Source organism: Harmonia axyridis, chromosome 2, assembly GCF_914767665.1.
Source record: "Harmonia axyridis chromosome 2, icHarAxyr1.1, whole genome shotgun sequence".
NCBI lineage: Eukaryota > Metazoa > Arthropoda > Insecta > Coleoptera > Coccinellidae > Harmonia > Harmonia axyridis.
The window spans coordinates 29831864-29961377 of NC_059502.1; the positions used below are offsets into that span (position 1 = coordinate 29831864).

Below are 129514 nucleotides of genomic sequence, written 5' to 3' on the forward strand. Positions count from 1 at the left end.
TATGATACTTGATCTAGCATTGGAAATCTTGGACTTAATTATTGAATCCCTATTAATGGATAGTTGCGCCGGATCTTTGTCCATGATTTCCTTGATGAATTGTATGTGAAAAAGCTAACCTTTGCAGTATCCAAAGATAATATTCGGGATATGAATCGAAGGTTTTTCATATAATAATAGATTTTAATTGATTCTTCAACGGAATAATTTATTACCACTAACGAACACCCCTTGCAATTAACGGTGTTTATCTGGAATCAAGAAGCCATGTAGTCCTTCGGGAGATCCAAAGATACCAAAAGGCATCGCCGATTCGTATGCGATAAGAGCCAGAGGATATCCGGCGATAGCGAAGTGTCGGCTGTCCCTCCTGCAGCCTGCAAGAACGGTGCTCAAGAGTCACGTGACCGCGAAGTCGCGGACGCCGCTTTCTTCATTCTTCACTCTCTTGCCAGCTTTCTCGAGGCGCGATCCAACGGGAAATAAGCGCGGTGAGTTGAATGCCTGGTGAACAACGTTCTCTCTGTACGGTCTGTCCGTCTGCGAAACGATTTTCTGTGACTTGGTGACTGTGACTCGAAATTTGTTGCAGTTTGTTTGAGTGGTTTCAGTTCAGTGCCTTGGATAATTTTGGATATTCACGTATTTTTGGGGCAGAAAGACAGGTAAGGCGGTTGTGAGCGTATATTGAAACCTTAGAATAGATGAATACTCAAGTGATGTCTTAAGGCGTACTACGGGACCGTTAAACTCGAGATGATGGTAACCCAGGACTTTAAAAGTCGTTTGATCTTGCGTTTGCCTGATGTAATAAGGTGTTCCTACTTGAATCGGTGCCGATTTGACTGAAGGCACTGAGGTTAACAGTAAAATATTGAAGACGGAAAGTCATTCTTGTATGCTTCAGCAGCAGGAAGAACTCAAAGTGGTAATAAATATTCAACTTTTTGACACAACCGTCTACGTAAAAGTTACCTTCGTCCATTGTTTAGATTTTATATGAAGAATTAATATGAAACTCAATATCTAAGGGCTAGAAAATATACATAGATATATGGATTGCAGATTCCTCATCTTCAGAACTAACAGTTATAATATTAGATAGGAAACGAATCGAATATTCAATTTGATTCGATTGTGATTCAATTCTTTCAAATTTCATCACAGTATCTAATATTCACAAAAATGCTACGTGAAAAAATGTAAATACAACATTCTCTATTTTGTTTCATAATCGAGATAAGGGGCAATAGGGTTAAAAACAATTGAATTTCGAAACTGTTGTTGCTACTTATTTATGAATGCAGGTGAATTTAAAAATTATTTTCATATAATATTTATTACACAGGGTGAGTTGGGAGGAACAGACCAAACTCCAGGAGCGTTTTGTTCACGTGAAAATAATTCAAAAAAACTCATATGTTCTTATAAGATTCTCATTTGTTTTCGAGATACAGTATGTTAAAGTTAGAATTTTTTTCAAGTTTTTCTCGTATAGTAGCTACACTTCACAAGATATTCAACTGAAATTTGGCATAAATATTACGATTGACAGTTTACACCATGTGACATGCCAATTTCAATAGCAAATCCAATGACATGCCAATTTTCATAGCAAATCCTCCAGCACTGGACAGTGTTCCAGAGAAAATATCACCCTGTGAGTTACTATCGAAATTGGCATGTCACATAGTGTGAACTATCAATGATAATATTTATGCCAAATTTCAGTTGAATTTTACGTGGAGTGTAGATACATTGAAGAAAAACTTGAAAAAAATTTTAACTTCAACACACGAATCTCGAAAACAGATGAGAATCGTATGAGAACATATGAGTTTTTTAAAATTATTTTCACGTGTACAATACGCTTCTGGAGTTTATCCCGTTCCTCCTGATTCACCCTGTATATTATTACTTACTAATATGTCCTTGAACAATTTGAATTATTTGCATTTTTCAGAAGACTCAATAAATTTGTTACAATAAAGTTTTCTCGTGAAAAAGTTCAAGGGATGCACCATTTATATCTTGGGTAAAACAAGGGAACATGAGGCGAAGGGAGAGACGACGCAATCCAATAAAAAAAAATTAAATGAAAATAATAATTCCATAACTGTGCATTTCAATGGCATCATATAGCAGATAAATCTGAAAATCTCAAATATCAAGGTGGGTTTGTTTTAAAAATCCTGTGTTCATAACAAAAGCAACTGACCATAAAACACATTATTTGTTTAAGTCATGAAAAACTCAACAAGTCATGAGAATAGAATTTCAACTTTCAGATACAACCGTCAACGTAGAAATTCGATCATTTCCCAATTTTTATATGACGAATTTATATGAAACTCAATAATGATTAGAAAATATACATAGATATATGGATCTCAATTTCCTCCTCTTCAGAACTAACAGTATTTGGTGAAAACTAAACGAATCTACAACACAAATCTTCAATTAAATTCGATTACACAACGTGATTCAATTTTTGTTAGACAAATTTCACCAAAGTATCAAGTTATTTGATAAAATATAAATACAACAGATTCCCTATTTTGTTTCATAACCGTCATCAAGTTGAAAATTCTGTTGTGAATTGTTCAGTTACCTACCAATCATTTAGTTTTTTGATTTGTTGATTAAAAAAAATCCTTATAATCATACGTCATTGAATGATCTGCATTTTTTACGAGATTTTTTAGAATACGCAATACAACCGATGCACCAATCTTGTGTACGAAAATAATTTCATAACTGTGCATTTCAATGGCATCATAAAGCAAATAAATCCTCGGATAAATCTTAAATAAAAGGTTAGTTTTGAAAAATCCTGTTTTCATGACAAAAGCAACTGACTATATAAAACATTATTTGTTGAATGTCTTGAGTATTGTTTGCAATAAATGCCACGAATGATCCAAAGGCAGCTAACTTTATTTGGTCTATGAACTCTTGTTCAATAAGAAGAAGTAGAAAATCCAAAGGAGGTAATAGTCAAAACTTTAAATAGTTATTATGATCAATTCACATCGACACTAAAATAATGCATCAAATTTTTCAATCTGATGTTTTTTAGTGTTAGAAGACCAACTTCTGAAGAGTTTGTATTTACTGATGATTCATTAATTTGTCGCGGTAAATTTGCAACGATGAAAAAATTAATGAATAAAATCATTCAGTCTTCCAAAGGTAACGTATTTCTTTATGGTTAGGTCGATCAATCGACAAATCTCTTTGATACCTATACATAATCAAATTAGGATTGTTTTATCAGTAATCAGAAAACATCACAATACAGTAAACGTTGAAAAAATTTTTCAGTAGTCAAACAATCAAATTTCTAATTTATTTGGTTTCTTTCCAAGACAGGATATCAATGATATAATACGAAAACGTAATGAGGATTTTTTCATTGACGAATTAATGCTCCTTAATATTCCCCTTCTAGTCATATACTTTTTTATCTTATTGATCGTTAAAACCACAACCGTATGATAATGGACGTTTCAATGATGGAATAAAATAAGCATGCAATTTAAAGTCAATGTGTTGGCTTTTTATTTTAATTTGACTTTTGATTTGAATATTTTAAGTAGCTTATCGATGGATAGCTTTTTTCGAAGGTAATAACTTTTTTAATTTGAGGAGTAGTTCATTGCCATAGAACAGAAGATGAAATTTATAATATAGCAGGTATCTTCATTTTAGATTTTGAAATGGCATTCGGTCTCAACGTTCTTAATGGTTAACTATAAAATGGTAGGATGAATTGAATAATTTTTAAAATATCTATAGGTATCGATTCCGTTTGAATTTCAAATTCGATATAATATTATATTCAATTTAATTTGTTACATCTACCATTTCTAAGCATCAAATTGAGATGAAATCATGAATATTTTCATTGTTTGCCTTTGTAATAATATCGCGGTTTTCAAAAGAGGTTTTTTCATCTACATCAAAAAAGTGTTCTAAATGTGTAACTTATATACTTATTATACTTTCTCCTAAATTATGGAAATAAAATAAAGGGAGAATTCATTTATTTTCAATAATAGAAATCTGAAAACATCTTAAATGTCAACTATTCAATTCCAATTGACCATTATATATGTTACTTCGTCTTTTTATCAAATAATGTCTTTAGTTGTGTTCAATGTTAACTTTTATTCTACAATTATTCTTCACAATTGAATTGACAAACTACTTAAAAAAAAACTTATTTCAAAAATTATTTTATGTCAAAAACACTGAAACGTCCCTCCTCTGATCTGACTATATGAAATAATACATATATAGGTATATATAGATATTTAATTTAAATAGTCACTTATAGACAAACATACCACTGACTAGATTTATATTTTGGAAAATGTTTTCTATAAGAAGTCTATAGTCAGGTGAGAAATCAAAGATCAGTTTTTAGAAATCTCTGCTAGATCAGAGTTCCTAGTCAATGCTCCCATAAGGTAAAGCACACAAGATCATCTACAGCCAGGAGTAATGTTTAACCTAATCCCATATTGCGTCAGGTTCATAAACAAGATCATCATCACACAATGTAGACAACCCTGCCCTAAACGGGTGAGTAATTGGATCACGATACATCCTTAATTCATATTCGGACAGAGTTTCGTTGATATTGACAGAGAAAAGAGTCATTGTGGACTTTTCACTTTTGTGACTCTCGGAGGGCATTGTCCCAGTATCAGTGGTTCTGGGTATTGCTGAGATGGGGGGATGAGGCGACTTCCTTGTGGATGCTCCTCTTCCATTAAACCGACGTGCTAGTATGTATCCTGTAGCGAATCCGGCTGTACACCCAATAAAAAGACGTACTAATTCTCTAATCATGTGATTATCCATCGTTTAATATGTTGAGGGGCGTAACGGAAGATAACAATAACTAGAATTTGTTTCTTTCTGTATCAGGACAGGTTATTTGTTTGTTTGGGCTCTACTGCTTCTATTGTTAACTTTTATTCGACAATTATTCTTGACAATTGAATTGACAAACTACTTCAAAAAAACTTATGTCAAAAACTATTTTATGTCGAAAACACTGAAACGTCCCTCCTCTGATCTAACTATATGAAATAATACATATAGTACAGAGTGAAGAGCAACAATATATGATATTTTGGCAATTATTAAACTCGAAAACCAAAGCAGAATTATTTCCTGAAGTAGGTACATCTATTTCTATGTATAGCAATGGAGATGGAAGGCATGTTCAATATAGTACTAGAACCAGTTATTGAAGACGTTAACCTCGACATTAAGTTATTTGCTACATTCATCCGATTTCGCATCAAATTTTCAATGTATCCTTCTGCCACTTCAGAAGATTTTCATCCCAGAACCCTTGGATCTGGGGACACATTACCCGAAAACAGAGTCAGAAACATATAGTTCGGGATTATCAAGAGTTATCGGCCATTGTACGTTTTCAAATTGTCAATAGTCTGTTCGGAAATAACGAAAGAACTTTGCTAGCAAAAAAGCAGCTAGCAAAAAGAAATTCAAGAGCTGATTTCTTTTGTTACAGATTCATAAGCTAATTTTGTATCTTAGTATGTCATTCAAAATATTAAATATTCAGGAGAATTTTCTTTCGTCCATATTATCATCAGTTCTAAATAAATGTACTGAAAAACTTAGACCGTAACATTGAAAGGACATTGTTATAAGGAATTTCATTTTTTCTCATGAATGATTAGTATTATTATAACATTCACCGTTTCGAACAGTTATCACATCATTAAAATTCGAATTGTATAGAACATGTTTATTAATAATTTCATTGGGTTGCTATTAGTTGTGCAACTGCTAATTTCATGACATGTTATTTATTCACCCATAATGATATCTCACTAATTATTTCATAATTCTGTGGAATATTTATGGTTATTTTACTAGGATTTTATCCTATGCGATATCCATAGAAGGTGAAAATTCGCGAGAATTATTTTATCGTTGAATGATTCCTAGTGCCCAAAATGCTGCTAACTTTTTCAGTTTTATTCCCATTCTTCCTTTGAATGAAAATTTAATCACTAAAAATTGTATTAAAAGAAAATTTAGCTTTTTAGCACCAATACAGAATGCTTTACCATTTAGTCATCTGACCAGCAAGAAACACGATAACTAAAATTTTCAGGGTAGGTTCAGATCTCTAATGCCGCGGTTGAGTTCCTTCCATCATAATCATTGAAGGCCGAATATCAAGAATAACCTAATATTTCCCAAAAAATCAACCGAGATAAAGATTTTCGTGTATATGAAAAGTAACAATTTCTTTCTATACAAGCAGAATTTGGTGTGGATCGCTTCATCAGAGCCTTGAAAAATTCGAGCAGAATATAGAAATATACCATACTGAATATTTCCGTAGGAACAGCTCAGACTAAGTTTTGTATATGTGAGATAATCACTATAGAATGTTCATGCCTAATTTTAGGAGGAAAGTACCTATCCTCCGAAGTTCTCATCTAGAAGAACTGACCTACAACAAGGACGTCGTCATATTACATCTCATGATGAGAGAGGTCTCACAAAAACCTAGGAGAGTCGGGATTGAAAATATAAAGGCTCCTGACGCAAATTTTGTGAGTGTCGAATTTTCACATTTAAGTTATACATATTGCGATTAACTATCAATTATTGTGGTATAATTTTATCAAATATTTGGAAAGGTCAAAAGATTTGATTAAATAATACCACAATGCAAAAATATCAACGGTAAGAACCCTTGATATTTTTGCAGCTAACTTTCTGGGACCGTATTCTCGACAAGTGATCTTTCAAAACGTATACGTACTTTCAGTGCTCTCAACACTGAATGAACGTATACGTTTTGAAAGATCACTCGTCGAGAATACGGTCCCTGGCCAGTATTAATCGGAGAATATCTTCAGACATAACTTGAAAATCTGATAATACCAGTATTACAAGTGAGACTTGAATTCTATTTATTATCGTCATTCTATGAATTTTAATTTAATGACTTCTTATTGCATGGAATTAACGCTTCCGGCTTCATCCTTCGAAATGTTAGGCATATGTACCTAAAGTAATATTGATATAAGTAGGAACGTTTTGGTAGAAGAGTCTATCTGTGTTTCTTGAAATTCGCAATGAAATATTATAACGATTTTTCGAATATCTAGATAGAAGAAGTAAAAGCATGATCTGAACGTTCTGATAATTCCTTGACATTTACAACCAGATCGACCGTTAATATATGACTTCTAAAGAATGCAGCTTGAGGTAGGTGTAAAGTGATCGATTGCAAGTTTAAGAGCATCAACAATGAATATAGGAATTCAGAATCATATAGAAGCTTGAATAATGAGACTGAGACATATCAGAATATCGATGAAAGTTTCCAGATAACATTTTTGAAATGGAAAACATTAAGAATATTATCCAATGATAGCATGATGCCATTTTTTATGATAATGCTATTTCAGAAGATTGGATATAATATCTTGAATGGAAGGCTAAGATGAGACAATAACCCTCACTCGTCACTCAAATAAATAAATAGGACACAGTAGGTACACAGTTACAAAGTCTGCACAGAAGACAACCAGTTCTCTCAACTCGTGCAAGCTCTTAGCTACTGAAAGCCTAGGAGAGTAGGAGATTGAGGACAGCAAACATTGAAAATTATTGAAAAAAATTTATTGAATAATTTATATTGAAAGTGCGATTTCGATAGGTGTGAATTCAAACAGTGTGATTGAGTTTCTTTACTTTCATCTCGAGATCGAGAGACTAAAAATGATAAAAGAAAATTATTCACATATAAATTGATTAATAGGAAATGGTCGGAGGAAAAAAAAATCTCTTCAACTCGTAGCCAACGTTTCGATGTTTTTGATATCATCAGGAAAAACCAACACAATCTTGATAATCAAATGAATTTAGCCAAAAAATTAACTTCCTGAAGTCAAGATGAATAATTATACTTTTTTCGAGAGATTTGAAACAGTATGAAAACAGTAGAAAAGTCATTTTCAATACTTCTCCATAATAATTTACAGAAACAATTAGTAATTTTATCATAATTCAAGTGAGTTGCAGAAAACTTATTATATTGTGAAGTTCATCTCATTATTTTCGAATAATAATCTTCAAAATGAATACTTTAGAGTTTTCGCCGTTTAACAAATTAGAATATAGGGTGTAAACCTCGGGTGTAATAGACTTGTCGTGAAATATTTAGGGAAATGCTTTTACAGGTCATATTCAACAAAAAATGTTATTAGAGCTTTTTTAATCTCATGGTTCCTAAGACATAATTTTTTTCTATTTTTGGGAATTTTCTGCTTTTTTCTCTGCTCTGAGAAATACTGCATATGTCCGATAGGATAGTGACAATGATATCCCTAAATATTTTACACCAAGTCTGTTACAAACTGCATATTGGTACTACGATGACGAAGCTTCTAGTTATTGCTTGACCTTGGAATTGTTTTCATATTCAATTTTGGCGTTTTGAATATTTGTCTTCTTCTTAATTTAAGCCTAGGGCTTGTAAATTCAACTTTAGTCCTCGGTGGATGTAGATATACAGGAGTCTTTCCAGCGCTTAGGGGGTCTGCTGATTGGTCTTCTGGTACCTGGGATTCCGTCTCGAGCTATCCTGAATATTTGTCCATAGACGGATAATCAGAAAAAGCCACCAGGATCCAATATTTTCCGGGAATAACTGGAAATCCACAATCAACTAAATTATGTGTCAGCACATTTTGGGAGAAATTAAGTTGCGATTCTTGTTTCTGTCGAATGTTTCAATAAAAAACAACTAAGTACTATAACTTGTATTTCATAATATATTCAATAACAGCTGCTTTGTAACTCGAATGCCTATTCATTCGTGACCATTGAATTGCACCCAACGTTACCAACTGTAATAATATCGAACCTACTTTCACCAAAATGTCCTTAATGGCACAATTTTTGCTCTTTTTGCATTCATTATCGAATGAACGTTTTTGCTTTTGACCATAAATTCTCATGAATCATTGAATTTGTCAACTGTCTGTTATGAAATACTGTACCGTATTTGAAAGTTGAGAGTATTGCACTACTAATTAAGGATAATTATATCAACAGTGTCGGTTTGAGATTCTGGCGGAATCTTGCTAGGTTGGATCATTCCCAAAAAGTTTTTGTTCGAAACTTTGACAGTGCGAGATCCAAGAAGTATCTGGATTTTAGCAAGAATATACTACACCTCATCACTGGATTCCTCACAGGGCACTGTCGCCTTAGGAAACACCTCATGGGCATATAGAAAATGACAAGCTCAGGGAGAAGGAAGGAGCTCCAGATCACTTGGTGACGGAATGCTTCGCCATCACTAGCAAACGCCGAATCTGCTTAGGACGAGAAACTTGTAGAAGTGAGGAATTAGCATCCTTGAATCTACCGCAGATACTGGAGTTCGTTAAAATTCTGGAACTGGAAGTCGAGCTGTAGCTTAAAAAGAAACAAGAAGGAAATTATAAGGTTTTTTCTCGATAACCTGCTTGAATTGTTCATGGTTCTGATGATTCGATAAACATGAATTTGCTTGAAATGAAATGGTTATTCGATTTCAATAGAACGTTTCGACTGAACCACATAAGAAATTCATAAAAGCACTGATTTGGTGTTAGGAGCTCCAGTGATCATTCAGTTATGCGACTATTGCACCTTTGGAGACAAATTCCGTAAGCAAAAATGAATATTTTTCAGAAAAGGTATTGAAAAATTAGAGGAGTGTTGGAGAACCTGTCACACTTTTGAAGGTTCCTATGTTGACGAATTAAGTCGAATTTTCAAGAAAGATTGTGTTTTCACTCGTTGAAAGTGAAGTGTTATGTGTTTATGTACTATCATTCTGAGATTTAGAAACATCAGAACAGAAAACATCTTACAGAACATCTCAATTTAAGAACCATCATTGCTAAATTTGATTATAATACTTAGAAATCATCGTCGGATATATCGGAATAGTTATAATACAAGTGCAGAAGGCATTGATATTCTTCCACGAGTTCAAAATTCAAAAACGAGCCACGAAGTGGCGAGTTTCTGAATGAACGAGTGGTAGAATATCAATGCCTTCTGTACGAGTATTATACATTATTTTCTCTAATTCATTGCATTCTTATTGAAATTAATGAAATATTTCCATAAATATCATTTAGTGATTTTTGGCTTGAAAAATGTTGGTTGGCAGAACTGATTTCTTTAAGGCAAATTGATGAATTGACAGATAAAGCCGTGGCGGAAAGTTCGGAGTACCAACATATAATAATAAAATATAACCATGAAAACTGTGCGTTTCTGATATATTCTCGCACGATTTTGTTCTACAAGATGTGGAAGAATGAACGGAATAACCACAGAATTAGAGAAATAAAATACTGTTGAATTGCAATATTCTTAAATTAAAAGTGGAGTACTTTATGGTGGGACATCCTCCTGGAGGTAACATTAAACTGGGCATTCCACTAAGCAATTCTCATAATTGAAAACCTATTTATGAGTTTCAAATTAATTCCTTAGGTAATCACATTATCTTCCCGCCAATTAATTAAAACTTCTCACTAATTGGTCCACGACTTATTGAGAGTTCATTGAAGTTGAAATGAACAAAAAAGGAATAAAGTGTTTTAGGATTCTCTGAAATTTATAATGTTTGGACTAAGTTCAATTTGAATTGGTTTGAATGAATCTCAACCCGATGGGATCTGTTGAAACAGAACTATTTGATATTTCTTTGGGTATTCCTTCTTGAATATTCTATAGTTCTGATTCCCTGTTCAGGAAACGACCAGGATTGATCTTACCATCTAGAAAATAAAATGTAGGTACCTAGTAATCATTTGAATAATTGGATACAATATAATGAAATATAAAACTGCGAGAAAACTATCAACCAAATTTTGTTGCATTACATAAATCCATTTAAATTTATTTGAAACAAAACAAAAATGTAAATTTTTCTACTTTTTATGACACTTTATGTGATTAATACCCATTTTCAGGAACGTTAATTAAAATTCAATACCATCATTAAAATTATATTTATCCAATACGAGGAGTCTATTGGCTACCTGCGCCGTTTAATGGAGGATTAAAACTTTGAGGTGGCATTAAATTTGAATGAAGTTTCCTGCAAGTGGGTGCATGAGATAGATTAATAGACAACCATTAATATTCATATACATTATATTAATATTCATATTCATTATATCATCCTAAGCCCTGATCGTCATTTTTCTTCAATTAAGTTTGAAAATTAGCCTGTCTGAATTTGGCTATTTATATCAAATATTTAGGAATTTATCTCGGATTCTTCTTACTGTGAACTCATGAGTATACCCAATAGTGAACTTTATATTCTGCATAACCTTGGTTCAGAATGGAAGGGACGTCAACTTTCTAATGCATAATGGCTGCAGGTGAAATCTCAGGTCGATTTTTATATAACTATTGGAATTATTATCGGTAACCTTAACCTACTTGTTACACATCATCCTTGTTCGCGAATGAATTAAGATTAAATTATCAGAAAAAATCGTTGGAAAACATCTAGCATCGTTACTTCAAATGATAAATGTTAGAAAACTTTCGGGCAGAAATGTTTGAATCCTAGGAAATATCAACAGTTCATATTTTGAATTATGTGGGATATGACAACTAAAAGAAAACTCTGCAAATTTCACAGGACTGTTCATTAATTTCTTTGATTCTGTGGCAAATCCGTTTATTCTGCTATATTCTTGCAGAACAAAATCGCGCGGGAATATTTCAGTTTCACACAGATTTCATGGTTATATTTCATTATTATATGTTGGTACTCGGAACTCTCCTGTCACGGATTTATCTATTATTATCTGTCAAATTTGTGATACAGGAGTTACTGTCAACCAACATTTTTCAAGATAAAAATCACTTAACAATATTTGTGAATATATGTATCAGTAATACTCGAAAGAAGGCTCGTCTATTCAAATTTCATTTCTGTTTGAACTCGTGAAAGAATATCAATGCCTTCTGCACTCGTATCATAATTCTTATATTCCTAGAATATCTCAAATCGAAAATATTGATAAAAGAATGTGATTCATAAAAAGAATTCTACCTTATAGGATCCCTAGTGAGTTGCCTATGAGCATTTTGATTTAATTTAAATTCGAGAGAAATTCCATCAGTATTTCTGGGTGTAGGTAAAGTGAAAGCCCAAGTTTTGGCATTTTATTATAAGGAGACTTTTCACGGTTGCAATTAGCAGAGAAGGAGCAAACAATATTTCAAATCGTTCATTAAAATAGTTATGAAAAACACCCAATATAAAAGAAAAACTAAGAAAATAAACATAAAGTATTGCTAAATAACCAGGAATAATAGATACTTGTGAGCAATTCCAATATCGTCAGAGGTTTATGATATCTACTATTCAGAAGAAGAAGAACTCACGAAAAAAACAAAGGAATATTTCAGAAAAAAGAAACATCGAACTAGTTCTTGAATTGCAAGGGCTTTTAAACAATGTTCAGTGAATCCTTCGAAAATTCCTGACCATCTTCAATGTTTTTCCTTGAATCCTAGATTCTTTATCGAAACAATCATTGTATTAGAGCTATTGCTTTTTATCCTTATGCCTTAAAAACGTTTTATAACTTCGGTAGCTTAGTCGGCTGCTGAAAGCAGTCAAATCAGTGCAAATGTGTTGAGAGGAAAAATGCTTTATTAAATGTTCTTTAATATTTCCTCAACTACTTGGAATATTTCTTTGAAATTTCACAGGATATGAGTTTTACGAAAAATATAAAAATGATGGCTTTCCTCACAGCTTAATCAGATGAACACAGCTGAGACAATCAATAATGCACATTTTGAAAGAAAAATGAGGAACGCCATTGTTTCTCTTGTTGTTTTCAAGAAATATTATAGTGGGTAGTAATAAATATTCTGATCCATAATTTTCGTTTACTAGAAGATTTATCACAAAAGCGATCAACTTTGAATTGCAATCCAAAAAATTTTATTGTAATGCTTCTAGAGATTTCGTATTCATATATCGGAAAAATAGTGTATATATTTGACATAATTATTGAAATTTTCTTAAACCGGATAAATCCACAGTCATTGTTTGGCTATCAAAAATATGTGCTTCATACAATGAATTCGAGGACTCGTGAGAACTCTTCACAATAATGAAAAAGTAAATCTGAAATTCTCTTTGGAGATAATTCTCTGATACTGATCAACTAACAAACTGTACTGAGAGTTGTTGAGAGGCAGCTTTGAAAGTTGACCAAATAAAACGGACCGTATTTCTCCAAGTTCAATAGACTTTCTCCAATCGTGATAGTTTTTGCCGTTTTCTTTCAGATCTAGTGATAGTTACGCACGTTGCTTCATCATGATCAGAATGTTCTTCTCAAGAACTGTTTTTTTTCAAATCAGTTGGGTAGGGAGAAAAGTAGACCTTCCTACTTCATTCGAAACTTCAAGTCTTCATACTTAAATGAAAACATTGATTTATCGGTAGGTATATAAAAATTAGTACCTCGTTCATAATTCTCACAAACCTTTATTGAATATTGTGAACACTGGCGGTTTTTAGGGTCCTGCAGATATTGATTAGATTTTTCCTTATACTACCTAGATAAGATGTCTATTCAATTTAAAAAATGCGGGAGGCCAAAGTTTGAACTCATCACTATAGAATCTATTTCAGTGGTTTCTTCTGGTGTTTTGTAATATGTTAAAAAACATCTTGTGTTGCTGTAATGTGTTAAAAACCATTTTTCGAACGACCAAAAAATAATATCATTCTATTGGGGATGATTTTTGCTTGTATTCGACATTCAAAACAATTCTCTTGTTTTTTTTTGTTGAGCTTTTTACTTCAGTGAACTGTTACGCTGGTAAGAGTTCTGATAGGTCTTCATTCTCTTTCCATACATATTACATATACATAATGTTTCTATGCGTCTTTGGTAAACTCACCAAAGGAATATGATTCCTACTTGTATAGGGAATTGTCATACAGAATGAAATGCAACCATTGCCAGGAATCATCATCAGCATCGTCAGTATCATGTCTTCAGGAAGACTATTCAGAAATAAGAATAACATTCAAATTCATTTCATATTTTTCCAATTCCCGTTCCCTACAGTTTGTATAATGGTGAAATATTTCTTGAGAATTTCACATTCAATTCTCCAATCTGCAAAAAGGCAGATTCCTCTAATTAATCAAATAACCCAATTTGATATTTTATATTCATTCCTTCATATTCTTACTTGTTTATATGTTTTGACTCCTTCAAGAAATGGAAGTAGTGGGTGCAGTATCATTTGGTATGAGAATTCCTACTCAAAAAAATAAACATCTACACGACATAACATTCCTCAACAGAAATTTGAAATTTTTCACGTGATTTTTCATTTACTTCAATGTTTTCGGATGGTACTGATGGTATTAGGTATTATTTTGGTGATATACTTTCACATCTTTCTACACACATTCTTTGCTGATGAAGGGAGCTACTAGAGAGTGTGATTGTAAGAAACAATGGATCCATTCCTGAGTGTAATTGCGTGAACCTTCTGGTGCTGAATTGGACATTGTATGAATATGAGAACTTGTTTCCCAATAGCCAACAGCCCAACAAAACCCTTGAAGTAGTCAGAAATAATCAATAATATTTTCACAGTTTAATTTTGGTATGCGAATAATCAGAAAATAGCTTAAACATGTATACAAACAAAATAATCATGTCTAGAAAACGATGCTGATACAGAAATAGAGTTGTGATACTCATTCGATGGTTCTTTTTTGGTATATTATTTATTATTAGATCTTTTTGAAAATGTATGTTTACAAATGTTGAAATAATCGGATAATAGGTGAATATTCACCAGGAATAAACAATTAATTGAGTATGGCAAAACTCATAATTACATCAAATCAATTTCAGTGCCTACCTACCTAAAGAATTAACAACTATCAGGTGTGTGAATAAGTCTTTCCCGTTTTTTGTAAGAGATGGCGCCACAAATACTGTGCGAATATTTAATGGTTACATATGTCATAATCAAAGCTTATTCATCTGTCAACAATTCCACACTAACACATTAGTTGAAATTTTTTCGCATCATAAATTTTTGAAATCGTGAAAATGTCGAAATTTGAGCCGAGTCGACGTCATTTGCGGGAAGTTTCACTTTATTGGTTCAATTTGAAGAAATCTGCTGCCGAGGCGCATCGGTTGCTTCAGGAAGCTTATGGAGAAGGTTGTGTCGATGATTCAAGTGTTCGCGGATGGTTTCGACGCTTCAAAAGTGGCGATTTCGACGTGGAAGACAAGGAGCGTTCCGGGCGGCCGCAAATCTTTGAAGATCAAGAATTGGCGACTTTGCTTGATGAAGATTCGTGTCAAACGCAAGAAGAACTTGCTGAAGCATTGGGAGTTGACCGAACAACCATTTCCAAGCGTTTGAAAGCCATGGGAATGATCCAAAAGCAAGGAAATTGGGTGCCGTACGAACTGAAGCTGAGAGACGTCGAACGGCGTTTTTTCACTTGCGAACAGCTGCTTCAGCGACATAAAAGAAAGGGTTTTCTGCATCGTATCGTGACTGGCGATGAAAAGTGGATCCGTTACGATAATCCGAAGCGAAGAAAATCATGGGGACTACCCGGCCATGCATCATCATCGACGGCCAAGCCAAATATTCATGGCTCCAAGCTCATGCTCTGTATATGGTGGGACCAGCTAGGTGTGGTTTACTATGAGCTTCTGAAACCGAATGAAAGGATCACAGGCGAGGTCTATCGACGACAATTGATGCGTTTGAGCCGCGCACTGCGAGAAAAACGGCCACAATACTCCGACAGGCACGACAAAGTTATTTTGCAACATGACAATGCTCGCCCACATGTTGCACAGCCGGTGAAAACATACTTAGAAACGCTCAAATGGGAAGTCCTACCCCACCCGCCGTATAGTCCAGACATTGCTCCGTCTGATTACCATCTCTTCAGATCGATGACGCATGGCCTGGCTGACCAGCACTTCCATTCCTACGAGGAAGCCAAAAAATGGGTGGATGACTGGATAGAGGCCAAACCGGTCGAATTTTTTCGCAACGGGATTCGTATGTTGCCAGAAAGATGGGGAAAAGTTGTAGCTAGCGATGGCCAATACTTTCAATAATTCATTTGTAACCATTTTTTCACAATTTGAAAAAAAACGGGAAAGACTTGATTTTTTCCTTCAAGTTTTAGATTCTGCCAATACCACCCAAAATATCGAAGAATATTTCTCTACGAACGATTGTGAAGGTTCCTCATTTGAAATGATAGATCTTGATTATGGTCACCTTAATACCGTCACTAAAATGTAAAAGATATTTGAGTTTTTCGTTTGGTTTTCAACTATCAACCTTTGACGCTGGCCTTCTACTTTCAATTCTCGAATTAGCAAAGCTCCACAATAGGCTTTTAGCACCTGCATAATAGCCATTGTCACTATAACAAATCAATACGATTTCGACAGAGATATTGCGAGGTGAATGTGTAGAACGGAAACGATTCACTTTAGATTCCCATTCGACTTTTAGAATTCGGCATCCGGCCTAAAGAACTCTAATGAGAATATTGGAAGGCTACCTACATATACGACACCTTCTAGGTCACTGGCTACGTGTACCTAATTCGTTTTTTGCTTCAACTCAAATTGGCGGTTTATCTTCATTCTCGGTTTTTCAGTTTCCTTGATGCAAGATTTATGTCTTCAATTTAATATTGATTTAATTCGTTCAATTTGGATTATAGAGCGCTCACGCGTATCATATTGTGTTTTTTTGATGTTTCCTTTCTGTATGCCAGAGGATTAATAACAACCCTATTTGATTTACACTTTCTTGGATTCCTCATTTATGACACGAATTGATGTTCACTAATAATCATTGATACTACATCATCTTGATGATGAAGAATCGAGTTTGATGTGAATTGGAATCACTTCTCCGTAACCTGGATCTTCTGTGTTATTATAAGAATTGATTGTGCAGGATTATATCTTAATTGGAAAAGACAGAGTGAGTCATACGATAGACCAATTATTATTTCATTTCAATAAATCTTTAAATCCTTTATTTCTTGGGAGTAATCTTATTTGCTTATAGCTAGAGAGCCGGCAAGAGTTTTTATAATAAACTTTAAACTTATAATTGCATAAAATTATTTGGTTGAATTATCATAAGAGATGAAGGTATATCGGATGATCCCGATTGAGGAAAATAATTGATAAATTTCGTATATGAAGGCATTCCATTGAATTGGAATATTCTTTCATTAGCTTCCTTGATATCCTACAAGTAACTAAGCATAATATACAATTGACTCGAAAATTTTCCTTCTTATGTAAATATTTTAGTATATTCTGGTACATTCGTTTTATCCAGTATGATCAAATTCTGACAAAACTTGAAAATACAACGTATTAGAGTTATTATTAGTTATATGAGTTATAATATAATAAAAACCAGTAGAATAAAGGAAAAAGAATGTTTGATGGGTTTAAATCCCCGAATATATTTTATAGTTTCAAACATAATATTAATTATACTGAGAAATATTAATAATCATAACAATTATAAATAATAATAATAGAGATTCAATCTCTATAATAACCACAGTGACTACTGACTGCAACCTAGCTGCAGGTAGTTACTTTCGAGCGTTCTTGGAACACATCTAGGCATTTCTGGTGAAGATTGCTTAAATTAGTGTCATGTACCGGGTTTTTCATCATAATTTGACCCCCCCCTTTAACTTTGTTACTAGAAGAGGTGCAAAAAATGTTTTCAACATAAGTTTTTCGAAATCGACTAGTGTTTTTTAAAATGATTTCACAAAACGAAATATATACAGAATGGGCAACATATTGATATTAACTTCATTTTTTCAAATGGAACACTGTATATTTCCCTATATTTGACTAGCTCTTTTTCACCTGGTTTCAAATATATAACATGTTTGGCCTATCTTTCTTATTCTGAGCACCACAGAGTTTCAAATTTTAAGAACCACCTGGCAAGCTGAGTAATCTGTTTTCAATTGGAAGGCTGCGATAATTCAGAATGCCCTTTTTTGAGTTATCTCGTTGTCAAGGATATATAACATACGTTTGTCATTGAATAAAACTATTCATCGAATATGCACTACACAGAAACGGAAAAATTTGAAATATTTTCGCTTTATGTTTAGAACAATAAAAATAAGAAAGCTACAAGGAGGGAATATATGGAGTTGCATCCAAATAACCCAATTCCAATTTATAGTGAAACACGTATGTCATATCGTTGCCAACGAGATATCTCAAAAAAGGGCATTTTGAGTTATCGCAGCCTTCCACTTGAAAACAGATTTCTTAGCTTGCCAGGTGGTTCTTAAAATTTGAAACTGTAGTACTCAGAATAAGAGAGCTAGGCCAAACATTATGTCATTTATTTGAAATCAGGGGAAAAAGAGCTAATCAAATATAGGAAAATATACAGAGTGTTCCATTTGAAAAAATGAAGTTGCTATCGAAATGTTGCCCACTCTATATATATTTCGTTTTGTGAAATCATTTTAAAGAACACTAGACGATTTCGTGAAACTTTTGTAGAAAACATTTTTTTGTATCTCTTTCATTAACAAAGTTAAAGGGGGGAATCAAATTAAAGTGAAAAACCCGGTACATTAAAAATACAATGAGGAGAAAAACACTTCTCTCTATGTATTTCATTCAATAACTACTGAGCGTAGATATATGTGTGCTTTTTTTCTCCTTAGCCAATCTTCACCAGCTTTTTGCGTCGTAGTATATTGTTCATTTCACCTAAATTACAAGTGAATCTCAAGAGATCTTCAACCATAGGCCATATTAGTTGTAGATAGATACTTATCCTTTAATTATTTGTAATAAAAATACGAGAATATACCTAAACAGGACACTTATGAGTAAAATTATGGCTAGAATCGTTTTACCCTTTCCATGGAGGGATTATTTGGCCTCAAATGCAGCATAACCTTTAAGATGAAAATATAATCTGGTTGTTTCAACGATAATATAAAACGGTCTATAACATTATTGAATGGCACAAGATACCGATACGAACTCCCCCATTACATAAAATTTAATAAGTTTTATGGCAGATGATATAGAACTTGAGCTAATTAATATCAGTTTGAACTCAGTGATTTTCATATTTTTGATGTGTAATTTTTTACAACGTAATGAACTCAAGTAGGAATCCCTTCATCATTAAAAGGTAAATCCGTTAAGACGAATCGAGTAACATATCATGTAATATAAAGAATAATTAAACATTTTTCTCTGAATCATCAGAAAAAAATGAACCAGTTATGAGTCCTCATCGTTATTTTCATGAATGCTGCTAAATTGGACAGATATCTTCAATAAGCTTTTATCTTTTATATCCTTTTTGAATACTTCGAAGATTATATTCCATTCAGGTTCCTATCAAGTAGGTAACCTTTTCACAGTCGATTGAAATTTCATTTATAATCTAGATAAAGAACCATCCAATATCATCGAAAATCCTTTTTCCATTCCCATCTATATTGAATTATTGTCTGAGCAACATAATGGACGGATATTTCGTGATCTCAGCTAACTGTAAATCACATTTGGATCGGAATGAAGATGACGTGATAATATTCTCCTCACGCTTGGTACGATTGTTGTGCAGATGTCTCAGTTGATGCGATTTAGCTGTTTTTATTGGTCGCCTGCTAATTTAATAGAGATTTATCAATCCAATAATCATGAAATGGAAATTGATTTTTTCGGTCACTTCGAATATATTGTCTGACGAAAATAAAAATGGAATTTCGTATTCGTTTCTCATTGAAATTCATACAGTATGGTTGTCTTCAGAGATGAATCCAGATTCATCCGACTCGATTTGTTGCCATGGCCAACTCGATTTCCGGACTTTCAACCACTGACCATGTGTGGGTAACCGACTCGATTCAATTCCATGCAATTTCTAAGAAAGAGTCGACAGCAAAATATATCGAATCTGGTATGAATGACCTCTATGAAATACCACATTTCCAATAATTTCGAGTTTCAAAATTGTGGGTTATGGTCCTTATACTGTGACTAAAGTAGTTCACGGCCAAAGACAAATTAGGGAAATAAAAGAACGGGGTCGTTGCGGCTCGGTCGCATTTCTTTTTTCGCCGGTCTCGTGAACAGATGTGAAAATCTTTACTCTTCTCGTTGTCGGTGCAAGTGTTGCATATCTGTTGTAGTTGTAGACTGGACTGAACTCAATTGAATTATTCGCCCTGAAATGCCGATTTTTATGGGCATTCAGGCCATTTTTCATTCGACCATTAGTAAAGCCTTTCTACAGATCCCTGAGGGGTGTGGCTTTGATCATTCAAAGTTTTTACAACCGTTTTTAACATTTTGGTTCGAAATTTAACTTAACTCGAATATTTTCGAGGGAATCAATAGATTCCCTACATATTCATCAGACAATGTTATTTTATTGTTTGTGAATGTAGATTTTCAGATTTATTGGAATAAGCCACCATCTTGAAGAGAATTCATAGAGCATAGTAAATTATATACCTAGCTCCTACAAATATTTGTTTCGAAACCGTTGTAACAAGATAGCGAGACAGTTCATTTTCTCGAAGAATATGTTCAAATATTACGAAAACTTGTTATACGATTCAGTCAACAATTTAATATTAGAGTATCTAGTGAAAATCTTGGAACCATAAAAAATTTTATTCTTTTCACAATCGAAATAACCAATAACTCCAATTTCTACAGTACTAAATGTGAAAAAAGTCTTTCCATCTATAGGTATCCGTAGTGAATTAAGAGGTTGTCCACGTAACCTTTTCGTGTTTAACGTCATTTCGAAAATAATGTTGTCTATGTCGTTATTAATCTCATATTCTTCTGTGCCCCAGTAAACCACAGAATATGGGATCATGAAAAAAGTGAATTGATGAGTAGGTATACTGTTCTTGATAACCGAATATGTATTTTAATTATTTGAAGTTCGCAGATTTTATAGATGAGCAATCGGTTGATTTGCCGTGTGGAACTGATTTTTCTGATGATTTCTATAGTTTGATGATGAATTTATAAATCATGTTAAATATTTTTGGAAAAGAAAGAAAAAACGATTTCCAATGTTACCTACATACATTTTTCAGACTTACAGACTAGTGAGTTCGACTAGACTTGAAAAATGTTTCCATTATAACTTCGAAAGTAATTGAAATTTGAAAAATTCTTACACTAATGGATTCTACTAAAAAAATGGAAATGGAAAGTGTTTATTTTATGTTTATAGCACCAGTAAGGAAGAAGTTATGGCAACTTCTCATTTCATGCCATTTTCCAATTTTCTCTTGAAACTTATGAGGTTGCGCTTTTCACCAATTTGAATATCTCAAAAATCGGGTCCGAAAATACCTATACCATTAATTTTTTTCTAGCTCAAAGAGATTCTGAGATCCCCTCATTGGATAACGAATTTGAGACACCCGATACATCATAGGATTTATATATCTATCACATAATACTCATTTGAGATATCTCCAAATTTTTTGAAATAAATGATTCCCTAGGAATTCTTTCAAGCGATCAGACAGATATCACAATCATCTTGTTGAACATTTTCTGATGTTGTCGCTTGCCACCTTTCTTAATATATTTTTTCTTCATATTTTAACCTACCTACATTGATTTATGAAAATATTTTGATATACATAATTAAAAATATAAACCCGAGTATAAAACTGATGAAGCTTCAGTAAGGAGAAAGCATTTGGGTGCTCGAATATTTCTTTTAGTATAATCATTTCTGTGAATGTAAAAGTGAGAAAAATATAAATGGTCAGTACAAACAAGCTTTCATGTTGTTCAGCCATCTCCTCATCCAAAGTAATAAACAGGCTTCTGAACCTTAATGATGATTCTTTTCTGAGTACTAATTCACACCAAGCGCTCGAACTTAAGTTATATAAGAGTGAGCTCTTCAACGAGTGAACAAGTAGGACAGGTCATTTTAGATTCACGCAAAGAAACTGCACTGCAATGAATATAAATATTACGCCAACAATTGTAAACTGCATAGAATAATCTCATCGAGATGAATGGACCGTTATACAAGTCGATGAGACAATGTTAAAGGTTACTGACTCATTACATCCAAAACTGCGTATTACCTGCGTCCAGATAAATGAAGAATGCGAAAACTGAACGATGGGAAATCATTATACTGTAAATTAGTACCTAATAACTAATTGGCTATTTCTTGTAGCTGTAATATCTATATAACTAACGAACACAATTGAAAAACCTCCATTTTGTATTTCCTGAACTTCGAATGGATTGAGTTCTATAGGGCGAAACACTTCGAAAGAAGCATTTATTTTTCATGCCATAAAATTTATTTATGATTTTTGCAACCGTATATTTTCAGACCATTTCCTCTATAAGTTCTACAATTTCGTTTAGAGCTTACTTCGTCCACTTATACCATTAAATATGATGTGGTCTCTGTTGGTATCTCAAGTAGGAACAAAAAGAACAAGTGTGGCACTATACTTCTTTGTTATTCGCATCTGAAACATATTTTTTTACATGACTCTTAGGGTTGAGCTAGTACTTGATCAAGATTCCAATAAAATCCAGCCATTGGAAACATTTTTAGAAGATTAATAAGGTGTTGGACATCTACTATGTTTTATACACTCAGAACCATGTCCTAAGGAGATGATAGATTTCCTCTTGACGTAACTCATCCCAGGCTAATTGTATCTTATATCTTTAGAGTCTGTGGAGGATCAATGAAGCAATATTATTCCCATAATATTCCGTGTGTTCAATGGGTAAAAAATCAGGATATCTAGTGGGCCAGGACAACTACTTGGTTTTCCTCAAAACGAGACAATGTATTTCTTGGCTATATGTATATGGGCGAGCATTACCTGTTGGAAAATTGGTTTAATGAGAGTCTGTATATATTATATTAAATACCACCAATACACCAGTCGGGTATCAAAGTTTTAATGAACTTACTACTTTTCCAGTTTTTAGATCCAGTATCTACTTTTCCGGTTTCAAGAACCATGCGCCAAGGTGTTGTTTAACCTTTTCCCAATTGCACAATTTCAGAGCAAATGCTCAGCTATCTTGGTGGGTTCTTCACAGAAGCGACAGGTGTCAACAGGAACCTTTTCTACGTTCCGTATGTTGTATAATCGACAGGACAATGTCCCCTGAGGGAATCCGTCAATTTTCGCAGTCTTAGTTTACTGAGATCTTTCTTAAAACCATTCTTATTTTCCAATTGGAGAGCTAAGGATTCCCACGAAATTCGGAAAACTTTTTCGAGAAAACGAGAAATTGTAGGCTATGTTTAAGAACCGAGTGGTTTACCTACATATGTATAGTAATGACCACATAAAGGTTGATGTAAGAGTTCGTGATAAACGTTCTTTTTTGAAAAAATCCAATGTCTGAAAAACCATTTGCTGGATTTTACTCACTTATGAACTTGAACGTTTACTTTTTCTTTTTCTTCATTTGAACATTTCCCGCTAATCAGAGATATGAAACGTTAAAACCATTGTTAAAATTTTCGAAAGACATTCCGTTCATAATATGTTTTTAGACGATAAATAATGAAGCACGAATATCTTTTTTTTACTTTATTGCGCCTTCGTCGTGCACGTTAACTTTCGTTTTCTATTTCGCTGATAGAAGCTGAACTCTTTGTGCATGCAGAATTTTGTGTCGTATACAGTTGAATAAATTCGAACTGTCGAATAGGAATATTTTTCCGAATCTGCATTCTCGTTATAAGAGCATATCATATACATTTCAAAACTGGGGTATCATACTCAAGTTTCAACCTTCAAGTCATAGGTTTACCTCCGTGGATTCCACATTCGAGTCGTGTTAAGCAGATTAATTGCTGATGTTGACCAATGTTTCAAGGTAAACGTGATGCCAATATGAAAAAAGTGATATGTGAAAGTCGAATCAACAAATTTTGTTAAGTTGGGGCTAGTGATTTAGTCGTTCCAAATATTTTCCAAATTCATGGCTTTTGCATGCTGGTTTCAGGAAACAATGTCCGTATTTTTCAATTTTGAACAAAGCATAGTCTAAATCTAAAACAATTAGGTTCGAATCACCGATGAAGAATTCGAGATCAAAATAAATTATGTTCGACTGTACGAAACGTGCTGAAGCCTTGAAATTTTAAAAGGGGTTTCCGAAGTTGTAATCATATAGAATTTTTCTCAATAACTGAATAAATACCAATGCAATCTAATTGAAATATAAAAACCAGTTGAAAAATAGTGGCAGAAACGAATACATAATGGAATAAAGTTCCTGACTTCACTTCAGAACTTTTCTTATTCTTGTATAAAACAGGATACTATATTTTTGACTAAATGACAAATGCAAATTTATTCGAGCAAAATGAAAATGGTCAGACTATCCAAAAAAAAGTGGTTCTCAAATCTAATTTTGGTTTTAGAACTATAATATTTGTTTTAACTGAATAATGTTCTATTTTCAATTAATCCAAAATCATTAAAAATTGAATACATTTGTTATCATATATGATACAAAAGAAAAACCTAAAAAAACTTTTTTTGGGTTTGAAGTTGAAACTATGGAGGTGTGAGGTTTTGGTTGAGTTTGTGAATGGATGGAAAAGTTTCGGAGTTATGTACTTATGAGGGTACATTCGTATTATTTCTCCATTTTCAACAATTGGAAATACACCTATGATGTGAATATTATTACTGGTGATTTCATGAAAACCATTTAAAATTCTATTAATTTGACGGATAGTCTACTATTTGTTGCAATCACCGTGTCACATGTTTCCCATTGAAAGCTATTATATTATTATGGGAAACATACTGTAGGGTGGCTCCCATAAAACAGTCCTTCGAATATTTCTGTATTTATGAGTTTTTTCGGAAAAGGAAACGCTGCGCTGTCATGTTACCTCGAATAAAGACCCATACCCCATACCATAACTAATACTGACCGGTGTACATGACACTCAACATCAAACTGAGGATTACGTCTTTCTCCCCGACGTAGTATAACCCTTCTTCGGCCATAATGTGCTCCCAAGGAGATTCGAGAGTCATCAGAAAAGACGACCTGATGCCATTCCAATGTTGACGTTCTCTGCTCCACTGTAATCGTTGCCGGCGATGCTCAACCGTCAGAGGTAACACAAGATGGGGTCGATAATGGTGCAGTCCAAAAGACCTTATCCGGCGGTAAATTGTTCGGAAAGGTACAGGATCCTTCTGAACACTCATCAGCCAAAGATTGAGTTGTCGCAAATCGGTCTCTAATGGCTATAAGTCTTAGACGTCGGTCTTCTTCGATTTTGGGCATTATCAAACCACGCTTGACAGCATTTCATAAAAGTAGTTGGATTTCTGTTCTTACGATTAGCGATTTCTCGAAATGACAATCCCGCCTCCCGTAGACCAATAATTCGACATCTCTCAATTTCACTTAGCTGGCGATAAATTCCATGTACACCTGTTCTAGGCCTTGTAACATTAACTAAAAATCGATTTCAGATCTCCTCAAACAGCTGTTTGGTTGTAAAATTTAAAGAACTTGCAATTCAAAATCTAAAAAGCTCCTTCTGGGTGTTGCAGTTTCTTTGTCAGTTAGTATATAATCTAACCTCAAAACACGAACAAATCGAATGAATTGCTCTTGCAACTGCATTTATTCGTTAATGCTTTGCAACTGCATTTATTCGTTAATGCTACTATACCATATACCTTATTTATAGAATTAATTATTTTCTAATCCTTACGACACATCTATTAGACTTTGATAGCTTTTGGAGCCGACTATCGACTACAAGTTCCAATAATTGAGATCATCACAAATGAATATGAGATGCGACTAATACTTGATTGATAGCAGAAAATACTTCTATGCTGATGTAATCACCAATAATAATTCAACTCACTCATTATTTCATTTTAGTAATTGATTGAGCTAACACAGGTAAGATTTGAAACATAACATCTATGTTCCGCAATACGAACTAAAGAAATTAAACTTTGAAGTGCATAAGAATGCGGAATTACCTATATTTATATGAGCATGAAAAGAAACTTAAGAACTGAATATAAGCTAATATATTCAATGGAAAAATGTGATAATAATGAGTACCAATACAAGGACAAGGCGATGGACAAGGTATATCGATTTGTTTTTATGAATTTACGTGTCCAAGTCTAAAAACAAAATTATATGGTGTGGTGAAGTTCAAAGATGTAATCCTTCCATTGTCAGCGAAATAAAAAAAATTAGAAAAAATTTTAGTGAGAAGAAGCCAGGTTAATTCAACATTGCAAAACAGGCCAATTGAAAAGTCCCCGGTCTACCATAGTAAAACAAATTTTTTTGGGAGAATTCGATTTTATTATTCAACATAGTTGCCTCCGAGGGCGATACAGCTATTAGAGCGATCTTCCAACTTTTCGATACTATTTTTGTAGTACGATTGGTTTTTCGCTTCAGAATAGGCCTCCGTTCCGGTGATTACTTCTTCATTGACACTGAATTCCTTTCCAGCGAGCATTCTTTTAAACTCTGAGAACAGGAAAAAGTCGTTGGGGGCCAGATCTGGCGAATACGGTGGATGCAGAAGCAATTTGAAGCCCAATTCATGCAACTTTGCCATTGTTTTCATTGATTTGTAACACGCCGCATTGTCTTGATGAAACAGCACTTTTTTTTTTCTTCAAAAGGGGGCGTTTTTCAACGATTTCATCCTTTAAACGATCCAATAACGCTATTGAATAATCGCTGTTGATGGTCTTGACCTTTTGGAGGTAATCAATGAGTATTATACTATTCGCATCCTAGCATACTGATGCCATAACCTTGCCAGATTTTTTCCATTGTCACATATCGACGCAAAAATTCAGATTTATTGCACTTAAACAGCATCAAACACAGCTCAGAATCATTAACACGTTGTTGCTTTTGATCGATTGTGAGCTCGCGCGGCACCCATTTTGCACACAGCTTTCTCATGTACAAATATTCGTGAATTATATGATGTACACTTTCAGATGATATCTTCACAATGTCTGCTATCTCGATCAACTTCACTTTACGGTCATTCAAAATTATTCTGTGAACTTTTTGATTTTTTCATCGGTGACAGTCTTTTTCGGGCGTCCACTGCGTTCACCGTCTTCGGTGCTCATTTCACCACGTTTAAATTTAGCATACCAATCAATGATGGTTGATTTTCCTGGTGCAGACCCCGGAAACTCTTTACCAAGCCAATATTTTGTTCAACTGTATTTTTTTCCCTTCAAAAAACAATATTTTATCAGCACACGAAATTATTTCTTCCCTCTTTTTTCAAATAACAAAAGAAGCTACACTCACAACGCAATATCTCAAAAACTAATTGTTGGACTGCTGTCAAATTTTGACACGTATCGTTTGAAGGTTGGTACTAACTAAAAATCATATGGATTTAATTCAAGCACCGCCATCGGTGCATCAGACCGGAGACAATCGGCCTAATATATTCAGTGGTAAAAATGATTCACTTTATTATTTGGAATTGTTGTATTTTCCAAGTAATATGTCGTTGAGATACCCTCAGGTTGTTTTAAAAATATTTTAATCGAGATTTCCTTTCATCGTTTATCTGCTTGTCGTAATACTTGAACCATTTATATTAACTCTTCCAGTTTCAATCCACTAAAAACATAATCTCAAAGTAGACATATATACGTTTTTGTGCCAATTTAGTTCTCAACGATATTTCTCCCTCAGTATCACTTCCATATGCAAATAACTGTTGAAGTAATATGAGGCTATAATGATCTTAATTCAAGCGAAACCTGAAGTTCAAAAAACCCCGCTGAATGCTAGTCTTGAAATATCCATGACGATTAATAATTAGCTCCAGATAAATACTAAGTCGTGAAACAGATATGTTACTGACATCACCTATGAATAGATCAAATATTGCGCAATAATATGCCTTCTAGGTGAGAAATATATGATTTGTCATTCACCTTATGAATCTGATGTTCATGTGACTATTTTTGAGCACTCGTTCCACGAAATTAGCGTTATAACATTTCGCAACGATGTGTCTATTTTTCAAATTTTGAGTCAGGAATGCTCACATACATGCTCAATTCTGCCCGTCTGACCGACCGTAAATATGAATAACCCTCAAACGGATTTTTTTCATTAGGTTCGGATTTCGAGTGACACATTTGAGTTCGAAATTTTCCTGATAACTTCAGAACCAATAATTCAATCGAGATTCAAAATTATAATTCCAGATTCACACACCCTAATTATTCTTCAATTTTCTACCTTTTTTTTGAAACAGCCCTCAAATATTATGTATACAAAATTTCAAGTCGGCCAAATCTGTCATATTTAAAATATCAAATTTTTGTTGTTCTTCTTGAATTTGCTACGGTTCTGGTTATGTTATCCAAATGAATTTTGTTTGACATGGAGCTTAAAAAAAAGTAGTTACACGATCAATATGAAATTTGTCACGTAGTTTGAAATTGAAATTCTACATCCAAATGCTGATTTTCATCTCGATCGAATTTATAATTTTCTAATCAATACAAAAAATTACGGAACGCCTTATCGTTTGAGGTCATTCCAGTATCAAAATTCGAAAATTAAAGATATTGTGACAACATAAAAGTGCGGAGATCGGTTCGGAGACGAGCGCTAAAAAATATGTAAACTGTGGATATTTCAAGAGGCACATTGAATTAAGTTTTCAGTAATGACTCATTCGTCTGGATTTTTATCTCTTATTGCACGATACGCTACTGTTTTGAATTATTCAAGATAATGACATCGAATTTCTTCCACCTTGCATGTCTGCTGGACTTTCTTCTGCATTTTACGATGTATTTTGGTATATTTTTCAATTATACATAATTTCTCGGAAACATGCCATACTGCAATTACTAAATTCAAAATGAGATTGACATTAAACTTTCGCGTGACTCAAAAATTCGTCGAAAATTATTTATGATGTTTAATATGTAACAGGCCAAATGAAAAGTCCTACTATAGCAAAAAACAATTTTTTTGTCAAAATTCGATTTTATTATTCTAAATAGTTGCCTTCGAGGGCGATACAGTGATTATAGAAATCTTCCAACTATTCGATACCATTCTTGTAGTACGATTTGTCGTTCACTTCAAAATAGGCTTCAGTTTCGGCGATTACTTCTTCATTGGCGCTTAATTTCTTTTCATCAAGAATTCTTTTGAGGTCTAAGAACAGGAAAAAGTCGCTGGGGGCCAGACCTGATGAAGACGGTGGATGCAGAAGCAATTCGAAGCACAATTCATGCAATTTTGCCATTGTTTTCATTGATTTGTGACACAGCGCATGGTCTTGACGAAAGAGCACCTTTTTTTTTCTTCAAATGGGGCCGTTTTTTGACGATTTCATCCTTCAAACGATCTAATAATGCTAAATATAATAATCGCTGTTGATGGTCTGGCACTTTTGGAGGTAATCAATGAATATTATACCTTGCGCATCCCAGAATACTGATGCCATAACCTTACCAGCTGACTGTTGTGTTCTTACTCGCTTTGGATTCGGTTCATCGTGTGCAATCCACTCAGCTGACTATCGATTGGACTCCGGAGTGAAATGATGGAGTCATGTTTCATCCATTATCACATGTTGACCCAATTTTATTGCACTTGAACAGCATCAAACACTGCCAAGAAACATTAACACGTTGTTCCTTTCGATCGATTATAACCCATTCTGCACCCAGCTTTCTCATGTACATACGAATATTCGTGAATGATATGATGTACACGTTCAGATGTCTTCACAATGTCTGCTATCTCGATCATCTTCCTTTTACGGTCATTCAAAATTATTTTGTGAACTTTTTTGATTTTTTCGTCGGTGGCAGTCTCTTTTGGGCGTCCACTGCGTTCGCCGTCTTCGGTGCTCATTTCGTCACGTTCAAATTTAGCATACCAATCAATGATGGTTGATTTTCCTGGTGCAGACCCCGGAAACTCTTCATCAAGCTTAGATTTTGCTTTCAAAAAGCAATATTTATTAGCACACGAAATTCTTTTTTTTCCATTTTTTTCAAATAACAAAAGTAGCTACACTCACAACGCAATATCTCACAAACTTATGGTCGGACTGCTATCAAATTTTGACACGGATTTAATTCTAACTCCGCCTGTGCACCAGACCGAGGACTTTTCAATTGGTCTAATATTAGACCCAAGATCAGAAAACCATAATTTTTCCATTTTCAAACGATCTGATTATTTATTGAACGTTCATTCTAATCCTTGTTTTTTTAATGATTTTTTATATACATGGTGTTTCAAACCTATATAGTCATGTAGATGACACCGGGAGAATCATTTTTGCCTTATGACGCTCAATAGAATATTGGTCAGAAATGACGTTGCACACCCTGTCTCCCGCTTATTCTTCGAAAACGAGGTAAATGTCATAAGGCAAAAATAATTCTCCCGGTGTCATCTACATGACTATATAGGTTTGTCCGGTATGAAATGAAACACTCTGTATACACTTAATAAATTTTTCATCTGAATATTCATCTGTATTTTTGAAAATGCAAGACTAATTTAACTGTGAAACAGGACATTTACCATTTCACCGTGATTTTTTCAATTTCCCCAAAAAGAGATTGAAAGCTGGCTTTTTAGAAAATCACTGATACCTACTAATTTTCCCTTTTGTATTTTGCTCGGTAGTTTGCATATTATCTTCATTACGATACTGAATAAAATCCACACTAGGAAATTCAGTAGGTATACCTATGCAATTGAAGTAACTACTTCTTCAAAACAATATGAATCTAGACAAATTACGGTTGAGAAATAATAATTATATCTAACGTTTGAATTTTTGACTTGGGTACAGTTACGTGAATGAGGATTTCAACATAATTGCGATATCTGTTACTAGCATAGTATTAAGTTTAGAGAAGAAATAGTTTATTGTAGGTTTCAACTGCATTAGATAACCAATACAAAGTTACTATTCATGTGAATGTACAATAGTGTCATAATTGTACATTCGAAGTAAAATCTGGCTAAACAATCGACATAGTTGTTTCTTGCTGAAGTAGGAAGGACTTCGGTATATAGAATTATAATATATAATGTGAAGGATCTGGCGAATGAGAAAAGCACAGACTTGAAGTCAGGAACTCCACTTGCACCCTTGGACTTGGACCCCATAGAACTGTATATATGTATATCCAAGGGTGCAATTGGCACTTGATGAATGAGTGCTCGTGCTCAGTGCTTTTTTATGGTTTCGACGATACTATCAACACGAAATTTTGCACAAAACTTGACTTTTTTTATTCGTATACACATTTGTCAGATCTCAACCTGGTTTTTATTCACATATTCTGCTTGAAATTTTTTATGATTATGCTGATCAGCTTGAAATGTGGTGCGAAGCTTAAAAATGTTATTTCATATTTATGCAACAAATCTCAGTTTCTTGTGGGAACGCGAATTTTTTTTTTTTAAATATTTTTCTTGAATTCTTCGTTTTGATTCTGGTGACGCGATCAACATGAAATTTCTATGGAGCTTAAAATTGTGTTTTCACATCTAAATGCAATATTTCTTTGTGATCGACTCTGTTGTTTTGAATTTATGAGAAAATTAACAACGTTAATCGCAGCATTCTTGATCAGAATCTACCTTGAAAATTCTATGTCTGTCTCTTGATTAACCGTGTTTATGGATGGACGCGGGACAAAATCGAGTTTGAGGAAGGATTCATAAATAAGGAGTCCAACCTGATAATCTGAGAATTAATACTTAAGACACCCAAGTTATATCGGGAGGTTAATAGTATACAGGGTGATCCACCGCAATTGCCTATTAGAGGTTTATGGAAAACTAATTATAATTTTCTGCTGAGAATTTGCATGTTGGGGTTTGAGACAATGACCTTTCTCCCTATAATATTTCAAATCTTTACAATTTCCGCAAAGGGACTACTACTTTCATGTTTCAAATGGCACACCCAGTACATTATTGATTCATCATATAGCTTCTTCTATGATAATTTTAACTTGGGTAAACTCAACGGTTCATGAGTTAATTGGATTGACATTTCATGAATGAATTTTCATTCGAATTAATATGAAAGTTTTTACTGGTCTATCGATTCTCAACAATTCCAACGAACAATTAATTACAATTCATGAAATGTCAAATTTAGTTATCGAAACATCGAATTTTAGTTAGAAACTTATTTCAAGTTTTTCCTCGATAACACTTGAAGTTTTCATTTAAGGAATAGGGTTTGCTCAAGTAACCCACCTATTTCTATTCGCAGTTTACAGAAATAACAAAAAATATAAGTTGTTATTTGTAAATCTTGAGTTTTGAGGAATTTGAGCTCTCCAAGTTCATGATCTTCTCATAACAACATGTACATTTTTGGTCCAAACCTCAAACTGCGTATTGGCATGATCGAAAATTAAAAAAAAAAACCAACGGAAATATTCAAAAAAATTATGGAATAGGTATATAATATTGCAGTAATATACTGAATGTACCATTTGAAATAAGAAAGTAGTAGTATGTTTTCGGTATAACCGAAAGATCTGAAAATATTCTAGAGAGAAAGATCATTGTCTCAAACCACAACATGCAAATTTTTTGCACAAAATTAGGTTGAGTTTTCCATAAACCTCTAAAAGGCCATGGAGGTGAACCACCCTATATTGTGTTAAGTTGAAAATTTAATTAAGGAGGTTCCGTTTCACTTCGACCGAATGGTCTATTGTGCCCTCCATCAGAGCTATTCTCTCCATAACATGATCTACAGCTCGGCTTCCAGTTCCAGAATTCGAATTAACTCCAGTATCTAGGATGGCTTCAAGGAGGCTAATTTATCACTTCTGCAAGTTCTTTATCCAAAGCAAATTTTGCGTTGATGGCGAGGCATTCAATGACCAGGTGATCCGGACTTTCTTCCTCTTCCACTCAGAATCTGCACTCGTCATTTTCTGCTTGACTCATTCTCATGAGGTGTTTCCTAAGGCAGCAATGCCCTGTGATTCTTACTGAGATCCAGATACTTCTTGAATCTCGAAGTGTCAAAATTTCAAAGAAACTTTTTGGAATGATCCAAACCAGAAAGATTGCGCCAGAGTGTTTCTCATTCGGTTTTTATCTCCTCCTGAAACTCTTTCTTGTAGGTACACTTTCCTAGACCACAAAAAGGTTCTGGTCCGATGAAAGGAGTTTGTGCTCCTTTTCTGGCAAGTGTGTTGGCTCTTTCATTCCCTCTAATTCCCTTATGACCAGGAAGACTAAAAAGATCTTGTTATTCTTGTCCATTCCATTGGGTTTTATTTGGCTCTCCAATACTCCATTTTATGTGAGCTCATTGCTTTGATTGCATCTTGACTATCAGAATGTATTGCTATATCACAATTATGATAGTTTCTTGTATAGTAAATAAAATTCCTTTCTTTTGCAAGTATTTCAGCCTGAAAGACAGGTAGACAGCGGCCTAACGATATTTAGCATTTCGAGTCCCAAATACGCCAGTCCCCGTCGTGGTTTTGGAACCATCTGTGTACCAATTGATGGTATTCTCTTTAAGAACTGGGATTGTGGATTCTTTTTCGCAATCTTCTTTTCTACTTAGTATTGTAATGAAGGATTTGCGATGCCAATTTTCCTTATCATCTTGTCACTGTTTTGTGTTACAAGGGATTTAATATTTGCCTACAATATAACTTTTATTGTAATTCTTCAAAAACGATAGCTTACAGCTATTGGTGAGGAAATAATTCACAAGATAGAAGCACTACCTATATTCAGTTGGAAACCCTTTTATTATTCAGGCCTATCATGAAAAATACAAATGTTTTCATTCTCTCCTTTTCGGTTGCTTTTAAACTTATCAAAATTTAATTCATTAAATTTTAATAGTATACAGGTTATCCATGAATCGTAACTGGTTACAATGGACAATTACCCCGATAGTCTAATCTCCAACGACTCACGGCCCCAAGTAATAATAAATCCGACTTCTAACCTAATCGTCTTCAACCGATTCGGATATTTCATACTTTGTCAAGCATTGCAAGCATCTGACTAACTGTGACTTTTAACCGAAACGTTGACAATCATTAACGTAGCAGTTTTAGTCCCGGTAATATGCAGAAATAGTCACGGGAATCATTGAAACGTTTCACCAGCAATTCCGTTGATTTGAGACGACAGTTATCGTCATTAAGTTTTTTACTTTGTTTATGTGAGTATTCAACCTACTAACATTAAAATAGTAGTAAAATAGTTAATGAGATAATGATAATCGTACTAGGAGAATATCATTATTGCACAAGAATAATACTATTGAAAATGGATGTAGGCTATTGTTCGAAAAAAATCGCATATTCTTCTTGGTGATGTTGCTGTTAAGTTTGTCTGATATTCATTAAGATGAACTACTTATTTGCTATACCTACCAGAAAATGTACACTGACCCAATTTCATTCTTTTCTGAACTTTTAGATTTTGGATTGTTAGAAATGCTCAATATTAAGCATGAGGAATGGTTCCAGAATGAATACATTGAAACCTCGTAACTTAATTTTTGACATTTCACTCTAAAAATCTTTGTAGAAATACTCAATGCTGTGTGACTCAATTGTTGAAATCCTAGACCAAATTTTTTCTAATTCCCTCTGTTCCTATGAGGGGTTGAAATTTCCAACCTCTTGCAGTATTTGCTTTGAAACCTTTTTATTAGATGAAGATATTGAAACAATGTAAGGACCAGTGCAAAGCTCATTTCGTTTTTCATATTTTTATTTTCCTTTCATAGTTTTCAAGTTTATCAGAGCTGAAAAAAGCTAACTGTAAATTTTTTGAAACGAACGATTTGAGAATGTCCTAGCTCATTTATCTGCAACTTTGTTTTTTTTTAACTTGTTAAATGGGGTCCTAGAAAGGAAAAAAAAGTTTTCCTTTGTTTTATAACTTCTCAGCTAGCAGGTAATGATATAATCATTGATTAATTAAATAAGGTTATACTTCAACTTATACCTGGCCCTAGTTGACTAAAAATTCATGCAATTTTCCAATTAAGTTAGTTCCTCCCAGCTATGATTTTCCAAAAAACAATAATTTTTGGGATGAACATGAAGTGAAGATATAAAATGAAATGACTCGTAAACTGGTGTTAACATTGTTCCATATCTCTTTCCATGTTCTGAGGCAAATACTGCAGGGATTTAATGTGGGTTGAAAAATTTTGTGTTTCAACAAGGTTGCCATTGCCATGTCAAATCATGTCCCGATGCTATTATCAGTTTATAGAAAAAAAATAGTCCATCTCAACAAGGGATGATATTTTGGGAAGAATGGAAGAATTCTTTTGACAAACAATCCTTATTTTTGGCTAGGCACTCCATTCAGAAAGTAAAGACTTTGTTATTTCTATCATTTTCATTTTCATATTTTTATATACATGGTAAACTCGAACTCGTAAGGGGTGAAACAGTGAATGACTGTTTCAGGTGACTCTATTTGAGGGGCGACAATTCGACCCAGTTTGCTGGCCGCCTTTGCGTATTTCATCTTTGATTCTTGAAAACAATAGGTTGTTCAGCTCCGCTGCATTTGTCAACAAATAACAACTCCAACCGCCGTTACTTAGCAGCCCAGTATAATAAATAACACATGTCAGCCCAACCAATATAAATACAATTTCCTAGACATAAACCTCCGCTTTTGAATCATTTGGAGGCCGATGTTCACTCATTCAACATATGGAAAGTTTTCACGATTTTGCATATTATAAATAAGCTGATTTTTTGGGTTGCTTTGTTTTATTAAGATCACTTCTACACATTATATAGAAGTTGAATTTTTTATGTTTACGATGTATTAGGTATTTTTCGATATTTTTGACTAATGTATATGTATTTGTTCTGATTTGTTGTTTTATTTCATTCAAAAAACTTTTTTTTTTTTTAAATTTTGAAACATTTCAATATTTATTCATCATCCGCTGGAATTGAATTTTTTTTGCACAATTGCAAGATTCTTCATCGGAAGAAGAAAATTTCATATTACCATCGGAGCAGGTGATGTTTTTTTTTGGGGGGGGGAGAGTTATGAGGGAGGACGGAGGATATGTTGTTATTGATGCTTTTTCGGCAGGGGCGCAAAAAACTGTTTTGCTTCAGGCGCCAAAATTACTCGCGCCGGTCCTGCAACATGTGGTAAGTTCCTATTCGATTTTGCATTCGAAACTAGTTAATGTTGAATGACAAATGTTTTCAGCAAAACTGATTTTTGTAATACTAATAAGGTTTCGAATCAATACTGAAACTTTAATGCCCTACCGCCCTTTGTATCTTGTGGTGTGATAGGTGATTAATCTTCGATCGTACGCAGTGTCATGTGGATTTAAAAATCAGGTATAGTACCTACGCATTCGGGAATAAATTGAGATACCTAAAGCGACAAAAACAGACACATAGACATACATTTTTTTCTATTTGATTTGAGTTTTTTAGCAGGCACGTAAAGTATTATTATTATTATGAATTGAATTAATATTCAGGATGATCGGATCAGCGGAACTTATCATCAAGATAAACTAACCGGCAACAATTACATCATATCATAATAAATCATGTTTTTGTATATACCTCTAGGCCTATGCACTTCTGTGGTCTCGTAATTCGTAATGAACGCATGAACTAACGTTCAATACTCCCGATGTCAGTGCTTTTCACGACTTTTTCTAAGAGAATTGTGATTCACTGAACACGAACTTCTATTTCATATTCTTATCGTGATGCATAGCGAAAAATATACATATAACTCTTGTGTCTACTCCACTGTATTGACATGATATATCTAATATATTCGATTCAGCAATTTCGTATCAATTCTTGCGAATGGTTCTACTTCAAACTGTCCCATCCGAGTTAGATAACGTAGGTGATAGATTGTAATAAGCTCTATAACTCTGTATGGCCGTATGGGTCATTAGTGGTCAACGTACCCGCTGGTTTTTTCAATATACTACAAGAGACAAGAGGCTCAAGGTGTGTCTAATGAACAAGATTGGGATATACGATATTAATCCTGGGACAATAAACTCTTATTCATTTGGTGAATATTCAGCCCGTCAACTATTTATATGTAGGTATATTCGATAGATTTTGCTGAAATTTATTGACATGATAATTTTTTCAATCTTATGGGCTTGGTGTTTTACCTCTTAATGAAGAAATTCAATTTATTGTTATATTTAGAGGGGTTTATACCACGTGGCTTTCTCATGATCTGCCAAAGTTTAACTTCTTCTCCCTCCTCAGCATTCAAACGTTCTTCTGATTTACAATCCTTTTCTACCACTTGCATGAATTCAAAATACGGTTTTACTTCTTTATTTTCAATTTTAGAAAAAACATTTTTTCAGCCTCTGGTACACTTGCTGTATAATATCCCTATGTGGAAATTCATTAAAAAATAAATGTTTGTCCGGAAAGTTATATCAGGCATATATTTATTTTCCAATAAAAAATTCATATATGTAATTCTTTTTTGTACCATTCATAAAATTTAATGAAAAAGTCTTTCCGCAATGCCGTACTTTTAAAAGAGAATAATAATGAAAAAATCCATCACTGAAACGTTATAGATCTCTCTCAATAGATCTACAATTAATTAATATATCTAACAAAACAATTTGATAAATTATTTTCAGAGCCAGCTAATGCATTCAAATATTCTTTTCTATTAATTTTGGGTTCAATATTATTGGTACACTGTTTGTGGAAAAAACCACGAAAATCAGTAATTTTTATTTTTATTGGGCTCACAAGTAGACTTACGATATTTACATCAATGTAGGTACAGCGACTTACCTATGTTGAAATAAAAGATGCAACTTTAAATTTATTTTCCTGGGTAGATCTAATCAGTTTTCCCAATGAGATGCTAACCTGACCAAATTTTGCGTTGGGAGCTAAAAAAAATTTTTTAAATTTGAACGAGATTTTCCAACTGGTCTTTAGTTTTTGAGATTATTTGAAAATTATTTGTTGAAACTGAAGGTTACAAGACCATATTTACTTTAATAGCATTAGGAGTAGTATAATATACCGAGTCAATAAAGTGAACTCAAAGCATTTATGAGGCATATTTTTCTTGAATTGAAAAATTGGTTGTATTGAATTTGTTTTCTGCAATGATTTCAATTCAAAATATTAAACTGAATTCTATTGAAACGTTTTAGAAAACGCATGAAATGCAGTGAGAAGACAATTGCAATGAAAAAACAGGAAATCAACTCCATTGTATCCTTGGGTTTTTCAAAAAAAGGTTGTATGATTTCGTGTTGCTTGTGATAAAGAACCTCCATGATATAATGTAGTATTATTTCTTATTCATAACCGCAGTTAAAAATTGAATTATAGTTATAAATTCCCATTTTGCATGATCCCAAGAAGTGTTTATAAACTTACTTTTTAATCTATCTGAAGTCCGAAATATGATTTTCGGTTCCCATTAAATTAGTCCACTGGGGGAGTTAATTTCATATATCTACAAACAACAATGATACTTATGAACATGTATTCATGCTACCAGTTAGTATCAAAAGCTAAGAATAATTATCATGCTTATAATAATAATAATAAAGTTTATTTCCTTTCAAACATTATCATTATGGTATTTAATTTGTAGATAGTACAATTTTTTAGGGTAGGTAGCAGAGATATTCAGCAAAATTACAACTCTTATGAAACTTACCTCAAATTTTTGCCGCTTTTGGTGAAGATGAGTCGATAATTGTTCCCTCTTCCTATTATTTGACGATGCTGAAAGTACCATTTTTCACTATATCCATGTGTTGGTATCTTCATCTATATTATTCGCGAACAGATAAGCTAGAATGGATATCGAATTATCGTATTTTTATGCACTGGAAAGAAAAACCTTCTTTTAATTTCTAAAACATCAAAAAATTAAGTAAACTTTCAAAGTAGCAGATTCGAGTTTCTTGTGTAGATCTACAAAATGTCAAATATGTGGCTCTTCTGCATAGGTGGAATTATGAAAGCATAGTCCATGTTATTTGATGTAATGTTAGGATTTGTGAGATTGGCTGTTTCAGCTCTGTTGAAAATTCTAGGAAGCTTAGTATCTGAGTAATAACCCTAATCAAATATCCCAGAATATTTGCAATATACAATTATATATAATCAAGTGAGCACACATCGCTATGGTTGGTAGACAGTGTGAAGTCAGGAAGATATTTCTAGGTCATAATCAATTAAAGGGCTTCTTTAATTTCAATAATATATTGTGGGTTACATAACTGTGAGGGTATTTATTGAACCGACCATGTCGAAAGTTGTTGAAATAAGTCTTCCACTCTTCCATGCTTTTCCAATCTAATATATGTTATTTTTTCAGATTAACTGGCAGCTAGAGTTCTTGAAGGTGAGTTTCTATACTCTACAAACGGGCTAACAATATTATTATTTATACATTTGAAGAGGTTTATCGATCCTCTCATCTGACATAATCTGAACAGTATCTATTTAAAAATTTAAGACTTCGATTATCAAAAATTTTGAGAACGGATATGTGAGCGAGCGATTCAAGTTCGCATTTGGATGACGATTCTCATTTTTGTGTCCCAATACGTTTTTTGATTGATCGTCAATTACTTAAAAGCTAACATTCTCGATATTTAGTAGGATGCCACATAGGTTTCAACTGATAATGGTATTTTCTTAATTATCAAGACGATTATTTGTTATGGGCAGAAATAAAACACAAAATGCTTTATTCTTTGTTTTGAAACATTAGGGGAGACTAGGGAGGGTCAATACAAGGAGAGGTTTGATACAAGTTCAAATTTCCCGCCTCGGTTCTTCAAAGAACGCGTAATCACGTGAAGTGCCTCTATGAGTGTGGAAACAGTGTCAGTTGAAATCTAGCAACGATAGCGTCACGAACAAGAGTTTTTAAGCTTGAAGTGTATTTTCTACATATTCGATGTGAGAATTTGCATAACAAATGTAAGGCTTCATCTCTTCATCAACAAAAACTTACGTTTCGTAAGTTTTTGTTCATTACTTCATTCTTGAGGCGCATTTCATTTAGAACATAGACGCCAGTAGTACATATCTTCAATCGAATATCATAATATGTTCTCATCCTATATTTTCTAAAGTAGTCTTCTAGCGAGGTTTGATTCAGTAAATCTCACCTCAAAAGAAAAGTTTCAAACACAAATGTAAAACAAACAAAGTAGGTTTGATGACTTGGATCCTGAGGACGAAAACAAAAAAGATCAATTTTCCGATGAACGCCGAAAATAATGAATTGCAGTAGATGCAAGCTGGATCGTCATCTTCATCAGAAAATGGAGTGCCATTCAGCCTCTGCAAGTGTCAGTAGTAAAATGAAAATGTTTACATGCTAATTATATAGGAATTAGGTAGTGTTATGATAATGAAAGATTGATTTCTTATTATTGCTTGTACCTTATTTCTTATTGTATCAAACCTCCCTTTTAGTGTATCAAGCCTCCCATGTATAGGGAGGTTTGAGACACTTTGCACCGACAATTTCAAGAACTCATAATCAAGGTTGAAATTTCCATTTTCAGTTATTAAATATCGCTAAACGCTTGAGCGAAGTCCTTAAATTTCATTCTGACATAAATGGATAGGTATATTTTGAATACAAATTTTTCTTAACAATTTTGTAAAATATGTATCAACCCTCCCCAGTTTCCCCTACTATATTTTGTGGGATCTCCATTTTTTATTATAATATACTTAATAAATATATCTAACCGTCTTTCGATTTTTAAACGAATCAATCTTTTCTTTGAAAATATAGCTTCCGAAAATGAACAGTGAGTCGATAGAATTATATAAACAGTCAAAATACGAGCAATAACGGAAAATGATAGAAATGTTTATAGATTTGATCGGACATTTAAAATTATCATAATGAGCAGCTTCCACTGAATTCGATTAGTAGATATATATTCAGTCTATGACGTCTGAATTTTTCCAGTTATGCTGATTGAATTATTCAGAATGGTTTATCGTTTTCTTCTTCATTCATATTTTCCCAGAGAAAGTGAAATTTGATTTTATGATAAACATCTAAGTAAGAATATGTTAATCGTCACTATTAATCGCTGTTTGTGCTTATGTGAAAATTTCGGAGAAACTACTACAAACAATGGATTTTGCAGTAAATACTTTCCGAAATTGTAGTGAGTTGATGCATTAGATGGGGATTAATCGATTGTTAGAGAAATCCTTTTAATATGCACATGGAAAAGGTGTGAAAGTTCTAGAATAATTGTGAGAATTCAATGAATGAGGAAATCCTTCTTGCAAATATCTTTGACATGACTGTTAATTATCTCATTACGTTATATGATTTAATGATTTATATCTATATCGAATATCTCAAAATGGTAGGATTGAAGTTTATAAAATTTGGAATAAACTTCCATGCTATCTGAAAATTCAATAAAAACAGGGTGTTTCATAAGAAAAAAAAAACGACCCGTGTATTTCCAAACAATCTGAAAACGTAGCTCCTATGAAGTTCAATGATACTGCGTGTCAAAAAAAATTCGAAAATTTCAGCGCCTCATTGGTGGAATTCCCTGTACAGGGTGTCCGGGACAATGTGGGAAACCTCTCGGATTCAGATAAAACATAAAAAACAAGATGACAAGTTCCCATCATTTTTTTCCCTAGCGGTCCTACCTACGGAGATACGGCGAAATTCATTTTACTAGGATAAATTTCAAACTACTTGATATAATTTAAAGAATATTTGATATGAACAGTAGTAAGAACCTCTTAAAATACTGCCCTTAAATTTAAATTAGCTCTTCTAGTTTACCAGGGGCGGACTAGGTTGTTAACGTGCCATTTCTGTGCAAAAACTGCATAGTTAAGAATCGTTGTAATTTTGTCGGATTCAATAGCATGAACTAGAACTTTTCTGTTCCTTGAATAATTTTAGTATCACATTTTGTTGACGACAAAAAAATTAGAATTCATGGTTCTTTTTGATAGAAATAAGGAAATAAAAAAATTAATTCTTCAGTTATTTTGTTTTTCGAAAACGGTTCATTTTATCGACGATAAACAAGAGTACCTTTTTTTAGATTAATGTTCAAGCTATCCAAATTTGTTTTTCTCTACTCCTTATCATACAGGGTGTTGAAATGTAAGCATTATAATGTACAACCTCGTCCGCCCCTGGCAAACTAAAAGAGCTAATTTGAATTTAAGGGCAGTATTTTAAGAGGTCCTTACCACTGTTCATCATATCAAATTTTCTTCAAATTATATCAAGTAGTTTGAAATTTATTGACGTCATTTAGGAGGCCGTATCTCCGTAGGAAGGGCCGCTAGAAACAAAAATGATGGGAACTTGTCATCTTATTTTTTTATGTTTTATCTGAATCCGAGAGATTTCCCACATTTTCCCGGACACTCTGTATAAGTGGTACACCTGGTGATTTTTCAGATCAAAACAGTCAAAAACCTCGATAAGGAAATAAGTAGAATTTTCAGCGTAAAAGGTTAATGTATTGAGGAAGAAGTCTTTTTATTCCAGAACCTCTTCCATTCAATTCCCCCCTGTGGGAGTACGGGGGTCAAGTTTGAAATTTCAAATGGGAACCCCTGTTTTTTATTGTATATTCGTATTCTAATGCAAAAAATACAAAAGTTTTGTATGAACAATATTTCATGACTCATGACGACGCATAAAGATAAACGGCTTGACGGAGATTTCTGATAGATTCCGAATAAACTTCTTTCAATTGATATATCCTTATTAATTAATGAGAAGCGATCGAAGTGGGTATCTTAAACCAAAGATTTTTTCGTTTTCAAATGATTAATGACATTAAAGGTGGCAAGATTGGACTTCATCACCAAAAACTTCTATTTGAAACATTTTTTTGTGCAATGTTTTCTTTCCGAGATTTTTGAATGATTAAACCCAGTAGTATTCTTATATTTATTTTTACACTGATTTTTGACGGATGTTTGGCGGTATTATACAGCAGCAAATCTCATTTATTAATATATAATAATATAATATATAAATAATAACTAAGTTATTCTGAAAGTTTTGTTTATGTGAAATAACAAAAAAACTGTTATGAACACTGTCCATGATGATTTGAGTTTGTAGGTAATATCAAACAGATAAAACATGTATTGGTTGACCTATATTTAAACATTTCAAGGGAAAAAGTTGGGTCGAGATGAAATTTTGCATCAGTGAAAGATGAAGTTCATGAAATTTCATATACTGAAAAATATTAATATCTAGATCTTTTCAGGTGAAATCAACTACATCTTATTCTTCAATATGCTATGAAGCACAAAAATTTTTAGAAACGTTATTCAAATCAGTTTGAAGAATATAGATTTCCCCATTTTTTTTTTAAAACTCACTCAATTTTCGGGAGTAGTTCAAAAATTCTTCAATCAATATGTATGTTAAATTCAAAGGACACATGAAACATTACTTCAGTCGATTATATAATTAATGTATATAATAAATAATGAAATGAGTTGGTCCTAAAATAAATTGAAATTGAAAAAAAACTTCATGGTGTGTAGGTATAGAATTACAAACAAGAACCAGTGTATTATTTGGCAACTTAATGAAATCCGTTGAGCTACGTAATATTGACCCGTATAAGTTCGTAGTCAGAGTAAAAAATTCCTCAATGCAGTTGAAAAATATACGTAATAATTAACAAAGTGTTCCATCAGTAACAGTAGCCGGGTACAAGTTGAAAAAAGTGGCCTACATTCGTTAATGATTGATCAAACAATTTTAGAGCAGTGGCAATAGTATTTATTGTAATTATATGACTGACTAATTACCGTTATCCTATTTGTAAAACAGTCCATGCATTATAGTCTTTAGATATCATGGTGAGGAGAGATACACTTTGTCATGAGAAATGGGTTTAGATGAAGCACTGTTAATTTATGAAAAAACAAATAATTTCACCGGCAATGTGTCAATGTTTTTGCATATCAGATAAGATAAAAATAAGATATTATTCAAACATTGGCGTATTAGTCATTGCATGTTTATGCTCTGTTCATGGATATTCGAGAATTAATATAAGATTTTCTGTATTGATACAATATACGAGCCTAAAAATAACATTTGTGGAATCATGAAAAAAGCATTACATATAACTGCTATATATAGAGTCCATTCTAATATGAGTTATGTAATTTCAAATATTTAAAAAATTGTGTTATCCTAACTGCATTTTTATATTGCAGTTGTAATGTTCAGTTGAATTTCATATTTGACTCGGTAGTCAAAAAATAATCCATTTCTGTGGCAGCAATTAGTAGGTAAGAATATGTTTCCAATTTTACCATGGAACGTTCGTTGTCATTCTTTTGAAATTTGATTCCTGATTTTTAACCTTCACATCCAAAGATGGGTTTCGGTTGCGAGTATTAATATAACAAACTTTTGACGTTTCTCATATTCATATAGACAATATTTGACTCCAAAACATTCTAAACTATTATGTATGTACAAGGATATGACTCTAAGCGAGTATAGTATTTATTGATCTGATTCTTGAAGGCATGTCGGTAATAACAATATGAAATGAATATTTTCCGTAGGATAGATCAGTACGTTTTTGCAGATAGTTTTGGAAATTGTTAATCAATAACTAGCAACTGTTCCAACCATTGCGATCTAGATCAACAAACCTTATGTTCTTTCTACCTACGGAGAGATTCCTTTCAAAATTGTTGACAAACTGTGGACAAGAGTTGAAAGAGGCGGAGGTACAAGGTTTTTCATCTTTCACTATAAATGAATTGATTAATTCGAAGAGAAATGTTGAGAAAATGGTTGCTGCACGTAGGAGAAGCTGGTTGACATTTCGAACACCTCTCATGAAGAAATATTTTGTTCTTATTCGTCTGTTTATTATTACTATCGATGTTTCATTTGGTATAAGTAAATTGAACTTGTTTGACATTTTGTTTCTGTTATGTGAATATGGCTGCCATTGTGAGTAATTTCAACTGGTTTCGTAGGTCAAAAGTGAATATTCGTAGTTTGTTTATCACCGCATCTTTGTTGATTGTGTTTATATTACTGAAATTAGGGGATGATTGAAAACGATCAATGACTAATTTTTTGATGTAGATTCCTCCTGATATAACAAAAATGGGGTCTCATTTGAAAACGAAAGTTCCTGTGAAACCGGAAGTCGAACGAATCTGAGGTTTTTTTCTCAGAATTCATCTCTCCTAACAAAGCTTAACTATAAATTCACAAGTGTTTAATCTCAAGTCTGTCATTGTGATATTGTAACCAACGGTCTTCGCGAATCACCTTGTATACTTATATTGAGTTCATATGTTCAAAATTTTCAGCTCTCTCTGAAAAATAGCCAAACTGATAAGAAATGATCATTCAAATATAGTATATACTATATATATTCTTTTGAATTAGAATTATAGAAATTATCAACTTCAAAGAACAAAGCATGTGTAGATGTATTCTCAGAATTAGCATCAAAGGAAATTGAAACGGGGCATCATACATTTCAAGGTATGATGCAAGAGCACGGATAAAAACTTCAGCAAAAACTCTGTCTCCCCGTATAGGTGCAGTGACTGATTTGTGTATTTTGTGTAAAAAATAAGCTGACATATTTATATTGAAGGGTTCTTCTTCATTCAAACAAAATATTCTTTATCCTTTATCTTCACCAACGGGTGATGACTTTATAATTAAATCTCAAAACAAAAAAGAAAAGAACCGAAAAGGAGTAATAAATGTTAGTTTCCATTATAGTGATTTGAATTTAGCGAACTATTCTAAGAAAAAACTGAAACTTGGAAACCACCATGAAAGTTATAAATTGCACAAGTATTCACCACGTGATCAATAGTTTCTTCTACCCCAAACACACATAGAGGGCGTTCAATAAAATGCTATTGGAAGAGCATAATATTGTAAACAAGAGTCAACGATTAGACTTTTGTTGAAGACATCAAAAATATATCAATTTTGTACATATTATTTTAATCAATTAAAATAGATTGAGTTCAGTATATTTTTCGTAATTCGTAATAGACAAATATATCTTCTCGAAATACAACATATTTACTACTACTTTAACTACTTGTTGACAGTAATTCCGGAATATTCCTGAAAATGCTTGACCTTGGTTTGATTAAGAAACTCCATAAAGTCAAAAGCCTCACCTTTTCCAGTTCGATGACTGAATATTTTCAATTATAAGCTGCAATTGTGCAACTGACAAGGGATTATTGCGTTATTAATGGCAGCGTTCATTGATTCAGGATATACGCTATAAGTTCGCAAGGATTCCCAATGCATATAGATTATAATGATCTTCTGTATCGAGCATTTAATTCCGCTGTGAACTCTAGTCCATTATTGCGAAGAAGTCGGGATTCTACTGGATCTTCATAGGCGTAATTGTTGCCATTACGTTGAATTATACAAATCTGGAGATCTATTATTGTCTGATCGATATAAATTCCTTCATTATTGCAGATAAGAGTGAAAACATAATGTAACGTAATAGGTACTTTGAATTATTTAATAGTACGCTAATAATAAAATCACTTTTCGTTTATATATTATCGGGTAATAAGGGGAAAATAGGGTGCACTCAAGATTAGCCATCTCGAGAAGAACTGAAGGTTATGCGGTGAAGAATCTGAAGAAGCTAAACAGTAATCCAAGTAATAATTTTGAAGGAATCTGATTATGTCAGGGTTGAGCAAGGAGGGTAATTTTCCTGACGTCTGGAAATAGTTATTTATAATAATAATAATAATAACGTTTATTCACTTGTAAAATTAAAATTTAAAAAAAAAATAAAAATTAATACAAGTGCAGAAGGCATTAGTATTCTTCCACGAGTTCAAAATTCAAAAACGAGCCACGAAGTGGCGAGTTTTGGAATGAACGAGTGGTAGAATGAGCCTTCTGTACGAGTATTATACATTATTTTCTCTAATTCATTGCATTTTCATTGAAATTAATGAAATATTTCCATAAATATAATTTAGTGATTTTTGCATTGAAAAATGTTGGTTGGCAGAACTGATTTCTTTAAGGCAAATTGATGAATTGACAGATAAAGCCGTGGCGGAAAGTTCGGAGTACCAACATGGAATAATAAAATATAACCATGAAAACTGTGCGTTTCTGATATATTCTCGCACGATTTTGTTCTACAAGATGTGGAAGAATGAACGGAATAACCACAGAATTGGAGAAAATATATTTGACAACTAAATTATGAATGAGCTTCATTTCTGATAATGTTGCAAGAGAGAATATCCCAATCCATAGTAGTTTAAAATTTGTCAGTCACCATATATATATTTACCATACATTCCTACTTCACAGTTCTTATGCACTCTACCAAATTTCAATCGGCCCATAATTTAATCTTGTAAATACCATGGCCAATTGCCATATTCAGAATTCCTACTTGTATACTTGTATATCTGGAGAATAATTTGAAGGCCGATCAAACTATCGGCGGATAATTCAGTCTATATCAATATCCCCTTCCTTAGTTTTTCATTGTATGGAAGAGCTCAGAATAGGACCATGTAGATCAATATGCTTATTTATAAGAAAAAATTTCAAGTTATGTTGAAGCAATAAATGAGGAAAAATTTGTGATTTTAGGATGAAAATAATTGTTAGTCTACAAATTTAAGATTTTTACTCGCATCATGCACTTCAAACCAATTTAAAAAACTCTATATCGTGTCTGTCGGTTTGTCTGTCCCCAAATCCTTGTAACAATTCTAATCCGATTCTGAAAATATTTTTCATCTCTCTTCGTCTCCGACTCGGATTTTTGTTGCCATCACCACTCATGCTTCTTGTTAAAATATTACTTAGGATCGTGTTTTTCGATTTTTTTCGGAAAAATTAGATGCCATGCCCTTATGATATTTCTTACGAATAACACTGTGCAGTTAACACAATTTTTATTACTTAGGAATATAATAACGATTATATAACTTATGTTTAAATGAACCAATCAAATCTGTGAATTTCCCATCGTTACGGCTTATTGATAAGTGAAGATACCCTTGACGACGTGGTATAATCGTTGTGGTGTTTCGGCTCCTGCCCTATTATGATTGTTCCCATAGTAACGTTCTTGGGCGTTCTCAAAAAATAAGGGTCAAGCTTAGTTAAATGTCATTCAATTTTCCAAATTGCAGCGCTTTAGTTATAGTTATAGAAATCAAAAATATTATTCGTTATATAATCGTAACGAGTACCAACTCGAGCATAGACAATCTATTTCGATCATACAAATCTTTTCACTCGACGTATTTCGCGAAACACAACTCGAGCTGTGCCCTCGTGATGTTTCGCGAACTACGTCTCGTGACTCGGCGTATAATCGAATATTGTCTATGCTCTTGCCGTAATATAACTGATTATTATTTCAAAGGGTAGAACATGTGGTTTTTGCTTACTCCGAATCCCGAATTGAATTACTAAATTATTTGAGGTTAGACGTTCACATTTAGGAATGATCTATTTCATATTATCGTACCAACAAAAGGTTTCAAATTCAAATTCATAATCATAATATTGTTTTGAGTGGTTAACAGAAGGAAATCAATAGAAAAGTGTGTAAGAAGCTTCTGACATCACGTTAGCAAGGCAGTTGCTGAAAACAAATTTCGGAGGGTCCGTTGAGCTCTTAAAATATTGCGCTGTTTGCGATAATTGTATAATAATATAATTTATATATCAGAAACATTCAACCAGGAAAGATCACATGATTGACCATGTAAATATAAACAACAGACCTATCATTTCGAATAACCGATATGAAGTGTATGAACCTCGTTCCAATTATATGGATTAATTCATAGGATAATATTGATCAATACTTGAGGAATAACTAGATTTGTAGATGGCAAGAAGTAACAAAATAAAATAAAGATATACATGAAAATATATCAAAGCCTATAGTTTCACAAAATGATATTGAGTCTTTTAGATCTCTCCAGAGTGCATGTTGCAACAGTTAGAGTTGCCAATATTTTCAGAAATTTCTGAATATTTGGAAATAATTCCTGCACAGGTCCGGACCCACCGAACCCCCTCCCCCTGGCTATGGCCTTGCACGCCAGTGATTTCTTTGGAGTTCTCTCCAACAAAAATGAATTGAAAATTCATGGGGTACAATGAAAAAGAATGATAAGAAATCTGTCCGTTCTTTTTTTAAGAACTATAAAGGCTAATTTCAATTTAATGAATAAAAGAACCTGTTGCTATATCATTTATCCGAAATCGACAATTCATTGAGATATTGTGTGAGATATAATGAAATTATTAGATCATTGCGTGAACTTTTCAACATTTTTCAAGAATATATTAATATATAAAATTTTATTTTATAAAAATAAGCCAAGTTCAAATCCCAGTAATTTAAATGTAGATGATGTCTCGAACGGTTATAATTATGTTATGAAGTGAAATTAGTAAAAACAGGGAGCGACCAAAAACTTGTGGATCTACTAGACCGAATCCACTTCTTCTTTCTTTGAACATTCCACCAGTTTCGGCTTGATATATGGACGATTAAACTATAAAAGTGAAAATAATTGTAAAATGTTGAAACTTTCCGCTACATGGTTCAACTGGCAGGTTGTTGCATCTCGTTCTGTGCTACTGGATTCAAAAGCCAATTATTTGTCGGCATGGTTTTTTGTAAAAACAAACAATGCGATTATTTCGTTTCTATTCGAGGAAATAGTTGATGTTTTTCAATTATCTGCCATCGCCTGCAGAAAAGATCTTTGCAGAATAATTGTTTATGTTTCCGAGAATGGGAAATCGATTTTTCAATTCCTAAAAGGATAGGGCATTGTGCCGGATACACAATAGAAAACGTTGCAGAATGCACAGATAGATGCAGAGATATTTCCTGCATTTATCTTTCGTTCTCCGTGAATATCTTAAAACGTTGCAAATTTCACATCCTTATTTATTATTTCCTTTTTTTTTTGAGGGGATATCAGATTTTCATTTTCACTAGTTCACGTCGAGAACTAAAAGTGGAAGGCTTAGCTCTCACTTATCAATTGAAACGATTATCAAACAGCTCACGACATATTCCATCCTGAATCATGCTCATTCATCGGGTGCTTGTTTGAGTCATTTTGTATTTTGTCGTCTTTTTCTGCTTCGACATATTTGATTTTTATCATGTGACAGTTGTATGCTCTGATGTATTTTAATGCTTTTTATATTTCTATATTTTGTAAGTTTATATGTTCGTATTTAGTATTGAGTTTTGTGTTTGCTTTTGAAATTTTTGTTCATGTATAACTTCTTCTTTTTATTTTTGATCTCACTATATGCCAAGTTGAATATATTCTTACACACAAGCAGACGTACTCTGCTTCGTAAGTATGCTCATTTATTCACCATCCACCATCCAATGTAGTTAATTGTAGATGTAAGTTTTAATTGAAAGAATGTTATTATTATTATAATTTTTTTTTTGTTTGATATCGACCATGGAACGAATTCTGAAACTCGTGTTGTTTCGTGCCGAGCAGTTTTGAAGAAATTAAACCGTCTTTTTAAGTTAGGGTGGATAGTTCTGTTACAAATTTCAAGTGTTCCTGAAATATTCAGAATCTATGTTTTGCAATACATGTAATTCAAAATCTAATTAGGTTAATAAACGCTTCAATTCCAAATACTCTCGTATTATTTCTCGTTTTCCCACAAAATTAAACAAAACTCCTAAAGAATTACTTTCATGATTGTTTCCATAATAATAATAATACAGGGTTATTCACCGCGATGGCCTATCAAGAGTTTATGAAAAACTAATCACAATTTTATGCTGAAAATTTGCATGTTGAGGTTTTAGACAATGATCCGTCTCCCTGAAATATCAGATCTTTACAACTTCCGGTTACTGGACTACAACTTCCTTATTTTAAATGGCACACCCAGTATATTATTGCATCATTAGATTGATTTTTTGATTACAATTTCAGCTATATGCCATACTTCGGGTGAAAACTCAACGGTTCATGAATTAATTGGATTCTTATGAAAAAATGGTGGCGATGGGGACTCACATTTTTTTGAATATTTCTAAAGAAAAAGTTTTTTTCGAAAAAAACCTTTATTATTTTCGATTCTGCAAATACATACGTAGTATTATAAACCTGTTCACGGTTTGGACGAAAAAGTAACAGGGTATTTATCAGAAGATCATGATCTTGGATAACTCAAATTCATCAAAACTCAAGATTTTCAAATAAGAACCTATATTTTTTTGTTTCAGTCGCTTCTACATATAAAAAGAGAGAGGCTGACTCTTACTTAAGCAAACCCTATACCTAAAATGAATACTTCAAGAGTTATCAAGGAAAAACTTTAAAGAGGGAAAAAGGCCGATTTCTAAATGTTGGGGGTAGTCCGTGACTTATGGAAAACAGAAAGAAATCATAATTCGATATTTTGATAACTAAATTTGACATTCCAAGAATTGTAATGAATTATTCGTAACTGAAAAATTGCATGGGTTTACAAATTCCTCAACAACCCCAACAAAAAAAATTAGTGATAATTCATGAAATGTAAAAGTTAGTTATTTGAATATCGAATTTCAGTTTCTTTCTGTGTTTTCCGGGAGTCACAGACTACTTCACACAGTTAGGAATTGCGGTTTTTCCTCATTTAAAGTTCTTCCTTCGATAACTCTCGTATTCATTTTAGGTATAGGGTTCGCTTAAGTACACCGCACTATTTTTATACGTAAAATCTATTTTTATACGTAAAATCGACTAAAATAATAAAAAATATAGATTCTAATTTGAAAATTTTGAGTTTTGATGAATTTGGGTTGTCCACGTTGATGACCTTCTGATAAACATAATACTACGTATTAGCAGAATGCAAGTCAATAAGATTTTTTCGAAAAAAACTCGTCGCCACCATTTTTTCATAAGAATTCAATTAACTCATGAACCGTTGAGTTTTTACCCAAGGTATGGCATATAACTGAAATTGTCATCAAAAATTCTATCTAATGATACAATATATACTGGCTGTGCCATTTGAAATAAGGAAGTAGTAGTCAGTTTCCGGTATAACCGGAAGTAGTTCAAATCTGAAAATACTTTAGGGAGAATGATCATAGTTTCATTCCCCAACATGCAAATTTAGTTCATACATAAATAATCAAGATGGTATCCCAAACCGGAAAAAGTAATGATGTACCTACAGACCGTTCTTTTAGAAATATTGAAGTTGTTAGGTATTACTTTTTGATACAAATGGTTAATGAATAATTATGTGTGTTTAAATTTGTATCTCAAAAATCTAATAACATACAGAAAATTAGCACTAACCCTTATAATTTCACAGTTATAAATTATCGAAAGAAAAATTCCATCACTAAGATAAACGGTGATACGAATGCATGTATCAATTTCAGGGGTATTAAGATACGTTTTTCTCAAACGATTACAAAAATTCTTCATTGAAAATGATGAGATATTGTTTATATTCCCAGTTCGGCATTTTCTTCTGGATTATAAGCTCAGTTCGAAGAGTATTTGAGATTGAATTTGTAGGGAAGCAAACTATTTTTTTCACAAAGTGCAGATATCATTGAACATCATAGATTACTGACAGCTTTGATGTTCAAAAGTAGGGCAGAGAAAATGGTATTAATTTATCTATTAGATAAATGACCAGCTGTGTGTATTTGACGACAAATCAGAATACTTTCTGTCAGAGAGGTCAAAGCTTTCTATTTCATCTCTCTCGCCAATTATTAGTATGTGAATATTCCATCTCGCTATTGAAATTTTCAATTGGTTATATTAATTGAAAATGCAAATGAAATACAAGTGATCCTCCATAACTTTGGATATGATTGCATAAAAATATCAATAGGATTTTCTTCCAACTATCAATGAATAATTGAAATATTTGAAATTCTATTGTTTTATGTGTTTTAACACGGCTTCTTAACTGTGAAATATTTTCTTTTTATCATTGGTTTATAATTTTCAATGATGAACCTTTACAATGATTCAAAGAAAGAACTCTCTATCCCCACTGAATGTTCACAGGTTAGGTTAGGTGTAGAATCCAAAAATCGAATTAAAAAAATTCGTTCTTCTATTTGTATTCTGTTGTAAGTTTTCTTTTGGCATAATTTCTGAACTCAAAGGTTTTTACCGAACGGCTAATGACCCTGGCAGTCGATGCCGAAATATATCTAAAAAAAAAAGAAATTCGTCTATTTGTCACCCAGAATCCAGAGGTTTTCACAGAAAATATAAAAGCTATTTGCAAAAAAAATTGATACAGAAATGAACTGTTATGTTGCATTGATTTTCCTAGCTCGAAATTCCGATTTATGAATATTTATAGCAATAAAATCAAAAAATGAAAATTGAAAAATTCATATTCACAGAAATTAAATTATTACATTGAATACAATATTTTTTATCGAAGAGAGTTATTCTGATTGAATTACCCAATAGCGCTAAATGTCCAGTTGACAGAGCTGTGTTTCAGCAAGCGGAAGGCGAGGTTCGAATCTGAGAGACAGAAATTTTTTTTTCATTTTTTTTGATAATAAGTTTCTCATACGTCTGCCTTAAAAATAACTTCAAGACATGTATTCGAATGAAACATGAGCTGAACTAGATAAGATAGAACCGAGGATAGTACTATTTGACAAATATAATGTCCTATGTTTGATTTATTGGTTCCAGCAGAATATGGTTATAAGAAAAGCAATCATTTCAGTGACAACATCTGACCAAGTTGAGAAGTTGCGTGTAGATGTATTACAATTCCAAACTTCGTGCAAAATTGCATAATAATACATAAAAAACTGTGGAAAGCACTGTCGTGAAGTCAGAAGTTTTTGGACCTTTGAGGCCTATTTATACCTTAGTATATAAAGTTATGTGGTGAATGAAGGAGCTCTCAAACGCTCTTGATTTCAAGTCAGTACCTGATTTCTTTTACTAACAACTTTGAACTCTAGAGACATCATTGCTACTAAGCTAGATGAGGGTAATTTTATCCAACATTAATAAACCATCTAAGTAATGCTCCTCTAATATAAGATTCAATACAAACTTTTTATTGGTCAATACATTTTTCTTCTGAATACCATAGACAAACGGTAGATTTCGAGTAAGTGTGCGCGCTCTTATATGTACGAGTATAATATCACAATCTATTTAGAAGCACAATCGAACTATCGACAAATAGTTTGATCGCTCCTAACCTAAATATGAATACGAGTTTAAAAACCTTTTTGTAAATAGCCATGAGAAAATAATTCTATATTTCTTAAAATGCTATTCAGCGTTCCATTTATTCTATTTCTAATGCTCATTGATTGGTTCTAATAGCATTCTCAGACTTGTGAAAATATGATATTTGTTCAAAGCGAAAATAGCGGTAAATACTGGCAGAATTTAATGAAATGATATTTGGGTGACCTTAAACATGTGAGTCATTTGTATAACAAAAAACGACATGACAATTAAAATTGCTAAGTCTTATTTGACTTTGTCTGGGTCAAAGACATTTAAAAAGATGAGCAACTGCCTTAAAAAGTGGAATTATTAAATTTTTTAAATGAAACAGTTATTGTACTCTTTAGAAGGTACATTTTCATGACATCAATTACAAATAAAGAATAAGTTTTGACTGAAGTCAAAGAAAGTGAATTGAAAGCAAAAATGACATTGAAAATCATTGATAGCTCTGATATTTGTTACTAGTTTGGGACGCAACTTAGTCCGTGTGAAAGACCATTTTTGAATGACTTCAGAATTTTTCCTTCCATCCATATTCAATAATTCTTTTGAAATGGGCTTAATTCACCTGTGAAAACTAATAACATTCGTTCAGTATTACCTGAAATTAGAGAATGACAAAAAAAAATAAATTCTAATTTAATATAACCTTAAATAGACAGCTTTTTGTTGATCTGTTACCCATTTTTTTTATCGCCCTCCCTAATTTTTCCATGAATCTATGAAATGAACTGACATATCTGTTTCGACTGCTTCATTATTTGTATATATTTTGTATTTCTTCTTCTTTGAAAACATTTTTGTTCATGAAGGGCATTCCTTAGTAATCATATTGTGAAATTTACATCCCCAAATGAAATTATATCTCATTCCTCACGCATTCAAGTTGAATTAATGTCGAAAATACGAGTTACAGGGAGGGAGTTACACGAAAAAAACACAGGGTCTCTAGATAATGATAATCTCATCCTGCATGAGTGAACCGAAAGGACAGGTGGAGAACCTATTGAGAGATCGTTTATATTTGCAGTTGGTTTATTTTATGCACATCTGCCTTCAACACCTGAAATACCTCACATATGACGATAGGTTCACATGCAATTCTCCATAAATTCGTTCTTCATGAATGCGCTCCACATATTCCAACAAAAAGTGCAAATTTTAGGTTTACTGAATGTTTTATATCTTTCGACCGTTGTGGGGAAAAGTACAATTAATATGATATCCCACAATCTGCAATGCAGCGTGATGATATATAAGGTGTAGTAAAAAGAAATCCATTATTTTTCCAATAGAAAAGACTTCAGTCATCTGTATCTCGCGTTGTATGAGTCCGATCGGGTTTCACGAGATTACGTTAGAAAGATGAGATTCTGTACCACAAAAACTTTCGTGACAGTTTTGTGATTAATTTACTCAGTTCAGAATGAGAGCGCGTCATTGATGTACTCTAGCAAGAGGGAAAATACGTTATATTTTGAAGTTTTTCTTCGATAAAGGCGGAAATGCAAGCCAGGGGGCTGCAAATGTAAATAATGTTTATGGTCCTAATACTCGAACTATGATAGTCAATCATGTGCAATTCTGGTTTCGTCGATTCCGTTCCGTTAATATCGATGTCAAAGATGCTGGAAAAACTGGAATGCCAATTTTCAAAAATGTCGATAAAATCATGGATTGATTGATTGATTGCCAGAGCCATTTTTTGCACAAAAAATCCTTCGGAACCATTTTCATGAGGTTGGTCTTAAGAAGAAGCTCGATGCATGAGTATCACACGAGTTGAAGCAAAAAAACCTCATCGACCGAATTACCATCTGAAAATCGGTGCATTTTTGAAACGGTTGGTACTGTTGATGAAACGTGGATCACTTACGACAATGTCAAGCGAAAACGGTGATGGTGGAAGCGTGGTGAGCCGGCGGAAATGGTGACCAAGCTAGGATTGACGGCCAGGAAGATTTTACTGTGGTTTAGGTGAGATTGACAGGGAATATCCTACTATGAGCTGCCTTTATACGGCACAACTGTTAACTCGGATCTATACTGTCATAATTAGACCGTATAAAGGGAGTAATCGTCTAAAAGCGGTAGCTTTGGTCAAAAGTAAACGAATTGTGTGTTTCATCAGAACAACGCCAGGGCACGCACATCGATAGTAACTCGCTAGAAGCTCCTGGTGCTTGGTTCGGAGATTCTCATGAATTCACCTTATAGTACAGACCTGGCACCAAGTGATTACCATCTTTTCCCGTCCATGGAGAAATTCGCTTCAACAGAGATAATGTTTTTTTTAGTTAGCCATGAAATTTTGAGTCTGTAAAAGAATTGTAATCAAACTGAGAAGGAAGATTAATGAATTCTGACTTTAACAGGTCAACATTTACTATTCGAATTATCAAAATGAAGTGAAAGTTGAAAGTGAAAGAAAAAACAATTTTTTTTAATTTTATTTTCTAGCATATAGGTAGACTCCATCATGACTCAACTAGTACCATTCTAAACGAAATTTCGACCATAGACTGTGTTGGTCCTAATGCCGAAAGTGAGGCCGAAAGGCATGAATTTTCTCCAAAATATGAAGAGAACCAGAAAATTTCGACTTCACATTCATGAAACTCATTATATACGGTATTGTAATGTGTTTTTACGAATCATATGCAAACAAACCAGTAAACAAAATTCGTAATAACATAGGTACCTTCCAACTGAGACATCAAAAATGGCAATGTAAATTAGATCGAAACTGAAGCCGTTGTTGAGAGTTTTTTCAATTAATTTTCATTTAATTTCTCACTTTCTGGCAAGCGAGGAAAATAATTAGAGTATACCAAATAATTATGAATCCAATTCATTGAAAACTAAGTAATTTGAAATCGTGTTGATTTATGTTGCACGTAGAGTCAAATTCATCAAATCTGTTTCATAAGAATAATCTACAACCATACAATTAATTTGAAAGTGCAGTAGATGATGTAGAGAAATAATTCTCAGTGTTTGGATCTATTTCGAAACGTTGATTAATTGATGAAACTTCTTGAATTGAAAAAATTTTCAACTTTTATTATTTGAACAGGATATGCACTTAGCGAATTACTGAACTCCGCCTTTTTTCACATATAATTTCCAATTTGAAGTGAATATTCTGTAAAAAATGAATGATTGTAAAAATAAAGTCATTATTATTATTCGAAAGGATCCTGGTTACGAGTTTTACAAATTGACTGGTATGTTTTGTGTGAAAAAAAAAGTTATTTAGTTTGAATACACTTGATTTTTGAGAAAAAGAGAGCGCGAAAGATCTAAGATAATTTTCGCCAAATGAAAAAGCAATAAAACTTGAGTTCATCTTCATATTCTTTAGTAGAATGCATTGTTAATGACTGACAATGTTGCTGCAAGTTAATTACCCAGACATTTTCTATTTGTATAGAGTTATTAAACGGATGTTTCAATTGTCTTCTGCCAGTTTTTTGACTAGATAGTAATAGCCAGTGACACGAAGGTGAAAACACAAAGTCCCGAGATGTGATCACGCTTCAAACTTTCACTCCTTGGACAATAATGAATAAGAGAACGCGCTGTCGAAAACAATATCAATTCTGACCCGAATGAACGAAAACTCCCACAGTCTCACTTTTATTTTAAATACTCGTCTCTCTTATGAGAGGATGAATTCGAATTTGTTGAGAAATTTGTATCTTCAACGTAATGCCTAACAACGATTCCTGAGTTATATCATTTGTATTAATTAGTATTCTTATTTTCTTCTCAACAACAAAATCGAAATTTCTTCACCTGAAGAAGCAATCGACATTTCTAAATATTGTGTTGATTTTCTTTACTTTCTCAATCCAAGTTGCATAGATTTTTATAATTCGATTTTGCTATTAATTCGCCTGAATATTTGTTAAAACTCTCAATGAATATTCTGAAAAAATGCCAAGGCATTAAAGCATTATTATTTTTCATTTTTTATTTCATCTGTTAGGCGCGCTTTGTCTTGCTCTCATAAACTTCAGAATACATTCTCTCAATTGAGGTTTATTCTGCAATAGATTGTGGAACCCTATTCTAAGTAACAAAGTCATGTGGAATTTCACTTTTTGAATAGATCGAAATAAAATATACAGGGTGGGCTACGGTCGATGGTACCCTAGACTTTTACATTTTTTATCATTATTATTTGTTTATTAAGATCTCAATGTTCAATTCTTTAGATTGCAAGAAAAGTGAAAGTTAAATGATAATAGTCCTTGTCATCTACAATGGGAATATTCCATTCAGTTAATGCAAATGGTTGTTCTTTTATAACTTTTATGTGTATGATGTGAACCAGCGAACCACATGGCGGACTAAACTCATTTTGAAATAAGTAGTTTAAACCTACTAAGTTGAACATTCAGACATTTAGAGGCCATTTAATAATGAGTTACAACACTTGTATGATTGCCTTTTGCTTACCTCTGTCGACTGAAAGTGGGAAGTTATTATATTTTTGAACGGCAAAATGATGTTGGCATTATCATATTACCTCAGTTCCATAAAGTGAGAATGTTTTCGATAAAATCTAGACATATTGATTCATTTTGAAGCTATGTGGTGCTGCTTACTCCAAATTTCTTATGACGTTAAACAAATTCAATAAGTTTTATAGTGTGGTAATATGTTACATGGTCTGAATCGTCTCGCATCAGAGAATATAACTGCTTCCATATTTCATTCAAAAACTCACACCTAACATTGATTAACATAAATAAAATTTTTCTATTAACCATTTAATTTTATCGATTGTAACACACATTATACATGAAATTGATCAATTATCCTCAATGATAAAACTTTCGAAATAATTTAGCCGAAGAAATTCCAGTTGAATATGCAATAGACCTGTCTTTTCATTTTCAAGGAATTCATAAGAAAAAAAAATTTAACTTTTATGTTACATGACTAAGGTTTCCCTCTTGTATTATTTTAAGAGGCCTTAATTTAAAGCTTTAAACTGAAACTGATTTTGTAAAATCTAATAAAATTAAATGAAGGAATTGAAATTTGTGAGTATTCAGACGAGACTACTGTCGCGACAGTGTGATAGTAACTATCAAGTAGTTTATATGGTGATAGATCCTACGATAGCGATTAGCACCATAGTACAAGGAACAAGTCTACTATAAAGTTCCACGGAAATTTTGTACTTCAATATTTTGTATAAAAAATAGCAAAAATATATTTACATACATTTAACTTTTAGATACTCAAAATACTGAAAATGTGGAACCCAGACACTGGCGCCATTTTAGAAAGTTTTTTTGCCATTCATTAATATGGGTTTTCACAAAATGTATTGAAGGTGAAATTTTTGCTGATCTTGTAATTATTTGAGCCTTAGTATGTCAAATTCTAGGAAGGGCGGCAAAATTTAAGAGGTGCCCGGTCTATTTGGGGGGGGGGAACGTTCCCCCAGTTCCCTCCCCCTGGATCCGCGCCTGCACCATCCTGAGCCTGAAAATAGTTATTCGTATTCAAGTCACAATATATCTGAGTGTCATCAGCAAAGGCTTGAGATTTACAATATTCAATTGATGTTAGGATATCACTCGAATATATAATAAAAATCAGAGGTCCCAGAACGGATCCCTGGGGTACACCAGAGGTAACATTACGCGAAAACAAAATATTGTTAATTTGTACCTTTTGAGAACGGTTATTTAGATAAGCGAATGTACTATCAGATAAGAGTAGGTACTTTCATCATGAAAATGAACCTTTATATTGAAGATAAATCATTAAGGCATTGCAAAATGCTGATCTAGCATTCGGAGGAATTCTAGACATTTCCTCTTTACCTAAGTTCACCTTATTCAAGAAAATAATTAGTATTTTATGTTTAAAATTGTCGCGTTTGGCATTAGATCGTGCATAAAAAATGATGTCGTGTGAGAAACAGGATATTTTATAATATCAATCGTTAGATAAGAATTATCCCAATTCATAATCTTAAATAGCAGTAACGACTGCATGTGAGAAATCAGCTTCAAAGACGAATTGTTGTTATCGCCAACTATACCTCTAAAAATGTTCCCACTGAAGAAGATGCAGAGATTTTGAAACCAAGAACATATCAGTAAGACAATAATATTTCTGCCTTATTCTCACGATTCATATATTCCCACATAATCTCTACAACAATCCAAGATTTCTCTCTAACACAGGTAAAGTACAATTGGTCGTGACAATGAATTTAATTTTGAGGAATGCTTAACTGATGCGCTTTATACCCTGATGTTCAGTTGTTGCAGCGACTTTGTTGGTAAGGAACGCAACTCACGTTTACTAGTTGGATCACTGGGTCTGATAATGAATGAGTTTTATACGTTGAATTACAATAAAGTTTCATTCATGCTATTATGAAATTGTATCGGATATAACAATTGTAGAAATGTATTGGCTGTGGTTTCGATTACATGCTCTGAGATATGCATTGATAAATGGATTTTAAGATTCTCATTGAACTTTTTGTAGAAGATCACGTGAGACGATGTCCTGATTTTGTCCATCGTATTCTATTCGATAATTCTACTTTTGTTAACGAGTTCCTAAGCAAAGATTATAGGCGCTTGTTTTACGCTTTTCAAATAGTTTTCTATTGAAAGTTTATTACAAAATTGGTTTGAGAGAAAATTGATTCAGAACAAACATTTGGAATGTATATTTCTGTGTGTGTTATGACTTCTTGTGAATACTCTAAAGGTCGTAAATGTGAAGATGTCGAACTCAATTTTATTTTGGTGCAAATATGTGGGTCTACTGTTCCCATCTACCGTGCCATTTGATATTAAAATCTGTCTTTTTCGATATTTTTGAGAGATTGTTTACTGCAGGGATGGCCTCAAACGACTTATTGATGACGAATACTTTCTGAAAGTCGAATATATTCGTTCGGCTAAAAATTTCGAAAGGAAAACCTAGAAATTATTGGAGTCCATACAAAGACGCGCCACTAGGATACCATATGGAAGGGTGCGACCGACATACGAGCAGCGCTTGGCTCTTTTTAATCTTCCCCTATTCAGGGTAGAAGGGATCGTGGTGACCTGATCGTTGCCTTTCGAGCTTTGACTCAGAGATTTGGGGTCGACATGGGTGATAAGTTTGACCTTGCGACTACCAGCCAACTTAGAGGACACAGATTCAAGTTGTGACGGAAAAGATTGAAATGTACCACTCGACAATCTTTTCTCACCAATAGGATATTCCATAATTGGAACAGTCTTCATGATGAGGTGCATCTAGTGTCAACTCCTTCAAGAAAAAGTTGGACTCTTGGATGGGAACCGGTGTGTGTTGAGTGTTGACGGTCAGGTTTTTTTTGGTAATTTCTCTAGTTTCTTTTGTTTTTATCCTGTATTATCTTTAGTTTCACAATCTGTAGTTTTTCTTTTAAAAACTTGTATATGAGTTGAGAAAACTCTTTTCTATTATATAATAAAATAATAATAATTCAAAATTTACGGGTTTTATTCGGATATTGACACATTTGAGATGGTTTATGGACAAAATCCAATCAGCAGTTAAGATTTAAGATCTGGAAGGTCAAGTTCGTTAATGAAAAAAACTGACTAGGGGTTTCGTAATTATGACCGTTTTGAATCTTATTTTTTGGGGGATTTCAAAACTACAGATGCGATCGGAAAGATATTTTACATTTATACGAGAGATGACTAATTTCATGACTTATTTCAAGCTTCATGCAAAATCTTATGTTTATCGCGTCAGAAGCTCCAAAAAAAAAGAATTTTTCATTAGAATTATTGAAAATTTGAGAAGAATAGGGTTGATCGGGTTGAAATTTTCCATAAACTATGTAAATGCAGAATTACTAAGTCAAGCTCTTAGAATAACCACGTGTTGCGTCATGAAAACCAAACCATAAAAAATTCAAACAAAATAGCGGAAAATATGTTTTTCAGCGACAAAATCAAAATTAGTTTGTATACGGAGAACAACAATTTTAAGCCTCTTGCAAAATTTATTTCTTATTAGATCATCAAAATCATGAAAAATCAAGAAGAAATGGAGAGAGCATTGAAGTTTAGTCAGGAACTTTTGATGACTTGTTGTGATCTCTAAGGACACAATAAACTAATGAATGAATGAGCGCTGAAATGCTCTCTTATTGTTTCATTATTCCTTGACTGATTTTTTTATGTCACCATATTGGAGAAAATTGGCAATTATCCTTTTTATTTTAGTAATGATTTTGTAGTCATTGTTAACATTTTTTTTTATAAGTCAAACAAATGATGGAAACGATATCCTAATTGTAAGTTTCACAAAACTTTTATTATGGTTTACACTCAAAGTATATCTGTTGTCATATGTCATCGATTAGATTAGTTAGTCTACTAAAATTTTATGATTCAAATAAATGAGTGGAAGAGATTCTCTAGTTTTCTACTTCATCACTTAATATTCTCGTTTGATATAATGTTCGAAAAAAATTTCATTACTGATTGAATTCATTTCAATACGTTGTTGAAATCACGATTCCTATAGCCATCACTTTACGCACTGATCTACGTAAATGATCAATTGAGAGTGGATGGCACTTGCATGCATGACTCCACATCTAAAGCAAATGAAAGCTAATCAAGCGTGTTGTATGGGCTATTTCCCCAGGTGTCTGTTTACTGTTGCATAAATTATCGCCAACAAAGCATGGTGGATCAAGCAATCAGAGCAATGGTTATTATAACAGTTATAGGATATGTCGATATTTTTTTTTTTTTGTTCTCTTGACGAGTCTCTAATGTGGGACATTCGCCAGGAAGTGACACCTTTTCCAGTTGATGAAGTATTTGTTTCTATCCTAAACATGTATAATAATAATTCAATTACAGAGCCGGAACCTTCATTCGTTTCGACAGTAATATCGAAACTAAAGATGAAACATTAATTTCACAAGATGACAACATTCTTTCCGAAACGAAACGGCGTTAAATATGAATTAAGGTTCTTTGGACAATGAAATGTGGTTATTTCAACCTTGAGTATCACTTTGAACTCGAAATATTTTAGTAGTAGAAATATTATGTTTGAAGGAATAAACTAAAGAGTGTTATAAAATATGTTTTAGATAGTAAAGACAAACCCCTATGAATTTCTTGTGCTTATTAAGCTGAACGTTCTCGCATTTCTTCGCACATGTTTTTTTTGCAACGGGATAATTTCAATATTTATCATGCCATCCATGTTTCGTAGATGAACTTGAATTTATTAGTTACCCCATCAGGACCTGCAACTTTTTCGTATTTCATTGTCTTATGACAGCTCGGACTTCTTCGATGGTAATTGAAGGTCCTGAATCATCTCTCAACGGTGGGTAGTCTTCTTTTTTCGAAAATCTATCTTTTCGTGTTTTTCTACAACAACAATATTCGATGAGTTTCTGATCTGGTGTATAGGTCTTTGCCGAGTAGGTTAACTCGTTGTTTCCTTAAATTCTTCGTGAAGATTCAAATTATAGTGTATTACTCTTTCAGCACCTCAATTTCTTTGCAGTCTCGCTTTAACTTGTAGTTTTCAGCTTCTTTATCTCTTTATGTAGTTGTTTATACTTATAGAGTGATAGTATTCAGTTGCATTTTGGTTCTTCAAAATTCTTCTTTTGTCATTCAAGATTCTTGATATTCGCAACCAATTTTACATACTTCTATAAATCTATCTATAAATCTTTGTGACTGACTCTCTACCCTTTTAGGTGTGCCAAAGACTGATGGGCCCAAACTGTGACTATTTTCAGCCATGATAATTGTACTAGGATTAAAATGCACGGTACCGTTGCTTTACACGGTGGTAGCATCTGCAGCAATTTTTATATTCTGCAGTCAGTTTTGAAACAACCAGCTGATATTGTCCAATTGCTGGTATTTTATTTCCTCGATATCAACCATATCTGGAAGGCGTTCCCCTATCCGCCACCTAGGTAGGCTCCTTATGGAGAACTAGCAACACCACAGGGATTAAGTAGAACGGTTGGAATTATATTCTCTCGAACAAGCAAAGAATCACCATAATCTTCATCAACCTCTCGATTCATCTTATGCAAATAGAAATTGCTTATAAAATTATGGTGAGAAAATGAAAAATAAATGATAAAATTAATTGAGAATTCCGATGAAATGGACCTGCTAATTAGGATTTTCAAGGATAGCCAATGTTACCTCAATTTTTTTTACTACATGTGTATTTTATTATCATATTTGGCTTTTGTTCCGCTGAATGAATAATGAATATTTTGCTGTTTCTGAATGCACACATATGTTCACTATAGGGAATATTGTAATTTTCCCAAAGGTTTGAAAAATGTATTTATATTGTAAAGCAAAAGAAATTCGGGCAGGTAAAACCTAATTTGGTCGAAAAATACCGAGAACAATCAAGGTATATGAGATTCCTGATTTTTTCAGAATCTTTTTCACTGATAAGTCTAGGTTCACAAAGAATACAATTGTTGATTTTCACAATGTTAATGTGTTTAACGTAAATCCTAGAATATCATTTAATTTTTTCTTAGGTTGAAGAACGTAGTCTGGTTAATTTACCGAAAAACAGTCCAGTCGTTTTATCCATACTAAATTCTATAATTTCTTGAATTTTTTAGTGCAAAACAGCCATTGTATCCATTGTCAAATGATTTAAAACTGTTTTACATGCTCAAGTCAATTGAGGAAAATGGCTTGCAATCCGAGTTGATTGTGTAAATAGGTACTATTTTAATTTGCACAAGCCAGTTAGCGCAAATGGCTTGAGCTTATAAAACAGAATTTAGAACGGAAACAAAAAATGTTGTCAGTTCATCTTCGAACGGAGAATATGTCTTAAGTGCATCATTTCCTGCAGCAATGATTTTCCACATTTTAAGTGAAAGCTTAAATTCAATCGTTTGAGATTTCGAAATCAGAAGAAACCAATTAAGCTATCTAATGACATTGAATCAAACGATTGATCTTGAGGATACCAATACATTGATCGGAGAGAATAAAACGGAACATTTTAACTGACGATGTTGGGTCCTCTCATTAACAAGATTTTTCATTTCAGATCTGATGATCCCAATCAAACAAATCACCGCCATTCATTGGTAAGTAACTTTGATCAGTGGCGTAGTTAGTTATAAGTGGGCTCTGGAGCTAATTAATAAAATGCGCTACTATCTAAACCATTTGACGCTCTAGGAAGCTTAATTTAAAAAAAAAAAAAATCTGGGTAGTAAATTGAACAGAGGAACAGAATAGATCTTCAATTATTTGAAGTTTCCGCAGTTTGGAATTGTGTTGAGGAATTCAAAAATAAAACAAAAAAATCGTGCGACCACAGTCCGAAAAATATAAGAACTCTTCAGTTACAAAAATTGTTTTCTACACTGCATTCATCTTTCTAGTTCGATAGCCAAATCCATGAATTATGAAAGCCTGTAATATAAGAAAATAGAATTCAATTAATTCAACTTATAAGGACATTGAAAATGTACGTATATTGCTGCGATGATATTAATCAAAATATTAATTTCTACTTCAGAGCTCTAATTATTCCTAAGGCCCAGCGGAAATGAGTAGCAAAATAATCGGGATGCCTCGATAGTTTCCGATCGGAAAGGCAGAAATACGTTGGCGAGTACCAAATAGCTATCGGCATCCTATGTGCATTGCACCATCACCGCCAACGTATCTCTAGCTAACCTGATTGAAAACGGCGTCCTGATTACTTTGAATCTCATGTGAACTGGACCTAATAGTTTCGGAGTTATTGAATTTTTGATGATTTCCATCCCAATAAAATCAATGTACCTACTATTTATCGATAGAACAGACATCTTGCGAATATCTATTTCATTGATAAACACTCGAACAAAATCAATTTTACTCCTGGAAGGTTCTCAAATCATATGGTTTCTATACTGATGACGAATCCATCCTCAAATTCAATTATGTTTGTCTGTCCGGCCATTTGTCCAAATACACAATTATATTATTATTCTCGAACGGGAAGACCTGGAAATTTTCAGATTAGTTTTGGATTACATTCTGCAGTACGTATTTGGGAAAAATTCGACTAAGAAATTCTTTAAATATCAACCTTCTAAATTTTGTGTTTCTGGATGTTGATTTGAAAAAACCATTTCACAGAGTAACAATGTTAACACCGATCCAAGAAGAATGTAGGAAGAAAAACACAGTATTTTCGTTATTACACAATTAGAAACAAAATCCTGATGTTTCCGTGACAACAAGATCCGATCAAGTTTACTTTTCGCGCCAAAATTCTTGGACCACTTTATGTTTTTCGAAATGAGACACTATCAATAAAAGTAAAGAAGTGTATTACGGAGTACATTTAATTAGTTTATGTAACCAATGCGATGGCTGGATTTAATACAATGATTACCAGAAAATGAAATAATGAAGAAAAATCAAAAATGCATTGATATTCGGTCTGTCCTCCTCTGTTCTGTAGTAAGGTTTCAACGCGCCTGTGCATGGATACAATTGGGATGTTATTCCATTCTATTTGGGCCGTGAGTGAGTTACTGGAGGGTGCTAGGAGTATTAATTCTGTTGGAGATTGCTCGTTCAACAAAATCTCATATATGCTCAATGAGATTTATGTCTGGCGAATTTGCTGGCCACGGTAATCTTTGAATATTCGCAATGTGTAATGCATTTTGTACTCTCCTCATGCTATGGGGTCCAGTATATTCATCCATAAAATTGAAATTGGTACCAATTTTATGTCGGAGAGGATAAATAATGTGTTAAATAATGTTTCTAACGTTTCTATCCCCTGTCATATTGCATAGAATGGGAATAAGCTGCGTACGGCGACCATGAAATATACCTCCCCAAAATATTACTGATCCTCCAAAGGGAAGTATTTCGTATTGCCCTGAGCCTCATCAAACTATGTGTCTCCGACGATCATTTACTAAACCAATTTTGGTTTTGTCGGAAAAAAAAAATTCCGCCCATGACCTAACAGCCAGTCTCTGTGTTTCTGGGCCTACTGTTTACCATTTTGATCTTCTAGTCTGATTTTGCCCAAATACAAACTTAACCACGAAGTTTCTAGATTGAATTAAATTTGAAGACATATTCGTCATCACTCATCAGAAGAGATTCACGGCTTGACTTGATATTACAGCTACTTGACTTGGCTGGAATTGAAGTCAAATAGTAGTAAAGTCAAGTATTAATTTATCAAGAACTTGAAAAATCAAGTAAATTATATTAAGCTACTTGATTTCAAGCACTCTTATTGTGTAGTGTGCACATCAATAAAATAAAGATTAAATGAGAAGGAACCTTGCAGAAAAATGCACTATTTGATTACATCATTTTTCATCTATGATCTAGACACACGAGGCACTTATGAATTTGTCGCCTAATCTATTGCGGTTTTTGTAGCAGTCAGAGCAGCTCTGGAAAATTGTCTTTCGATAGGAGCTGAAGATGCTTATGTTCGGCTATTTTAACTAAGCTTAGAAAAACGTTTTCGTGCCTCTGTCAGCACGAAGTTCAGTCAGGAATTTGTCTTTTTCATAACGCCAAGCTACTTTGTTTGCTCAATTTACAAGAGATTTCTTGAATAAATTTAAGAGATCGATGTCAAACTTACCTATCCTTTGAAGATGATTATTTTTATCTAAGCGGGCACAAGCTTGCAATGAAGTCAAGCAAAAAATTTCTCAAATCAAGCTAAGTCTAGTTCAAGTATATAATTTGGCACAAGCTGGAGCAATGAGTTCTAAGAGCGAGCGCCTGAAAACTCACATTTGTATCGTGTTCTTCAATACATTTTTTCTTCTCTCTGATTTTATTCTTCCAATTGAAAGTCCTATATGCGTATAAGATGATGATAGACCGGAAAAAGGATATAAGAAAATAATCAAAGAATTATTAGTCTGCAATTTGCTCTGTTTCATAAAACTGAAATAGTCAAGATTCGGCACCTTCTGATGTTCTTTGATAGCCACGCCACTGAGTGTGACGGTCGCAATTTATAAATTATCTTCGCCTTATTATGAATGCCATTCTTCTCCACCAATCTAACGGGGATACATTTCGATGATTGTTTCTCAAGCAGACCGAACTCACATCGAAGATCAAAAGCAAAAAGTTACATAATACTGCGGTGGTGGTATTCGATTCACGCGAACGGTATCGAAATTACTAGATATGAAATATCAGATCTCGAAATCATAGAAACTTCTCGCTTACGGTGTAAAACACACCGGTGGCCTTGATGGCTTCCCTTCGTTGGGAATGGAAGAATTCGTTGGAAATTGTGTCGGAAATATCAGTAGTTACCTCGGTCGAAATGATATATTCCATTCTCGAAACCGTTAAAATAGTCCAGTTCGGTAAGCCTGCTCTTAGTTAACAGCTGTATTGCACGACTGGCGTGATCGTTTGAGGCTAGGAAATTTCTGTTCAACGGCATCCGTATTTAAATGGATTTTTTCGATTTGTTCCCATCGTCATTGAAAACATTGCCGTATACAAGCTGTTATAGGGCGTTTACTTTCAAAAAACAAAATTCGTGATATGACTGAATTTCTATTTTCTGGAAATTTCCAAGAAACAATAATAATAAAAATACTTCTAATCTAATCTAATTTTCAACAATACTTTCAAGTTTCAATAAGTATAACAATTCTTGGATTTTAAGTCATCAATAACTTCGAGGCGAATTTTTTGTAGACTTTTTGAAATCAATGATGGGTAAGTTTCCACATCACTCAATAAGACCTGGACCTGGCGAAGAGATGTCTACCACCTTCTTTTCGTTAGTACAAAGCTTCAAATGCGTGTCAAAATTGCAGACTTGAGTTTGGATAGATATATTGAAGATGTATTGTTTTTTGGCAAATGGATAAAATAGGTTTTCGTGCATTAATAAAACAATGTTTTATGATGGGAAAAATATCTACAGTGCAAGCAAAGTAATGGCTCTGCCCCATCGATAACATCGACTAAAGGTGGCAATAATAATAATGAATTGTTAGAAAAGGGTGCTCCTCTTGCTCACCGCTGATCAAAAGCAAAAATGCATCGTCGATTCCGAACGCTGTTGTTTGGGGGCATAATATATTGACAAACTTGAAACTATCAACCGTGAATATTACAAACGTTATTGGAATTATTGAGTGCGGAAATTAGAAAAGATACTTCAAACACAAAAAAAAAAAATTCTTTATAATCAAGACAATGCTCTTTGGCACGAATCGACGAAAACAATGGTCATAATGAACGACTTGCGCTTCCATCTACTTCACCACCTAGCTTTTTCTCCAGATCTAGCCCCTAGTTATTACTGGCTTTTCGCTTCCATCAAAATAATGCTCCAGGGAAAGAAATTTGGCTCTAACGCAGAAGTGATTGCCAAAGTATTTCAAAAGCAAAGACGAATCTTTCTACAGAAAAGGTATTGAAAAATTAGAAGATCGTTGGCGTGTATTAGGTTAACTTGAAGGTGTTAACGATTGATGTCGAATTTTCAAAAGAAAATTTATTTTTATTGGTAAGGCCTGTGACTCATTTAGTGAAATAAGTGTTTTTTTTCCAAACTTTCCAATTGGTTTGTATAAGAATCGAAGGATTTCTAGTTCTTTCATTAATATTGAATGATTAACTGAAGACCTGTTTGTTCATAGTAGGCTTATTAGAATTATCGCAGTTACTTTCATGAATGACGGATCTATTCTTTTTTTTTGTTTTGTTCACCACATAATGAATTTTGCTCAATTTCCACAAAATTAAACATCTTTATGAAGCAATATGAATGTGAGCTAAATTCTCTTCAATTCTAGATACAACTGTAATAAAACAGGCTTACCTATATAAAATTACTGCATTATAGTAATGATTTTTTTCAGGCTTACGATATAAAAAATTGTCATAATTCAGTAAATTATGATGAAATATGAATATTTAACACATAATATCCATAAGAAAACTTAAAAGAGGGAAAAAATTAATTAGGAATTAAGGAATTAGGAATTAAGTTAGGAAATCAATAACCTAGATGTTAATCATGGTAAAGTCATCCTTAATTTTCAAAATACTGTAAACTACCTGTACTTGTAACTACTCATCTTAATTCTGAATCACTCATCGGAAAAAGACTCAAGAGGGGTCTATACATTTCAGCGATCAGTTCAAAAATTAGTGAGCTTTATTTTACTCTAGAGACCATCGATTTATATGAAGTTTTCACTATTATTCATTTTGAAGAGTACGTCATTGCGGAGAGTCCTTTTATTAATATTTTTTTCTGGAAAAAAGAAGAATTAGATAAATTTTTCATAAAATAATAAATATATGCATGATATTACTTTCCGAAGAAACATTAATTTTTTTTATGAATTTTCACATAAAAATATTATTCAGAAAGTCTTCTGAAAGGCTGAAATAACAGTTTTTTTAAAATTAAAAATGAAGACGTAATAACGTATTTTGAATTCCTGCTTATGGTAGAAAAGGATTGTAATTAAGAGCGAAGTTTCAATTTGTTTCACTCATCCTGAAAAATGGTGGAATCTCAAAAAAGCTTAGGCAGGAGGAGTAGTTAAACTTTGGTAGATCACCAAGAAGTCACGTGGTATAAGCCCCTTTTAACGTCAACACTCTGGTACCTACTTCAATTTGGACAAACGTGTTTTATTGTTTCTTTATTCAAATTTAAATTCCACTAATTTTAGTTTAAGCAAAAAATGTAAACAAAAAATATGTAGTAAAGTATTATATCTTCAAACGTAATGGTAATAAATAATAAATTATTTTAACAACTGAAAAAAGTGTAGCACAATGAATTTGGGACACCCGATATATCACTGAAACTATTTATTCAACCAACGAATAATGACAGATAATATAGTGATAACTCCGCTACATCAAATTTTATGTTCATTTCGTCACCTCGTTCACCATTCAGTGAAAGCACCATACCTAGTTAGCAAGTGTTAAGTATCAGATTTATTCAATTAACTTTTGGAAAGCTTCGAGAAATGAAGGGATAAATGTTACTTTCATATTTCACACCACTAAAATCTACATATTTTTGAAATGGTAGAAAAGTAATCAAGTACTCGAATAATTTCATTGTTCCGAAATTTTCTATTTTTCAACCAGGACTTGGTATCCATTAAAGTTCACTTGCGTTATTATTTATAGACAAGGCCGCTTCTGGCCTTGATGCCCCTGATTAAATATTGTGATTTCGCTCCTTCTTGTTTTTCCTTATGGTGACTCAAATTCGAAATTAAGTAATAATAAATGTAAAATTGCCTCTACATCATTATTGTACAGAGACTCTAACATTCTTATTTCACTGGTAGTTCTTTTATGAAAAACTTATGAAAATCTTATATTTTTATGTTCAATCGCGTTATAACTGACATAGTCAAAAGTATACCTATTGCTATGTAAATGTTGGGAAATGTTAATAACTTATAATAATTTTAGTGATCTAATAGGGGAAAACGCAACATTATCATCGCAGAATTGTAACTCTTTTAGTAGATCTTTAGTAGGTCTTCTTTTAGTAGATCTTCATATTAAATCCATCTTTCTGAGATTTATACGAGAAGGTCTTAATATTCCATAAGGAATTGAAATATATCAAATGGTTTGAAAGCAATTCAAATCTTTTAGTAAAAAAAACCGAATTCAGTATTCGGTTTTATACCTACTAAAATAAAGTATGCCGAAAAAACAGTTCATTTTGAATTTCAATTCAGAATTTTGGACTCTTTAATCGTGTTCATAGGTGAATTGTTCTTTAATTTTTCTCGCTCTCGAACCCTCTAGATTGTCAGAACTGTTTCTTCAGCATAAACAAGCAAATCCTAAAAGCCTTCATCGGCTCTGCACTGAAAATATTCACTCGAATTTTCCAACGCTTTACATGCTTCAGTTTTATTGAAATCTTCACTTCGTAAAAGTCCTCTTTGAATTTTAAATAACTCCATTTTATTTCAAACTAGGGCTCCTTAATATATTAAGGAGCGCAAAATGAATTAATTTCAAATGATTATCTTTTAGTACGGAAAAGACAATAATTCTCCTCGATGCGAGATGATTCCGAATCAAAAATATTAAAACTTTCAGAAATAAGTTTTAACAGAAAAGTTTTTTCACCACTACATAATTGAGGGTTTACGGAACAGATTGCTTTATCATTTCTCAATGACAGCAAGAGTACCTATTGTATTGACCTGGCTTATTCTTGCTTACTGCGGTTTTGGATAGCGTTTTGGCATTTGGTTATTTTCAAGATACATATTTATACATCAAGAATTTATTGATCATTTTATGAAATTTGTCTTGCTCATCTTGCTCCTGAGCCTATATTATGAGGCTTCGAAACAATGTATTTCTAGAATTGAAAATTTGTCGTTACATATCTCTGCTCAAGACGCCAATTCATTCGTGATGTCCCTTTGAACTTGATTTGTGCCCATCAGGTTTTCTTTCAAGACCAAACAAGTTCGCAAAAGAGAACTGAAACTCGATGTCTATATGTATCAATCATCTCATGTCATTAGGAAATAACTGGATGTGATTAACATTTCATCCGAACTAATGACATTTATGAATAAAAAGATTAGCGTTGATTAACAAGGTGTAAATGGAATTCCTCGATTTGCATTTAATCAAAGTCCTACTCAAGTTAACGAATATTGAATATTCAAATAACTCTCACTTACTGTTATAAACTGTACTAGATGTTAAATGACTTACATTTTCCCGAGTATTAGCAATATGCATAGAAAAAAGTCGTTATCAATCAAACAGCTTCTTAAAACTACTTTATGCGGGAAAACATTTCGTAATATTTCTGAATATTCATTGCAATTCCTCATGGAGGCACTCATCAAAATGAAGGAATGTTGCATCAATTGCAGTTACGTTCGACCCCTTCATTTATTCATTCGTGTATCAGATATGATACCAATAGACTAGGTGCATAATGGACATTGACAACTCAACATTACAATTGTATCAACATATGAAATACCTTTAGTATTATGAGAGTAATTCGATAAATTAACATAAAATACGGTATGGTAGATAGAACCAGCATAATTATTCTTGATTACTATTGTTGTTTTTTTTTATATAATTCAATTCCATAATGCTTGAATTTATTTTGGGTGTTATGCTGTTTATTTGTGGGTATTTGTGGAGTCTGATTTTCAATTTCTTTTTTTAACAACATCTGAAAATCTTTTGAGTTCCTATCCGTTCACCAAACAGGCCGTCCATCCTTCTGTGTGTACGATAACTTTCGAAAGGAAAGAACCATAAACTTCTGTAATATAGCGTGTTTTTTTTTCGAGGTATATAACTTTAAGTGGCATTACTGTTCAAGATGGCGACCGATTTAACAGCTGTCAAGTGATTTATTCTCAGTTTGGTTTGGCAATTCATCATGAATAGACTCACGCCTGAACAACGCTTGCCAATAGTGCAATTTTATTTCGAAAATAATGGTTGTTTCCTGATACTTATTGCGCACTACGTCCATTTTATCGTCGACAAAATCGTCCATCAGAGCAGTTGAATGGCTACGTTAACAAACAAAACTGCCACATTGGAGTGAAGCTAATCCTCAAGTGTATGTCGAAACACCGTTACATCCAGAAAAACTGACTGTTTGGTGCGCTTTATGGGCTGGTGGAATCATTGGTCCGTACTTCTTCAAAAACGATGATGGCCTTCTGGCCATCATCGTTACATCGTTACATCGTTAACATCGTTACAGTCAATGGTGATCGGTATAGAGCCATGATTACTAACTTTTTCATTCCTGAATTGAACAACCATGATGTCCAGGGGCTGTGGTTCCAACAAGACGGCGCAACATGTCACACAGCTCGTGCCACAATCGGTTTATTGAAATACACGTTTGGTGTTTGCCCAATTTCACGTTTTGGACCTGTGAATTGGCCTCCAAGATCTTGTGATTTAACACCGCTAGACTACTTTCTGTGGGGCTATGAAAAATCATTGGTCTATGCGGATGAGCCACAAACCCTTGACCATTTGGAAGACAACATTCGCCGTGTTATTGCCGATATACGGCCACAAATGTTGGAAAAAGTCATCGAAAATTGGACGTCCAGATTGGACTACATCCGAGCCAGCCGTGGCGGTCATATGCCAGAAATCATATTTGAAATGTAATGCCACAAGATTATCTTGCGGATAAATAAAATTCATGTTAATCGAATAATCCATCGTTGTTTTATTGCAATTTAAAGTTCTATAGCTCTAAAAAAACACCCTTTATGTACGTTCGAAATGTTGCTTTTTTTAGTTTCGAAACTGCAGATACGATAGAAATAAATTATATTTAGATGTAGAATGACAATTCAATGGATAATCACTGATTATTATTGATTGAGTAATTTATTATTATATATCAATTAATTTCATTGATTGATTAGAATTTGAAATTTTTCTAGTATTATTCAACTTTATCTCATATTGTCCCTAAGGAATGGGTTTTAAATAATTCAATAAATTACCTAAGTCCTATATGAATTTGCACCTTTTGTTTTGAATCCAACCAAACAAAGGAAGTATCAATTCTAAAACAGGGTATATGCTAGCACCTGTCTCGTTTCCGGACCAACAGTCACTTCTAACATTTCACTAAGGTTTCAATAACGTTCCTTAGGTAGTGAGTTGTAATTTTTATGAATTACTGATCCTCAACCAATATGTGAAAATTTACGGGAATTGTCGATTCCTTCCCTAGTGAATTGCGAACTTGAAAATTCGAAATAATTCTACCGATAAGTTCAAGATTTATTGAAATGAAATTTCACTCATAAGGGAATTTTTATTGATCACTCTGTATGATGGTGGCAAGCACAGATTTTATTGTGAATCAATTCTTTGTGGTTACGAAAACAAGAAAAGAAAATCATAATGTTTATGTACAGAGTGGGCAAATTTCGATGTTTTAGCACTACAACTTTTAAACCAGAGGAGATAGACAAAATCTGATACCCTATTGTTGGTCTCTTTTTCAGAGAAACTAACAAGGGTAATATTCATTTTTGGCCGCCTTCTTTTGTTTTCGAGTTATAAGCGAAAATTGGAAAAATGGCGATATCGAAAAACTTTTATATCTCCACTAATACTGATGCTAGAGCTCTGAAATTAAAACATTATAGAGGCACTTTTTCACGTAGAATCCAGTGGCGTGCTCGTATTTTCGAAAGAGTTTTTAATTACGAAGCTACGACCCAAAGTTATGTTTTCCAAATGGAAACACTAGATTTCTGTGCCATTTTTTGAAAGCTTAATTTTTCCTGATTTCAAAAATATATAACATCGTATGGTTTGTACCGAGAATAGGGTATCAGATTTTGTCTATCACCTCAGGTTTAAAAGTTGTTGTGCTTGAACATCGAAATTTGCCCACCCTGTACAGGGGGATCCAATATTCACGAAAATAAAAAAGTCTTAAATTTTCCTAGTCCGGATCTGATTTATTCGTTTTCATAAATATTGAAGGAGCCGATAGTAAATTATGACAAAACTTCACTCGTAAGATGAACGTCTCCCTGTATATCCCAAACGAAGGAACCTATTGATACGAGTCCTCCATGATGACCTCCATTCATGGTATGCGTTTGTCGCATTCTTCCCGGGACACCCTGTAGGGTTAATTATTAAATGAGTTGTACCTTACCAACTTGACCTTGTCGCTGAATGATATACTGATAAAGCAGATTCCAATTGATCCTGGAGGAAAATTTTCGCCAATCGTCTCTAGTATAAAAGGAGAATAAGTGGTATGAACCATCTAGAACTTATAAAAGATAACATGAAACAAAAGATGACTATAATGAAAACGCTTGAAAGGCTATTATAGAGATGACATTCAATCTAAAAAAAAGTATTTAACTGTAAGTATTCAAAAAATGAATACAAATAAATTTTACATATTCCTTGGAATAAAAAGAACAAAGTTAACTACCCATAAATGAAATAATAGTTGGGAGAATCAGAAAAAACTCTCAAACTACCACCACTAATAAATAGAGGAAAGCCTTTAATACATATGCATTTTTTGGCTTTGTGTTTAGATATAGTTTTGTAAAAATAGAAATAGCGTCAACCAATCCAAAATGGAAACTTTCCTAACATATGTTAATAATCATTATCGAGAAGTATATAGGTATTGGGATAGGAAAAAAACTACCAAGTTATGAAGAGAAAGAGTCCAGATTGATATCAATGAGCTGACTTATGGACAAAAGCAAATTGTCCAAACATACTTTAGATATTGAGTTAACAGATCAGAAATTAACCGAAAAGTGTGTTAGTTCAATACATTGAAGATTATGTTTTTTGTGTTTGTCCAGGAAACTGCATTTCACTGGTAAAATTCACAACTTACAAACTTAAATTATAAAAAAACAAGGATAAAGTTCCTGCTTTGAATGGAACATATTCCAAATGTTATTTTAACCAGAGGAATAAATAGTACTTGAATTCATCGCGATTAACATCAGGAATCAAGTACTACTCAAAGAATATAATGCAGAAGGCAGTTATTCTTGGAGCAATTGGGCCTAAGGACGGAGAACACAACATCAATTATTAGATTTTTCAGATATTGGAAAAAAGTGAATATACTACCGTATGTTAAATGATTCATCAACTGTTCACCTATATGTGTAGAACACAATAGACCATACAAAACAGTCACGGTGCAATCATACCCCTCTTAAATCTTACCAATATGTATTATCATATGTATCACACATATCACAGGTTCATATTTGTTCCATAATGCAACACCAAAACTGGAATATCTCCAGGATCAAAAATTGAATATCTACTCGAATGTCTTCTCTTTAATCGGTAGTGAGTATTAACACTATGTCACCACAGCTATGAGTATTCTCCTTGAGAGGCTCAAAATATTGAACACAGCAGAAATGTATGTAATGGAATGCGCCAATTAAGATTGTAAGAATTTGGAGACTTTTTCATTTGTTGGGGTTTGATGATGGTTTGAGACCGGCAATAAGCTATTGAGTTGAACTACTTTACCGCAAAAAAAATCAAGAATATTATGGAACAGTTCTATTCACTGAAATGACACAAAAAAACAAACAAATTTTTAATTATTTATCTTGTGTAATAACGACTTTGTCAAAGTAGGCAAGTTTTGCTGATTCTTCGAACAAAACATATAGGTAAATTTTTTTTTAAAAAGAAAATTTTCTTTATTTCTACTTGTATATAAATTTGATGTGTGTCGGTCATTATTTTTAGCGAAGGGCAAACGATTTCCTTATCCACCTGCACAGCTTTCACCCATTCAATTCGAGCACATGTGCGGGTGATTTTTACGTTCTTTGATCGATTGATATATCATCTAGAGAGATCAAAACTACTTTTACTGCCAACCATCTATACATAGTTCGAAAGTAGTCGTTACACATTGGCTCGAAAAAGACTTATTCAATTAATGTGTCCTTGCTCTAGAGTTGGTCGTCGGCGGACAGCCCGTCACCATCAGGAGTTGGATAACCTCGAATCGCTAAAGATGGCATTTCAGTAGGTGTGTCAATTACGTACGTTATTCAGAACAATCTAATTCCTCAAGATTGATATGCAACTGTTCCGAAGGCTGTAGTCTTAATGCTATGTTCCACAAAGAGGATGATTCAGATTTTTTGTTTCATTAAGAATTCACTATTCTCAATGCGGACATAGAAGGGGGATTAACGAAAACATTTCGATCAAGGTGAAGGAATAATCTTATTCTCTTCTGGCCTTCAGATAGTAATAAAGACAAATTGTTCCGAAATGACGAAATGTGCAATTTAAATAATGTGTTTATAGGGATCGCTACATATCTGAATGACAAGTGGAAACTATTTGATGAATTATGAACACATGAGAAAACTATCGATCTTAAGTTTGGCAGACTTAGCAAATTTTCTGGTCCATACTTACTGAAATGCATCGATCAACTTTTCCAATGATACAGAAAGATTTTTTCCCATATCAATTTTATCATTCCAGTATCTCACATTATTGGAGATAAATATTTTCTATTTGAAATATCAACTATTTTCCATTCATTGTATATATAAATTTCAGACCATCTTGTCAAAACGTAGAATTTATGTATTTGGTATGTTTTCTATGTTCAACCAATTTTTGTTTTCTGATTCTTATTGAACACCTTTGGAATTGTCTAAGGAAAACAAAATGCAGCCGGCCTGAAATTTTTGCACTTAACTTTTTGTGTAGAATATAAATATTGAATGAAAAAATCCGTCTAGAGATTTTCTTGGAAATTGTATAAGCTATTTTCATGAAATTTGGTTCTAAATTCGAATGCAATTTCAAAAAGCAAACATTAAAGGAACGAAATTGATTAAAATCATTTTCTGGAAACTTAACACAATCCCATCATGAAATCAAAAATTTGTTGCTCGGATTATTTCAAATATATTTTCTTTCGCAAAGCCTAGCTATCATTGTTTTGGAGTTAGGAACTGTTTTTCAGATTTTATTAAGAATTATGTCCCTCTATTGGATATTCGTTAACTAATTTTTCCTACAACTGCTATGAAAAGTAGCGTATTCTCCACAGCTTACTCAATTCCAGAACTATGTATTGCTCATACTGTGGGAAAAATTATTCCCCACGGCACTTTGCCAACACCTCGCTTGGTAGACCAATGAAATTGGGCATTTGAGTCGTTTCTATAGAAACGCAATAAATTAGCACATATTGTCAACGAAGGCCATTTTGATTTGAATCAAGTCCTTCACTTGAATGATTGAAATTTGTGCAGTTGTAGGAAAAGTATAGTGTGCAACATGTGGAGAAAGTCCTTTTCTCGCTCGTGTGTTTGCGGCACTCGCCTTTCAGGCTCGTGCCACAAACTTCCACACTCGCGAGAAAAGTTGGACTTTCCCCACTTGTTGCACAATATACTATTTCGTTGATATTTTCATTTTTTTTCCTCACATGTCGAGATATTTTGCGTTGTAAGTGGAAATAATAAACCTTTGTGAAAAATTCTAGGTGTTGATATAAAATAATACTTTTCCTACAACTGCTATGGAAAGTAGCGTATTCTTCATAGCATACTCAACTTCAAAACTATGATTGCACATACTGTGGGAAATATTATTCCCTACGGCACTTTGCCCACACCTCGCTTGGTAGGCCAATAGAATCGGGCTTTTGAGTCGTTTCTATGGAAACGAAATGAATTAGCTTAGCACATACTGTAAACGAAGGTCATTTTGATTTGAATCAAGTCCATTACTTGAATTATTGAAATTTGTACAGTTGTAGGAAAAGTATAGTATGCAACATGTGGAGAAAGTCCTTTTCTCGCTCGTGTGTTTGCGGCACTCGCCTTTCAGGCTCGTGCCACAAACTTCCACACTCGCGAGAAAAGTTGGACTTTCCTCACTTGTTGCACACTATACTACGAGTATTTGAGCTCTGTGTTAAATTTCGAGAGCTTATTTTTGGGTACGGTGGATAGTTTGCACACCCCTTGAATACTTACTGACAGCACTCGATGCTCGAGTGTTTTTATATAGATTATATGATTATTGCATAGGACATAGAAGTTAGAAAGCTGAATGAGAACGGTATTCAATATCATTTAATTCCAGAATTCACCCTCAGAATATATGAGCTTCGAGTATTGAAGGAGAAGTATCTTGACAGTTTTCGAGTCCAGGAATCTATAGAACGTGAATGCCCCTTGATCGTCAATACCTATCGTACAATTCAGTGTAGAGGTTTACCCCGGAATCAATGATTATTGGAAGAGAAGTATTTCGAGAGGTTTCGAGTCCACGAATTTTGTCATCTTTCGATAATTCAGGTATTTCACTATTCACGAAAAAGAACTATAGTTTTCCCCTGCTACATTTATTGTTATTATGCAGAGCTCGTTCAATTCCTCTCTTCATTATATACTCGTTGGTTATTCAGATAATTATGATTTCTGGGAGGGAGAGAGAATTTTGAGTTATTGTGATTCACCCTTGTATCCCCTCCTTCTCCACCCTTGTGGTATTTCAGGTTCCGGTTCACCAGCGAACGTATTCACAGGTCTTTTCAAATGATCGGTGGCGCCCTTTAGATCTCTCCCGAGCTAGCTAGCGGCCTCTGTGGGGTCTTTGAAAAAGGACGGTGAAAATCTGTTTACAAAGTTAGAATCATTGAAAATTCAAACACAATATTGAAAAGAAATACTCAATATTTCTGTTATTGAAAATCCGATCGGGTTTAGATATTTCCTCGACAACTGATCCAAGCGCGTGTAGTTAGGAATAATAATTTCAAGCAGAATATAGGAAAAAAACCTTATATTTCAGTGACAACTGATTTGATCGAGTGATGTAGTAGTCATGGAAATATTTGATATTTCTTTTCCATTATTCTTTCTTACATTTTTTTCTATTATTCTGATGATGTTATTAGCTTGAAATTTTGTACAGAGCTTTAAATTGTTAGTTTATATTAACACCCATAATCTCAACGCCTTATTGAATCTGGTGAGTAGCAAAATCTTAGAAAATAAGAGTCTTCAGTCGTTACTCCATTGTAATTATAATTTTTCAGCTTATAATCATAAGTAATTTCAGTTGTACCTTCTAATAATTTTCTTAACCTGATTATTCTACCTAATGCTCGAGGTATACCTCTTTTTTTCAGTTAATATTCACTAATTCTCACGTAATATCCAGTAATTCTCAACTAATTCGCAACTCACCCCTTCAATTCCCAACTAATATCTGTAATATCTGACTAATTCGTGCTAGTACCTCTAATATCCGACTAATTTCTATTTAATACCTCTGATTCTCGACTAATTTTCAACTGAGACCTCTTATACTCGACTAATTTGCAACTAATAACAATAACCAAGATCTCTTACACCAAAATTTACTTGCTGTTTTCTCATTGCGATTATCCATTACCAACAGCTTCATTTTGATTATCTATACATTACAATAAGGTTGTAACATACTTAAGATAAACCAGAGGCTTCTGGTTATTATTCCAAGCAATTTATTTAACTTTATGCATGTATTCGACATTTAAGATTGTCATTTATCAAGGAATTTATGGATATGTATGACTTGTTCGCGAAATCCTTTCGAACAGAAGACTCCAAATTGTCATTTGATTTAGATTTTATAATACTTGAATCGTTTGAATATTCAAATCACAAAATGGATTTTAGGGTCAAACTTGATTGGGCTTAATTTATATCTACAAATCAAACTGGAACTTTCGTCTGGCGAAATTGATCTAAAATGGAAGATGTATGTCAAAGTTCGGAATACATGGATTTGTATCAATGTTTTTTAATGGATAAAATTAAATCGAACTATAGGTTAGGTATGAGATGTAGAATGTTACCATTTGACAGCTTCATTAAGAGTTTATTTCACATGACAACGCTATGAGTGCAAAATTTTAGTATCGATAAAGGGACGAATTTTAATATCTATCGAGCGGCAAGAAATTGACATAGCACTGCCTTAAATTTTCCTTATTACTTACCATGTCAGCAACACCTTCTTTCTAACATATTCTGATAGTTTAATTAGTTAACATGGTAATTTGGTCGTTGTCGAAATACTGAATTGAAAATCATTTCCATATCATAAGAGAAACATTTGTAAGTATGACAATTTTTGCTAATTGCATAAATTCCAACAATGGTTAGTCCATCTTTCGTAACCTTATATCAATGGTATAATTTTAGCACCATATCGTCATCATGAAATTTTTGGGAAACATTTCTGTATTATTTAATGAAAATGATAATTTTCAATTGGGATTGTGGTTTCTTGCTTGACCCTAATACAAAAAGGTAAAAAGAGCATTTCTAATTTATTTGAACCTCGAACCATTTCTCAAGAAGGTATTTGGATTGTTTAATTCTGTCCGTGGTTCAAATAAACGACTGATTTCTCAATCAACATCAGCATCTTATGAATATAATTCGAAGAGAACCTGGTTTCTTTGTTTTTCGAGTCATCAAGGCTGACTGGTTGCATGATATTTGAACAACTGACAACCTTTGACCTTTTTTTTGCCGAATAACTTCGCGATCATTAAAGCTGTCGTCATTTTATGACCCAAGTGACCCAGCTAATTAATTACAATGGCTTAAGTATATACATGGTGATTCATAAATAGATGCCTTTACTTAGAGGGCAGATTCCTCAGTCAGAAATAAGGATAGTTTCTCATTTAAATTTCTCTTGAATTCTCACTGTCTCTCACGATCGAGCAACTGCAAGATAGACGATTTTTTTTTCATTAACTGATAATAGCATCGGAACAAAATTTGACAAAAATGATAAGATATGATGGAATGATGGATAGATATATCGAAATAATGTTAGTGCACAACTCATTTCATTTTGAATTTTTAACTGTTTCTTATTTTAGTCCCAAAATCGCTATTTTTCGAGATAATCAAAACAATCATCTTAAGGCAAAATATGTTTTGAGGCCTACAAATTTTGCATTGCACTTTTACTGTAGCATATGTTGGTATTTTTTTCTTTGGAAATATTTCTTTTTTATTCATGAACTTATTATTTCATTTGATATGTATAACACTGAGTTTGTTCAGTAAAAAAATTTCATTACTGCATTCATGTTCAAGATATGGGTTAGGTACATGAATTTAGTCGAATTCATTTTAATTCTCTTCTTTTGATTTTTTGTTATAATAACTTCTGCATTAGGATAATGTTATTCTTTGTGGTTTCCATTAAAAAAGTAGTAGTTTAATTTATATCAGTATTTACCAGTTAATACTTCAGCATGATAAAATCACCAATTTGGTTGAACCTACTGTTCAAGTTCACATAAAATTCGAACTAAAAAATTCAACAGCAAAATTCTTCTAGTGGAGAAGATCCTCTAGTAAGCGTACGTAAGGTTCGTAATCAGGTTCATTTCTTCAAGACATAATAACACACAATGATCCTTCAAAGAATGGAACTGAATGCTGAATAGAATAGAATGATATTCAGCGAACAATCCATATATTAACTTGACTATTGATCAAAGGAAGATTTAAACCTGTTACATTCCACATGTTTTAGTATCAGAGTTTAAGCCATAATTAGAACGAATCAATTTTTATGCTTCTATGATATTCACGACCATTTTTTCGCTGTATCACTGCCTTAAAGCTTATGATTGTATCGCCAACATTACCAATCGCTATAATCAATTAGGTATGAGAGAGGAATGAGGTCACAGTTACGGAAAGTAAAATTCTGTCTTGAATATGAAGACCATGTTGAGAAAATTGCAAATTTACTCATGGAAAATTTTAGATATTCTAAGTTTACATCCTCCATGTTTTGTATGGCCTTAGTGATTTATTGAAGATTAGAGGATTTTGATACATAATTAACAGAAATTGTTTATAACCGCCATTTCTAGATAAATCTCTTGATGTCTAATGAAGTTTGCAATCCAAGTGACTGCTAAACGGAACTTCTCCATCATTTGTGTCACATAATCAACCTTGAAAGTCGTCGGTGTTCAGTTGCAAAAAAAAAACTAGAACTATCCGATAACTTCTCCCAGTATGATATGTTATTCAAGTAACAATCAATAAAACAACTGTTGAATGTATCATTATACTCGCCTTGATCTCAAATGCAAAAACTCATGACTAACACTGAGCTTCAAGCCATAAATAAGACTACACCCTCCCTCATGTCACACTCAAACTGGTAGATCTGGTCTGGTATCGAAACAAAAGCCGAGACAACAAGGAGGCTCAAATCCACCTTTACTTGGAAAAGAGAAATGATAAGATTCAATATACAATTTTTATAACAGCTTCAAATAAGTCTAGCCGTATGTATGAATCATATCAAAATTCATCAAATTGGTTCAGCAGTGATTCTATGTTTCATTAATTGCTTGGCAAAAAGCGCCCACGACACTTTGAGAATCAGAGAGAAGCTTTTCTCTATTTCAGTATCATAATGTGTTCATTAGTTCTAAAAACAGTGCTGTAATGAACTCATTACAGCATCGTTTTCAGTTATATTTTTCGTTCTGTAGTTGTCTATATCTACTGACTTCCAAACCTATCAATATTTCAATAATGGTCGATATAATATTTGTTGGATATTGTGAAATGATTTGCAACATAATTCGCAATTTCTCTCAATTCTGGTGGTGTTAAATCGATTTCGTCAGACATAATTCACGAATTTAATGCGTAATTGTAAGTTATTTCAAAATTCGAAACGTACGATTCATATTCAAATTCCTTAATCTTCCAACACCAACTGCCAAGAAACAATACAAAAGTCACTAGATATATAATCTGAATTGTTCATTGAATTTCGACAATATTTCACAAAACTTGAATGAAATAAAGAAAATATCGTGTAATACTCGTTGCAGAAGGCAATTCCAACACTCATGCGTTCGAATTGCGTTCGCATTCGTGTTGGAATAGAAACCCATTCTGCAACTTAGTTATAGGTATAGATTGTTTTCTCAGAAGATCTCAATCTTGTTTCAGCCTTAACAGTGGAATGAAGTCAACAACCAGGAGCCCTAAACCACGTTCAAAAGGCATCTCCATCAAAAGAATTGTTATTGGGCGAACTAGAACTAGCTTGGGTTCACATGTTTTTATTATTGTTATCGGCAATCGGCATACCTACATATTGTTTTAGATTATTTGTTTCATTTGATTTCTGATTAACTAAATGTTATTTTTTATCTTCACTATCACAGCTTTGAAGGCGGTAGTAGGCTGATGATTAAGTATAATTAATATACTACCTATCGAATAGAATAACCTTATGCTTGATATCAATTGCTTGCTTCGCACTGAAAAGAAGTAATGAAGTATCTTATTTTATACAACATATAAATTATATTTTCTTGAATGTTACAATATCCATGAAAATCAGATAAACTTACCATTTAACCAACTTGAAAATATTTCTCGTTTCTGGAGTAGTTGGCATTCGTCAAGGTCAGGTTATGTTGAGAGACACTTATTAGAGTTATGACATCGGCCATATATTGTCCCGACAAGGTGGTCTTCTTATGAATCTAGATCCTAAAGGATAAAATGATACCACACTCGGCAGCTTTCCTTCTCGCAGAATGTACAAAACCATTCAGGCAAAAGCAAGCATCAAATTTGAGTCTGGTCCAGGGATCTCTTACGTCTTACGGATTTCCATTTCCAATTTGAACACCCTGAATCTTAAAAACTAGCCATAGGATTGAATTGGAACTCAGATCTTCTTTTTGTTTAAGGTCCGGAATTTATATTCCCTACGCCTCTAATTTGATTTCTCCTATTTTCTACTGTTGTCTGATCGGGAGACTTTCCTCCTTGCTTCATGTCACTTTTTTCTTGTATTTAGTTCTTTGAAAGAGGTATTTCCTCTCACCTGTCATTCTTATTTTGATTTGTAGTATCTTTCTTAATTCCTTATTCTCGTGCTCTTTCAGCGTCTTTATCTTCTTTCTTTGTTTGTTGACTATTTCCTCAATAGTTTCAATTTTCAGTTCTTCTCTGCTTTGTTGGTTGGTTATATACCATGGGGCGCCAACCGCTGTTCTGATTACTGAATTCAGCGTACTTTGCAACTGATCCTTATTATTGTCTTTCGTATTGTACCAAGTAACTCCTGCATACGTGATGCTTGGTATTAGCACTATTTTTATTATCTTCAGCTTGTTTTCTGAAGAAAGTTTACTTTTAGGGTTGAGCAGCGGGTACAGTCTCCCGTGCAATTGTCTTCCTTTTTTTTTATGTTTTTCTGTTTGTTAAAATTCATTCTTTCATCCAGTATTACTCCCAGATATTTTGCTTCCCTTTTCCATTCTATCGTCTGGTTTTCTATTTTGACGTTTCCCGCTTTATCTTTTTTTACTGTTGTTCCTCCGAAGTAGATTGCAACTGTTTTCGATGTATTGACTTTTAATCTCCATTTCTCGAAGTATTCTATCAGTTTATCTAGGTCTACCTGTAACTGCCTAGTGATTGTTTTCCGCATTCTACTGTGATAGTATATGGTAAAACAGGGAGAGATGACGCACCTTTTGTAAAATTCACTGAAAATCTACTGTTTTGAACTAATCGTGGTCCTAAAAACATAAATAATTCTTTGCTTATTAATCTTTTATATTATAACATCAACATGAAAAAAAAAACACATTTTTCTGAAATAAAATGAAATACAAAATTTTGATTTTGGCAATCTCTCCCACATCCCATGGTTGAGACGACGCATTGGGTTTGGGAGAGATTGCTCAAGGGGCTCAACATAACATGCTCAATTTTTGGCAATTGTTTTATTCCCACAGGGCATACAGTAGTTCTTAAAGAATTTGCACGTGTCATAAAGCCACCTGCGTCACTCCACGTACTGAATCCATTCCACTGTAGATTTGGTATTTTCGTAGCGCTCCAAGCAACCTAAGCATTCATTTTCATCAAAAGTTTCGTCGTCTATGGGATCGTTTTTCATCGCACCATTTTCTTCAGAGGAAGAACTTACCAAACGTCGTTTTACACGTTTTATTCTAGCAAGGTTGTTTGTCATCAACTTCTTGGGTATGTTTCTTCTGATGTGTTTTGTGATGTTTTTCTAATTATTTTTTCTGAGATTTTATTCTTTTTACGGTTTCCTACTTTTTCCCTCTTCAATTTTTTTTTATCTACAATCAGTCAAGTTTTGTGCAGACAAAAGCTCAAAATATTTATGCGCCCTTCTTTGTTCATACCTTCAGCTCGGTACATGGATAAATCCTTTGCCTTTCGAATCTCTCCCTGTTTTACCCTATGGCAGTGTCATCTGCAAACAGGGCTTATGCATTTATTCATTTTCGGTATGTCTGTCATGTATAAGTTGAACAGCAGTGGTCCTATCACCGATCCTTGGGGAACTATTTCCTTCTATTTCTCTGCTTCTATTTCTCTGATCGTTGACCTGGTACTATCGATATTCACCCTAAATTTTCTATTTGCCAGGTACGATTGAATCAATCTCGAAGGTTTGACTGGAAATTTCATCAACTACATTTTTTATATCAAACTCCTATGCCACATTTAATCAAATGCCTTTTCTATATCCAACAAAATTGCACCGGTATCTGTAGGAAGGTTCATCTGCTCCTTAATATTTTCCGTTAGCCGTACCAGTTGATGAATCGTTGAATGCTCTTTGCGAAACCCAAACTGGTGATCTGGAATTATTTTGTTTTCTTCTACGGAATATGTCAGTCTTCTATTGATTAATATCTACCACTTTACTAATTGCCGATAATAGGCTTATGGGTCGATAATTCGTTGGGTCTTTTTTGTATTTTCCTTTCTTCCAAATTATTGAATTGGACCCATAGAATTTCTTATTCAGGAGGTCATAGTCTACTAAATACGAACAATGCAGAAAATTTTCCTGTGGACTTGGTATACAATCCCCAAGATGCTACGGTCTATAGCAATTTTCTCAGTTGTTCTTAAGTCTAGAACACAGTTTCGATTAATCATGTCACTGAAGTGTTTTAGCAACTCAAATTTTTCAGCATTTGCTGGCCGAGGAGGTGCTACATGATGACCCAAAAGTGCTTTAGTTTAGCAAACTGTGACCTCAAAATTTCCACAATTTTTAGTGAATTTTAACAATTTCAATGTGTTGTTGAAGCATGTATCCTTTGAGCTTCAAAAGTCACAGCTGCTCAGATGGCGGTCTATTGAAAATGAAACCTCTTATTGGCAAACCCTATATTTCTTCCAGTCTTCTACACCACTGACAGGCGCAATCTTTCATTCGTGATACTCTGATTGGATCAAGGAAATATCACTGATTATTAAATTTGGTAAAGGTCAGACTCATTAAACTGAACGTGCGTCTATTAGGGAAAAAAATGATGTCGGACAACTACAAAACAAAGTTGTACCGTCTGTTAAATGCCAGACAAGCGTCGGCGGTGGCCGCACCTTTATGGACATTTACATATCGGTCGACTTGCCCCACTGACATTACATAACTGTACTCTCGATACTCTTGGAACGATTGACTTATGAACATCATTGGTGGCACGAACATGCGGATATTTTCTTAATCATTCTTTATTTCTGCTACTGAAAGAATCACGTTGGTGATGAGGATGGCCACCTGCAAGGTTAAACGGTGAGTAATAGAGAAGCAGCAAGTTCTACAGAAAGGTTCATTCATGTCTCGACCTGTATCAACTCGTCAAAAATCGTGTTTATTTTATGAGAATATTTTGACATTTTCACTGATACGTCAACCCATTGAATAACGTCTAACATTTCATTTTGCAAGGTGTTTCTTGAGTACATGAACATTTCAGGGGGCGAATAACAAGACCTTCCTTTCCATAGAGGTGTGGTCTGAATCCACCTACAGTCTTGATGTTTCCGCATTTTTGAGGGCTTGTTCTCCTAACTTATCACTATCATTTCGACACAATGTCTGTATTTTTTCAAATTTCGAGCAGATAATTATCTCAAACGATAAGGTTCGAATCACTGCTAATTTCAAAACTGCAAATTTGATCCAGGTGAAAGTTTAGTCATTTGTTTTTCTTTTACTTTGCAACTGTGAACTAAATCGAAATAAAATTTTGTTTTCAAATGTAGACAACCAGCTCGTATATTTCGTTTCTGAATGACGATTTATTTCGACGTTTCAAATACAATCGCATGCGTCTTTTTCAATAATAAAACGTGTGTTCTTTAGCTGCATGAGAAGTTTCGACTGTTGTTGAGTTGAGAATGTCAATTTGTCTGTTCAGTGAGGTTTGGAAATTCATCAAGAATTGTTTAACGATAGAACAACGCCAAATTGTGAAAATTGACTTTGGAAAACTGGCCTAAGATTAGCATTTATAGAAAAGAATTGTGTGATGAAGCTCATTTCTGGTTAAATGGATTCGTCACCAAGCACAATTGTTGTATTCGAATCAAAGACAATCCTCAAACGATAAACGAATCACCAGTACATGCATTAAAATTGACTGTTTGGTGCGATTTGCACGCGGACGGCATCATTGGTCCTTATTTTTTTTTCGAAATATGGAAGGAGCTGCAGTTACGGCAAATGACGAGCGCTATCGAGCCATGCTGACCAATTTTCTTCCAGAAATTAATCAGCTAAATATCGATGAAATGTGGTTTCAATGAGACGGTGGAAGTTGCCCTACAACGCGGCGCTTAATCATCAAATTATTTCAAAATATATTTGGCGACAACTTCCTTTCCAGAAGTGTTCCTGTAAACTAGTTCCCTTGTTCGTGCGAGTTATCGCCTTTCGAATAATTTTTATATGGCTATGTTAAGTCATTGACTTATGCCGACAAAGCAGCAACTATTGAAACCAATATTTTTGCCACCATTGACGCCAATTGTCCAGATTTATTGGAAAGAGTAGTGAAAAATTGGACTGATCGAATGGTTTATGTAACTCATAGCCGCGGCTGACATATGCAGAAAAATATTCAAAAATAAATGCTGTGGCGGCTCATAAAGCTCCACATAACAACAATAAACACAGCACTCGGTGGCCTAGAGGGTAAGAGTGTAGACTCTCCCTCACCGAGATGCGACAAGGTGCCGGGTTCGAGTCCCGGCGGCTCCCGATATAAGCCGCTACAATCCAATGAAATTATCTACCAGATTATAATAATGATGCTGATGTTTCCATCAGATGACTCTTTGGATTTGGCGTGGTCACCTGAAAATCTATATGAAGGCTTATTAATTAACACCGTCCAGCACGCAGACAATGTTAATGCGTCATCTCTTTTGTTCATACTGTTTTTTTTTCTATCGCCTCTTTCACCTGGCGTTTTTGATAATTCTCTATATTGTTGTTGTTTTGAACATTTAGAGTCGATGAAATGACATGTTAGACGAGCAAGGATAATATTGATGTGTCCTTCTATCCTAACAGGCGGATTGAAAAGTCCCCGTTCCACCATAGTAAGACACATTTTTTTTGGCAAAATTCGATTTTATTATTCAACATTGTTGCCTTCGAGGGCGATACAGCGATTATAACGATCTTCCAACTTTTTGTTGTACGACTTGTCTTTCGCTTCAAAATAGGCCTCAGTTTCGGCGATTACTTCTTCATTGGCGCTAAATTTTTTTCCAGCGAGCATTCTTCTGAGGTCTTAGAACAGAAAAAAGTCGTTGGGGGCCAGATCTGGCGAATACGGTAGATACAGAAGCAATTCGAAGCATGCAATTTTGCCTTTTTTTCATTGATTTGTGACACGGCGTATTGTCTTGGAGAAATAGCATTTTCTTTCCTTCAAATGGAGCCGTTTTTTAACGATTTCATCCTTTAAACGACCCAAAAACGCTATGGAAAAATCGCTGTTGATGGTCTGGCCCTTTTGTAGGTAGGTAATCAATGAATATTATACCTTGCTCATGCCCGAATACTGCTGCCTCAACCTTGCACAGAACTTGCCCATAAACAAATATTTGTGAATGATATGATGTTCACGTTCAGATGATATCTTCACAATGTCTACAACCTCGATTAACTTCACTTTACAGTTATTCAACATTATTTTGTGAACTTTTTTGATTTTTTCGTCGGTGACAGCCTCTTTTTGGCGTTCACTGCGTTCACCGTCTTCGGTGCTCATTTCACCACGTTCAAAATTAGCATACCAATCAATGAAGATTGATTTTCCTGGTGCAGACACCGAAGACTCTTCATCAAGTCAAGATTTTGCTTCAACTGTATTTTTTCCCTTCAAAAAGCAAAAGCACAAGAAATTATTTTTCCCATCTTTTTTTAAATAACAAAAGTAGCTACACTCACAACGCAGTATCTCACAAACCAATGGTCGGACTGCTGTCAAATCATATGGATTAAATACTAGCACCGCCATCTGTGTATTAGACCGGAGAATTTTTAATTGGCCCAATATTCGTCCAACTTGGGCAAAATCTAAAATAATCGGCACACGGGAGAGCATAGACTATTAAGTTTGTTAAAGAAATTTTGTCATTCGGATTCTTAAAGACCTCAATGTTTGAAAAGGCTTAAAAATTTTTTTTTATCATCTGTTTATCATGAGTCTTGGGGATTAATTAGGAGGAGTGGTTGTACGAATTTACATGTAAATAGCGGTGTATTCGGTTCCGATGTACCGTATGTCCAATTTTCATGTTCGAATTTTTATATATTAATAATAATATACAATAAAACTGCTAAAATATATACCTACACCAGAAGATTGTTAAATTATCAATCTAAACGTATGGACATTTTCTCGACTATTCGGCATCGAGTAACAGCTGATCAGGAAAACCAGATCACTAGACATAAATAGGTGAAATTTCAACATGTCAGCTGTACGTGTAGATTGAAAATTGCGTGACATGAAATATTGTAGCTGAGTTGATGGCGTCCATGATCGTGAACTCTATTGTAAACAATCTTGTCATTCTCGATACGGCATTGATGTCACCGACCTACGTGTGGAGAATTTAAGTGTCCTTATACGTAGAGGAGGTGGGCATCATGACAGTGACATCAACGGTGCGGATGGTCTGAGACTATATGAGGAAGTGACAGAAGAAGAATTCGCTGAGAGCACTCTGTTATTTATTATTTTGAATGAAATATTCTATTGAAATTAGTTGAAGTCGAAAATACTGGAAACTGTGCGGAAAGTCCATAAGCTGCTAATGAAAAATTGAATTCTCAAAAAGGTTGGTAAAACAAAAATATCGATAAAATATTTTCACACTTTGTAGAGAGTCTTTAAGTGAGTCATCTTATAAAATCAGACTAATGTTTCAGATCCAGTATGTTATCATAAACTGAATGTCAAGAGTTCATGATAAGAATCGCAAAATTTAGTGTCCAACATGTGGATACAGTATTTTTTCTCACTCGTGTTTTTGCACTCGCCTTCCGGCTCATGCCACAAACTTACACCCTTGTGAGAAAAGTTGAACTTTCCCCACTTGTTGCACAATATACTATTTGGTATACTGAACACTTGTTCAAATCTCATACTAAGGGTTTTCCTATGAGAAGTTTCACTTTCAGTAGCCCGCTATCTTGGCAGCTTTTATTTTTAAAGCTGTCATCATTCAATATTTGGAAATAAAAACTACGCCACTACTAAAATTATAATGAAACACACTTAAATAACGCACTGAAATTGTTAAAATTCACTAGAGAAATTGTGAAAATTTTTCAGTTACAGTTCGGAAAACTAAAGCACTTTTGGGTCGTCGTGAAACACCTCCTCGACCGGCATAAGTGACTCTGGTAGGAATATTTGAGCTGTTGGGACAAGCTATTAATGTGGAGAATCGAAACCACTTACGAACAACTAGTAATATTGTTGCTGTAGCCAGTAGTGTAGACAAAAACCTAGGTTTCTCGATTCCTTGTCGATATTGCAAATTAATTAATCTCCAAAAGATATTGCACCTTATTTTGCATAAGAAATTAGGTCTTAAGGGTTTAAGTTCAGTTAACACAATAACTCAAGCCGGTCGATGAGCAGCATGCTGATTGAGTCCTTGAAATGCATTAAAATGATCCTGATTTTCATCAATAAAAATATTCAGTGATAAGGCTTGTTGCGCTTGGCGCTCGTAAAATTCAAGAATGATTTTTGAAAAGCCTCACCATGCTCTAAGTATCACTGTTTGATGCGGATTTTGGGCTGGTGGTGTAACTATATTTATTCGAAAATGATCGTTATAATAATAATAATAATAATAATAACATTCATTGATCCTTTAAGACAAACAAGTATAGGACAGGTCATAATAAAGCAAAAGAAAGAAAATTCAAAAAGATTAAACTAAACAATATTTGCAATTGACTGTTACTCGTATGGTTTTAAGTCATTATCCTCTAAATATTCTCTTACTGAGTAGTAACATTTATTCAGTAACAGATTCTTAACTAATTTTTTGAAGTAGTACATATTTCTACGTCTTATAGAGACTGGTAAATGATTGAACAGAACAATCCCCTGATAGTTGGGAGATTGTTCGTATTTTGATGTTCTGTGCCCAGGAATTACTAGGATATCACCGCTCCTTGTTGGGTATGATAAATGAATTGCGCTATCGAGCTTTGAAATATGTTTTTTCAAGGCCGGAATTGGAAGATATTGATGTGGACGACGTTTATTTTTCAATAAGATAGAGCTACGAGCCACACAAGCAACGAAACAATCGCAATTTTACAAAAAAGTTTTTGGGGCGTGTATTGGTGATCACAATTTCCACTAAGATCTTGTGATTTTTTCGAAGGCTTTTTTTCGTTAGTCTAAAGCCTTAGCGAGACTTTTCTTTTCCCGAGTTCATGCATTTTAGAAATATTGGTTTTGTTATTGTTTTCGCCACCTGTGTCAAAATACTATATACATATTCGGATGTGAAGAGCAAAATCAGTCTTGTTTTTGTTGATAATTTTCAAAGCAGAGAAAAAAGAAAACTTGAAGAGCTTTAAGGGAAAAGTCTTACTTTCATCACTACAAATTTTTTTTTAAACCAGAAAACCTTGAAATATCTTCGAAGTGATTTCTGATAATTTTTATTAATGGTTTCCTTGTTAGCTATTCCCAGTAGATATTTTTTTATGAATTCTTTCTGATCGTTTAGGTATCGTTTTCCATCCTTAGGCAGAATCAGATAATATCGAAATTAAATCAATTACTTTTCCATCAACCTTGGCCTCAGCTTGAATATCACATATATGTCAGTGTTCTGTCGACCACCAGGATTCCAGAAATACATTAGTAGGATTTATAGAATTACTAAATGAGTTTACACGAATGTTGCAATTTCGTTTAATTACTGTTGAATGTCCTGTCAGAGGACGCCGAATAATTTAATTGGTCATATTATGCTCACATCGATTTGAACAATTGCATCCTGATAAATGGACATAGCTGGTGGTCTCTCAGGACATTACCGTTAATCATTGTTATTGTTCTATTCATTGCAGATCTAATACCTACAGCAGTATTCAAGAATTCGAAAATATGTAGCCCTAAGATGGATATAGAAGAAAGTACAGGAAGTTAGAAAAAGCCTCGACTATTGTCTATTCATAAATTCTTGAACATAATATGAAAAATATGCTAAACTTACCTTACTTATTAAGTATATGAAATTGGGTGTTTGTTCACAGACAAACTTTTTGAGATTTTCGTTTATATTTAAAATTCTGAAGAAAAAACTAATTTAAAATATTCTGAATTAATTTGACCATAATCAAAATGCTTTCAACTTAGCAGACATAAGAGATAAGTATATACAATCGTTACATTTTCAGATCGGAGGCTGAATTTTTTTCTTGTCCATGAAACTTCTGTAAATTCAAGTTGACATTTTCAGCAGCATTTACATATCTCATCATCACTCTCTATTCGAAATGTTTTTGGAAGCTGATTAGATATCGAACCAAAATAAGTTACAACTTTTGTCACACCGATAAACGATTTAATGGCCAATGTGATTGTAATCGAAAATTGTTATTTATTTTAAAAAATCTTTATTTTATAATGTTATGATATTAATGACGCGGCTGAAAGTTTCAGCCAACAAATTACATTGTCGTATCGTTTTTACTACTAGAAAATCAATGTACTAATGTAATGTAGTGTAATCTATTTCAGTCTGTTGGGCGGAATCTGTCTTGTTCTACATATGATTTTCAATGAAACACTTGTTTCTGAGCTGTTGTAATGAAAATATATTACTAACCCAATATTCAAGATTGCATTGGATCGTTTCATTTCGATCAAACTAAAAATAATTTCTATCTGAGTTCCTGTGCAGAAAAATGCATTCTGACTCTCTAGTCAATAAAACCTATAACCATTGGCATTGTAGACAATACATATATCTACGCACAAGAAGCAATGGAAGACATCAAGTAATATGGGAACCAGGAATAAACACAGTCTATTGTTTCCTGCATACTGACTCATGTATTTGAATTGAAGACTTTACGAGATGTGCGATGAATTATTCATAAAATTTGTTGTACCGTACTACAGAATTTGTTCCTTTTTCGGTCATCGAGATGAATTGTCGTAAGATATTCTAGTTATTCGTGTTTTATTACAGAGGGTATGAAGTTCAAGGACCTTTATGCTTGAACTCTGGATATGCAAAGTTAAGAAATTTAAGATTCTTAGCCATAAATCATAGAGAAAAATCGGATCTATGAAAAAAGCTGCAATAACCTGAGCTGACCTTGAATAATACGTAATACGTTCGATGAAGTATTATATACCTACCATCTCTCACGACATCAAACACTTGGACCACTCAACTTCATCAAAACTCAAGATTTTCAAATTAGAGCATAATATATTTCTTATTATTTCAGTCAATTTTACGTCTAAAAAGAAGGAGGGTTACTTGCGCAAACCCATTACCTAGAATGAATACTTCAAAAGTTATTAAGGAAGCAATTCAAATGAGGAAAAACCGCAATGAAAAAACTGAGTGGAGTCTGTGAAGACGCAGAAAGAAACTAAAATTCGATGTTTCGATTACTGAATTGAACTTTCATGAATTGTAATCAATTATTCGTAATTGAAAATTGCATTGATTTATGGATTTTTCAACAATCTCAACAAAAAATTTATTATAATTCATGAAATGTCAAATTAAGTTATCGAAACATGGAATTTTAGTTTCTTTCTGTTTTTCGGAAGTCGCAGACTACTCCACAAAGAAATTGCGATTTTTCCCCATTCAAAGTTCTTCCTCGATAACTCTCGAAGTATTCATTTTAGGTATAGCGTTCGCTTTAGTGACCCCCCTTCTTTTTATAAGTAGAATTGACTGAATTAGTATGCTACGTATTTGCAGAATCGAAAATGAACAAGGTTTTTTAAAAAAAAAACCTTTTTCTGCAGAAATATTCGAAAATATATGAGAATCCCATTAGCTCATGAATAGTCGAGTTTTTATCCCAGTTATGGCATATCACTGAAATTGCCATAAAAAAGCTATCTAATCATGCAATAATATACTGGGTGAGCTATTTGAAATAAGAAAGTAGTAGTCTGTTTCCGGCATAACGGGAAGTTGTAGAGATCTGGAAATATTTTAGGGAGAAAGATCATTGTCTCGAACCCCAACATGCCAAATTTTAGCACAAAATCATGATTAGTTTTCCATAAACCTCTTACGAGCCATCGCGGTGAATCACCCTGTATAATCAACGGTAGTAATGTTATGGCTCGTATTCACTTTTTTTTATTGTTTCGGTGAAAGCTTTTTATATTCTTTCAACATTCCTTGTTTATTGCTGGCCTTCATTTGAAAACGTTATAATTTTTCAGATTTCCTCTTGTACTTATTCTTATCAAGAACAGTTGAATTTATGGCCTAGAAGAAAAGATAATGTTTGCATATTTCGAACTATAAATTCAACACTAATCACCCTTGCCTAGTCAAAATAGTAAATAATGTAGTATATCAATTAAACCGTACCTTATCTAGTTTGTTATAATATCTATCTCCTCGAAGTAATACGAATTGATTTTTCATAGTTTCTTGAGTACCCCACAGCGATCAAAATTATCTACGGAGAGGACCCCCTAACGGTGGAATTTGATTTATAACAATTTCTGATTATTCAGTTATTACCAGGCAGTTCGAACGACTGATATAAATTCAGTCATGACTCCCATTTCATGTAGGTTGTGAGTAATGCGAATATGGACCCTGTAATAGATATTTTCCTCTGGGATCCTGGAGAGTGTTTATTTGTATATGCGGGTATATTTCAGCTCTCCATATAGCGTAATGAAGAAATAATAAACCAGCTGTTTAATGATTATGGAATACTTGTCCTAGCGGATTCAGGTGTGAATAATCGCAAATGATGAAAGTGGAAGAGGTATAATTAATAACAATTTATTCTGGGATGATTATTCATCAATGTAATGGATTCATCCAGCTATCGACACTTTTGAGTTACGGCAGAAATAATGCCATTGGTGGTTGATTATAAGAGATCTTTTTCAGGTATGCACTTCTTTTTTATAAGCCTTTATTTAACTTGCAATGTTTGAATATATGTTTGTAAGTTCAGGTCCAATCTTGCAAATGAATATTGAAGCATTTATTCTGAAACGATCTCAATAAAATTTTGCATACATGGAAGGTTTGAATGACAATGTATGGAGGTGAAGTCATCCAAAATCCATGATGGCGGACAGTGCAAGATGACGGCCTATTTTTTTTTCGTGAACCACTGTGTCATGAGTATCAAAAGAAAGGTTGTGCTGAGAAGAATATGAACAATGAATTAATATCATTTCCAATCCAATATGACTGGAAATATAGTTCTGGTACTGCTGACAAAATAATGTGGCCAATTATTATATGCTGACCTTGCACTGTACACACAATGCAGGGCAGCACCGTCGACCATGCAGTTGTAGATTTGGGACCAAAGCTCTCCGCTACAGGCCAAGCATACGTAGCCTTGAGTAGAGTCAAATCACTTGACCCCCTTGTTAAAGACCTATGCAATATTGAAGCATTGAAGGAAATGAATAGTCTGAGAAACGATAAATCAAAAACATCAAATAAATAAATGGTAAATAATAATAGTTGAAAATGAGCTTTTATTTCGATACCTATTCTAAATAGGAAAAAAATGTATTCGAAAATAATTCATAAATGCATTCGCATTAGGAAAATTACATGATATAAAAGCTTGTCGCAAGATTCCAATTATGCGATATTTGAACCTACAAGACTCGAAAGGCAGTGAAGAACCTACTGGTTCATCAATTTCATAATGCATTGATGGATTTTTTTCGGCCCAACACGTTGAAGTATAAGATATAGTGGGAAGGACAATGGCTTTTTATAAGGTAAATTTGTTCTGAATGGACAATTTGGCAAGCACCCTTTTATCCTTTTGGACGGCATAGTCCAGGCGCTGATTGAAGGAGAGATTCTTATCCAAGATGACTCACAAGTATTTTACTTGGGATTTCCAAGGGTTATCACGTCCGTACAATTAGACGTAACCGAACTGTTTGTTTGACTAATCTCCTTCACAAGAGGAAGAGTAGTGCACTTTTCTGAGTTCAATCGCACCATTTTCCAAACTGCTTACGTCGGCGTCGTCGTGAAGGTATACTAAATGACAAAGGAACTGCAACACCCAGAAGGAGCTGTTTAAATTGAATTTTTTTTTTTGTGTAACATAGATATTATTTCAGGGAGTGAATGGTTGCATTTGAGAAAAGAATCGTGAAGGTTTTTTCATGTTATTTTCAATTTTTGTTATTCAAATGTTGTAGTCATTTTCTGCAAGTTTTTTAAATTTTACAACAAACCAGCTGTTCGAGGACATCTAAAGTCGATGTTTAGTTGTTGTTAAAATGTATAGATTACATGTGCATGGAATTTATCGCCAGCTAAATGAATTTGAAAGATGTCGAATTATTGATCTTCGGAAGGCGGGGTTGTCATTTCGAGAAATCGCTTACTGTACAAACAGAAATCCAACTACTGTTATGAGATGTTGTCGAGCGTGGTTTGATAATGCCCAAAATCGCGGTGGACAAACACATTATTAACAACCTTTTTAAAAAAAATTGTAAACCCTTCCTTTATTTCTTCAAATTTCAATCATTTACTCCCTGCTATACTATCTATGCTTTACCAAAAAAAATATATATAAAATTCAAACAGCTCCTTCTGGATGTTGCAGTTTCTTTGTCAGTTAGTATATTCAGTTTCCAATCGGGAATCTTGATTATGCACAAATCCAAGTCATAAATGGGTATAGACAGATAGCCAAGTTGGAAGAGTGGATTCCTAGGGTTGTCCTCTTTTCCAATTATATTTGTTGAATTCCTTCATCAAGACAGCTTCAACTGTAATAAGAGAAAATACAAAAAGTGTAAATCAACGGTCATCAAATTAACTGCCTTCGTATCGTCGATGAGTCTGAAATGAAATTGAAATGATATTAGACATTTCCTGATTTGTTTTGAATATTTTTCAATAAAAAAAAAATTAATAATACACCCAAACAAGACAAACACGTTGATATTGACTTGCTTAAAACACAATTAATTATTTTATCTTTAATATCATTGAATTCGCAATGCAGAAGAATGAATTAACAATAATGGACTTCTTAAAAGAGTAACGATTGACAGAAATGATTTTCTCGAATGACAAGAACCTGTCTCCAGAATTTGAGGAGGACTTCAAATTATTTATAAGCGACACTGAATAGATTGAATTGGACAAAGGATTTTTGGCGATATGTCAGGAGTAATCTTTATTAAATATAGGTAAATTGCAATATTAATTCATAATGTAAATATATTCAACTTCTGCATTCCAATAACTAAGGTAAATCTGAAACTCTACTTGGAATCAGCATATAGATTGAGTAAGGTAAGGAAGTTGATCATAATTACATATGTGTACAATATTCACGGTCAAATTGAATAGTATTAAATATATTTAATGTTTTTTATTTTGCCTTGGAAACCGCACCTAAAGCTTTTAGTTTTGATGTATTGCATTTATTTCAGTTAGTTATATGAGAGCAATATCGGACTCTGAAATGTGTAGGTACACAAAAAATGGAGAAATTCAAGCTTTCAGGTAGCCTTTACGCTCCTAATCTATTGTTCATTCACGTATAAAATCCACCCAGCAAATTTCAGGTTTCGGGAAGGTGCACATATATAAAAAAAGAGTTGAAGCGCTGACCTTGTGGCAGGAAAAAACTCAGAATTATATGGGTTGTAAAAGTCTGAAAAATTTTATTCAACATAACGATTATATTATGTAGTTTTACTGAAATTGAGCTAAATTAAATCACCCAAACGATGGCCTCGGTGGTTAATACACATATTATTCACGAAGAAGCTTTTGAAAGTGGTAAGGATTATGCAGGCACTTTTCCTCAATTGAAATTTTCAGATCGTTTATAGATATTTGAAAATCTCGAAATTGAGGAACACCTACAAATAGAGTCTGGTAGTAATATATCTTATATGATACGTCCAGGAACAAGTCTCAAAACGACGTTGTGCTCTCGGGAAACAATTTCCAACCATAGTTTCACATATGATACCCGGGAACTGAGAAGGATAACAGGGACTCAAATCTAGGAATGAACAATCAGTTCAATCTAACCCTTACTTTGAAAATATTTTCCTTTAACAGTTTCAAAGGACCATTGCTGGAAATAATTAACACAAAAAAAAATTCAGAATGAATAAATGAAAGAATAGTATGACTAAATGAAATTAATATTATTTCAACCAATTTACATCATTCAGTACAAAGTGATGCTCATCGATTTATCGAAGACATTTGACGAATACTAGTAACATTCAGGATTATTCAGTGGGGCGAATTCAACCATTTGTCAACCTCATTCCATTAAAAGTCAGTATGAAGAATCCAAATGAAGTCGCACCTGTCCTCAATATGCGACAATGGTTACCGATGAATCTGAAGAATGCGCACAGCACAGCAATAGTAAAAGGCAATATTTGTTTCTGTTATTTCACGAAGTAAATTGAAATAATTATAGGAAACAATTCCAATAGAATGGAGCAATGTTTATCAATTGAAATTGTTTTCTTTTCGGGTTACTATCCAAAGAGAGAGTCACGTGAGCGACTTATAGGAAGCGAAGTGACGCATTGTAGATCTTTTACATATTTGAATATCAGCTAAATGCATATTTTTATTGTATTCTGACATAAAGACATTTCAAAGGAGTATTTTTATTTATATAATTTCAGGGGTTAGATATAATTGTTTCACGAAATGGAAGAATAGATTTTCTTCAATGACTACTTAAAAAAATCAAACAACTGTTCGAAAAAAACATTCTCGAAAAGTCATAGAAAAACAAAGAAAAGTAATGACGCGAAATAAGGAGCTTTTGCATGTTCGTTCAAGTTCATGATGATCTTTCGCATGTAGATTTTTGCTTCGAGATAGTATATACACTCTTCTGACCACAAATCTAAATATGAACCTCTTTGTGACGTGATATTTCAAAAACGATGTCATTTTTTCATGGAAAAAGGAAATATAAAAATAAAGGAGGTTGGTCCAGTGGGGAGAACCAAACAATCCTACTCATATTTGAACCCTTCGCATGTGTCGTACTCGCTATTAATTAACCGCTTACTACAAATTCAGAAATTTTATAAGAAATGGAAAATAACCTAATATTAAATCAAAACTGAAACAAATTACGGAAGATAAGATATTTACTTCTATGAGAATAGGCAAACATTCGATAACAAAAGCTGTGTTAAATGTCTTGGTGATCAATTAGATAGTAGACGAAACTTCAACGAACACATCAAATACTGAGGCTGCAAAGCCCTAAAATCTCTTTATCCATTATTGAAGAGAACTTTTATACACCACTATGCTGAGAACTATAATAACATACGCTGCACCAGTTTATCCCAATCTGAAGAATTCCTCCCTGAAGTGTCTCTACCAATATTTCAGAATAAAGTACTTAGATTATTCAATAATAGTGATAGATATTCCAAAATCAAGGACTTGCATAAAAAACGGAACTAGAAACAATAACAAAATACATAAATTTCTATGAGAACCAATGCAAAACCACCGATATAACACAAAAAGTAACTCACTTGAGATATAACTATGACTTTCGTTTAAAACATAAACTGTCATCAAAATCTTGCGATCTATGCTAGAACCATAATTTGATAACCCATTAAAACTCAATTTCCTAGAACAGATTTTTCATTTTCATTTTCCTCTCAATTCAACTAAATGTAACTAACTAACTAAGTGTAACAAAACTAATTATTCTTCTTTTTCATTATTTGTTGTTGGGGTTTAAATTAGCAGTGTTGAACCCTCGGTTGAGCCTGAGGTGGCGCTGGAAAACAGTAACAAAGCCTACACGAACACCACTGCTACTCCCAACTCGTACAAGCTCTAAACTTCTGAGAAGTGTGAATGTTTGGGTTACTGAATTTATCCAAAAAAAAACATTATATACTCGAAATTTAAGTGATTTAACATCTATAGATTCATTTCATCTTTCAATGATAATTAGCTGAAAATTTCCAATCTCTAGCAACTGTTAGAATTTTAAAGTGCACAAATCGATACTTAGCTGAATATTATTTTTCTGATATTATAAATATTGTTTTCCCCATATCCGATATTTCTTCTACATGTCACATTATTATGGATTGTACCTAATGACTATTTCTTTTATTTTCAGATAATTATCGATGAGGTCCAATACAGACCACTCATAGTATTGCAAGGTGAGTTTCATAATGTGCAATTTTGTATTTATCTGTACATAATTCAAAAACAAAAATTGACTTCGCATCTTCTACATCTACAGCTTCTCGCTAAAATCTTTGAATGTACGATATTCATCATTGAATATCTTTGCTGAATAAATATTCAGTCAAGTTACAACAAATTCGGTTATGTAGTTTGAACTTCATCAACGCGGTCGAAAATGAAACTGCATTGCTCTAGATTCCGCAATGCATAATGAAATTGAATTGATTACGCAAAAATTCGCGTTATCAAACACGTTCTCTCGTGATAGCGGCCAAAACAGTTACTTTCTAGGTTTAAGCGTTGCATTTACGGTTAATATAAACCGCAAACTTGAATACTCAACAGAAAGTGAAATCAGGAAGATCCGTATCATGTAAAAGAAACAGAAATTATCTAATTGGCATCGAAATTCATCAAATCAGATATGAAGAAAATATAAGATTTTTTTGATATGGATTGCCATTGAAGTTTTTCTTGATGAATTAATTAATCATTAGTGACCAAAGTGTATTGTCTATTTGTCAAAATTCCAAAATTGAAAGAAAGAATCGAGACGTATTGGTATATCGAAGACACTAACAGGAGCTTTTGGATACCCGTTCATTCATGCGCCTATTACTTTCCTCATTTTTTATGTTTTGGTTTGTTTTTTATGATTTGATTCCGTGAAATTTCTGTTTGACATTGAACTTTTAGCTGAAATAAACCTTCATTGACGGAGAAGGCACACTAAGAAGAAGAAACCCCAATAAGAATCGTCGTAGTTGTTACACTTTGTGAACTGGATGATGATGTTTAAGTTTCAGGACATTTTCCTCAAATTGATCCCATTTTTTATGTGTTAGAGGACTATTCGATAAAAGTCATTTAATAAATCTGTCGACTTGCCAGAAATATTTGGATATAGAGTAGTATAGTCTCCAAGGGTGCAATTGGCATGAGTGAACGAGCGCTCAAAATTTCCTGACTGCACCTCAGTGCTTTCCTATTTCTTGTATATCCAGTTTGAATTTTCTATGATTATGATGTTACGAGATTGTTTTTCTGAGTATAAGCGCAAAATCTCAACCCGATCGGATCTGTTCTTTATAATAATAATAATAATAATAAATCGTACTTTATTTCAAATCATATTACATAACAAAATCATGAAAATGAAGTGAAACAGTGTCATATATATATATATATATTTTATCCCGTATAACTTGCCATATTATAGGGCTCTAAATTTAATAGGAACTTGTATACAGAGAGGGCCATTGAAAACGAAACAGCGGCTCTGTAAGTCGGCAGAACCGAGTTATATAAAAACGCTCGGACACGTCAACAACATTTTCGAGGGGGACATCGTTCGCGATGAAATTCACCCGAAATACATTCCATCCCTCGGAGCTGTGACCGCCACCCCTAAATTTTTAAATGGCATCATATGGCAAGTGATACCTCATTTGAAAGGTAGTTTCCTTCTCAATATCAAACAACAAAAATAAATAAATTCTATCCATTCGTTTTCGAGATATAGGAACTTGAAGTTGGGAAATAACTGTTAGGGCGTTTTTAGATAGAATGTTTCCTGGAAGTTGGATTGGAAGAAGAGGCGCTATAGAGTGGCCAGCCAGATCTCCAGATTTAACCCCACTCGACTTTTTCCTGTGGGGTCACTTGAAAAACAAAATCTATGCAACCGAACCAGAATCTCTGGAAGATTTACGACGTAGAATTATTGAAGAATGCCGTCGAATAACGCCGGAAATGCTGCAAAATGTGAGGTCTCATTTTGAACAAAACTTGTACTATTGTATGTAAATGGGTGGTAGACAGTTTGAACATTTAATTCATTGACAATGATAATTATCTTTCAACAGTTGCAATGTTAGATCTTATTTTTATTGATTGAGTGAATAAAAAGTTATTTCCCAACTTCAAGTTCCTATATCTCGAAAACGAATCGATAAAATTAATTCATTTTTGTTGATTGATATTGAGAAGGAAACTACCTTTCAAATGAGGTATCACTTGCCATATGATGCCATTTAAAAATTTAGGGGTGGCGGTCACAGCTCCGAGGGATGGAATGTATTTCGGGTGAATTTCATCGCGAACGATGTCCCCCTCGAAAATGTTGTTGACGTGTCCGAGCGTTTTTATATAACTCGGTTCTGCCGACCTACAGAGCCGCTGTTTCGTTTTCAATGGCCCACTCTGTATTTTCTTCTTGAAAGTTCTGGTGTCCTGAATTGCTTTTATATTGCCAGGCAATGAATTGAAAAGTTTCAGGCATCTGTATTCCACTTGTTTTTGGCTTGTTGTTAATTTGAATTTGGGAAATATGTAGTCCAAACTTCTAGTTTCGTGGAATGATTTTTCATTTCGATATTTTTGGAAAAGATGGTCGTTTTTCTTCATAAACAACAAGCACTCATGTATATATAAGGCATATATTGTCAGTATTCCATTTTTCTTGAAGTAAGTTCTACATGATTCATTGTATTTCAGATTGTTTACTATTATAAGTGCTTTCTTCTGCAATATGAACAAATCTTCTATATTTGATGTTCCATAGAAAATCATTCCAAATCTCAGCCTTGACTCTATCGTCGCGTGATACAGAGCTTTCAGGGCTTCATATCCAATGTATCGTGCCATTGTCCTCAGGCCATAGATATTTGTTCTTAACTTTCCGCTTAAGTAATTCACGTGTTCATTCCAATTTAAATTCGAATCAATATACATTCCTAGTAACTTGGTGTGTTCTTCTACCAAATTGGTAATTTGGTTTATACTTAAATTTCCGCTATTCATGTTAGAGGGTGTGAAAAGTACCAAACGTGTCTTTTCTTTGTTGAGTACTAAGTTGTTCATCTCAAACCAATTTTCACTCTCTTTTATCAATTTTTCGCTCATCATCCTTAGTTCTGAAAAAATCTTATGAATAGTTAATAGATTCGTGTCATCCACATAATTTGCTGCAATCACCTGCCCTTCTTCAACTCCAAGGCATGCATCAAAATCATTTATGTATATTAAGAAGAAAAGGGGGCCAGCTATACTACCTTGCGGAATTCCCAAAATGATTTCCTCCAATTCCGAATTGAACACTCTTCCCTGTGACTCCACTTGTACCATTTGTTTCCTAGATGCAAAATATGACTTTGCCCATTTCAAAGCCGGTCCTCGTATGCCATATTTTTCTAATTTTCTCATCAACTCATCTACACTCAAACAGTCATATGCTTTAGTCAAATCCAAAAAAATTCCCATTGCATATTCCTTGTGTTCAAATGCTTCCACTATTTTCGATACAAACCTGAAAATAGCCGTTTGAATCGATTTTCCCTTTCGATATCCATGCTGACTTTCCTTGAAGAACGCATTTTCTGTTAAGAAATTCATGATCTGCCTACAATACGCTATTTCTAGTATCTTTGAGAAGCTTGGTAAGATGCTTATTGGCCTGTAATTTCCGTATTCATTAACGTCACCCTTTTTATGTATTGGTTTGACTATTGCTATTTTCATTCTTTCTGGAAAAATACCACATTTGAGGGAGTTGTTTATAATGTGATTCATAGGTTTAACTATTTCCTCAGCTGTCTGTTTTATTATTTTGCTTGATATTCCATCATATCCACTTGTTTCTTTATTTTTCAACGACGTTATAATTTCTTTGGTTTCTTCTAAATTTATTGGTCTCAGTAACAAGGATTTATTTTCTTCCACATACTGGTATTCACTCCTGTTTCTTGTTATATTTGCTGTGAGTCTTGTAGCTGCATTTATGAAAAAGGTGTTCATATCATTGACAATATGGGTTGGATCTCCATTCACTTGAAATTGATTTGTTTTCTGAGAGTTATTCATTGATTTTATGAAAGACCACATAGTTTTATTTTTATTTTCAGATGTTTTGATTTTCCTGTCGAATTTATCTTTTGTTCTCCTTTTCAAATGATTATCATATTCTAATTTTGTTTTTCTATACATTTCCCTGAACGATTCATCGTGTGTGCTTAACGTTAGCAGTATATCCAATTTCTCTTTAATGGTTGCAGTTTCAGGATCCATTTTATCCATTTTTGGTTTTCCTCTCACTTTAATTTTTTTGATTGGGAATAATTTATTGAAAATTTCCTGGTATAACGTGTGAAAGTGATCAAACTGGCTATTTATGTCTTTCTTATTAATTTCACACAGAGAATCCCAATTTTGTTCTCTCAGTGTTGGTATCACTAATGTTTTTTCCAAAATTCTTCTTGAATTTTTGATGGTAATATAATTAGATAAACTTGAAATTTTGCACAAATCTTGAAAATGTTATTTTATACCTGAACTCAAAATCTTAACTTCGTCGATTTTGTGATTACATAAATCTCTCAATTAATAATCAAATTAATAGGAAATATTGCAGGTATAGTATATCCAAAGTCACTTGGAGGAAACCAGAATGTTTCGATTATATAAAGGTTCTGCAAGTTTCCAGAAATTCCTTTGGGGCCAGTGAATTTATTGCTTAAGAATACTTTCAAATGAACCCCAGTATTTAGTGGATCGCGGTATCCACTTCAAAGGGACATCTGGCCAAGCGTTTTTATGGACTAGTTCAAGTGACTTTGGATATACCTACTTTATCATCAAATCGTCATTTCACAGCTAAATTCAATATGCTATTCCAAGTAAAACTGAAGTTTTGAAATTATCAGGAAATAAATAATGAACGGTCATATTTACGGTAACTCTAATCTAGTCACGTTATGATTAATGCCCATTATATAACTCAACCGAACAATTCGAGTTGTGAACCTAACCTAAAAATTTCACACTCAAGTTTCCGTTTGAGAGTTATCTGGTTTGAGAATGATCGGTCGAATCGACAGAATCGAATTTGTCATTATTATGAAATGAAACAAAGCCTGGAGGTTTCTCAATATTAAGAAACGTTATTTTTTTCATTATTTAGTTCTGATTTATAATGATTTAATCAATTTTTTTATTTCAAATAAGTTGATATTTTTTGGGTTATTTTAAACAATGAGTTTAATAAATACCTAGAATTGTTTTTCGCTAGGTTTCTTCTCATTTGATAATTTTTTATTGATGTGACACTACACAATAAAACTGCTAAAAATCAAGTAGTTTGATATAATAATAAGAGAGTTTATTCATGAAAATACATTCAATAAACTCTATAATACTGTAGAGTTTTATAAAAATACAAACTGTGCACAGTAATGAACATAAAATTTACTCTTTATACACCGCAAAATATATTATCTTCTTATTAAGTGGAACAATCGTGTGCTTCATCACAGATAATGGTCGAAATCCTGTATTATATTTGTCGAAAATCCTGTAGTATATATGTCGAAATCGTGATTTTTGTGTGTCATATTCTGTATTTCTCTTTGTCATATTCGTGTGTACATTAATAGTTATATAATAGTTTATTATTTTATATAATTTTGTTTTATCAAAGTCTATTATCCATTTTTTCAATTTTCTTTTGAATGATATTTTGTTCTTCACATATTTTATTTCTTGTGGTACTAGGGGAAAAAGTCTCGGGGCTATGTAGGTGCAACATCTTTGTCCTATCCTCTTTACTGATATTGGGCGTTCAAAGTTTTTTCGGCAGTTCTTGTCCGATATTGATGGTCTTTCGCTTTGACCTTAATTTTTCGTTCGTATTATTGAAGTACTTGATAAATGAATACTTGACTTCACTTGAGATTGAAAAACTACTACTTGACTACAAGTCAAGCTCAAGCCAAGTACCTTGAAAATCAAGCTAAGCCTTGAATCCCTAGGAAGGATCGCCAACTCCTAAGCCGAAGGTCGGAAGTTCGGACCCCAGACTGAGAAATTTTCTGGTTACAGGGGACCGTTCAGTCATTCGCTATTGAGTAAAAATTTAACAACTCGTTCAAATTCCAAGCTTCTGAGAGAGACCTAGGACAGTCGGAATGGAAAACATAAAACCAACATAAAAACATGTATATCTTATTGACGACATCGGTGCGCACATATTCGAATGACTGTTGCGCATATTCTATTCCACTATACATGGAAATTACAAATCACCCAGTATAATATTTCAATGACCATGTCCTACTCAGCTGAATATTTTGATCCACATTGCAACAAAACTGGCAGAATTCTTACGCAAGCACCTGGTATTCTCGTGTGATGGTTATGGTCTGGCAAGTCAAACGTATACGTTTACAAAATTGCACGCATAATGTGAACCGAAACCAGTAAAACCCAGTGTCCAAAGAATCGTGAATGGGTGGCGATGTGAAAATTTTTCATTTCCTGAGGTCGCTATCTATCTTGATATAACATAGATGCTTCCTGCGTATGTTCTCATTACTGGTGTAATTAATTTTTTCTTCATTTCACGTAACTAGCAGTTACGTCATATGTGTACTGCGGTGCAATGCTCATCTTGTTTGTTCTTTTATCTGATAGTCATGGTGTAGAGGGGAATCTTTCACAATATCCCTTGTTTATATGGTATACCTACTTCTGAATTTACCTATGTAAATGATCCATTCCTTCTAATTTTTGACATTATGGGAGGATTTGACACCATTTATTATCTTGATCTTTAAGCAGTGCTCAATTCAAATATTTTTCTGTCTCATGTATTTGAAAAAATTATCGTCTCATTTTTCATTTAGACATAATTTATTCAAGTATTGGATAGGACAAAGTGCTGTCAATTCGGCAATAGTGTTTTATATCCATTGATACATAATATTACAATCAAATGTCTCTTTGTATGTTTTTTTTTCAAATAAAACAAATTCGCAAATGTGTTGGCTGGAATATTCGCGAACGAGATTTTGAATGTAGAATAAATGCTCAAATTGCATTCGGCTCTTCGTCTAGCTCTTTCCATAACAAATTTTTATATATTGGATTAATATTTCTGAGATATACCAGCCAAACTGTTTCGGAGAAACAGTCGAATATATTTTTGTCTTGATCATTTAAAAACTATCGGAGAAAATTATTGAAAATTATCAATTAACCGCACTAAATATCAAGCAAAAATTGTTATTGTTCTTATTACTGATTGTACTTATATAAGTACATTTTCTTTAGTTCACTATTATATTTATCATTTCATATATTGACCAGATTTTACTAAAATTTTATTTATCACAATTTCATAAGGAAATACTTCAATGATTTTTATCCCGAGTCTCCTAGCCTTCTATGAGAATTCTCTGAAGTTCAGTCATATAGGCTTCGTTACTGTGTCTCATACCATTTTTGTCAAATCACTGTATATTTTTCAGAAAATGGTTGGACAGTTGCCAGAAACTTGAAAACAATTGGCCGCTGCAAATTAGGGGAGAATGATTTTTTTCAATATTCATTCGTCCATTTCTAACATACAAAATGAATGGATCGTATTTTCAAGCTAGGGGGATCAATACGGATCACAATAATTTATTTATTAAATCCCTCACAGACATCATCTAGACAGTAATTACATTTAAATTTAGAAAAAGTAAACTTTATCTTGATGTAACAAATACTAAGCAGAAATTTGGATGTTGTGTTCTTTTTTACCGATTTTTAGATTCTACCTATTGCAAAGCATTGACTATGTGAGAATTTCAAGGGGGGTTCTGAATATTTTTTCCTTGAACAAAAGCAATGGCTTAATCCTTGAACATTATGAATCATATGTTCAGTTTTTTCTGATTGTGACGAAAAGTATAGAATAGCCTTAGGCTCAAAAAAACTGTAGTGAAAAAAAAAAAAACAAATGAAATTATACAGGGTGGGCCACGGTCGATGGCACCCTAGACTTTTACGGAGAACAGAAGGAACTGCTATATCTAAAATATTTTTAGCGCTGCAGTGTTGTCCCGTTTATATCAAAAAGTTTTTACATTTCAAATCGAACACACTGTATATTTACTTTTTTACGATTCCCTCTTGTTATATCTCATGTTAAATTTTTTGAAAGGAGATTTCATTATTCGTTTATCTCACAATTCAGGTATAGGAACATTAGATCGTCTGAAAGGAAATTTCATCTTCTTTCAAAATATCTTAGGATATGCAGGTCATTCCATTTGAAAAAACTTACTATTTGTTATTTTAATATGTCTCGAAGCTTGTGATTTTGAACAATCCTGTATGATTGGGGACGTATTTTATTACAAGTAAATAATACATGGAATCCATACCTTAAATTTCAACTTTCTAGAATTCCAAGTACTGAAGTGATGGATGTTTAATTGAAGCTATATTCTCACAAAAAAAAAGAGAATCAATCAATTACTCGAAAACCGCTAGAGGTAGGAACAAGGAAATTAATACATAAATAATCAAGGGGCCACAGCAAACCGAAAAAATATACAGGGTGTTCTATTTGGATTATCGAAGTTATTAGTACTTTTTATATAAGCAGCAACACTGCAGCGCTTAAATTATTTCAGATAGAAACCATCAGTGTGGTCTCTACACAAGAAATAAAATTTTCAATAAAATCGTACCTTCCGTTCTCCGTGCAGTCTAGGGTACCATCCAACGTGGTCCTCCTTGTATAGGTTTCAATTTCATATAATATACTATAACCTTGTTTTCATAATGTTGTCAACTCCATAATATTTTCAATACAATAGGTGATGAGACTTCATTATTATGATTTGAAAATTCTGTCTACATTACGATGTTTTCCCACTTGAGGATAGTATTTGTGGTATCATTTTGTCTTGATAGAATTAGGGTCGCTCGTGATTTATATTAGCTATGTTTTCTTTTCTAACATGTAATTTCGAGATCGTGTGTAAGATGTTGACTGAAATGCGTGAAATTGTGAAAGATCCAGGACCTCTGAAAGCGTTGCGAGTTCCACAGCATGATCACTATCAGATAACGTAGAAGCAATAACTCGAAAGATACGCAACAAAGGAAAATAAATGTTGAAACTATGAAGCTGAATGAGCTATTAGTTGCAACATAGAAAATGAAATATATTCCGGTTGATAAATGAACAGCAGGAGTATTCAGTACTACTCAGATCCACAATAGGAAAATGAAAAATGCTGTGTAAGAGGATATTCACATTTACAATCTGGATTGAAAGCTATAATGATTAACGAAAATAAAATAAATACATCTTTCATTTTATTTTGTGAAGAATAAAACAAATAAAAATATCAAGAATCTGACATGCAACCCATTTATAAACAAAAAATGGGTTTTGTATTTCGCATACTGCATTACATGAGATGAAAATTAACAATTTTTCTTCAAGCAGACTCATCTCTATAAGTTTCACAGTTATTGTCAATATAAAAAATTGAAGTAGGTAGAGAGGGAGTGTCTATCAACGACAATCGCGGTATTACATTTTGCCAAGAAACACTATTTTTCAATTGAGCAGTTTGTATTTTCCCTGTGATACCACCATCTGATACTTCTACAATATAGGTCTTTCCACCTAGTACTTGATGATACTATCCATCACACCAATTAAGTGCTTTTTTACGGTAATCTTTGACCCACACCATCTCACCCTAAGAAAAGATTGTTTTCCTTAAGGTTTTTCCAGGCAAATTTGTTTTTCTCTTACAACATCCGCAGTTCATGGCAATAATAAATCAAATTTCGACAAAAAATAGCTGTTCCGGTGTCTTTCCTGTGTTTAGTGTTACGATAATGCAATAGAAAAGTATCCAAAATGAGATCTATGTCCCTTATACCATCATTTTCATTATGTTAACTGCTGACTCTGCTGAACAATTCGTCTCTGGATGATGAGGTGAACATATTGTATGTTTAATTCCAAATTGATCTGAAAAAATTTTAAATTCCCATGAACTAAAAGTTGGTACGTTATCAAAACATAATTCTTTGGGCAATCCGAATCGTGCGAACTACTTGCGAAGAACTTTTATTGTGGTAGGTACTAGTTCTTATATTTTTAACCTCGAACCATTCGATCCACTTCGAAAATGCATCTGCAACAAAAAAAAAAAAAACTATTTGTTCAAACCTCCGTTCAAACAAATGAAAAAACGAAAAAACCTGCATGAATTCGATTTCCTATGTGTATTTCTATACACAATTCTCGATTCTTTCTTCATTTGTATCTGTTGAATCTGTTTTTGTTTTATTTAGTGTAAAAAACTTCATAATCTCTCAGAAGAAAATAAAATATAGTGAAAGCACTGATGTTCACAAAACAGTTCACATAGTGCCCTAATAAATTGTGTCCTAGTATAGTATCTAGTTCAAGATAAGATATATTAACAAAACAAAAAGAAGAACAAGGTTAATGAATTTGAAAATTATTGATGCAGCTCGAATCGATTCCGAATGTCTGAAAAACTATTAAAAATGCATGCATATGTGGATAATTAATTTAAACGGATTTCAACTCTATTCTTGACTATCAGCAATATGAATATTGAAAGAGCATTCGAAATTTGCAGCTAGTCAGAAATGTATTAGAATCAGACAGCTCCATTTGATTTTTATAATGAAAATCAAGAATGCAGAAGAAGATCATGAATATTAGCTTGGTGGAAGTTGACATGATAATTTGGTGGGTAAAGGAAGACAGGATAATACATACGATAAATATTTAATATTTCTGATTTTGAATTATTAATAAGTTTAATGGATAATGGAATGTCTCTCATTGTACATAGTGATCGATATCAAATGAGAACAACAGTATCTACTGGAAGATACAATAATTAGCAAGATATGCAGTGAATTGATGTGTAGTAAATAGACATTTTTTCACAAATCGACCTACCACGAAATAATTTCCTATATTTTCAATATGTTATTTCATATTATTACATCATGTAGTTGAATATTTTATGATTGCGTTTTTGTGTTATGACGCTTATTATAATTCCTTACGCAGAGATATTACAAATTTACATCAGATCAGGAAATCAGACTGAATGCTACTTGCATATTGAATGCGATCTGAACTAAATGACTGGTTTCCGAAATCTGTTGTCAACTTTTTCTCCCAAGGATCCTATCCATGAATTATAAAGTTTCAAAATCATGGATACAAATAAAAAATCGAAAACGTTCAACGATATCATGATATCAAAAATAATATTTTTTCACTTCAAATTCTTCGTCCTAAAAGTTCCAGAGTCTCCAATATTTTTCATAAAACTCAGAACTAATTCTGATTTCTAAACAGAATAGGTACCTATTATCAGACTTATTTTTCCTGATTATTTGAAATATTCTGGATAATGCGAGCCTAATAATTTGAATATTCAAATTTAAAGTCGAATAAATGAAATAAAATGTGACTCCTTGATGATTCTTCTATTTGAGAATGAAAGAATATTGCAGATTACATTTATTCAGGCATAAAATAAGAAGTATACTCGTTACAATTATGAGTCGTCAAAATTATAAGGTAAAATATTGGTGGATGGAAAATTGATTGTAGTAAGATGATTACTCCGATAGTGATCAATGGTGTAATGATATTAAAAAGGGTTAAAAATTTACTGCTGAGCGCAGAGCTATAGTAGGACATTTAGTACTGTCCATTTATACACTAGCAAGCTGAAAAAACGGATCACTCGATCATTACTGTTTAAATACCTTTCTTACTTAAAATATTTACGAGAATCATGATATCAAATGATAGGAAAAAGAGAATTGCCCGAAGAAAAATGAAAGTTTTTATTCGATTTGTATGAAAATTGCAACGATTTTGCACGCTTCATTCCATGTTACGCTACTGGAATTTTTGAAGACGCGGTAATTTGTCAATTAATCGTATCAAATCGGGTACTATCGGTGGGATCGCAGATGCGCGTTCCTGGAGAGAATTTTCTGAAGGATTTTCAATGATGATTGAGACTCCAGCAAGAATAAGTAGATTTAGTGGTAGATTTAGATTTCAGTCATTATTAATTTAATTTGAGACTCGGAATCTTATTTATCGGCGAGAATTGTGTCGGGATTCTCGGTAAGTGTTAACATGAATATTAGTATTCAACAAGTAATAATCTCACCAGAATGAATCAATTTAATTTGAAACAGTAGTTTTTTTTTAGAGTCATCCATCTTGTCGAAACGTATTTCAGGTTTGGTAGAATTCTTTTTGTGTCAAATAATGTCAGCAAAACTCCTTCTCAGGTTTATTTAATAATAAATGTAATGATTTCTTTGTAATTTCTTGGTTAGAAATCCGAGAAGGAGTTGTAAATTCAGTTAACATATTCTGATATCATTTTTGTTCATTTTCTCAAAGCACCTCCCGTGAGATTAGAACGAAGAAAACCTCCCGTGGGATTAGAACAAAGAAAACCTCCCGTGGGATTAGAACGAAGAAAACCTCCCGTGGGATTAGAACGAAGAAAACCTCCCGTGGGATTAGAACAGGAACCTTTCTTGGGATTGAAAATTATCAAGAACTACTTCCTTGAGATACAGAATTTGGGATAGTACGTATGTTAGACCACTTTACTCTCTGAATCTGAAAGAATTCCTGCGAAATACCTGGCATTATCACACCAACTTCGTTGAATGAGGACTGGAGTACTATAGCTTCCTGATAAGAATTGGTGTTCAGAAGGCTGAAGATAATATACAGAAGAGGTTCCATCCTAGTGGCAGAGTGGCTCATTTAAAATCGTTTTAAGTTAAGTTTCTATTTTATTATTTGTTTGGAGTGAAAAGGATCGATCATTGTATATTTTGATTTTATTAAATTTGTAAAAACCTGGGTAGGAGTTTTGTTGCCAAATAAGCCAAACCACCCCTAGAAATTAGTCCTTAGAGTCTCATGGGCAATTGTAACGTTACACATTTTGGCGCAACAACGTGAGGCCCGAAAATTTTGGCAACTGCTCCTATCATTTCGACCTTTTCAGTTCTAAAGTAATAATTTATCTTTGTTTAACTTTTTCTCTTTCTTTTGTCTCGTCTTTGATATTTTTCGTTGGTATCGGATTGACCACACGTGTCGTGATATATTTTTTCGTAGCTGTATATTTACATATAATTGTTTTTCTTGTTTATTTTGTCTGATAAAATGAATAATCCAGATTTCTTGAACGGGACTGACCTTGGCAATTCCCATGTCAAATACATAAAACTAGATCTGACCCGTGGTTATGTTTCTACCGATTTTGACAAAACTGATGACGATGATGAATAATTCCTTTTTGCCTTTAACCTTTACTTCCTTAATTTGCTCCAGATGCACAGATTATATATTTTTCTTTTTAGATTCATTATTTATTTATTTCATTTATTTTTTTGACAATTATTATCTTATCGTTGTAGCATAGCTACTATCTTCGTATCTTTGTAGCGTGGCTACTATTATCGTATCTTTGTAGCGTGGCTACTATTATCGTATCTTTGTAGCATAGCTACTATTATCGCTTATCGTTGTACCACTATTAGTTTATGGTGGCTACTATTTATCTTATCGTTGTAGTATGGATACTACTTATATTTACCTTTAAAGTTGTAGTTAATCTGACTGAAGTATCTTTTAGATATGCAGAGCAAATTGATTTTGGCGTAACTGAGAGTATACTTTGGAAAAATTTATTATTTTGGGTCTGAACAGATTCAGTTTTTCCTTATTTTCTGTGTACTGTTGCAATATCCCGTTTCCTCATTTTTCCTTCAATTTTCATTTATCTCATCGTTATCGTTGCAAGTTATATACTTGCTGGCGCCCAACTTAACGTTGCTGTGAACTTTCAGTTATATCACTTCAATGGAGAGGGAGGTAGGGAAGTGAATCCTTGAGCTCAGTTGATTCATATACACGTCAGTACAGAACATCTTTGTACACATTATTTGACTATTTTGAGTCATTTATGGCTGATTTTTCACAGACGGCGTTAATTATCTTTTACCTACTTTGTCGAATGTTATCGCATTTTTTCGTGGTCGATAAATATCGATTTTACCTTACCTTTTCATTACCGGATTTGACGTTATATTTGCTAATTTTGGATTTACCTCAATTTAGTTTCATTACCGGATTTGACGTTATATTTGCTAATTTTGGATTTACCTCAATTTAGTTTCATTATCGGATTTGACATCGTTCTATGCAAGAAACATAGAATGATGGAGTCATTTTTGAAAATTTTGGACTCAAACTAAAAATCTTCCATGCCCCCCCTTTCTGGTTCACCTTCGTCTCGGGTGCCAGGAAGATTTTTCTTGTTGTGCGACGGCACCTTTTAAATTCATTCACTTTTGTTTAGTTGAGACGGTTTTTTTTGTTTTCATTTATATAACTGCAGCACTGTTTACTTCCTAGTAGCAGTGGCTGAAATTAATATTGAGATTTTTGACGATAGGTCGTTTGGGCATGACTTTCCAGAATCGGTAGGATGATGGTATTTCACATCAGTGTGAAGTATCCTCATCCCTCTTTCGTTTTTTAGAGAGAGGCCTTCAGCAACCGACTTCTGTTTCACCTTTTCACTCAACTCTGAGTAATTTAAATATTTAGGGTGTAAAGAAGTTCTCATTGAGCTCCTTTACACTCATCTCTCTTTCGTTTTTTAGAGAGAAGCCTTAGGCAACTGAAGTCTGTTTCACTTTTTCCCTCATTTCCTTTTTCCTTAGTGCTCAGGTCGTTTCTAAATTTGGTTGACTATTTGTTCGATATATATTTTTTCAACTTGCCTTCAGCAATTGGTCATAATATTTGGCATTTCATATTTCAAATTGGTTACATTCGATAGGTTTTGGGTAAGACATGGTACGTTTGCGGAATTCTCCCTTGTAATATATCACACTAATTATAACTTTTATCATTTGCTCCAGTTGACAAGTCGGAGTATGTTTTCTTTTGACGTGCTGTGCTTGATCTGATGCCATCGAGTATTTTTGTTTTTGAGATATTCATACATAAAGAAAAAAAAAATTTTTTTTTCTTTTTCCTGGTGAGAGGTGTGTGCAACGATTTTGCACGCTTCATTCCATGTTACGCTACTGGAATTTTTGAAGACGCGGTAATTTGTCAATTAATCGTATCAAATCGGGTACTATCGGTGGGATCGCAGATGCGCGTTCCTGGAGAGAATTTTCTGAAGGATTTTCAATGATGATTGAGACTCCAGCAAGAATAAGTAGATTTAGTGGTAGATTTAGATTTCAGTCATTATTAATTTAATTTGAGACTCGGAATCTTATTTATCGGCGAGAATTGTGTCGGGATTCTCGGTAAGTGTTAACATGAATATTAGTATTCAACAAGTAATAATCTCACCAGAATGAATCAATTTAATTTGAAACAGTAGTTTTTTTTTAGAGTCATCCATCTTGTCGAAACGTATTTCAGGTTTGGTAGAATTCTTTTTGTGTCAAATAATGTCAGCAAAACTCCTTCTCAGGTTTATTTAATAATAAATGTAATGATTTCTTTGTAATTTCTTGGTTAGAAATCCGAGAAGGAGTTGTAAATTCAGTTAACATATTCTGATATCATTTTTGTTCATTTTCTCAAAGCACCTCCCGTGAGATTAGAACGAAGAAAACCTCCCGTGGGATTAGAACAAAGAAAACCTCCCGTGGGATTAGAACGAAGAAAACCTCCCGTGGGATTAGAACGAAGAAAACCTCCCGTGGGATTAGAACAGGAACCTTTCTTGGGATTGAAAATTATCAAGAACTACTTCCTTGAGATACAGAATTTGGGATAGTACGTATGTTAGACCACTTTACTCTCTGAATCTGAAAGAATTCCTGCGAAATACCTGGCATTATCACACCAACTTCGTTGAATGAGGACTGGAGTACTATAGCTTCCTGATAAGAATTGGTGTTCAGAAGGCTGAAGATAATATACAGAAGAGGTTCCATCCTAGTGGCAGAGTGGCTCATTTAAAATCGTTTTAAGTTAAGTTTCTATTTTATTATTTGTTTGGAGTGAAAAGGATCGATCATTGTATATTTTGATTTTATTAAATTTGTAAAAACCTGGGTAGGAGTTTTGTTGCCAAATAAGCCAAACCACCCCTAGAAATTAGTCCTTAGAGTCTCATGGGCAATTGTAACGTTACAAAATATTTAGCTTATTCTGAAAACCAAAATTTTCGTTACTATGAAAATTTCAGTAGACGTCTTCGTAAGCTCGTGATGAGTCTAGGGATTCACGGCTTGGCTTGATTTTCAAGCTAGTAGTAGTTTTTCAATCTCAAGTCGAGTCAGGTATTTATTCATCAAGTACTTGAATCATATCAAGCTACTTGATTTTTAAGTTTTATTGTGTAGTGTCACATCAATAAAAAAATGATAAAATGAAAAGAACCTTGCAAAAAAACTAATAAAAATACAGTTTCTTAATATTGAAAAAACCTCTAGGCTTTGTTTGATTTCATAATTTTCTATCTGTCTATTGCGGGTTTTTGTAACTGTAAGAGCAGCTCTCGAAAATTGTGTTTCAAAAGGAGCTGAAGATGCTGGCGTTGATCAGAAATCTTTGGCCATTTCGTCCAAGTAGTTCTGAAACTACCAAAATCTACCAATATATTTCATAGAAATGTGAGAAAACTTCTAATAAAGTCACACTGGCGAATGCTTCAGTCTCTCGGCGCTCGAGGAATCCCCTTATTTAGTCTAAGCGCGCATGAAATTGCAGAAATATATGTAGTGCGACACGTGCATATCAAGCTCAAGTAGCTTGATATCAAGTCAAGCAATAAATATCTAAAATCATGTCAAATTAAGCTCAAGTATGTAATTTTTCACGAGCTTGATATTCAAGTCAAGTAGTTGGTAAAAATATCAAGCTACTTGGCTTGATGAATCCCTAGATGAGCCTTCGAAAATTCCTCGTGAAATATTCTTCACGGAGCTCTTGTCGATTATTGGGCAATGGAACCATAGTTCTGACTCGCCTTGTCAGTTGGCCCCATAGATGTTCGATGGAATAGTTGAACCTTGAAATTCCAGCTTCATTCAGGACCACTGCCACTTTTAAAGCAGTATGTGGGCATGCATTTTTATTGTCATGCCTAAATATTCCCATCAAAACTGTCCGGCTCTTTGGGTTACATTTTTTCATAGGTCCCCAAGTAACATATATAAATTTTAGCTTTCATACGAAGGTTTAATTATAATTTATCAATGTTAAGGGGTTTAGTCTGGAAGGGGGTATCAACTGTCATAAGTGTCCGGCAATGGAAGGCGAGTTTTCTCAAGGTATCCCGAAAAAAATATAAAGATAATCAGCTGTATACTTATTTAAGGTACTATTTTATGCACCTTTACTACCTGTTAACTGCCAAGGTAACCACAACTCAAACTCCATTATGGTCGCTGTCTTTTTATCTGTGTAGACACAGAAAATCTTTTTTCCACATATCAACCCAAGTATCAGGTACTGAAATATATTTATATCAAGTCCAGACACTCTGAACAACATAAATCAATCGCAATTCCACAGTAGACTGCTGTAGGTACATTGCTTTAATTTTTTCACTAATCACATAAACTGTTAGCGTTTTCTAATTTCATTCCTCACACTTCCATATTCAGATGATTCGCTCACTTCTCTCTTCGTGTTCATGAAATACACTGTATTTTTCGATTCAATTGATAACCCACATGAGATATCGTTGATAGTTCAATGAAAACAGGAGAAAGTAGTTCCGTTCTTTATTAAGATGAATGTGAATTTACCACCATTTATTTACGTTCATTCAACATATGTCGTTAATGAAAGCAGATTGTAGTTCTTCTCAGATATATTAGCTGGGGAATAATAGAAGGTAAGGTGCGTGTTTTACATCCAAATTTAGGCAATAGTGGTCAACTCTATAGAGTAGAGTAATCTGTGAGATGTATGAGTAATTATTATATTGGAATTCACTACGAAATTCAACTGTTTAGTGCATTTTCTCATTATATATAATTCTGATGAGGGAGAATTTGGTACATCAACAAAGGAAATTTAGGCTTAAATTTTGTATCACTACTATTGCTACAGGCAACTGTATCTAGTTGTTGTTTTCTCAACATCTTCTCAGTAAGGGCGGTCCTAGCCTTGAATTTTGGGGGGATCGCGGTTATGGGCTTCAAGTTTTTTGTGGGACCATTTCGTACATTGCTTGAAACGCATATTAAGTGTTAGGTGGTTCTATAATGGGGGTGGGGGGTGTCATGACCCCCTTGACCCCCCCTGGGACCGCGCTTGCTTCTCAACAATGGAATATATCGAAAAATAAAAATAAAACATTTGGCAACTCAATTGCGGGAGGTATACAATCGTTGAAGTTGAAAAATATCGTTTTCATTCATTTAATTGCAAAAAATATATTTGTCCCTTTTTGCTGTACAAAGATAATTTTGTTTTCCTACAACTGCTATGGAAAGTAGCGTATTCTTCACAGCTTACTCAATTTCAAAACTATGTATTGCTCATATTGTGGGAAATATTATTCCCCACGGCACTTTTCCCATACCTCGCTTGGTAGACCAATGAAATTGGGCTTTTGAGTCGTTTCTATGGAAACGCAATAAATTTGCACATACTGTCAACGAAGGCCATGTTGATTTGAATCAAGTCCAATACTTGAATTATTGAAATTTGTGCAGTTGTAGGAAAAGTATTATAGTGTGCAACATGTGGGGAAAATCCTTTTCTCGCTCATGTGTTTACGGCACTCGCCTTTCAGGCTCGTGCCACAAACTTCCACACTCGCGAGAAAAGTAGGACTTTCCTCACTTGTTGCACAATATACTATTATTCTTTCATTTGCAAACCAAGATCGAATTATAATTATAGACTTGAAAATGTAAAAAAAAAACAACAAGGAGAGGACTCAAATTTCCCCTCGTTTCGCTCTCAGTTCTTGCAGTTTGTTTGATATAAATAGAAGGTGGCAGTTGTGTCCGAGGTTGGAAATTGAAAAGTTAACTCTCCGGAAAATTGTTTGTTGTAATCCCTAAAGGAGGATATCTTTTTTTAGCGCTCGATCTCTGATCTCTGAACCCACCGCTGTTTTATTTCATCCCATTTTCTGTAATGGTGTCAGTTAAGATTCGACTCAGTGATGGTTGATGACGAATCCGTCTAAGAATTCGATTCTGTCCGTCCAGACTGCAAGATTAGTTCGAATTTTAAATAACGAAATTGAATTCGTTAATTGGCAAAATACGACAAGAGGTTCCGTAAATATGGCCGTTTTCCTACTGATTTTATCGTAATGCGAAATTGTTTTTAGATGCAAAATGGAAATTTCAAACTGCATCTAAAATTTCAAGTTAATCACTTCACCAGAACTGGATAAAAATTGAGAAAAAGTTGGAGAGAAAAAAATTTACCCATCTTTTCGAGACCTCACAACCGACGGAGTTGAGATATTCAGTGCATAGATGTGAAATAGCATTTTCAAAAGTTAAGCAAAATTTCGAGTGAATACGTAATGAGACCCATAGAAAATTCACAAGAATAATGGAAAAGAGATACCCAATTTTTTTCGCGTGTATTTGAAGAATAACTATTTCAAACTCCAAGAAAAATTTCATGTTATTCGCGTCATCAGAATCATAGAAATTTGAAGAAGAATATCGGAAAAAAAACAAGGAAATTACTGACGTGAAGTCAGGTCTTTTTGAGCGATCGTTCATTCATGCATCAATCATCGGTTGGATAGCATATATAACATCCCACACAAAAAGTCCCAGGTTTAATCAGTAAAACACTTTACTTCCACTCCCACCTTATTTTTCAACATAGTCACCTGTAATAGAGATGCATGTACTCCAACGTTCCTATAATTTTTCAAATCTTTTTGTGTTATGAGATTCGTCTTTCCTTTGGAATCGAAAATCACTCCAAGCCAAATTTCTTTCCCTGGTGTGCCTTTTGACAGTTGTTGTCAGTGGATCAAGTATGAGTAACACTTATCAAGCCACCATTTTGCTTGCACAGAATTTTTTCCATAAAGAAGTACATTGTTTTATCAATACACGAAACTCGATTATATCCATTTTTCTAATAGTTTGGCAAGACTTTCTCGAGCCAAGTTACGAGGTGCGCCCTCTTCCAGGGCTTTGGTGGTTCATCTCGGGGTCGCTGGTGGACTTCAGTTAGACTCTCCAGCAATCTCTGCCTAAGATACACCATCGTGGAGAGGTGAAAAAATTGATGGAACTAGCGGTGCCATCTGTGTGCACGACCACAGACTTATTGAATGACGTATTTTAAACCAGAGGAGATAGACAAAATCTGATACCCTATTCTCGGTCTCTTTTTCTGAGAAACTAATAATAATAATAATTTTGGGCACCTTCTTTTGTTTTCGAGTTATAAGCGAAAATTGAAAAAATGGCGATATCGAAAAACATTCATATCTCCGCTAAAACTGATGATAAAGCTATGTAATTAAAACATTATACAGGCACTTTTTTACTTAGAATCCAGTGGCGTGCTCGTCTTTTCAAAAGGGTTTTTAATTACGAAGCTATGGCCCAAAGTTATGTTTTTTTAAATGGGAACACTATATTTCTGTGCCATTTTTTGAAAGCTTAATTTTTCCTGATTTCAAAAATATATAACATCGTAGGGTTTGTATCAAAATAAATAACAGAAAATAATCAAAAACCTTTTTTTATCTAACCATCCCAATATTTCAATGGTTTCAACTGTTGATGAGCACAAGAAAATTGAGCTTTTTATAACAAGAGCAGTGTCCTTTCACCAATCTGATTATTTCTATGATTTTCATTTATTTCTACAGAATTCGAATCTAGATTTGTTTTATAAATTTTTATCTAAAAATTGACTTGGAAATAATGAAAAGATCCACAAGATCGAATGTTTCAATCGAAAGAGTTGTAATGAGATAGATGTATCAGAAGATTATTTTCATAGGTCTCCAGAATGAATATGCACAAGTACCAATCAATTTTAAATAGCATATGAAACAACGCATATAGTATATGTAAATGTGGCTGTTTGAAATAAATTACTATTATTATTATTATTATTATTATTATTATATAATTGAACTCAACAATTTAATTACGAAGGGAACAAACAAGAAATAATATTGAACCTAATAATGACAACAATTGCATAATGCACAGTCGACACATCTTCTCGATATTTCGCACCGAATTCAATAGATGAATATTGGAAACTGTGTTCAAACAACCTAGGAAAATTTCTCCGAGTTCATTTATATTTTCGAAACTATTTTTTTGAAATATATCTACATTCGAATTTTGTAGAAATGAGTCAAAAGCATAGAAGTAATCAGATTGACAGAAGGACACTGCTCTTGTTATAGAAAGCTCAATTTTTTCGTGATCATCAACAGTTGAAACCATAGAAATATTGGGATGGTTAGATGAAAAAAGGTTTTTGACCATTTTCTGTTATTCATTCTGATGCAAACCCTACGATGTTATATATTTTTGAAATCAGGAAAAATAGAGCTTTCAAAAAATGGCACAGAAATCTAGTGTTCTCATTTAAAAAACATAACTTTGGGTCATAGCTTCGTAATTAAAAACCCTTTCGAAAAGACGAGCACGCCACCGGATTCTACGTAAAAAGGGCCTGTATAATGTTTTAATTACATAGCTTTATCATCAGTATTAGCGGAGATATGAATGTTTTTCGATATCGCCATTTTTTCAATTTTCGCTTATAACTCGAAAACAAAAGAAGGGCCCAAAATTATCATTATTATTAGTTTCTCAGAAAAGGAGAACGAGAATGGGGTATCAGATTTCGTCTATCTCCTCTGGTTTAAAAGTTGTAGTGCTAAAACATCGAAATTTGCCCACCCTGTACAGTTATGTATTCTCCAAGGATGTGATTGACACACGAACGATGGAGCGCTAAATAGTCCCAGACTTTCCTCATTTTTGGAAAAAATAATTTTTTGAAATTTTTTCCTTCGAAATTAAAGGATTAAGTAAGCGTGATCAATTCTTTTTGGTAACCACACGTTTGAGAACCATATCAAGGCGACTGCATATTTTCGATATTTTTACCCGTCCACCTTCTCTACCTATATTGAATCAGTTAAAAACCTTTAGATATACTGCGGACCAATAATAATCTCAAAAATAGATAGCATTCGACTAAACACTGGTACCAGAATCCGGTCACGAATTGAAAGGAAAGTGAATGGCGAGGACACGCTTTAATACCTTACCCAACAAAGAAACAACGTACAATGTACAAGATCGAAAGGAGATATCTCACAAACTTTCCTCGTACAGTATAAGCGATATCCATTTTTTCCTTAGTTTTGGCCGTGTCCGAATTTTATTGACTCTAGTATATAATTATCCTATCTCATATTTTACGATTAATTCAATCGTTGATGCTGTCCATCCTTCGATAAGTTGATATAAGGAAAAATAATTTTAGAAACCAAATTTCATGGATGATTTATCATTTATTCACAAATGAAGTCGTATTTTCTATAACTATTCCTTCTGCCCTATTTTGGCTTTAGCCAAATACCATGAATTCCTGAAAGATGAGACAAATCGAGAGAAATACTGACTTTGCATCTGAAGCATTTGAGTTATTGTTCATTCATGCGCCTACTACACTCAGAATATTAGGTATAGGTATATAAAATGAGATGTGATTCACTCTGACGTTATCGTTGTCTGTTATTTCATAATATGTTATAAGGTGGTTCTGATGATTTGATATAAACATTCGAATGGATGTTTTACAAATACTAAAATAATTGATCCTAGTCGAATCTGTTATTTTTGGGTATGCTTTCAATATTTTGCTTGAATGATCTTTCAATTGAAATTGCTACCGTACATCTACAATTTCATGTTCATGATGCCACTGAAATCAGGGTTTAATTTTCATATTCTGCTTGAATTTTCGTTGGTACTAGTATAGAGATCAATATGAAATTTTGCATGAACCTTTATCTTCACGCAAAACTCCAATATCAAAATCAGCAATACCACAGATAGATTTGAAAAGAAAAAAATTATATTGTAACTATAATTTGTTGATATTTTGTATTAGGAGCAACAGATATTGCGTATGCAAAAACATGAAATTCACAGGAATCCTTTGTCTCTCGTTCAAATTGATTTTGATGAAATTCGATATTCGGTTAAGGTCATAAGTGGTTTCATATAATATTCAGCCTTTATGAAAATATGGCGCATGTGGAGTTGAGCTATCTCAGTTCCTGCAAAGAAGGATAATCATTGATAGAGATTTTCAGTCAAACGACAATTCTTTGGATCCTTGGAGTAATTGGATTACTGTCAATGTTACCGAGTCAAGCAAATTTCATTATTTTGTTGAAATTCAGAATAGTTCAATTCGGATTCAATCTTGTGCAAGTAACAGTAAATGAAAAAACCCTCAAAATAATCCACAAACAAAACTCCATATACATATATGTACATACTCAAATCTTTCAATTGTTTTCAAACAACAGGAATAACTAATTGTCAATGAAAAGGCTAATGGAATGGATGTTTCCGGTTATACAGGCTTATTGCTCATATTGTATTTCTATTCAATGCAAGGTACGTCTTGAAAGAAAGTTTATATTTTGTTGAGCTCACAACGTAACCGCAATAATTCGGAAAGACAGGGGGTGACACGTTAATCGGTAGCCTCCGGAGAATTTAGTCGCTATGGAGCATTCTCGAGAGCGGATCGCGCGTCGTGCGTGCCCGCAATTGACAAAATGTTCTGCGACTAAAGCTAGAATAAATTTCTCCAACATTCGAGGTTTTCGTCAATTAAATGATGCACCAAGCATTCCTCTCATTCAGAAACGAAAAAATGAGGAGAGTGTTCATTATAAGATTAACCAAAAGCCTGGCGCGCAAATGGAAGAGAACGAGGAACAGGTTAAACGATCTATTCGTAATGATCCCGACCTCTCCATTCCACCAATTTTGCTTAAAGATCTAAAGCTGCCATAGCAAAATAACATGGTTCTAGCAGGATGGAGAAACTTCTCACATGTCAAATGTGTCATTGTCACGAATTCGTGAAATTATTCCTTGATAATTAATTTCCAGGACAAGGGACATTAATTGGCCCTCGCAGCCCTGATTCGACTCCTAAGGACTTTTGCCTTTTGGGTTTCCTTGGATCTAAAGGTTACGTTAGTGAACTAACTTCCCTGGCCCAATTAAAATAAAATATTCACCGTGAAATAGGAGGCATCACGGAACATACTTCCAAGCTGTCATTGGATGACAGTATTTTAAAGAAATTCATTCCCAAATTATATATTTTCATAATTGATGAACATTTTGTTATCAAAGTGATAATATTGCTTATTATATATCAGGGTTGGCGTTTTGGGTGAGACAGTGAAGCGACCGTTTCAGGCACCTCTATTTGAGGGTCGGCAATTCGGCCAAGTTTGTTGGCCGCTTCTTCATATTTCATCTTTGATACTTAAAAACAACAGAAGGTTGTTCCGCTCCGCTGCATTTGTCATTCCCTACAATCTCCATTCTCCAGGCGCCTTTACTATGTCCCTATATAATAAATAACACATGGCAGCCCGACCAATATAAACAGAATTCCCTATTACCCTGATTGAAAGAGGAATAAAAGCATTATGTATTCCACAAAGACGACAAACAACAACCTCCGCTTTCGAGTTATTTGGAAGTCGATGTTCACACATTCAACATATGAAAGATTCCTACGATTTTGCATTCAAAACTGTTACTTTAAAATGCCAAATGTTTTCAGCAGCTTCCCATGTTTTATTATCCCAATTATTTTTATGTTTATACTATGTGTTTTTCAATATTTTTGACCTATGTAAATGCATTTGTTCTATTTTGCTGTTTTATATTATTCAAAATCTTGAAAAGTCTGTAACACTTGATGTATTATTATATGTCGAAATATTTCAATATTTTCATTCACTAGAATTTAATTTTTGTATGCATGATCGCAAGATTCTTCATCGGAACAAGAAAGTTCTATATTATCATCGGAGCAGGTGCTGTTTTATTTTTAGGAGGGGGGTTGGTTATGAGGGAGGCCATGAAAAATTCTCTGCTTCAGGCTCCAAAATTACTCACGCTGCCCCTGTGTTTTTTTACATATTATTATTCTTTTGAGACACCTTGTTTATTTCAACATTTACATTGTGGAAATTCAATATTGTTTTCATTCAGGATATTAAGATGAATTGCGTCAAGTAAAGACTGAAATAATCGAATATTCATACATTTATACGCATCTTTTTAATTTAAAAAAAATAATATAGAAAGTAAGATTCATGGGTGTATCTATATATGTCAATTTTTCCGTGTTTCGATTAGGACATATACAAATTGATAATATTAAATCAGTATCTTATGCTCATCACTAACCTTTATGTCGATTAGCTAATGCAAGGTCAGTGTTAAAGATCATAATACCTCAGGCTAAAGTGAAAATTTTAAGTGAATCGTCACACAAGAAATTACGTTTTCATGACACTCCCATGTTTAATTTGGACGAGATCAAGAGTGGAGATGAGAATATGAACTTGGCCTACTTGATGCAGAGGCAAATCTTTCACTTTCTTTTCTGCTGTTTTGAATTCATATCGGAAATGAAGTGATATGCTATAAACTACATCCGACATCAATTTCCGTGTTTTATGAATATTCAGATTTCCATTCAGAAATTTTAATTTCTTTGAAAATAATTAAGCCTCGTGTGGTTTAGATGAAACTTGTTTTCCGAATAGAGATTTGAACTGGCCACCATTGAAATGATGCTTGTTACATTTTTTATTTAATCATCAATCCAATTTATAAATATGAGATTACTTCAACTAATTTTGGAGGAACTCTGTTCCTCTCAATTAAACTTATCTTCTCTGACAAATTGAAAATGAAACATATATGATAGATTGCCAATAAATATTAAATTTCCATAGGGAAAATAGTGAATGCAAATTATCCTAAAGTACATGACATATCTGCCCAAAGTATAAAGTTCAATACTCATCAGAAATGTTTTGGAATTTGTTCGTAATTTCCAATATCATGAGGCTATTCATTAACATGGACTCTAAACTCATGTAGAATGGATTATTGTCTATAAGGCAAGAAAATTATTATTCATTAAATATTCTTATACACATGAGAGAAAGATCTTCCCGGGGATTTTCTGTAAATATGACTTTTGATATGAATAATTGAAATTTATATTAGATATTGTTCTTTCAATGATATCGTAGGTACATTTCTTTTAGTAATGGTATGATAGAAATAAATGTAAAGATAAATTTCCATGTGATAAATCATTCAAATTCTTAAGGAATCTATAATTTATATGAATGCTGATAAACATGAGTATAGCAGTATTAATGAAAATTAAATTTAATTTAATTTAAAATCAATTCCCATTTTGTAGAAATTAAATAAATATG

At 33.5% G+C, this 129514-nt stretch overlaps 1 long non-coding RNA gene across 1 annotated transcript; it reads left to right on the plus strand.

Annotated features, from left to right (window-relative positions):
* Positions 1-400: 400 nt before the first annotated feature.
* LOC123671999 lies at positions 401-103092 on the plus strand. The gene is made up of 4 exons (XR_006746210.1): positions 401-665; positions 39642-39668; positions 65729-65768; positions 103042-103092. It is a non-coding gene; the product is annotated as an uncharacterized LOC123671999 (long non-coding RNA).
* Positions 103093-129514: the final 26422 nt, after the last annotated feature.